Here is a 141,250-nt window from a genome sequence, read left to right as displayed (position 1 = left end):
AACACAAAAAATCCCAGAAGACATTTCCTTTTCCCCACTACAAAAAATTGCATTCCCATCTGCACAAATCAAATACAGGAAAGGGTTGCCCGTGGTTGCATTAGACATAGTTTTAGGTGGTCCATAAAAGAGCTCTTCTTACTGAAATGTTATCCCAGGTAGTATTTACTGCTCTATGACTTCCTTTCTAGAGGATTTTTGTGTTACCTTGGGGAGGAAAATGCTGAAAGGTATCATAAGTCAAAGTGCCAAAGTGTGCAGTGTAAAATTAGCTGAGAAGAGAGAATGAAGTGCCCAAGAAATGGTCAAGTTTAGCCAAGGGACAACCACTGCAAAACCAGGAACCCAAAGCACTTAATGAATGGGGGTTTGCATGCATCAGAACCTTCTGCCAGGCTGGCTGATTTATGTGACTGAGAAGGCACAGATGAACCCTCCCTCCTGAGCTTGCTCATAACATTATGGGGTAGGCTAAGAGGGTTACTCAATGTTATTACTGCTGTTGCTGTTGTTTATTTATTAATGCATCTGTATCAGAGACCGTGGCTGATCCTGGGAGTCTCACTGTGCTACGTGCACAGGATGCAGAGCAAGAAAGAACAGCCCCTGCCCAAGAGCACTCCAGGTGCTCCTTTTCCCCAGAACCGGAGCAAGATCCTGAAGCTGTCCCCAGGGACACAGATCCTCCTTTGCACTGCCATGTTAGCCACTTATTATTTCCCAGCATAAATATGTTTTATAGAGAAATAAAGTCTGCAATTCTGAAAAGGGAGTGCTTTCACACACCCGCTTCTCATCTATAAAGGCCCATGATTTGGCATCTCAGGTTAGAGTATGAAATTATGACACCAGAATTGACTTTAGGAGTTTCTGATGCTTCCTTGGATGATTGCTTCTATAACTTATAGAGACAGGGGAGCGTTTGTATTCTACTGAACACATAAATTAATATCCATACATGAAAACTATGTGGAGAGAGCAGGATTGGGGAAGGGATGAGTTTTCTATAGTATGTAACACCGAAGGAGGGCTTGTCAACAGCAGTTTCTGTTGTTTGGAGTGTTGTGGTGAGAGTCTGCAAGTGTAATGAAGTAAAATAAAAACATTTTGTACTTTACTTTTTAAAGCAGCTGAGAAATTTACAGTCTTCTCCATCATCATGCCATTTTGTGGAGGTGGGGGGGGAATATTTACTAAACATAAATATATATTTTGATCCTGGCTGGCAGATACAAACCAGATTTTCATATTTTCACATGCACTCTGTATACTTCGAATCATGAGCAGGGCAGGTTATTTTGCAGACTAAAGAACAGACGTAAAGGTATCAGAGTCTGGCCTTATAATGCATAAGAGATTTCTACTGTTCATGCTTGCTAAAAGCTTTATTTTAGTCTGTCATGGCAGAGACAAAATTATTTGGTTTTTCTTCTTCCCTACATTTCTAACAGCAGCAATATTATATCTGTTGAAATGAAATTAGAGCAAAATAGGCAACAGAATACCCCATCCCTTGCAAATCCATGGATCTCAAAGCTTGTTAAATCCATGTTAGCAAAGCGTTAAAAGCAGAGGGGATGAAAACTCTAGCCCCACAAAGTCAATGGGAAAGTCTCAGCAAGGGACAGGAAATGGGACATAGATTTCACCGCATCCACTGACACTGTCTTAGTTAGAAACAGCAACCAGGATGTTTCTGTTTCTCTCACCTCTGATGCAAATCTTTTTAAAATTTAAAATAAAATGTTATAGATGCAACATCAAAGAGTTGGAAACACAAAGGAAACCTTGGCCTGGTCCTGGCCCTATGCACTGGCGAAACTGTAACACTGCATGAGCAGACACAGCAGCTAAGACGCTCCCTTTGGTGCAGCATGCTGCTGTCGGATGCCGCTGCCGTTAGGAGCAAGAGAAGAACGATGTGACACGCTCCGGTGGCTGAACCAGATGGAGGCTTTGGACTCCACTGCCACATTCGAGTTCTCCCCAGATCTGATGGCAAAGTCATATGCCAATTTGTTAGTCTGGAGAGCTCAAAGCGATCCTGAGAGAAACCCTTATTCCACATAAGTCGTCTGGAGCTGATGGATGGCAGGAGCCTCAACTATAAAAATCTCAGCCAGAAACATGATAAATAGTTGCATCCTGTTAAAAATAGGCAGCAGAGCAGCAGTCACATACATTGGCTGAGTAGGAATGCCAGTCAATGACTGAACTGCCAAGGTATTTTGGCGTTCGGCTTCAGAACAGGATTTCAGGCTATTCTTGTAAGTGAACAACCTCTGTAGTAACCTGGTTTTCAGTCCACATTGAATTTCCTCTAAATACCTTAGGAGTTGGCAGAAGCAAACCCAGAGGAATGTTTTGGTTGACTCTGTTTTTTATACATAGCAGGTACTGAAGCCAGCTTCTCCTGGCCAAAACCAAGTTCTTCCCTGTGGGCATCATTTAAATTTGCTTGCTTTACCACCAAATCCTTATTTTGTATAAAGTACTCAAGGGAAAAAGTCACCTCCCTGCCTCCTCCACGAGTGTTTCTGCGTTTACTGTAACAGTAGCATATTTGCATGGCGCCTGCTGCATTGGAGGCTGAGACTCCCATAGTGCAGGTAATAAACAAATATTACTGTGAGCTTTCTGGAGCAATTCTCTCCCTCAAAAGAACTTCTATAAAACAACAGGCATTAGATTACAGACAGAACAGCAAACCTTTTAAAAAATTCTCTCAACATTTAAAACTGCAAACTAAGTACCTTGGTCACATGTGGTTTCCTCTATATGCAGAGGAACTAATGAAAGCGTGCAAATTTGGGTCGTACACCCCAAAACTTCCTCCCTATGACACTTAAAAGTTTATCTCACTATGAAATTTCCACTTTAGCACCCCAAATCCTTCCCAAACCCATAGCCTCCACCCTGTTATAGCTTCAGGTCTCTTCCACGTTCCTTAAACAATCAAACTAGGTCATCTTTTCACCTCCACGGTGCCCTCCTCCTGTCCTGTGTGACTCCTACCATGCCCACATATGCCCTCACACCACTTTTCCAGCCTTTCAGCTTGGCAAGAGACAGCACATGCTGCAACTCAACCAGAAATATGTAGATTTGGACTGGGGAGCTGTCAGATGCCAAACAGCATGGGTAACGTCCCTCCAGCTTTTCTTTGGTGGGAGTACTAATTGGTGTCTCTCCTCTAAGTACTGCCATCGCCGCTGCCCTCTGCCAAGTTTGATTCCATGCTGACCACTGGAGCTCAAAAAGCTTATAGTTGTGGACTAACAGATAAACAGTGTGTTTGTGTAACTTTTGTGTCCCTAGGAAACAAGGCTGAGACGAGGAATATGAGCTATGTCCTGTTAGCATGTTTACAGATACCTTTCTTGCTAATATTTCTGTCGAACCTGTCCCTGACAGTCTGAGCAACTCAATGCTAGGCACTGTATAAACAGATACTAAGGCATGGTCTCTACTCCAAATAAAGAAGACGAGTATGAAAACCTATACTGTTCAGCTATTAAAAATAATGGCTCTTGTAAATATGCAGTGAGGAATAAATTGCACACAAGCATGGCACACAAACACAGGGACAGCTTCAGGCTGGGGTCATCCATATCTGATTAGCTGAAAACAATGATAGGTCCAAACTTGTCCTATCTGAACTCAACTTTGAAAACACACATGGCTTGAAAAAGGTATTCACAGTAGTTCAAATGCTAAATCCAAAGCCCCATCCACTAGTCAGGAGGAAACACTAATGAAAGGGGTAAGACTTAAACCACATCCCTTGTACAGCATCAGCCTCCCAACTTCATACTTCCAACAGAAGTTTATCCTCTCTAGAGACTCACCACTCCACTGCCTCGTCATTAACCATCCATCATACTTTCCTTAATAGCCATGGGTTCAGGACACTCATTGGCAGTGTGAACACTTGTCTCAAAACTCCACTTGGTCCAGACTTGAACCTCTATGGGTACAGCCTCTCCTCATGCTGCTGTTTCACTTCACATTTCCTTGGAGCAGAGACTGGCATCTTGCTCAGCTGTAGTTCAGGGAGATGCCTTACCCGCAAGATCACAGAGATAGCAAACATCTTATCTCTAATATTTTATCAATCTATATAGTTGTGATAGGCTCTGACTGGGATAGTCAATAACTTGATGGTCAGGCCACTTTGCTAGAAGTGATCTAGGTCTGCCCAAATTAGGCAGGGTGAGGCTCTGAAAACAAGTCTTCCATCTGTTAAGAGATTGCTCTAACCAATGGATGGTGGGTGGAACTTGCCCGCAAGCTCAGGGAGTAGCTAAGTGGGGAACACGGGTCTCTCAGCCTACCTTACTAGATGCCTGAGTGCGTTAGCTGGTATGGGCCTTATTTTAAAACTCTGCTATGTGCGTGAACCAAATCAGACTGGAGTTGTTCTCCGTCAAGGCTCTGCAGATAAGCAGGACACTCAAACGCCACCTTTCTTTTTCTTTGCTGCGTCAAGGAGGGGTTATGTAACTTCAAACTGTGCTGATCAGGGCATACAAAACAGACCAAGCCCTTCCCACAGAGTGTGCCTTGGCCGTCCCGGGAAGCTCTAGCATGCGTGCTTGGCTCAGTGCCAAGCCCCTAAAAGAGCTCATGTCAGTTACCAACATGAGTAGAACATAGCTTCGGAACTAAGATTCCTGGTTTGCAAAATACTGCCATGATGCCATCCAGCAAGTAGCTAGAAGTTAACTACACACATTGCAACAAAATGGACATGTGAAGGTTCTCCTCACTGGTTAATATGGTTTGTGGTGTGGTTTTGGGGTTTTTTGAAGGAAATAGGTTTTGGGTGGGTGTAGAAGACTTGGCAGTGAAGTATCAGGAAAGCAAGTCAAATAAGAAGCAGTAAGGACTTTAGGTTTTACATCTCATCTTGAATCCCAGCTTTCCTGCAACTAAATTTATGGGGAGGGGTGTGGAGAGGAAAATCTGCACCTATTTATTTCTGGAAGTGAGGATGAAGTCGTTATGGCTTGCACGGCATGTTTGCTATTATGAAGCTGCAAACAGAGCTACAGAAAGGGCATTTAGTGGGAAATATTGTCAGCTGGCAGTCTCGGGCACTTGAGTACCCTCCATAACATGCATAACAGAATCAATTTAAACCTAGTGAAAGGGACATTGTCTGATAAAGTAATTCCTCTTTGAACACAAGATGGCAGCCTTAAATAAATGCAGCCCCGCACAGCTTTTAATCTTACACATCATTAAATTCCTAATTTACACATTATGTTTTCATGGGCCAACCCATAACTCATTAGTGTTGAACTCATGAGTTGTAAAGACCAACACACTAGACAAATGCTGGTTTCTTTACCAGCTTTTCTTTGGGAGGCAGTTCTCTTTTAATTCACCACAGAGCCAAACTTCAAATTCAACATTAAGAAAGCTTTCTGATCTTGTGTGCTTTGTGCATGCTCTACCCCAAAGAAAAACCTCTCTGATTACTGCTCTGTATCCACAGATTTTACTGACAGAGGGTGGAATAGGGAATGAGGAATACCAAGGTTTTTCTCCTTGTTCAAGATAGTCAAGTTCCTTGGAAGATACATCTTTTTGCGCAAGAATTTCAAACAGACCTTGAAGTCAAAAACAAAACAGACTGCAAAATTTGTAGGTTTTGGAGTTTGTCTTCCCACTTTCCCACAAAATTTAACACACCAAATAATGTTTTGATCTGTCTTTCCATTCTTTTGTCTAGGTGTTGCCTGAAAGAAGACAAGTCACAAGCACCATCTGAAGAGGAAGGGCTCCATGGTGCTCCAATACCACAACACTAGAAATAACTATACCAGAATGGGTGGTAATTGCAAGAGAAAGGCTACAATCACTTTCTCTGCCTTGGAAACTATGAGTCATAAAATGTCAAGCGTAGAAGAAGTCTTTGCAAGACACCTGGTACCACTGCTTTAATATTACATATAAGAACATAAATGGATATTGGAGCAGGTCAGGCCAAGGGCCCTTTCAAGCCAGCCCCTGGTCTTGATTTCCCTGTGCAGGCAGTGGCAGTGGGGAAGTGTGAGTCACCATGTGTGGCTATGGTGAGCAGAGCAGCAAGGCAAGGCTTGAGGCTGTTTGCTTTTCCTGGGCTGGGCTGCAGTTTATCATGGCCGTACGGTCATTGGTCTGCAAGAGCAAGCCAAGGTCCAGCAGCCCAGGGCCCTGTGTGCCCTGTTGGAACTGGGCTGAGTTTCACAGATGGCCAGGAACTGCTCATGACAAGGAGAAGTTCATGATCATCCCTTTCCACCACAGTTGAGCAAGTTGCTAGGGAAAGTCAATATTCCTTGGGGGAATGTTCTACTGTGCCCAAGAAAAACCACAAACCTAAGAGCAAGTAACATTGATGAGGAGAGAGGAGGAATATACCCACCTCAAGTGTAAACAGTTAACAGATCTCCTCCTCATCCTCCACTAAGCCAAGGGGAGGCTGTCCACAACACCAGCAGAAGAAATCTTCATGCAAGTCCTCATCTATTCTCTTGCTAGTCATGCCTCCAGCAGCTTGCAGCACTTGCACCGCTGGACACCTTACAGACCCTTCAACCCTTTTAGAGAATAATGGTGTTGACACAAGTCATCTGCTCGGCATCTCCTTGTAGCTAACTTCTTATTCTTGTAAGATGGATGTCTCGACCCTCACCCAGTCCCTTTTTCTATTTGTTTTATTACATAAGCGTTCATTTTCTCCAGTGTTCTTTATACCTCCTTTCTCTTTTATTTTGGTGGAGGCGAACATATAGTTTTGTTTATGATGAGTGAATGTCCAGCTAAAAGGGGGAGGTCTCTAGAGAAAGACATAACAACCAGGCAAAGTATCTTTCCACTGACACCACTTTCCCAATGGAACCTCCCAGTGAACTTGTGGATGGTGAAGGACAGCCAGTGAGTGGCAGATAAAGGGACTATGTCTCTTTACAGAGAGTAGACTACCTGTGGAAGAACATGAGCTTGTTCTCAACACCAGCATCAGTAGGTTTTGCTTTAATCTCTGGCACAGATTGTCAGTATGACTTAAAATCATACTGGGCTTCTCTATGCTTTAGTTTACTCCTAGGAGAAACGGGTCTAGCACTTGGAGCATTTATATGATGGTTCCACTTCATGCTCCTGCAAACACATTGAGACTTGGGGACCCAAGTTGCATTCTGTCCTTCCTCTACATCTTGTCCATTAGTGATCACTCTAGAGCTCTAATGCAACCCCCAGCAACATCTGTGCAACCTCATAAGGCCATAATTTTAAAACAATGGATTGCACAAGCATACCGGGGAGGGTTGGATTCCTTTTGTGGTTAAAGCATAGCAGGAGGCCCTCAGAGATTTAGGTTCCATTCTCAGCTCTGCCCGATAGTTTGAACAAATCACTCCATCTTGCCAAGCTTCCAGTTCCCCTTTATGAAAGGGGAGCAGCACTTAATGGGGACGGCTATGAGGATTAACACATGTGACGTGAAGGAGGTGGGGGTTGTATTCTTAGATGTGTAACAGCGAGTACTCTCCTTGGCTTGCCAAGTCGCCTGTACTCCTGCCAGAGATGGGACACAGCCTCCAGAGGTGGCAATTACAGCACCGTCAAGTACTGCAGTGATGTGTGGCACTGCGAATGGTCACCCCTCCTTGGCAGAGCACCTCTCCAAACAGGGCTGAACCACACAACTGCTCCTGGGTAGGGCAGTGCCCCTGCAGGCAGCCCAACCCTGCCCAGGCAGCTCTGGGCAGCTGCAGAGCCAGGGCGGCTGGCGGGCTCAGTGCCTGCTGCTGTGCTGCCACCTCTGCTGCCATAAGCACGGTGGTGGGGCTCAGTGCAGCCAGAACGGGCCAGCACCCTGCCTGCGCTGCCCCACTGCTTGGCCTGGCTGTACCCTGCCTCTGCCACCCACACCCTGCCTGGCCTGTCCTGCCTGTACCACACTGCTGCCCATGCTGCTTCGCTGCCTGCCCTGCTCAGGCTGCCCACACCCTGCTCACATTGCACTGCTCCTCATAACCTGCCTGTGGCACTGCTTGACCTGGCAGTGCTGCTCCCCCAGAGGCTCACAGAGAGCCCCTAACAGCCTTCTGTTCCCCTACACACACCCCAGTCCTGCACAGCCCCTGTCCAGCCAGCCCCCACCAACTCCTCCAGAGTCAGCACTTCCCAAGTGCCTGCCCCTGCCACTGATATCCACACACACAGAGTCAGCATTATAAACCTTTCCATGCGCTCCATCACAGCTCACTCCTGTGGGCACACCCCACCTGGCCATATGGCCCAGTGGCCCTCACCTCTGCACACCCTTTCCCTCACCCACAGCCCCTCTGCAACCTCCCATGTGCCCTCTTCCCCTTGCACCCCGCCTCCCTCACACACAGGGCTTGGACAATCCTTTACACAAGGGCCAGCCTCTGCAAGCCTCACCAGAATATAAACAAGACATACCCTTCAGCTACACGCTGCCAAAGACAGCACCTCACAGCATGCAAAGTGCTCCCTCTCTTTTGGCCTCCTTTGCATACCAGAGTTACTCCACGCCCTACGTATACCCCTTCACTCCCAATATAGAGCTGAAGCATGCAAACACCTGTAGATCCAGAAGCACGAACAACAGAGATGCACATAATCCATCTCTTACAGGCAGGAAACTGACTGGAAACACAGCAAGGTAGTGTGATCAGGCCATTACTAGCAGGAGGCCTAAAAACCCAGTTACAAGCCAGCATGCTACCTTTTAGGAAATATTACCACTCTTGCAACTGCATTCACCTCAGCCGCATACCAGCTCCGTTAGATGTTGTGTCACAGAGTCTTCATCTGTACTCACCAGCTGCTGGTACCCCATCAATGTTTACCATCCAGGCTGTTTGTAAACAGTGCTGTAGCGGACAAACCCTATGGCAGAAACAAATGCTCTGAATCAAATGTATCGGTCCACCAGTCTTGCTCTACATACACAAACACACAAGTCCTGGCTCCAGGGCTGGGCTGCATGTCTCCTATAGTTCTATACCTGTATATTTTACAGACAGTATATACTTGATAAGTATCCCAAATATAGCCCCTACACTTCCACAGGAATGACTTCCAAAGCTCTCTGTGCAGCTCAGGCACATCCCCAGGAGTACATCCACACATCCCATATGGATTTTCACATTATCCAAGTCAATAGTGCTCTACTGGCAGGGCATGTTACATTGCGGTTGCCAAATCAAGAAACAGATCCCTTAGATCCTATTGGAGGTAGATGGAGTTTGCCCAGAATGAAGACTCAGACTACTTAGAGTTTTACTCTGCTTAGTCATTTGTCCACCTGTATTTAACAAATTAACAAAAAAACATTGAAATATTTATTTTTATTTTTGCAGCAAAACATACATCAGGATCCCATTGTGTCTGACACTACTGAAAATAAAGAGCTGACCCTTGCACCACACAGAATATATCCTAAGTAAGCAAGAAGACACAACAACCAGTAAGTACTGGAGATGATGGCATTATGCAGAGCTGTTCTGTTCTTTCCTCCTGCCTTACCACATGAATTTACTCTCCAAATCTCTTACCATTGTTAACACTGCAGCGGGCTGCTTTATGCCTTCTTGCACTTTGGACACTAGGAAAAAACTTTTTTTTTTTTTTGCCTGTCACACTGGTGGTATAAGCAGCTCTGCCTTGGTTTTTTCCCTTGCTTCTACCTCCAGCTTCAGGGCACAGATAGTGTCTTTGGTGGGATTTTACCCTACTTTATGCCCTCTCCGTTGTCACAAGGTCAGGTCACTTCCTTGCAAGTGACCTGCTGTGGTCAAGGTTGTTTTCCTTGACCTGGTTTATTGCCTTCTGAATGTTTCAGTGTTTTGACTGTTTCTCAGGTTGAGCACAGGATGTTTGTTGCGCTGGTAAGAGGTTAGTACTGTGAAGCCTAGAGAGTGATATATGGATGGTTCATGCTTTCTTTTGGATTTAATTTTTCATCCTCTAGTGCTCTGTGGTGAAAGAAGTGTTTGCTGCTTGCCTAGGGAGACACCTGACATTTAGACTTTATCTTCTTTAAAGGCTTGGGCCAAAATTCTCTTCTCTGACTTTGGGAGTGGCAGAAAAGGACACACAGTTGAAGTGAAGGAGGGGACAAAATGGGGTTTAATGGCCTTCTGATCCCAGACTGCAATAAGGAACTGCACAGCCCTCTGCCAAAAATCAATAGCTCCAATATAAAGGGGGCTTTCATCCCCCAGGCACCTTGCAGAAACTCTTCAGTCCCATAGTACTCCTGGGCCTTGTGGTGGAAGAGAAGAAAAGAAAAGCAGCTTGGGCTGCTATGTGGTGTGCTGCTATGATGTCCTAGCCAGGGGAGTGCCCAGTGTCTGGTTTTGGAGCTTTCACAGTCCCTGCACACCCAAGTAGAATACGAGGGCTGAAGAAAAGGAAAATAATCTTCCCCTTGAATACTTTGTGCTTAAACTCAAAGCACTGAAATGCACAGGGTTTCCTTTTTTTTTCCTTTTTTTTTTTTTTTTTTTTTTTTTTGGCTGAGACCTAATTTTGCATTGTCCTAACCTGATTTGTCTGCCCCTGCCTCTGGCTGTAGCTTATGTCCTGAGACAGTAATGTTGATTTAACAGAGACAGATCTGACAGGAGCAGAAAGAACAGGGAAAGGAGACATTTCTGGAGACAACCCTCCAGTGTAAAATAGAGAGGTGTGTGAATCTTCCCATCTCCAGGGGCACTGGGGAGCAATGATCTCTCCCTCCAGAGCACTTCCAAGAACTAAACATGCTGGCTTTCAGCAACTCGCTCCTTAGCTGCTTATACCTGGTTTGCTAGATGGTTCTAACACCAAGAGATGCTATGGGTATAGCTGGTCTTCCCATAGCTCTTCATTCCTGACTTTCCCTATTCCAACCAACCACAGCAGTAGAGGACAGTTCTGAAGGGGAGGGCAGCTCTGTGGGGCATATGAATGGTTGAGGATGGGTCAAAGATGCCAGGAGAGGTTTCTTCTGTGAATGGAAGGTTGAAAGTTCACGTTCCCCACTCCTAAGGCACAACCATCATATAAAGTTACTTTGCACTGCCTGTGCCCACATCTGTGCCTTCCCAATCATTCAGATATCTGAGCTGCAATGGCTGATGGTCCATTAATAATTATAGCCCCCTTGGCACAGTTGCTAAAAGAGTTATGAACTTTCTGTAAATGGCACTGTTTTATAGTTGTTGGAATAAATGCTGCTTAGCTGGTTTCCCAATTTTAGATAAGGATTTTGTGTCTTCCTTGATGTGCTCAGTGTGAAAAGGATCAGTATGGTTGCATTTTGTGGTTGCCACTGCTGGCCTCCCTGTGGATAAGTAGTAACTGCTTGCAGAACTTTAGGTGAAGATCTTCCGCATAAATCTTTTATTTCATCAAGTATGATAGGCTATAAAAGTTAGACCTGCAGCTTTTACTCCTATGCAAGAAGGACAGAGTTATGTTCGGTCCAATTCTCTTTTATTAGAAATTTCACTAATGGGTTCTATCTGTTGGGTGGCTTCTTCATAGTATGGAAAGGCTGGTGAGGTTCATGGTAGGGAAAGGCTGGCGAGTTTTCCTTGTCATGCTTTGAAAGGAGGCCTGAATGTCCTTGGTCTGATAGAATTTAGAGTGTGTTTAATTTCCATGTCGCTGAAATAAAATAGTATTTGTTTTAGAGATTTTGTGAAATACTGTTGTTGTTTTCTAGGCTGACCTTTAGAGGCTCTGTATTGCCGTGGCAGTATGTTGCTATGGGGATCAACTCACATGGGTGAAAGCACAAACCAGTACATAAAGATATACTGGTGCTTTATGCTGCACATATTCAATGGTGCTGTAAATTGGAAACTGCTCCCAGAAATCTGGTAGACTGACTCATAAACACATAGGGAGAGCCTGCTTCAACTTAAATCCTTTTTTTCCTATATTTTCCCGTATTGTTTGGTGAGGGCAACTTTTTCGTAAGTTAGTCACTTATTTTCAGTTTCCTCTAGCAAATCTAACTTGAAGCAAACTGAGGATGAGTCGTGGAGGAGTTAGATTAAGTCAAGGGTTTAAGCTATACATATCTACGATGCAATCAGTAGATATGTATAGAAGTTCTTCTCTTTTTTTTAATTTTTTTCTTGTTTTTTGTATTTTTATATCACCTGTAAGTTAAAAGTATGTCAGTGGTTAATTCCTCCTGGAGAAATCCAATACAAATTCAGAAATACTTTGCTGTCGGACAGATGGCTGAAAGGAAATGATTAATCTACTAACCTTGGATTTAGGAGATATGGATTTGAGTCCCTGCTTGCTGCAGATTTTCCATGTGACACTGATGCATAAATATCCTAGAATATGGCACTAGCCCCTGTGCCTGAGTTCGCAGACTGTAAAATAGCATCACCCTGTCTCTCAGGGCGAGGTGAGAAGAATGAAGGCACATGGCCTCAGCTGGGTAATCCTGGCTTCTTTACAAGGAAGGCTGCAGGTCAACAGCAGCAGGGTGAGCAGAAGATGCCTGGGGCAGTACCTGAAGTGTGCACGGGAGAGAAGCTGATGGCAAAATACTTTGTTACAGTTCTGGAGTGGTGTAGACATACATTACAAACCAGGGCTGTTGGATGCTGTGAGGATGGGTACCATACAAGCACCTGGCAAAAGCAAGGCTCTTTTCAGGAAGTTATAACATAATTTGCAATTGCTCATGCTGATGCAGATTTTTCTATAGTTTCACATCTTGAGGCCACGTCTGTTCTGTATGGGCATAGTCAGCACCAGTGACCATCTCCCAAGGGAGTGTCTGAACTGGAATGCAGCCATCCTGAAAGACAAAACATCATTAGAAGGTTATCTGAAGAAAACAGGCGCGTGCTCCTAATACCCCTACCTGTTCTCTTTCTCCAGCCCATATCTCATATGCAAGCTCTTTTATACGGACCGAAATATTTATCAGTTCCTCAACTATTCTGAAGGACAGACCCAATATTTGCCAAAAAGCTGTCCCCTTCTTTGGTACCCTACATGCAACATGAGACACACCATAGGCTGGTTATAGGCACCACATCTACTCTTCCAACATCACCACACAACTCAAATTCACAAGTCCCACAGAAGGAGTCTTTGAATGTGGGGCATACTTGTTAAACACATGTAATGACCCCTCTAGTGACGCATCTATAGGGGAGAACAGTTCCTGTTTGTTGCTATGCATGCTGTCCTCAGACCAACCTAAAAAGCAGAGACAAAGGCACACAAACCCAGTATTCCACATAGTAGCTCACATATCTTCCATGAAAGCACTCTCCCCCCTGAATCACGGCTTCTCTCTGCCTTTTTGATGAAAAATCCATCATCAAAAGTATTTATTTGTTTTAAGTGAATCCAGAAACCAAGTCTCCGAGCTGCTGTCTTTTGCAATTTCCTGAGCCAGCCCCACTTCTCTACACAATTCATCATCGCTTTCTTTGTGCTCTGCCTGCTCTACCCCCAATAAACATTCAAAGACACTGAGTACAGGCCTTAAAAGTACACAAGCCTGCACATGGCTGTCTCTACACATCCTGAGGCTGTATAGGCTGAATTCTCTAGGATTTGGAGCTTGGGGGAGGAATGCATCCAGCAGACATGTCACGGGAAGGGGCTGTGAGAGGTATTGGCAGGGTTGAATATAAAGGCTGATATGTTGGAGAGAAAAATCACAAACATTCCCCAGCAACTGGGATCATGGTCCATCTCCAAGAAGGGCTTCACATCTGGGAAGAAACTGCCTGTGGGTAATTGGGTTTGCTAGAGTTGCCTCTCTAATTAATAAGTGATTTGACTTGGAGATTGGAAATAATAGTTGAAATGATGGCATAAGCACAGGGGCATTGGGGCTGGTGCTGCTGTAGTATTAAGAAAGGACTTTACTGCACAGCCTAATGACACTATATGGCAGTTTGAGGAATGTGAAGTTGTTTGCCCAGGAGACCAACAATGTGATAATATTGGCATATAACCTTCTAGTATTTGAGTAATTAGTTGCTTAGCTACTTTGGATAGGTCATTATTTTGCAAACTGGAAACATTTGCAAGTGGTGATATTTTCCTCGGTATGGTGAAAGAGCTAAACCTATTCTGGCAGTGTTCAACTCCTAGAAATATATATGCATAAATTGTTTCTAATGAGACCATCTGCCTTTTATAGCCCCTTTGGAACTAAATAGTACCCAAAGACCACTCTGTCTTTTAGATATCTGTGGTCAGAAAGGCTGCTCCTGGCAATACTGTATATAGTTTTTTGCAGAGAGGCTTTTTGATTCCTACATTTCAAGACATGTGTTTGTGTGTGTATGTGTGTGCACACGTGCATGATACTGCTTATATTTGTTAAAATTATTAGAAATCACTGGCCCAGATGTCTTAACAGATAGCAGCTGGTAACTCATCTACTAACTTAGTATTTTCAAAGGTAACAGAAAGTCCGATCTTTCACTTACAGGGCTGGGGGGAGCTTTGCAAATCTTCTTCACCATGTCGGTATCTTCCTGTACGTGCAACTGCATAGTACTATTTTAAAGGAATAGCCTCAATTTAAAATCACTGCTGAGTCACCCAGACTCAGCATCTCAAGCTGAAGCACTCAAATTTTGACCCTCGTACAAAAACTGTGCGATGTGCAGGGCACTGTGTACTCACAGCTCCCACTGAACTCAGCCTGTCCCCCCGCAGGTGGGACACACACAGGGGCTCGGCACCTCTCCGTCTCCAAGCAGCAATCGTCCTGCTGCCCACATCAGGCCTAGGGAACAAGTTTCTTCTTTTACTTGTGTTTATAACCATACACCAATTACTACAAAAATAATATGGTAACCTGTAATTCAGCGCTTGCCTCCTCCTCACCTTCTCCTGGCTGGAGCACAGCAAGTGAGGATAGAGGAGTCAGGTGCTTTTCTTCACAACTAGTTTTCAGTTAAATCCCCTTTCAAGTCCTCCTGCAGCAACACAGACCTTTAAAAAGCTTCCACTGAATGTTTGTTTGTTTGTTGTTTCACTCTGTGACCACGTGGATGTATTGGCATTAGTCTGAGGCTTCATAAAGTCATACTGCCTGTGGTTTCGCTCTAAATAGTCCCTGTGGTTTCTGTCTGAGGAGACGGCCTTAGGTCTGCCCAGGGCAGAGCAAACCTGTCCCACAGCGTTACAGGCAGCACCAAGGAGCACTGGTACTGGTGCAACAGTGACACACCGCTGTCACCTGGGTGTGTAAAAATAGGCACTTTTGTCCTGGTGACTTGAACGTGTGCAGCATCGGCTCTGCTTGCCCCAGGGAGGTGTCTCCCTCCTCTCGCGCAGCCTCACGCCCACAGCATGTCGCCTGTGCCACCTGTGTCCCTCGTCCCGCTCCCATCATGGCGGCAGGCCCTGCCACACGCACAGGCACCCGGTGGCACTGCCGTCCAATTGCAGCACCATGCTGCCCAGCCAGCCAGTCACAATACCACGCACACCTCAGAGCGGACCAGTCAGGGTCAGCAGCGGGCAGGGGAGGCAAGGCTGGCAGGCAGGTTATCATGGCACCTGCCCCAGTGTGGCAGGGACTGGGGGCTGGGTCCCCTGGCAACGCGTGAGGCCAGATGGAGGCCTGGCCTCTGGCCCTGCCCTGACTGCAGCTGGGCATACTGGGCGCGCTGGGTACACTGGACACACTGGTGAGCAAGCAGTGTTCGCTTAGTGAAATATCTGGTGAAGGAGGTGGCACACTGGGCCTGTGCAAGGGAGAGGAGGAGGCACATGGGCCGCAAGGCAGGGACACAGTGCTGCCACTGCCGGGGCACCCGGCTATTGAATGGGGAGGTCACCCAGGGACTGGCTGCCTTGAGGCAGGTCTGCAAACCTCTCCTCCCTGAGGAGGCCCTTCCCCGAAGTGAGCAGCTCCAGCCCCTCCAGAGCCCTCAGGCAGACGCGTAGCCTGGACAAGCCCACAGTCAGGCACACCGGGCTTGGAGGGGCCAGGGAGTGGCAGCAAGTGAAGCCAGGCAGCTAACCTTCACCTCACCCCAGGGAGAACAGTAGGAAAAGGGCAAAAGGAGCCAGAAAACCTAGTGTAGGCACAGCCTTGAGCCTGTTTCAAGATTAGCTCAACTAAAAGCCATCGGTGCCCCTAGGACAACTCACGGGAGGGGTTTTTCAGGGCATACCTGGTAGGTGACCAGCCCTGAGGCAGGCAGATGTTTCCGTGATACTCTGTCTTGAATTAAATATTATCTGCCAGGTCATGTTAATTAACATTCCATCTGTCATAACACAGCAGGGTAGTGAGCTGAGGGGGGGAGGATAAACACTTTCCTATTCGCTACCTGCTGTTAATTGGTGGAGGAATTAAATAATAAAAAAAGGCTGCACTCTTTTTAAGGGTTGGTGAATCAGTTCTTTGTGGTAACTCTGCTGCTTTGGGTGAATCTAGGGTCTCAACTATATCCAGCATTAATCCAGAACTTTAGTCAATGAACCTAGTCCATATTCTCGTCTTAATTACAGCCTGACAGTAGCCGTGCTTCGTACAGCTCAGGACAAATGCACATTCAGGAGGCTTAGGGTTGTTATTTTTTCAGTCATCATCTCTACACCCCAGGAAAAAAAATGTCTCCCTTTGAAATCTCACTTGCCCTATTTCCTCTCAGAGGAAAGTTTTTCTGGGAAGTTTGATAAAACTCCTTTGGTGTTTTTAGAGCTGTAGTGCTTTGCAATGTATCTGAACTTTCCTTTAGAGAACTTTTTCTTTTTTTTCCCTTTTGCCCTTCTCAGCTCAAACACACTGCACAATTGCTTGGCCTTGTTGTGTACCTGTCTGAGGTAGGTTAACTAGCATAATAAGAATATCGACGAGTTAGTGTCTTGTCCTATTTTTTTTAATATGGTGAAATCCCGTTTCCTTTTCTTATCTGAAGCATCCAGTAGTCACCACAGACTGTGATATTTTAACTTACTTTACAGATAAGTATTTGTACACCCCATTGCAAGGGATAATATAACACATGGGAGTTCTTATAAGGTAAGTAGCTCTGCACCAAGTGTGTCCACCGCCACAGCCATGCCAGTTGTGAGAGAGAGTTAGTGTGATCCTGCCTCATGCAGGCATATTCACATCACGCTAACCAGTCATGGCTAACTGCTGAAGCTACTTGTTTTGCTCTTTAGCAGGGCTGTTTTTGTAGTTTTATCCAACAAGCTTTACCGCTACATCTGCATTCACACTGGAAGAGCTTTGCTGCTACAGAGCAGTGGTAGTACCCTACCTACAAAGCACCCCGATGCAGATACCATGTGACTTAGCACTAAGAGACAGCTCTGACAAAGAGCTTGGTCCCTGTTAGTCTTTGTTCCTGTGATAATGGGATTTTCAAGATACGGGGAGTGGGGAGACTGTTTACTTTTTTTTTTATTTAATGGCTGGACTTGGTTTTGGTATTGTTTCCAGTGAAACACACTTTAAAGCAGAACTTTGTTCTTTTCTTGATGAGTTTGTTTGCAAATATAGAGTCTCTATCAGCAGGCCAGGTCTTCTGCAAATATGTGACTTGGTGTGGTTAAAGACCATCCATACACAAATGTTACCATCTGGTTTGTAAACCACAGCCCTGGGATCAGAGGGGGACTTCCCTTGCAGCTTTTGTCAGAGCTCCAAGACACCTTCCTCTGGACTAGGTCACAGCTCTGAGCTGTAGTAATGTCATTACACATCTTTGTGCATTTCAGTAAAAACACGCAGAAGTTCACATCTTGATCAAGGAAAGAAAGCAGCTGTTACATTAAATCAACATGAGCAAATTGCTTCTGTTGCATTGAGAATGATGTGGCCAGCATCACATGAATGAAATGCTATGTGCATGAAAGGACATTCAACCACAGGCAGGAAAAATAAAAGTTCAAAAGAAAATGCAAGGCATAGGCAGAGCAGGGTCTGCAGAACTGGGTGATCAGAGAAGGACAGCAGGTGAGGAGCAGGGATGAATCTGTGGGAAGTCCAAGAGCATGCGGGGTTTAGTCCCTTTCATTGTAATTGTAATTCACTCCTGTGACAGATCCCCTGGAGAAGCAGGAGAAGTGACAAGACAAATGGCTACATTCATTTTCATAGGTTTGGGCACTGAAGGGCAGAATCCGAATTTGCAGAGTAGTTGCTGTCTTGTGGTATTTTGCAGGGTAGGGGTACCAGTAGGAATTTTTCTCCTTATCACCTCCAACATGAGGTGGACTCACCAGAAAATACCAGAGTGTGACTAATATCAGAGGTGGACAAAGTGGTTACATTTTAGAAGACGTCTTCTTTGTGCTGCTGTGTATCATGTCCGTAATGAATCTGAGAGGTTGATTACAAATGCCCTTGACTAGCAGGTTGATTCTGGACATACACTTCTGGCCATGTTTGTGACACAGGCCCACCACTCCACCTGCAAGCAAGCACTGCATGCATCCTTGCCTCGTCAGCCTCACACTGGGCAACTGAACAGTGACAGGTGAATTTTTGTCATTGGACAGGGCAAGACCCTAAACCACTGGGCTGCCTTCAACACCTCTCTTAGCAAGACCTACATTTCAGGCAGAAAGAGAAGCAAAATGTTACACAGAGTGCGTGTACAGACTTCAGCTTTGCTTGATCAGCCGATTGCAGCTATCAAACAATGCAATCACAGTCCCACTAGTAGCATTAATGGGAAAACGTTCTTGCAATCAGCTTTCTGAAGGTTAAACTGGTAATATTCTATCTTCTACCTACCTATATGTAAGCTGTGAGATGGTGGGGGTCTATGTGTGCTGTGTGTATCTGCACATGGGGACAGGGTTTTTCTTTAGTTTTTCAGCCTCAGGTACCCTCTTTTGGACATTAGGAATGTAATTGGAAGTTTTTCCAGAGAAAAATTGTATTTATTTCTGGCGTCATAATGAAGTCATGAGGGAAAGTGTCTTCACCCCCACATGCCAGTGCAGACAACACACAGACTGCTAGAAATAGCAATCCCTCCAATAAGCCCTGGTGTTGAAATGTTACATAAAGCACAATGATTGGCAGGATCCTCTCTTTGTGTTCCCCTTCTGCCTTTTCTTCCTGGTCTTCAGTTTCAGATCTATCTCTGTAGTGCTGCTCCTTTCTGATTTTACCCTCTTTGCACAAAGACTGTTTTCTTTTAGAACTTGTCCCTGTTCCCTGAACTATTTTTACCAGTTCCACCTCAGTCTCTTCCCCCTCTGACTCACTGCTGGGAATCCTTGCTTGGATCATTCCTCCTTCCCTCGTCCCCACAGTGTCACTCCTCTGCTAGAGGTCAGAGCATGCGTCTCAACTCCTGACTGTAAAAAAAAGGGATATCTGGGAAATCCAGTGCCTGGGGATGGATTGGCGGTTGCTCTTCCAAAGGCAGAGCAAACAGGCTTCCTTAGCTTTCACAGGGATTAGCCAAAGTTCCCATCACTCTCATGAGGGTTCTACACCAAAAGGGGAAGTGTTCTTAGTGTTTGTGTTTGGTCCCTTTGCATTGTCCTTTGGATGTTAGGTGTCTGCCAAAAAAGACTGGGCACTGTGTGGTAGGTAGTGTGTTTTTGACACCTGTGTGTTCAGAGACAGGCTACCTACCAGCTTGTCCCTGGAGCTGACCACCTTCAAAGCCAAAACTGTTTCTTGAACCTGCCTCCCAACATTGCTCCTGCAGAAAGTTGTTCTCGTCCTGTTAATACATTTTTTAAAGGTAATAAATTTCCACTTCTTTTAATAATTCATTTTCATCTGAGCGGATCCCAGGTGGGTGTTTAGGCTCTCACTTTCTCCTGGGACTTTGTGGATGGCAAGGAGCCTGTAAACCACACCATATAAAAATACTCGTGCTCACACACCTGCCTTTAGCCTCCCTTGCTGCCCGGGAATTGCTCATTTGGCTGGCTGGCTCCAGCTGCCGGTCGGCAGAGGTGCTCAGTGAAGCTGTGTCTTTAAGAGCCGCATCCTTTCCCAATGCCATGCCTTTGGGGTTGTGCTCTCCCTCCCCCAGACCATAGATTCCCTCTCTGCAGGATGTCAGCTGTCCTCCTTGTCTCCTCCCTTCAGTGGGATGGCTTCCTCTGCTCTTGCTGTGATAAGAGTTTGTTTTCTTCTCCAATGTACCCTGGGCTAATACCACGCTCTGCATTTTTCTGCTTTGATACCTGCATTTATGTTCTGGTTTCTCTCCTGGGGCCATACTGCTTTTCTTTTCTCACCCAAAGCAGCTCTGCTGTGTAAGGACAGTTATAACTAATAGCACTGGGCTTCATCAATGAAGCAGAGTTCAATTTACCCTTTGCAGAGATCATAAGGAACTGGGCACAGGCAAGAAACGTCGGGCTAAGATTTATGTGGAACTGTTTGTCTAAACGGGTTCCCTACTTCCTGATTTCCATGGAGTGAGGAAACTGCTAACATCTGCTCTGTGCCTGATACTGCCTCTGATTCCACCGATAGAAACTTTTCCCAAGAGACAAGAGCAGGTAAATTCCCAGGCTGGTGGGTTGGGTCTTTTTTTATATCAAGGGCTCTTTTCCCACCAGGGACAGAGGTACAGGGTGTGGGTTTGCTCTGCAGCTCCTGGCCACACACAGCCTACATGAGCGGTGGAAATTCTTTGCTCCAGGCAGCTTGTACACCACTTGCTCTATGAAGGAAAGGGCAGACACACAGCTTGAGGTCTGCCCGTGGTGGGCATGAGGGCAGAGGAGCTCTTGCTTTGCTCAGGCACTGTGCATTTTAGCATGGTCTGTCCTCTCCAGAAACTCCACTGTGGTTTCCATTGCTGCTGTTGTGCAAGACTAATGTGAGATCTGATGCTTCCCTTGCCCGAGCTGAGGCAGCCCTGTCTCCTGGAGAACAAGCAGCATGCCCAGGGCAGGCTGCCTGCTGCTGGGCACTCCCTGGGTTTGGGGCTGAAGGAAGACTCCAGCAAGCTGCAGACCCACAGAGACTCCTACACCCAGGCTTCAATCAGAGAGAAATTCCGTGTTTTATGGCTTTCTAAATGTGTGATAAAGCACTTATGTATCACATGTGGCCCCCTACATGGCTGTGCAAGTGTCCCGAGATTTTACTGTGAGGATACTCTTGCCTTCAGATGGAAGAAGGAGGTTGAAACTGATGAAAATAGGCTGACTTTATACTAGCCCTGTAACAAAATAGATCGAGGAGAATGCGTTAACTTTTGTTTTATTTAACTTTGCCAACTTTCAAGTCAGCTCTCAAGCACCCAGAAGGTTTTAGAAAATGTTTAATCTAACTCAGACAATTTCCTGAACTCCCTAACTGGACCACCCCATTTTCTGAAACACTGCCAAAAGGCCGTAGTTACTCGTGGGCTCTGGCGTGCTGCTCTTTCACAACTTCTTGCTGTCCTCTCACCCCCACCCTCAAGCCGTTGTGCACGCCTTAATATAGTCCAGAAAGAGGAACCTCCTAGACCTCGCTGTCAGTGCCTGATGAAGTAAGCCCTGCTGATAGCCACTGATGTGTTGGCAAACAACGGCCCCAGTGCGCTTCAAGGCTCCACGCAGCGTGAGCATGAGCACACAGCCTGCCTGCGCTAGCCTGCCTGCTCCAGGTGTGCCTTGCCCACCCTCCCAGCATGAGCTGCTGATCTTGCCGCCTGTCCCTAGGCAGCCTGGGACACTCCCTGTCAAGGGTGTATGGGACAGTGGTGTAGTCTTTCTTTACTCTGGCTCATATGCCAGATTTGGTGTCCTGATGGCCCGTCCAGCAGCCTCTGCCTGTGTTTGGCAAAAAGCAACAGGGGCTGTATTTCAGGGTGATAGGGCAGATATGATGAAGAGTGTCACCTCTCTTCTCTCACCTTCCTCACCACTGCACACCGAGTCTATACAGCTGTCCCAGGGCAGAGAGCAAGGAGGGGCACACATGGCACACAAGGATGCATGCTGATGCCAGAGCCCTCAAAGACGCAGCTTTCAGATCTTAAAAATTATCTATTTTTCTGGCAGAGCTGGAGCATAGCACAGTTTTAAAAGAGCTGCAGCTCATTGGGATTTTTAGTCACTCTCCCACTGAGTGACGCTTGCTGTCTGGGGACTTACCACCATGTGATAAAACTTTCCTCCTGAAACTTAGTTTCCTGCTCTTCCCCTGTGCTTCCTCTGTTGTCCACCCACACCACTGACTCCAAGTAAGGGCAGCAAGCTCCCTAGAGCTCTCCACCACCTACTCATCACCCTGCCATCCTTCCTCCCCTGCCCGCTTTCCCTATCCCCTCCTGGTCACAGAGGAGGTGGGATGACGGGAAAACTGGCTCCGCTTTTCCAGGGATTTCTAGAGAGATTTGCTTTCTTTCCCTGGACCTGGACCTGACTGGCTCATCTTTAGGATTTTTACTGGAAGAAATGTCATTTATCCACAAACACAAGTGAAATAAGAAGTTGGGGGGGAAGAGGATAAAGACAGCAGTAAGAAAAGTGATGAATTAAACTGCTAGGGTCACACATCTGTCTGCAGCTTCTTGCTGGCTGAAACTGGCACAGAACTCGTCAGAAGCCATGTGAAGCCCACGGGGTCAGAGCTATCCCCGCAGCACAGCCCTGCCGTGGGATGCTCAGTCCCAGCATGTGCAGGAAGAGGGGTGGCATTCCCAGCTCCCCAGGCCGGGCTGAGGGGAGGCAATGAAACTTCTAGAGCATAGGGCTTTCCTCCCCTCTCCCCCGGAAAGCAGCTTTGCTGCAGAGGAAACACTGCCAGTAGGGAACAGCAATTTTCTCAAGGCAAACTTTTGCCAAGGGCGAGGGCCTTCCTGGGGACAGAGCCATCTGGGACTGGCAGGGTTGAGTTTTGCATAGATGGCTGGCTTTCCTTGAGTCTTGTCGGTGTCATGCAGCTCTTAGGAGGTTGAACCTCCTGCTTGCACATGCTGGAAGGCTCTGCTCTGAGCCTGATGGCATGCAGGGTCTTCCACAGCTTCAGAGTCAAGGAGTTATTGCTCAGATATAATTTCCCTGTCCTTCACAGAATTATTGCAGGAGGGAGAGGATTAACAGGTATGCAAATCACAGTGGGTGAGGGAGGAAGGGTGAGCTATGCTAAAAAATTAATAAATGCCACGGTGGTATTGCTGTTCAAGCTCTCCGGTGCCTTTTTAGAAAAACTAATGTGTTTACAGGGTGACTGCAGGCCTGATGGGAAGAGGGAGCCAACCTTCCCCCTCCTGGCTCCTGCTCTGGGTCAGGTAACAGGATCTCCTACACAGCTGGGGCTAGGAATAAGCAGCCAGCACACCCCTGCACATGCGCGCACACACACACACACACACGCACGCACACACGCACACACAGCACAAAACTGCAGGATCTCCTGCATCAGATGCTCAGGGCTGCTGCATGCTGAGGAGGGAAGACAGCAGATGATGGCAAGAGCACAGCAAACGCCCCCTGTTAGGGCAGCATCTGAGTGAGCAACCGAAGGGTCTCCCCAGCATGTCTGTCGCTGCTGGGACTGACCGTGGTCCCTGACACACTGGGCTACATTGAGACATTATGTCATGCTGCAGCCACACTGCATGCCTGCTTCTGCCGTCTGGCTGTCATCTGTGAGTGGCCAGCACCAGGTAGCAACCTGGGGTGAGTGGGTAGCTGAGTCCCTCTACACTGGGTATCTCCCCAGTTGCCCCGTCCAAGCCCCCAACCCCCTGCCCAGGTCTGATTTAAATGGGAGGTAGCACATCTGCATCCCCATCTCACCTAACCCAAGAGAGTACTCACTGTTGAGGGGGGGCTAATGGCAAGCTAGAGTGATTTGAATAAGTCCCTTAGTGCCCGATTTCTAAATAAATCTGCTTTAAATTACATTGATTTATGATTCACGTATTTTTATTTGATCAGTCAGCAGTGCTGCAAAACCTTCAGGCACTTAAGGTGTTTCTAATCTCCCTGTCCTGTTGTATGGAGGTGCTGCTTGCAAAGGTTTGGTTTTAACCCCTGAATCCACCAGCCACTCAGCCAGGACCGGGCAGAAGCCTGTCTCCTGTCCTCTTACTGGGGCCATCTCTTTTCCTGGCTCTTGTACATCATGGTAGCCCAGTGTGATCATTGCATAGATTATCCAGCATCTCTGAGGTCCCCTGCTGTCATACCCGAACACTTAACATGAAACTGGGATGAGGATATTTTGGACACTGGCTGTGACAATACACATCTCTGGGTGTTTACATTTTAACATTTGTACCAGGAAATCAGCTCTCTCTGTGTCACAGGGTTAGACAAACACCTGATAAAGAAATAAACCTGTCAAATAAATTAACTTTACAAAAAGATCGAGCCCTGCATTAAGTCTCCATTGTGAATTTAAAAAAAATGCCTTACGCCTTCACAAACAGCCTGCCCGGGATACCACATTTCTCCACGCTTGGGAGCCCCCACAGCAGCAAAAGGACCGTCCTTGGGGCTGTTTTGCTGTGATTTGGCACCAGCTGCCGAGCGGACCGGCTCTCCTCCTCCTCCTCCTCCTCCTCCTCCTCCAGCACTGACTGTGTGAGGGATGGAGCTGGCTTACCTTGCTCTGCCTCCAAAGCAATGCCCAGGTCCCCGCCAAGCAGTGAGAGTTACTGCAGGTGAAGTTAAGGTTAACACTGAGCAGGAAAGACTGTAATGTTGTTAGAAACTTAGCCGGGTGTTTGAAGCCCTGGCAAGGCAAACACGAGCTGAGCACAAGGCTGTGTTTTCAAGATGATCTGTAGCTGTAGAAATAAGCCTGGGAAGGGGCTTTCTGGATTTCTCCAGCCTGCGCTGCCCCGGCCACAGCTCCTGCTGTGCTCAAAAGATAGCCCAAGCCCGAGTGCTTGGACAGCAATGGGTTGCTTTCCTCCTGACAGCATTTGTTTACTATTAAATAACCTTGAAGACAGAGACGCTGCTTTGTGTCCACAGAACCATGTGCACAGAACCAACCTGGTCTGAGCCACTGGCTCCTCCAGAATAACACACCCTCCCTGCGATAATGTTTCCCAACAGCCAGAGCGGTTGTTTGCCGCTACCCAGGGTTTTGGCTCCCAGACTCACAAGGCATCTTTTTTGCTGCAGTATATTTGCATCTCTTTGTTGACTTTGCTAATCAAGCTCACTCCTGAGCCTTTGAAAACTAGCAAAGGCACACTGGCTCTTCGGGCAAGGCAGCCATTTCAGGAGAGGTAACCCCTTGGGGACCAGGCACTTTTGGTCACTAGACTGTTAACGGCTGTGTGGGGAGCTGGTGGATGGGCTGAGCATCCAGGCTCCGGAGGCACTCACTCACCCAACAGAGCCAAGGTAATGCCACACTGCCACCAAAAGGGCAATGCTTCCTTGCCCATCTCTGACCCCTTGCCCTGCTGCCACAGCAAGGCAGCACCGCCTCCTTGCCTTGCAGGGGGCTGGGGTGCTCTCCCACCCTGTACCCCCGCCACCCCGAAGGTCTTCTGGGTCTGTCTTCTGCTGGTTTAGTGAGTGCAAGCAGCCCATGGCAGAAGCAAGGGACGTCCCCAGAGGGGCGCCCCCCACCCAGCAGCAGCGGTCCCTGAGGCAGGCCCAGCTCATCACGTAGCCACTGCCATTGCTGCCCTGCTGAGCTGGTCCTGCATCAAGGCGCCCCAAATCCCCTCGGTGCTCACAGCAGCCAGTGGGTAGCACAGGTAGGTCCCTGGGCTGGGGAAGCTGATTCGGTTAGGGCAGCTGGGCAGTGACAAAGCCACCCAGGGGGCAGAAGGATGAGCTCCACTCTGCACCCAGCTCCCATCCCATGCCTAACTCTGCCCACGGGTTGGCCCAGTTCAGAAAGGAGAAGTTTTATGTAGGCTGGAGCATTGCAAAGATACTTAAAGTTGATAATTTCCCTTAAGGTGTCACAGAGAGGGGATATATTATATCCAGCTTCAAACTATTTGTTTCAGCTCCCTTGGTGCTTTATGCCACCGGTTTCAGCATTTCAGCAAGGGAGCCCGAGCCTGGCCCCACGGAGCGGTCAGACACCAAACGCCCATTAGATTCCTGTGGTGGTGGAAGAACTTCTCCTAAACAAGCACCCGCAGACCACTGACATAACACGTGGCAGTTGCAGCCCAGGTCTCCCCACTCCCAGTGCTGGGCTCCGTGATTAACAGCAGTGGTTTGAGAGCAGCCAGGCCAGGCTGTTAGAGAAGAGTCCCTTCGGCGCATGTTGGCTCCAGTGCTAAATTTGCATACTGTATTTGCCAAGGGTTATTAGTGTTGATCAGCTGTTAAATAATCTGCCCTTTTCATTTCAGGAGGCCTGTCAGGACTTGCCTTCGCGTAGGCTTTACTTAAACAGGAGTTTTATGACATATTGGAAAAGGGTTTTCATTAGGGAGCCTTTTCCTTGAAATTTCAACAGCTACAAATACTAAACACTGTCTGACATCACAAGCGCCTGCCACATGTGTTGCCTAACCCTCTACATCCTTAGTGCATGGAAAAGGCTGAAGCCACAGAGCAGTGGAAATCAGGCTACAACCCTGTTGGCACCCCTTATTGTGCCAGGGAAGGACCTGAGAGAGGAGATGAAGATAAGGACAGATCCCACATCAGAAAATTAAATTATCCCCTGTTGGAGAAGGGCACTGGGAGGTTGCTGTATGCAGGTTTTTGAAATAGCCTCACCCGACTCTGTACCTGAGGGGATATAGTCTTTGGGGTGACTTATGGCTGTGTTTCACCATCCTTCGTTTTAGCTGTGTCTCTTCAGGGCTACACACCCTTTGCAATTAGCCAGCGACAGGAGCTCCTGAGCCTGGGGAGGCTGGGAGCATGGGCCAGCAGTTCAAAGGGGGTGGCTTGTGACTCATAAGGAAACAGAAGCATGGGGTAAGAACCGCATTTGGCCTCATGGTTAGGCAGCACCGTCAAAGACCTCTGCAAAGTCAAGCCAGGAAAAAAAATAACTTGAGGACTGAGGGGAACTTTGCAACAGCCAGCTGGTTCCCACACATGTAATTATGCCCAATACCCTACAAATTGTTAGAAGAGCCAGAAAGGAATGAAAAATACAGATGGAGCAGGGACCTGAAGAGAGGTTTGCTATGCACGCTGTCTAGCCTCAAATAGCCTGATAGAAAATATTGTGCTGCTTTGTGGACAGCCCCACACTCCACATCTCCCATTCCTCCTGCCTGCAGACTTTGAGTGGCTGTTGAGCTCCAAGGGCTCTTTGTCCTGGTTTCTTTGGCACAAGGGTCCGCCTTGCCCACCACTTCCAACCACCCAACTGCCCATGCTGGGGGCCAGAGCGCTGCTCTCCTCCTCCTGGGGCTGAGCCATAGCTGGTGTCAGGGCGGTACCTGCAGGGAGCTCCAGCCAGCAGAGATAAAAGGGAGTCGCTGGGGACCCTGCGGACCCTCGATGGCCACATTTCCCTCAGCCTTGCCAGAGAGGTGTGAGTAAGATGAGTGTGGCAGCTGGCAGCGGGTACGGCACCAGGCACAGTCCTCACTTTCTCTCCCACCACTCCTCTAGGGGGAAGAAACAAAAGCAACTATGAAACGCAAACAATTTGACTGTAACAAACCGTAAAACACAGGATCAGATCAGCTGTCTGCCCATTGCTCACCTCACTGGTAGTGACTTAGTTGTGCTTTGCTGGTACTGCCTGCATTGGTCATCAGGTGACAAAACCAGCAGTTAGAATTGATTAATTGATTTCTACATTAAACAGGTAATCCTGCTCAATTATTGGCAGGTTTGTTAATGGATTACTATTTAAATGATTCTGACTTTTTTAATTACATGTTATTTTATAGATGCACATTTACTTAAAAAAAAGAGCACCCCTTACATCTATTAACATATTAAAGAGAAAATAAAACATTCAGGCTGATATAATGCACAATGTGGCATTACTCTGGGTGCTTCCTAAGCTAGGGAAATCTTATTTGTTTAATAATAAGTTGGTCATGAATATGCAAATCTGTATCAGTGCAGTACCTCACTGCTGTCACTATTAATGAGTTGCAAATTAATGTGACAACAAAAGGAAAATCTATTTAGTGGCAGATTTGTGGTTCATACCTGGCTCAAGAGTGCAATCGTCTACAGTTGTGTTGGTCTGCTGGAGCAAAATCTGCACATGGTGTGGACAAGGTTTGCTTCAGGGCTGGCAAATCAGAAACAAACAACATACCGCCTTCACCCCCAAGGGTGGAAGGCAGCGCTGGTCCTAATGATCCATCACACTTAACTTGCAGCAAAATACAATCTCTTCACTCTGCAATCATGGTGAACCCATGCAAAGCACACTAACCAGTAAAATGCAGAACTAGCAAGACTGATGTAGGTGGGAAGACAGCGTGGACATCTAGACATGGTACTTAAAGAGAACTTAATTTTCTTCAGATCTGCTTGGGGATTTTTTCCCCTGACAACACTACAAGCTCACAAAGCAAAACTTGCTGGATTCCAGTCCCTTTGTTCTTCTGCCCCCGCTTCTAGCAGAAATGCAATAGTGAATAAGCACATTTAGAAAAGACCTAATATATATCTTCACAACTGTGGCAATCAACTCTTCTGTCTTGGGCAGTGATGCCAAGCCCTCTCCTACCAACACTGGACCATACTGAAATGAAAATATGATGCTCTGCAAACAATTTTAAACTATGATACTGTTTTTTCAGTTAGCTTGCATCTGTACAAACTGAAAGTAGCAATCTGTGCCTTTTTCCTATACAAACTGGAGAAATGATGCTGAACATTTACTAGCAGCCCCACCGAGCCTGGGAATGGCAGCTGCCTGCATTTACCACCCCTTGACACCTTGTTCATATTAATGCACAAACCATGGGTCTCATCTATAGTTTTGTTATTTAACACAGAAATGAAGGGAGGAGTCAGCTTCAAGCTCTTTGATTCATGGGGTGAGCTTGGCCCCTGGGAGCAGTTTTGAAGACAATTTCCATTCTGCTTCTGTGATCCTGCAAGCTAGAAGCTGGGTCAGGCTTCCAGTGGGCATCTGGGCTCTCTCCTTTTAGCAGACTGCTCCCCACAGAGCACACACAAGGGCCAAACACCTCTGGCCCTTGCTTGCCACTCACTGGTTCAATGTCTTTGGAGCAAGTCTCCATCTAGGCCACCAGAGCAAAAGGGGGGAGACAGCAAAGCAGAAGAAATGAGAAGTGTCCAGAGGGAGAAATAACACAACAGAAACTCCCAGGGCCAACCCTACTATGCAGAACCCAGTCCACTGCATAAGGCAAGGGAGGAGTTCAGTATTTTGCATCCTCAGCAGCACCGCTTACCTCAGGAGAAACTTCCCGGCACTGCTGATGCTGTGACCCCCCCCCTCCCTGCCAGGCAGCCAGCCTAGAGCCTCCTGTTTCCTGGGACTTCCCAGCCAGCACCAAGTAAAAGTTTGATGAAGGAAACTCCCTTCAGCGAGGCTCACCTGGCTGCTCTAGCTGGAAATGGGTTGTTTCCTATTGCAGCAGTGGTTCTTTAACACCTCCACAGGGCAGCACAACCTCCCAGCCAGAAAAATCCAAGTGATAAGCAGGGGAAATTCAAGAAAACGCTTTGGCTTGGGCCCCAACAGCATCAGCGCTGCACTTCCACCTTGCAGAAGGCAGGACACAGGATTGGCAGGGTTTTACTGTCCCCAAAGGCAGCGTTTCTGTTTCCTTTTTTTTTTATTAAGCTGGAGCAATGCCAGTGGTGTGAAGCAAGTATCTTTGGCCCAAGGAGGATGCACAGGAAAGCGCTTTAAAGGAGAGCAGCATGAATCCAGAAGCTGAAATGCTGAACATCAGCCCCAGCCCTGCCCTGCCCTGCTGGCTGGAGCTAGCTCAGTCCCTGGCTCTGAGCCATGCACCACCCAGCCAGCCCCGGTGCTGGCAAGGCAGCCAGCATTTCGACTCCCCTGCCTATACTCGCTGTCACCAAGTTCACTCCCTGCCAGCACACCACCATCTCTCCTCTTCCCAAGGTAACATTCCCCCAGACTTGCCTACTGCTAAACTACATATGCAGCCAGCCTCTCCCATGACAGACTCCCCCAACCCATCCAGAACAGGGTCGGCCAAGCCAGCCTCATGCGCCCAGCAGCACAGGATGCTGCCCTACTCTGTGGAACCCTCCATGCTCTCTCAAGCACCCTCGCACATTAAAGTCTTTTAAGAAAAGTACATCCTAGAAGATAAAATGGTTATGTCAAGGGGCAGCACTGCGATCAGGTGTTCCCCGCCATGACCCTATTTTTAGAGCACAGACAGGCCTCAGGGCAGGCACACACTTGCGTTACAACAGCATGAGGCCGTTACTGTATTTGAGCACAGATGCGAGTGCCAGCATGGAGAAGGCCCAACTGTACTGCTCAGTGGAGATAGTGGAAAACTGACTAAGCGGAGATGTTTGGGGAGCACGTGCTCAATGTCATTGGAGGAGGAGCTGGCCAAAAGAGGAAGCTGCGTCAATCTTCTATTTGCCTTCGGGGCATGGCGAGAAGTGAGGTGTCTGCCATGCACCCCTGGAAGCGGTATGCAGGTGATTTATGCTCAGCTCAAACCATCCAAGTGTTAGGCAATTGATCAGATAAAGGTGCCCGTAACAATTGTTTTTAACGTTCTTCCTTGTCTTAGTTTTTCTGCCCCACATCTGTTTTCTGGGAAAACCAGGTGGTAAAATCAGCTGCCACTGGAGAGCAGGGATGTCTGTGTTTCGGTTCCTTGCAAACCTGAAGGATGGCTTAAAAGGAAATCCAGGGTGTGCGTTAAGCCATACAGGAGAGACCATCATCACCCTTATCCAATGTCTGGAGAAAGAGGTCAGTGGTTGCATTAGGACTAAAAATTGTCCCGTGCAGAAAGGGGACTTCAGCTGCCAGCAGCAGACAGCTGTCAGATCCCTCTCTTGCCTCTTGGCTCAGCTACAAAACCACCTTACCCCCAAGAAGCAGTCCCGTGGTAAGCCACACAGTACAAACATTTCACAAAAGACTCGAAGGCAATGTGCCACAAGAGGCATCAGCTCTGTGTCTTTCCCTCTCAGGCACCTTCAGGAATGAGGCATCATTCTTCCTTACCTTCAGGATGAGGATAATTCACACCCTTTCTTAAGCTCCCCCAAGAGCAAAGATTGAACCCGCAGTACGCTGTCCATTAAAATCAAGACCTCTGAGCCTCACTGCTCCAGATGGAAAAACTTTTTCCCAAATGCTTTTCTCAGATGGACCAGATGCTGAAGACCCTTTTGGTGGGTGTCCTGGCCCTCATCAGAAGAGCAGTACAATTTAAACATCTCAGCTTGAAGCATTTGGCTATCACAGGACATACTCCTGTTAAAAACAACCCCAAAGCAGAACTTAAAAAAAGAGTTTGGGTTCACAGCAAGAACATCTTTCCACAAGGGGAAGGGCAGACCCAGACCCTTAAGAGAGGGCCTGCCCAAGCCCAGGGAAACCAGCCTCTTAGGCACAAGTTCCTGAGTTGTGTAAAAGTGACATTCTGGTCACTGTCCCTTTAGATACGCCCCCGCAAAGTGTGCTCACAGCTTTAACGCTCCACATTAAAACTGAAGCATTTACCCTGGTACGATTTTCCTCTGCTCTGCACATACCACTGAAAAGAGAATTCAGTCAATTCAACTTACAGCAATGACAAAGGAGGAAAAATAATTGAACCTATTCACAATTCTTTAAGTAAAAGGCAATGCAGAAAGTATTGCGAATACCACTTTCAAACCTCTATCCCACAAAAGGCGCCCGCCCAATGTTTTCTTGTAACCTTGAATTTAGAAAGCCAACGCAGATTCTACCTCAGATTTCATCAGCTGCTCGCTGGCACCTGTGCCAGCTCTGCTCCGCTCAGAGAACCGCTCATGGAGCCTCATTTCATAAACATTAATGAGTTGGAGCTCATTTCGCATCCAAGCACAGAATTAATGGGAGTCACTTCAGCCTCTTCATTTCTCAACAGTTTTATTGCCTTTAAGAAAATTTTTGTAAAATATAAATACAAAGGCAGGAGATTTACTTACAAAGTTAAAACACAGATCTCAAACATAAACACACAATTCAGAAAATTTAGTTTATGTACAGTTTCAAGCAACTTCAACATATGTTAGTTTTTCAATATTTTACAAGGTACAGAAAAAATAGTTCAAAGTCTTCTTTAAATAAAGAGCATAAAATGTTTAAACATATATAAACAATCCGGTTTGATGTGTGAAAACTAAATTTCACAGCTTTTAAATTAGGATATAAAAGTTCTTACAATTAGTTGATGCGTATGGATATGGTTTAATTTATATTACAAACTATTGAATTATATTCAATAGTGCTTACCTGGCCAAAGCAGGTAATTCTGTAAACAAAAAAACAAAAATAATATCACCAAGTGCCTTACCGAATTCTATCTCCCAAACAAGCCACACGACTTTGATCACATCACCTAGAAAAAAGTATGTTCTGTGTAATCAGTGCTTTGTATGAAACAAAGTCAATGTGTGTGTGTTCTTTAAAAAAAAAAATGTGTTCCAAGTAATAACAAACTTATCCCAAAGCCTGTGTGCATTTAAAGAAACATTATATAACAATTTTGTAAAAACTGATTGAAGTTAAAAAAAAATTCTTCCAAAATCCATCCAACTGGAATTCAGATCTCTTATATAAAGGAAAGATATTTTCATATTTAATAGTGTCCTTTCTTTACAGAAACATTTTCATTTGAACACATATACATAAAGAAGTAACTGTATAGAGCACTGTACATTAAATGGCCTGATGGTTCACCAGAGGATGTCGAAGGGAGGGTCCTCATGCGGATGCAACCAGTGAAGCGAGGAGCCGAGCAAAGTCTTGAGTTCGCTTGTAAACTCTACCAAGTCCAACAGCTCTTTGCTCTCCGGGTTAAAAGCTTCAAGGTCCATAGCGCAAGAGAACAACTGGCTGAGGGAAGTCTGTTTGTAAAACTCTGCCTCTGTGATGGTGACAACTTCCAAATTGGGGAAGTTGCAGCGGAAGATGCGAGATGACATTTTTAGCCTCTTCACCACGTCTGAGAGCAAAAGCCAGTTCCGTGGTCTGTGGAAGCAAAGGAGAAAGAGGCTCCAATAACTGACATTCACTCATGGGCTTCTTGACTCTTCACCGTATTGCTGTGACAGACCCTCCCCGACTGTACCCACACAAACAACGCCCCTGAAATCAAGGCCATCACCCACAGGGTGGAATACAACAGATGTGCAGGCGTGTACATATTTACTCACAGTACCACTGCCTGCAGCTTTGGGGAAGGAGGGGGAGGTACTGGAGCCTATAAACCCAGGGTTCACGAGCACACGTGTGTGTCTGCAGCCATCCTGAGACGGCTGCTCATACAGTTAAAGGTTTGCCTGGCTGAGCCTGACTCTCATTTAGCAAGGTAGAAGATGGCTTAGAGTTATAACCAGAAATTTCAGCACCTCTGACTTCCAGAGATGCCGATCTTAAATATGCCAACAGAGGGTTGTTTTTCTCAGATTAAGAATACATTTTTTAAAATTCATTCTTCATACTTGTCCACTTCAGAGAACTCATTACATCCATCACTCAAATAATAAAAACACGTTAAAACCTGCACTCCTAAAAGATTAATATTTAAAACTATTTTTCCCACATCTGTCATCAAAATTGGTGCAAATGACAAATGGTAGCTATTTACAAAGCTAATTTATAACTTGAATACAACAGATAATAAAATTTTCCAGGTCTCTGCTTATTATTAAGTATCATAGCATCTTCTGTAAGATGCTCATTTGTTTGATCCTATTCAGAGCTTTAAACCAGTTTTGCTACAAAGACCAGAACACCAGTAACAATGTCATTGCGTCATCCACAAAAGCGCGCCCACTTAGCAAAACAGAAAAGCCTATTAACTAAAATTGAAAACACCTTACAAACAAATTTAAGTGCTGCAAGCACTTGTAGTTTGGGATGTTATACCAAGGTGCCTGCATGGGACAAGGGAAGGAATCTGTGTTCAAACGTCACTCATCCTGCTCAGGAGTATGGCACTCAAACCGCAGCCCTGACAAGTCAGCCTCTCCCCCTCTCACCTCCTATTCGCTTATTCTAAAAAAGCCTGGCAGGTAACGGAGTTGCGCTGTCATTCACATTACATAAACACAAACTTTCCCCCACAAACACAAACATCTACCATCCCAAGTAGACCATCTCCGCTTTTTTTACGCCAAAACCTGTATTTGTTCTTACCCCTGAGAGAGACACACTTGAATGTTGTAACACGGCAAGGGAGGCTCATCCGAAAATTCAAATTCAAACACATCGCTAAACCCATCTTCATCTTCATCACCTGGGCCGGGAGGATTTGCCAAGATGTCAAATCCAGATTCATCTTTTGGATCTAAATAAAATTGAATAAAGGTGCCAAGTCAGCATTGAAGAGACTGTTGCAGGTCTTGCTTTTTCTTCCAATAACGTGATCTGTAAATAAAATCAGTTTGCTTCCTTCCTAGCTTCCTCCGCCATAAAAACAAAACAGCCCCCACCCTCACATACTGCATGTTTTGAAAGTCTCCGCATACAAAGAAATAAAGGATAACATTTGCTCACCACACACAGAGCTGCCATAGAAATCCCAGTACAAACCAGGGTCATCAACACTTCGACCTTGCAGGTCAGTTAAATACTCTGGAGAGGAAAAAACAACAACAAAAACATACTGATGAGAACAAAAAGCTGGCAAGTGTAGCAGACCGTGTGTCATACAGTCTGACTATGCATCTTCCATACCTTCCATCAAAAATCCCCATACCATGTTCGTGATGCACATGCTATAAACAACAGCATATACATAACATTCTCACAAATATTCCTGGAATTTACTTTTCTCCTGCATCCTTTCTCCCATCTCAACAAATAATGACCCATCACATCAAATAACCACCCCAAGGTCTAATAGCGACAGACCCAACCTGAAGTTTCAGAAACCGAGAGTGGCAGTTTATTATTGTGAAAGATAGGATGTACCACACTTTTTAGCCTGCACAGTTAGTTATTCTGGACACCAGTTTGGGAGTTTTCCCACACAGATACACTCGGAAGATATAGTTCTTTTCTACAGACATAATTTGGGAGATTTGCTAGCTGAGTTGATGAAAAGATACTGGAATTCAAGATGCTACGAAGTCCAAGATACTGGACTTTACTAAAAGTCATGATACACCTATGCACTTTCTACACTGCACCATTTGAACAGGTAAGTAGATGAGTACTTAAACTCATCCACTGTGAGCACTGCAAACATTTTCAGAGCTAAGTTATTAGGGAATGCAAGTATCTTTATCCAAAACTAACAGGAAAAAAAAGTAAAACCACGTTAGAACATGGACATGTTTAAGCACAAGAGCCTTTAAGAGCATTTCAGACACGAGGCAGAACTTGCAAAAATACAAGTACTGAAAGGACAAAAAGCAAGACCACAGGAAACCAAAAAAAAAAAAAAAAAAGATTATGTTTAACAAACAGCTATTCAATTTGGCAAGTTTATTTTCATTTCAAGCAGAAAACTGAAGGCACTGAAACAGCCTGCTGACCGTCTACCTATCTATCAAATCTGATAGTGCCGTAATCCTTATGACTTATTAAGAGTTTCAATTAGAAGGAGCCTCCATGCATGGGGGCTGCATGCTTCCCACCTGCAGCCACTGCGTTTTCACAGGCAGAGAGGGAATTACTGCAGCCTACCCTAACACTACTCCTTGGCATGGAGCCGTCCCCACCAGGCAACAAGGACTATGGGACCAGGGAATGTCCCTCCACTTGCCACAACCAGCAAAGCCCCACATAATGTGGCCACATACCTGTGAGGAAGGTCTCCATGAGCTCACTGTGGGTCATTTTCACAATGGTCCTCCCAGAGTAGGTTGCAAGTGTTGGATCAGCACCATAAGACAGTAACAAGCGGACAATTTCCAAGTGATCATTTTCAACTGCATCATGGATTGGTCTAGGGGGAAATAAAAAAGATCATAGTGTTACGTTTTGACTCAATAGTATTATGCAAATGTGTCTGACAAGAAACTTCTGACTTCAGATCAAAGTTATTTATAGCAAATAACACTATTAATACAGCTGCCAATCACCTTATTGTCAGTTTTACTTGCACATCATCCCCTCCCCTCTTTGTCTTTTCAGAGTCAGACTGCTCAGGGCAGATATTGCTGTTACATCTATTCATTGCCATACATATTTCGAGGGCCAGTAAAATAATTACAGCGCTGTAACAGAAAGCAGGAGTTTGCATGAAGCCTCACAAACGTAATTTTGCTGCAAGTCACTCCACTGTTCCAAGTCTCTGCCAATTCAACAGCGCGCTGTGGCATAAGGCCTCATCTAGCTTGCCTCTGGGCAAGCACGGAGATCAGTTACCCAAAGCTCTGAAATTATGTACACAGAAATAAGTTATGAAAATTTGCTAGGAATTACACTTCTGCGCTATACCCTCTTTAAACAGTACTTGTGAACATATTTGCAGCACAATCCAACCCTTCTACTCAGAGAACTGAAAAACGTGTTATTTTAAGTCCAGTCCACCCAGAAATTAACGCATTTTACACGGCATGAGCAATCTATACAAGCTCAGACATAGATTTTGTGAGCCTACAGAAGGATTATTCATTAATACACATGCCTGCAATTCCAGGTTTAGAATTCCTTATCGCTAATTATAAATCGCATTAACTTTTGCCTTTAAAATTGATTATACGTAACAGGGAGTTGTCTGGAAGTAGAACATATTACCCTTCAGACTAATGAAGACGTGTTAAAATCCCATCTTTTCCTTAGACAGTGATGAGCAGGGAACTGAAAGTGGAGTCAAATGCATGGCCCGTGATCATGCAGCTTGACTCTATACCCCTTCAGACTGCCACCACCACTGCCCCACAACAAGGCTTCCAAGCTCTCAAGCAGATGTATTAAAAGGCAAAAGAAGTAAGCGAGGACTGTAACTAGGACCGCATACTGCCTTCCTAGAAACCTTTCAGAATGACATTACAAGAATGTCATCTGGAAGCACAGACAAGCAAAACCCTCAGCTCCATCTACCAATCTGCCAAGCAACACTTGGGTAACAACCAGGGCTTAAACTCCCTCCTGCAAAGAGGCCAAATCCCACCGCTTCTGCTGCACGCAGCAACGGCCCCGCCATGTCACCACTGCTCTGGTACAGACTGCCATCCACGTGAGCTCAGGGCAGAGCTCCTTCCTCTGCAGGAGGAAGCAGGTCAAACCAGTCAGAAGAGGAAGGCACACGACCATATTCCTACCTATCACACAGCACTGCTGGTAGCAGGGGGGCTCTAATCCATCTCAGAAAGAATATTCCAACTGTGTTTACTCAAAGTACTTTCCAGTAGGCTGTGACTTAAGGTGATTAACATCTGTCACACGTGAGGCACTCTTGCTTGCCCCCATCTTGCTGGAAAGCTGCACGCAGTTTTGTTTTTAACATATGCATCCTATATTGACACAAGAAAGGTGCACTTGGGAGTTTGCAGCTTGATGGCTATGGAAAGAGGGCTTACCCCACACTGCCAGCCTCCTGCGCACCCCCAGGCAACCAACACAGTGAACAAGCAGGTGACCCCCAAGCTGCTGAGCGCAGTCCTCAACCCAGCTCGTGCCACCCCTCAGACCCCTGGCACCAGAGCATGCAACATGTGTACATGCACGTGCATGTCAAAGCCCAAAATGCTGCTCTTTGGAAAGCCACTTTCAAATTTTAAGACCAGAGAGGTCTATGAGGATCAGTTACACAGGGTCAGGATATCCCTTCTCAATTTCACAGGGAGTGCTCTTAACGTAACACCAAAACTATGTGATGCCCTTGAAACAGAGTGCTGGACAAGCCAGCATCCCTGAGGTTCCCTGCAAGCCTCACCCTCCCACCTCCACCTACTGACTCGGTGCTTCCACACAAGGACTGCTGCAGCATCACGTGCCTATGCAGCACCCGGCATATCCAGGATCTGGCCAGGGCTAAACATCCCAAGTGATCACAAAAGGTAACGAACAACAGGGGTGCTGACACCAAGGCTGAAGAAGTATTGGGTGTTTCTGGCTGCCAGCAAGCATCTGAGGGCTGAGCTGTGGGGTCACGACATTTTGAGCATCTACAACAGGAAAGATCAGCCTTGCTGCAAACCCTCCAGTCCCCCACTGGGCATGAAGCATCCCTGGCTGAAAGTCTGGCAACAGGCAGCATGAACAGATGAGAGCTATGGCTGCCGCCAAATGCTGGGGACGCTTTTCCCCCCCCACTCCTTTACTTTACTTGAGTCTTTAATTTTGAACTGTGTTCCATTTTATTTTAAATCCAGAATTAGGATTTTCTGGTTTGGGGGTGGGGGTGGAGAGTGTTGTTAGTTTACTGGTTTGTGGGATTTTTTGTGTGTTTTTTTTTTCTTGAACTGACTTACCTAAGTGGCTTTTGAAGCAGTAATGAATTCAAGATGATCCCTTAACTTATTAAAAACAGCATCTAAATCACCACGCAGTGTTTCAATCGATTTAACAACACCCGGATGAGTTTATTAAAGGGCGCCTGGGCATTCTGTGGGAAGGAAAAACGGCAGCGCCTGGGCTGTAACCCCGGGATGGGATTCCCTCTCCCTTTCTACGTGTCACCCAGCCTGGTTCAGTGGTGCAAACAGAGGCAGTGGTAGCAGGGCAGGCAGCAGGGCAGGCAGACCCAGCTTTGTCACCTGCCAGAGCACAGGGAGGCCACCCTGGGCATGAGGCAGGACTTTATAGAGGCAAGGGGGAGGAAAGGCGCAGTAAAGCCGCATGGAAGGAGGAAGAACAATAAACAGAAGGAAGAGACGAAAGGGAAGAAAACACTGGCAAGGAGCAGGGGGAAAAAAAAGGAGATTCCCATAGATAAGGCAGGGGGAAAAAGGCAGTAACAGAGCACTGACAGACTCTTTTACAGGCTAGCACAGCTCCTTGGCAAGCTCAAGAGCAGGACCACGCAAAGGCACAGCTACTTGTTTGCTTCTCCCACCAGGGCTGGCAGAGGAGGGAGTATTTTTCAGTCTTGGAAGAGTTTAACCATCCTCTTTGTAGGATGCAAAAGTGACTATTGGAGTCGGCAACTCTTTCAGATGTGAAAAAAAAGAAGATCCCTGGGAGTCCTCTCCTGAGCTGCTTTGCCCATATAATCTCTTCTGCCCTCAGCATGGTGGAAATAAACGCTCTCTATCCCTAATGATATAGTTAATGGTAGAACAGCTCATTTCTAAAACAAATACTTCAAAAGGCCCCAGAACGATCTGGGGACATTCGAAAGCTGCAATATCCTACAGGAGACACACATCCCAACCCTCTCTTGTGTACTGTCAAATTCTTCCTACTATTTTTACCACTACTAGAGTTAGGAAAACATTTCACTGGGGGTTTATCATTCCACCACCAAAATTATAAACTATTTAAGCCAGTCAGGGTTTGCTCTCAGCCTTTCAGGCACCACCAGAATTTTCCTCATTGCAGTAAGAGGTCTCATAACTCGCTGAGCAATACCGTATCTTGGCATCTTATTTTTACCCCCATCTACTCTATCATGCAACGCTGCCCCATGGAAGAGGCAAGGCACAAGTTACAGGAGGGCAGCTATGCCGGCTGCCTCTTCTTTAACGCAATTAGCTGCTGGAGGGTATTGCTCTGCCAAGACCAGCTGAAAGGACACAGGAAGAGAGCCATCTTGGCATGGTCCTCCCAGGGAAAAAATAAAAAAGGCTGAGCTCATCAGCCGCCAGCAAGAAGGATAAAGCAAAACTGGCTACAGAGAATGAATCTAGCAAGCTAACTCTGAAGCAAAGGAGAGGCCTCACTAACAGGCAGGAGATGCCTGTATTTTTGGCATGCAGCTTTGTTTTTGAAGTGGTGCCGGTTCAGCTAGGGCATGCTGTGGAGGCAAGAGGAGAACAAGGAGATAAAGCCAAATACACTGGACGACCATCCTTGCTAATGTCAGGCACTGGTCATCGAACCCCCTTGTTGAGCTACTGCACTTACTGGGGTCCTGTCAGGGAAGGAAAGCCTCACCTCTTAAGCACAGTCTATTATTATTTATAGGTAAGACGATTAAGAGCCCTTAGTGGCTGTGGCACCTCTGAGACAGGTCTTAAAGATCTCGCCCTGTTCTACAATAATCTTTGATTAGCCACTAATTCAGCAGCAGAGTGCTTGTGTATTCAGGGTCTGCAGGCACTGCACTTGGAGAGCCACCATCAACACAGAGTTTAAGGGGAAAACCACAGAAGACGGCTGTACTTAACCTGACCAGATGTGCCCTTAACAGGGCAGAGAGGGACACTGTGCACTGCAGGCAGCAGTAGGCATGCAGGCAGAGCCCCAGCGCTGAGCTGAGGGTGAAGGGAAGGATTGCACCATACCTACACACACCCACCCCACCCCCACCCCGATGCCGTCACCTCCTTGCCCAGCCACTACAGTCTAGTGCTTTGTTTGGTTTTGGGTTCACCAAGGTTTCTGATAGTATCAGGAACCAGAGGCTGACAGCCTACCTGATCTACTGAACTCACAACAGACTGGCTGCATAGGTACATAAAAGGCAACACCAGAGCAAGAGGGTCGGGTCTTTGCTTCACTTTCAAAACTTGAACACACACATGCAAAACCACCACTTTGATCAGAGCACCCACAGCACTCCAGGTAGGACTGAAAGAAGAGATGCACACTTTGCAAAACTCTCCTACATCATTCACATTCACATGGACATTTTGTTCAGACTGAAGCCATATCCTCACTTGTCACAACTTTTCAGAGTGCCCTCCAAAAAGCTGACCACAGAGGCAGCTGGCATCCAAGTGACACCCCAGGCTGTCACATTAACAAAGGCAGCGTATGCAATTACATTACAGCTCGTGCAATTACATCACTCCTCTATGTGGATTTACACTAACTGGCTGAATCAAACTGAACATCCACTGTTACTGTCTCAAGACTTGAGAGCTTCCAGCGCTACCAGAAATACCTTTGGCTAGTGGGCTTGTGAGATGGTGGATGGAGGGGACAATAAGGCACATTCAGCGTAGTTAAAGAAGAAGGGGAGGGGAAAAAGGCTTTGATTTTTTTGGATTTAAGATTTCAGTATCTTACTTATTAAGAGAAAAATGGGATTTGTCTTATGAATGTCATGATTTGCTTTACAGAGACAGGGAAGTCTGGCCCTACCAAAAGGCAGTGGATAACACTCATCAGAAGTTCCTTACAGAAACTTCTGCTTTCCGTCCTCCCCAACTCAGGGCAGCTAGACCATCTTTCATCTGTGCATTAGATGCGTTTTGGATTCACACTGTCTGTTAGGCAGCTTTTCAAACAAAAAATAAGTCTGCCATCAAAAAGGAAAGGGAACCACAGGCTGAGTTCTGACATTACCGTCTATGATCAGATCATTACTATGTTCATTTCTAAAATGCATTTTCCCCCCCAAAACAACTTTTCAGGGCACACAAGCCAAGTTTCTTTCTTGAAGATCGGCTCCATCTGTGAATCGAAATCAAAGGTGGACTCTGAACTGGTGGGTGATTAGGACCGGTCTGAAACTTCCTGGGGTTAATTTTCTGTATAGCTTATTCCAGCAAGTGAGATAAAAATAATGTAGGGTTCTTTTTATGGCAACTTGCCACTGCTGCATAGGTCACGTATGAAAGCTGAAGACAGCACAAAATGTGGGGCTGTTTGTCAGTCTAGAGAGTTGAGACTTCTTACAAAGAAGTGGGAGACAGAAGGAATCTGGCAATCCAGCCAGAGCTTCAATGTTTCTCCAGAAACGTTTCCTTTGGGCCATGATGGGCCGGTAACGACTGACCATTACCACCATGAACTTCGAATGGACCACCCTAGCCGGCCCTCTTGGGACTTTTGTTTTCCTGACTCCTCCCTTCCCAAGTTAATAAATAAAGAGCTTAAAAACAAAAGAGGTAGACTCTTAGTCATGCTAATTTCACCTGCCTATTTGGATGGTGATTGTGAATGAGATAAACCATTTAAGATAACAAGCTGCAGGAGCTTCACAGAATACAAAGTGACCTGTCCCCAAAATGCATAGACTGGATAACATTCTGCATATGCTAAGGACAAGTGACCCCAAGGTCAGCCCCACAGAGGTGGTCAACGAGGTACTTCAGGAGATGTACATGCAGCATTTCTAGCTCCACAAAGCAAGAAAGAAAAGCTTACTATCTATTCTGCAAGCACAAGAACTCAGCACCCCTACTATTCTATGAAGAAAACTAAGAAAAGCTAATTCGGGATAAAAAAAAATCAACCCAAAATATCAAAAGAGCAGATAGTTTTAACAGTTCCACAAAACAACACTTTTATAGAGCATATATAGGACTTGCACACCCAATCACTGCAAGAGCCTGAAGTGCTCTTAAAAGCAACCCTGCTAACAAGGCAAAGCCCACTGTTGTGGCACAACTCGAAGGACTCGGAGAACACACTAGCAGGGTTGCACCTCAGGTAATGCTCCTTCCTGCCCTGTCGCTGGCAGTTTCACAAACTCTTGAAGAAAAATAAAGCACAACTTATTAAAATTCCCAGAACAACAAAAAAAAATTACACCAAACTCGAAACACAACAAAAGTGTGCCCCCACCGCTATATTAACTGGAGAGCACAGGAAGTCACCGAGTCCGGCACGCTTCTGCCCAAGGACCAGCAATAAGGAGGACACCACGCAAGAGGACCCTGGCAGCATCTGACCTGCTTTGGGGGTTTCATGCAGGACGGGGGATAAGGGGAGGATAAAGGAAAGACATAAAGAGAGAAGGAAGGGGCACTTCCTCTCACCGTCATGGCCTAAGAAACCACTGCCTGGTGGCTGTGGCCACCCAGTGCTGGGCCAGGGGTGCTACTAACCTGGTTCCATCCTGAGCACTGCAGTTGACGTCAGCCCCATACTCGAGGAGATGCCTCACGATGCTCAGCCAGCCTCTGGCACAGGCCTCATGCAGGGCACAGTAACCCGCGTTGTCGCGATGATTCACATCACACACCTTGTTTTCCAAACAATACAGAACCACTTCCTGGAAACAGGAGGAAAAACAGATACATCGAGTTATTTCTTGCTGCAGTGATGCACAGATTTCTCTTCTTAAAGGAGCTGGGGAGCCTGGGTGGGTGGGTGTGGAAGGCAAAAAGGGGAAAACACAAAATCCCTGTGATATGCCTAAGTTACCCTCTTTGAGTCAGTCAAAAGGAAAACGGGAGCCATTGAAAGCCGTATTTATTCAGGACACAGAGCAGAGACCATGGCTTTCCATGAGCAGATTAGCTTGGACAAAGTGGCACCAAGAGCTGTGCACCCTGCAGGGACCTTCCCGCAGCCCCCAGTGTCAGCAATCGTCACAGAGAGGGAAGGCACAGATTTTTCAGACAAAACTTGCAGCTCTCCACTTCTCAAAACTTCCATGCATAAAGCTAGCAGGAAGGTTTTACTAGTACATCTGCATTTTTTAGCAGAAAATTCTGCAAGCACAACAGCAGCACAGCCGACGTCAGTTTGATTTTAAAAAGAAAAAGTGCATGACCCGAAACAAAACACATTTAAGACACACAAAGAACGGTTTGCTATTCACAAACAAAAAAAAGCCCGGCTCTATCAAGATCGGGGAAATCCCATTTTCACCCACCCTGGTTTTCTGCATGCAGAACTAAAGCCAGGCGCCAGGTTCCAATAACGAGCCCGGCGCCGTGGGAAGCCATGTGAATTTAACACAATTCATCTTGCAGTCAAATATACCACGGTCGAGAGCCTAGGCCAGACTCAGCTCTACGCTGTTGTGCAGCCTTGAAACAATGACTGCTCCATCACTCAACCAAAAATTTAGGATGGTGCGAGTCTTCTTTGATTTGTGTCAGATGCAAAAGAAAAAAACCTACCCATTTCTAAGTGACACTGTACATATAAAATAGCCCCTGCGTTCCCAGATTAGCAGCAAGCCATTAATTTTGCATTTGCTCCTCCTGAAGGCTGAGTGACATCTTCGCCAAGCCAGATAGGGCATGGAGAAGGCAAGTGTTTGCCTTGCCAATACAAGAGAATAAAACAACTGCTGGGTGTGATGCATTTATTCTTCCCGTTTTGAAATCTACCGGAAAGCCCGCAATAATCTGTTCTCTGGGTATACCTGACCTGAGAGCTGGTATCTAGGATACAGCATGAAGCTGCTCTTTTAGCAGGCCCTCACTAAACAAGCTGAAGTGGGGAGCTAATGAGCTGCCCCGTCCCAGGCACCAGAGCATCCCCCTCACCTGCCACCGGACCACCTACACCTGATGCACCCATCGGTTTAACCTGGGATCCCCACACACCCGCCTCCCAGCAAACAGGGGGCTCTTCATGTTCCTGCTTACCAGCCCGAAGCCCAAAAATCAGTCCAGAATGGATGCTTTTTACCCTGCACTTCCTCAATCCCATAAGAAAGGGCTGTGCAAAATTATACCCTGGAGGTATGAATTTTCCTTCAAAACCAGACCACCCCGCCAGGCAAATTAGCAGATGGATATAGGTAGCAGAAGCAGCTGCCATATTCAGTTCCACTTTTAGCATGCAGTTACCATTTAGAATAGATTCTGCAACTCAAAATAAAAGCCCTTTCATCTATTTTTGTAAAAAGGAAAGGCTCGTCGTAGGGCAGAATACCTACTACTGGACGAAAAGGACAATTTTGTCGGGCAATTCTGTGTTAAGAGGCTATAAGAAGAATGTCATTAACCACAAAATGTAACCATAAAGACCATAAAACTCTACATTGTTAATTAATTAAATGCCTCATTAACTTTTTTTAACATGATTTATTCAATTTTCAAAAAAAATTAAGCCATCGCTGCCGAATACAGGAACATGTGGTGCCACAAACACACTTTTGGTTTCATAAGCATCTCTCACTAACATTAGAGAAAGGCTGTGAAAGTGCCACAGGGCAATTTAATGTCTGTACAGGTGCTCTATTTAAACCAGCAGTGAAAATCACTCGCAGTTAATCCAAAGAGTCAAGCTAGCACATCACCAGGCAAGATATGTGCCACCACCGCTTCTGCTGCCTGCAGTTTGTTAGACAAATTGCAAACAGTAGCGTTAAAAGGTGCATGCAAATATGCATGCTCCATCCTCACCTAACAAAGAGATGCCCTTCCCTTTACTGTCTCCCACCCATGCCCTGCAGCAGCTCCTGCCCCTTTTCCAAGGGAAGGGGTCACCATCCCCCTGCACATCCCCCATACCCTGGGCGCACACGCTGCCACTAAGAAGCACTATTGCCCTCCACTTAACCTCGAAACATGGCCCTTGGGCAAGGCATTATAAAGCTGAGCCATAACGCTTCACCACAGCCATGCCAAGTCCCAGAAATGATGCTCGAGGTGATGCTCATTCCCAGGCAGGGTGCAGGAGCTCCCTAGGGGAGCTATGCAAGGGCAGGATGACGCTCAGCTCCTGCTCCTGCAGCAGAGCCACTGGGGACCCAGCGCCAGACCCTCGTGTGAAGCATCCCCAGGGCCAGACATTCTTCCCCTGCCTAGGTAAGCCCTGTCTTCCTGAGCGTTTAAAACGCCTGGAAACAAACACCATCTTTCCCCAACCCCTATCACACACCACATATTCCTCTAATTTCACTGCCTTCCTAGGCAAGATTTAATCCCAAATTCACCAGAGAACTTTCCAAGTCCAGTCACACACCAAAAAGCAACAAACGGCACAAAGACAGCCAGTGTTTCCTCTCCCATCAAATTCATTACGCAAGCCTTTTGTAATTTTTTTCCCCAGAAGACTCTACGCTCCCTATAATTCCCCCTTCACAAAAAGTAAATTACAGTTTTAAGACTACTATTATCTCAAGTCATTTGTTTCAAATGGGGAAAACCAAATGGATTTGAGAGCGCCCATACACTGGGATGGGTTGTTAATACCCTGATGAAGCAAGGCTTGGCGCAGAAGCCTAGCGAAGGAAAGGCAAAGCTTCCCACCAGCTTCAGCAGGGTTTTGCTCAGACCCTATGGATTTCCAGAGCCAAAGACCGTTTGCCACACTGCCGTTAAGTAGCCTTGTTAGCTGCAGCCCTACAATTTATCTGACCAGACACATTTGTCCTTCGACATTTCACTCTCACATCAGTTTTCACATGCAAAATTCTAACAGCTTGCATCCTGCTCCTGCAACTATCCGGAGCACAACTGCACCATGCGACTGAGTAGGGCAGAGGTACCTGAGCTAGCAGCACTTGGATGCCCTGTGGGTCCAGGAGCGATATATACAGCTCGTCAGCACCTTTGCATGCTTAAGGTGCCAGCACTGCCTCTGGGTTTGGGGTGGGATCTCTGCATGGCCGCAGGGCCCTGCGCAAAGGCAGGCAGGCAGGCAGGCTGCCAAGGGCAGGCACAAGATCATCCAGTCTCAGGGCAGAGCTGTCAGGGCTGCTCTGTCCCATACAGCATTCCTGCCACTGTCAGGGCTCAGTGGTGCCCGTGGTGCCAGCCACTTCCAGCTCCCAAGTCCTGCATCAGCACTCAGCATCCCTCTATAAGCTGTGGCCCTGGTGATGCAAACTCGTCTGCCTCCTCTGCCACCAAGCTGGCAGGGGGCCACTGGGCTACCCACTGCCACCACAGCAGCTATGAGAAGCCTTCATGTGCCCGTGAGCATCCAACACTCCCACTTCAGCAACGACCCCTGGCCATGGCACCGCAACCACCAAAGGCTGCTGCCCCACTAACGAAGATGGCAGAAAACAGATGTGTGCAGCTACCACAGGTCACAGATCAGCAAATTACTTTGACCCATCGATACATATTTATTTATTTATTTCTAATAGAGGAACCTGTAACTTTTTGACCATTATAATCTTTCTGGCAGCAGCGGAAATTCAGCTTTCTGCTAACTGCGGTAGTCTAGTCACTAGCAAGAGAAACACCACAGCTACACAGCTTCCATGACTGACCAAACTATCACAGCTCAACACAGGCCAAATAAAGCCATGACAGGGTGGCACAACCACCCACTGCTCTGGGCCTTGAAAGACACAGGCAATGCTGGATCCTAGCAGCAGCTCAGGCACATGGACTGGGCTCTCCTCTCTGCCCCATGCTCCGCCAACAACAGGACCCACTGTTGTGCTATCAATGCCAGCCAAACAATCAAGTCAAACCAATTGGAATATTTAAGCCTATGAAAAACGTGGTGTTCACTTGTACTTCCGGGTGAATTCAAGTCAGAAAATCAAAATCCCCAATCAGCTGATGGTGGGAAGGCATGGTGAGCACACAAGGTTACCTCAGGGTCACAGGAACCCCACCTCAGTAAGCCCTGGCACCCCCAGCTTTCTGCAACCAGCCCACTCAGGGCCAATGCTGTAGAGAGCTCCCACCATCAGCAAACAGAGCACTCGGCCCCTGCTCGAGCAAGACCTCAGCCCATCACCAAGTTTCAGAGCTGCTCATGTTGAGCTGTGTTCAATGGAGCACACCAGGCACAGAAAGCAAAATGCCCAAGCGTACTCACCCTGACACACACCACGCAGGAAGAAAATACACACCAATAGCCTGGAGCACACGCTAGACCACATTTTGATTTTGGATCCATAGGAAATGTTAGGTCCATAGGAAATTAAATCATTTACATTACGGAGATTACCATAGCAACGTTGCAACAACCACTTCTCCTTTTCCTAGCTACAGCTGAAGTGCCCTGGGTTAGAAGAAGCCTTTGTCTAGGGTAAACACAACCCTTCCAACAAATACTGTCTTCCAGAGCTGGAGAAGGCCCCTCTTCACACAAAGCTCTCCAGCTCTACAAAGGCCTTTTCGAGGTTTCAACAAATCCCTGAGGCTGGGCAGGCCCCACCTGGGCCCGGGCTGATGCCACCTTCCAGCACAGGGCTCAAGCCCAACTCTGAGGTCCAAGCAGCCCTCCCACTGCCAAGGCAAATGCTGCAGCCGTGCCGAAGCCAGAAATTGCTCTCTGCAATGAAATGCCTTCTTGCAAGATGTGAAGTTGAGCAACAATGACACTCATACCTACGTGCCCCTATTTCCCCAATAAAAGCGTGCTTCAAAACAGCAGAGCTAGGGGATTCACTGGTTTCTGATTTTTGTAGCAACAGGAGGGCTGTTTCATTAGACAACATTGTTCCAGCTACGCCAAGCAGCTCTAGACTCTGAGCACAAAGCATGCAGAGAACCAAGAAGCATATGATCATGCAAGAGGACAATCCAAGCACTACATCCCACGTCATGTACCAGACACTCCGTGGAGAAAAAAAGAGCAAAAGGAAAAACCCTTCCTCTAAACTACACTTCTTCACAAATAACAAAAGCAAAAATCATACAGCTCAGTAAAGATCACCGTAAAGACTACTAAAAAAAACCACAAACAAACAACATTAATTCTGTTTGCAGATGGTTTATATTTAAACTGAGGCAAGGGTTACCAATAAAACTTTACCCTTTGCCCGTTCACACAGGATGCTGCTTACCCTGTGTCCCCACCAGCTGACCCAGCAGCGATGGGGACCCATTCCCACAGCAACCTGTCCCAGGCCCCACATGCTGGAGAAGGGAATGCACCAAGGGGGGCGTGGGGGCAAATGTCAATGACCAAATTCAAAGCTGCTGCTTTGCAAAATTTCCATCTATGAAACTGTAAAGAGGGTTTTAACTTTTGAGTTTTTTTTAAAAAAATCATCATCCTGCAGGGCGCCGAGGGACCCTTACCTCGTACCCAAGGCGTGCTGCCCGCTGCAGCAGCGTTTCCCCCGCGTTCTTATTGACAATAAGCCTCCGCGCTTCAGGCGGCATGGGCCGGCTCGGGGTGGTCTCCTGAGGGGGGCTTGCAATCGGCAGCTGTGAGGGCTGTGAGACGGGTAGTAATGAGGGAGTCTGCTGCAGGCGATCGTACAGCTTCTGCTCATATGATTTGGCTGGTGAGGAGTCGCAGTCTGAAGTAGGCTCTGGTCGCTTTCTGACTTTCCTCGTTACCGTGACCTGTCAAAACCATTATGTGGGGGTTTTTTATCCTCATTTTCACAATACAGCGATGGGATTATATTTTGCCAGCAGAGAATTACGCTTTCCTACTCATACTTCATTTTTTAAGAAAGACCTGCTACAGCTTTTAAATGCAAGATGCCTCACCCTCTACAATAGTGCCTTTAACTTGGGTTAAGAAAAGCAAATACAAAATGTGCAAAGCATCCACAGGCGAATCTAAATGCATTCCCCGCTACCCTGCATGCATGACAGCGCATTAGTTTTAAGCAGGCTGGCTCTGCCTTCTGAGAGGCTGGTGGACAATTAAGTCTAAATAAAGATACCTTATCTTCAGCATTTTCCATATCTGTGGTGTCATCCCCTGTCAGAGATGACCTCCTTCTCCTCTCCTGCAGTGCCAAGTGTTTTGTTTTACACTGACGTTTCCCTGATGGCTTCTCACACTCGCTGTATTTCTGCAGCAGAGATGCATGTTGGAAATCCTCCTCTTCGTCTGTGTACAGCCCATCTGTCTTCCGGCTTTCTTTAATTTTCTGCTGTTTGGCAGCCAACCTCGAGGCTGGAGTACAGCTTGGCTGAGCCTGCCTTTTGCTGTTTGCATTGGTGGATGAAAGGCTCTTCATGTGCGGAGACACTGGGAATACGGGCAAGCCTAAATAGGAAGGAAAGGCATTACACATTGCATGGTGTGTTAAAAGGAAAACACATTGCTAGCACTTAACACAAGCTCCTCAACTGCTTAAGAGATCTACCAATTACATTTCCAAATCATTAATATTTTAAGCGTTCCACACTCAAATTGTAAATACCATCTTGCCAGTTAACGTTACATCAACAGCTATAATGCCCTGATAAAAATCACTATGTGAAATGCCCTGCACCGGCTGCTGGGGCACAGCGAAAGCCCTACGGTGCCATGCCGTGCCGTGCCAGCTTGGTGCTGCTGCAGCCCAGCCACCACAGGCAGAGCGGAAAGCCGCTGCTGCACCGCCTCGCCAGAGGGAAAACAACTCGCCTCCTTACCTGGAACTGCTTTATCTGAAGGGGAACCAACTCCTCCGGCAGCCTGGGCCCAGCCGGGCTTGTCCGCCTTTGGCGAGGTGTGGTTGCAGGGCAGATAGAAGGATGGTGGGAGAGGAGGGGAAAGCAAGAGAGGTGGGAGCATGGATAAGGTCTTGGTGGGACAGCAGGTGGGGGGGAACGTTGAACTTAGCCCTAAGGTGGCAGTAAGATGGGGAACATCTCCTTGGGTAGCATTTTTACTTAGAAAACAAACCAAGAGAAGGAAGGCTACGCAAGGAGCTGTCCCCACAGAAGCCTGTGCAAAGTCTCTTACGAGAAGGGCGGGGATTCCGCAGGAAAAGCCATCGGCTGTGTTTTCCCAAGAACTCCGTCCAGAAGTGAATCCTTCTGTGAGACCAGGAAGCCCTGGGACATCGGGGAACTAAGACCAGGCCTCTGCCACCTGTGGCAGGACACCGGCAGCGCCAGGTTTCCTCTGGGGATTAGCTCTAACAAGCTGGATCCCACAATGTGGGCCACATGCAAAAAGCATGATGACTTTTTTTTTTTTTTTTTTTTTTTTTTTTTTTCCCCAGAGTGCAAGCAGGTTTACAACAAAACAGGGACAGGAAAGTTGCCTTTTTATAGTCTGAATTTCCCTTGGGAAGAGAATTGAGGTGACCTCAGAACCAACTCCTCTGCAGAAAAATTAAAGGTTGCTGGAAAGGAAGGGACACTTCAGCCAAACAATACCATGCCACTGAAGGGAAGGTGTAGAAAAAACCCTGAGCACTTGAAAGAGGCTCCTTTGCTCCAAGAAGTCTCTGAAGCGATCCTACTTTCAGGACAGAAGAGATGGTAGGAGCAAATATGGCAGCTCCTCAGAGAAGAGAGACCTTTATTTAGAGAGACTCAATCCAGAGCCAGTCAGTAAAAAAGAAAATAAAATCTAGATTTCTCTTGGTGGGCAGCTTCACACTTTTGTCTTCCTTTAAATAGATCTGTGAAAGCAACTCGCAGAAGCCTTTCTAGATTAAAGATGAAAACAGAAATCCCTCAGTTCTTTCAAGTCACTTTCTAGAAAAAGATGCATACCATGGCTTGCCAAGCAGATGTCAGGGAATTTACGGGACACACGATGTTGCAGATTGTTCAACAAAAATCCAGTAAGTTTTTTAGCCTTTGCAATCCTGAAGGAAGGCGCCTAGTCGTAGGCTGAGCCTACAGATGCAAGGCTGTCTTTCCAACTCTGCAGACAGCATGAAGTAAGGAGTGTTTAATTCTCCTGTTCACAACTAACCTAATTGGAGTAGCACATGAAAAGCCCAATTCCAATACAGGAGTATCATCATTATCTACTTAGTCACTTACTAAAAAAAAACAGCAAAGATGAAAAGCAGCAGCAACGTAGTCTGGTGAGTGCAAAGGGAAGTAAGAAACTGCTGCATGTAGGAAAAACCGAATAGAAAGAAAAAAGCCTCACAGGTCTGGAGAAGGACAGAAATGTCAAAAGCGTGGAGGAAAAAAACACCGGAAGATAAGCCTGTCCCAAAGAACTGCAGGCTCTGCCACACAGGGATGCCAAGGCATTAAAAGCAGAAGTTTAATCACCACAAAAAAAGCATACTCCCAGCCTGCAAGCTCCACGTAAACTCTGTGCTCCGCTTTGATCCTCCAAAGTGGTGACAGCAAGCACTAGGCTAAACGTGTGCTGCAGCTAAGAGATGGAGAGTAGCAACACTATGCCCAGGAGCTTCAAGATCAGTGACATTGCAAGGGACCAGCACTATCCAGAAAAAGCCACGTGTCGGCCCGGGAAATGCAAGACAACACAGGCAGAAAAAAGGCAAGTGAATAATCCTGGAATCCCACCCCATCTTTCTGAGCACTACATATGTGAAGGGAGAAGATAAACAAGAGTGAGCAGGAATATCCCCAAATATCCATGCGGAAAAAAAATAAACCAAAAAAACCCCAACCCCCCCAAAAAACCCAAAACCCAGCCTCCGACTGATGTGGGTTGTGGCGAGTCTGACTCAGAGCAGGACCTCCCTGCCTTCCCACAGGAGCAGGCTGCAGAGAGGTCCACACGGAAAAGCAGCTGCTGCCGCGTCACCTGAATGCTTGCTTGTTCAGCTCCCACCCCAGCAGCTGCCTCCTCCTGCTTGCCAAGCCAGCGGCTGCCGTGCTGCCTGCAACCCGCAGCAGCTCCGAGGGACAGGCAGCGGCTTTCCCAGTGGGCAAGATCCTCCAAACTCCTCTCCTTGGGGCTTTTGTTTCCACGCTGCCTGGGTTTTCTCCTCGTGCCGGGTGAGTGGCTGCAGCTCCCTGGGGGACTGTCAGAACAGCTGGCTACCACACAGTTGGCAGCACCAGGAGGTTATTGCTCAGCTGGGACCCCAGCAGAGGCTGTGTCTCCCGCCTTGGCCACAGGTCCAGGCATGTGGCACAATGCCCTGAGGTTGCAGGCATCCCTATACTCACAAACCTGCTGCACCCCAGAGAGCTAGCACAGGCAACATCACCTAGCAGGCAGGCTCATAGAATGCTCTGAGTTGGAAGGAACTTTCCAGACCATCTGGTTCCAACCCCCTGCCACAAGCAGGGACACCTTCCACCAGACCAGGTTGCTGACAGCCCCATCCAGCCTGGCCTTGAGCGCTGCCAGGGATGGGGCACCCACAGCTGCTCTGGGCAGCCTGTGCCAGTGTCTCACCACCCTCACAGTGAAGAATATTTTCCCTATACCTAATCTAAATCTACCCTCTCCCAGTTTAAAGCCACCTCCCCTTGTCCTGTCACTACATGCCCTTGTACAAAGTCCCTCCCCAGCTTTCCTGTAGCCCCTTCAGGCACTGGGAGGCTGCTGTGAGGTGTCCCAGGAGCCCTCTCTTCTCCAGGCTGAACAACCCCAACTCTTTCAGCCTGTCTTCATAGGAGAGTTGCTCCAGTCCTCTGATCACCTTCCTGGCCCTCCTCTGAACTCATTCTAACAAGTCCATGTCCTTCTGATGTTGGGGGCCTCAGAGCTGAACACAGTACTCCAGGTGGGGGCTCATGAGAGCAGAGTAGAAGGGAAGAATCCCCTCCCTCGACCTGCTGGCCACGCTCTTTTGATGCAGACTAGGATACGGTTGCCTTTTTGGGTTGCAAATACACATTGCTAGATCATGCTGAGCTTCTCATCAAGGAACACCTACCTCCAAGTCCTTCTCCTCAAGGCTGCTCTCATTCCATTCTCTACCCTGAAATTATTTTGGGCAGGCAACATCCTGGCTCTTGTGGTTCTGACCTGCAAGTGAGACTACAAGGAGGCGACAGCTGAAAGTCACCAGGGGAACACTTCCAGCAGCCACTGCTTGGCCACCCAGACAGCAGACACTGACTGAGTGACAGAGGGGTGACAGCCCGGTGGCAGCTTGCAATGCATGATTCCTCCCACACTAAAATCCCAGGTTGAACACAACTGGAGCAACAAGCCCAGAAGTCAGTATCCTCTATCTTCCTGGAAATGTGCAGAAACAGATGGCAAATCACCCTGTAGTTAGACTAAGGCTTCACAGGCACAGGGGCAGACCTCGATGCCCTGCTATAGCCTGCTTCTTGGGAAACAACCAGCTTCCCAGCAGCAGACTGCCACGTTCACAATCAGTGCCTGGGCACCAGGAACAGCTGTTCCCAGCCCCAGAGCAAAAAAAAAAGCTGCAAGCAACAGGGTATGTTCTCATATTCACAGTATCTGATTGTTTAAGAAAAGTTTGTGAACTAGTCCTGGGCAAGAAAGACAAGCCAAAAGTCTCCATCCCCATGCAACTTTCATGCAGAAGATGCTCTGTTGCACAACAGGGGAAAATGTCCTCATCCTAGTGAACTAAGAAAAAGGAAATTCAAAAGTTTACACTTTAACAGGGCTGGAGAAGTGTCAGCAAAGTGATATGAATGATCTCCAGTGCTTCTGCGTAATGAATTGTGAAGCATAATTTAGTCAAGTTTATGGATTTACTGAGGCTTCCAAAAGCAAGAGGTTTTTCATAGCCATGGGACAACTGAATCTGAATGCCTTTGGGAACAGCGCATAAATCTGGCGCCAACTCTTTTTCTCTCCTGAGGTCACGCGTTAGAGAAGCCTGTCACTGCCACGGGAGGCATCGCAGGGTAAAGCTAGAGCATCCTTACACAATGCAGTTTCTTGTTAGTGACCCTCGTTTAATCTCGACAAGGTATCTCTTTCTGAAAAGTACAAAGGGGAGCAGGTTGTGGGCAGAGGTGTTTGAGCCAGTATCACGCTTGCCAAAGCAGCGCATAAAGCAAGGGAGTAAGAGTCAGAGCTCCTTTTAAACCAAGTTTTGATCCCCTGCTCCATGAATCCTTTGGGAGAACCTTCCCCAGCAATAAGCATCAAAAGTTGGGGTTTTCAGCCCCCAGATAATCCTACCACGGGGAAAGATGGGTGAGGAGTTTTAGGAGAGAAGTCGATACTTTTGCCTGTGACTGCTTCGGAGATGCTATCCAGGAAAACTCTCTCACTGATGCAGGACAACCTGGACTCAGTCCTTTCCATGGCTTTGGACAAGAGGATCTTCCCTCCTCATGCTCCTTTCTTTTGAGGAGATCTCAGCTAAGCGGCAGGTTAGGCCAGCTGGAGGGTGAATGTCTACCAGTTCGATGAAGCTCCCAGGTCTGCCAAGGAGAAAGGAGCCCAAACGTCCAACTTGCAGCTTCCCCTCCCAGAAACAGCCTTTCCTCAAAAGTAGGCAAAGGATTTGGAGAGGTAAGAGGAGGAGAGGAAGGAAGAAAATTTGAAACCTTTTACACCTGAGAAGCCGAAAGAGGAGACAAGGGTTCACTGCTGTGCCCAGGAGATGTGGATTCATGACAAGGTACAGGCAATGTGCAAGGTGAGGGGGACTGGCCACATGGGCTGTGTGCTGCCATTCCCCACCAGTTCTCCAACCAAGCTATGGCAGCAAACGTCGCAGGAAAGGGGAAAAGCAGCAGAGCAGACTGTGCTCAGGAGCTGAGGACAGTGGGGACAGGAGAGCAACTGGGCCATCCCAAAGGAAAATTTGACAGATTGCCTCCATGGGATCTCTTCCAGGATAGAGAACAGGCAGAAAAGGGGGAATAGGATGGGGAAAAGGAGGAAGCAGAGCAAGGGGGGAAAAAACAGCCAGAAACAAGCCAAGGAAAGTTTATGTGCTTTGAGGAAGCAACAGCTTAGGAGAGAGCCACTGGGAGGATCTCTGCCAAGGGGCTGGGGAGTGGGGGCAACAGGGGTTTAAAGGACATGCCTGTGACAAACCAGCAAGGCATCCTCTTCAAGAAGAGGATGAGCTTTGCTCTTAAGCATATGCACTGGGAAAGGCAGGGAAACCCAGCAGTGCTGAGGGTGCTGGAGGAGTTGGGTTCCCATGATCGAGAGCTGCTAGCTGTGCTGTGCTGACACTGTTTCAGAGGGTCACAGCCCCTCCAGTCCCATGTGTGGTTAAACACACTTACACCAACTAGCAGCCTGTTTGTTTCCCCTCACACCCAGAAGCATGACTGTGCTGTACGTCCCCCCAGCTCTCCTCTAGAGACATAAACTTCATCTTCACGTTATCTATGAAAGAGTATTTAAAGCCAAAACACACACACGCACACACACACAAACACATAGTTACACACACATACACAAACACATTTTCTTGTCTGCCAAATATCAGCTACAGGGCAGTTCTTAAAGAGGAGGTGTTAGTCCTTATACAAATGGACATCTATAGAAATATATATATATATATAATTCTTAAAAAAAAATAAAAACAAACTCTCGACAATTCCTTAACATTGGTGGCAGCATGCGTCACTGTAAATGCTAAAGCCGGCTGGTTTCCCTAGTAGTCTCTGCATACCTTGTTCATTGTCACTTGTTTTGAGGGACTCTTCAGACCAACTTCTATTGCTTTTGGCCTCTGACCTTTTCTTGGTGTGCCTTTCTTCTGTGAAGTCTTTGACCTTTGCAGTGGCCTCTGGCTGAACAGCCTCAGCTAAATCTTTCCTGCTTTGCCGGCCCAACTTGCCGGACGGGGATCTCTCTGGTGACACCTGCTGCTCCCATAGTTCCCTAAGATGCTGCAGGTGACGCTGCTTTTTGGGATGGAGCCCTGTTAATTCAATGCACACCTTCAGGTTGGTCACCTCATTACAATTGGGCTCTTCTAAGTGGTTAGAGGAATTGTTTGTCATTTCCCTCTCAGGCCAGTCATCTAATGGAAAAATAACTAAAAATTAATCAAAAAGCCCCCTCAACTTAAAACAAAAGCTACATTTCACTTTCGGGGCATATAGTCTCAGCTTTACCACCACACTATGCATTTTAAAGGTTTGCTTATTAAGGGTTACATGCACTACAGTAACTTGCACTGCTGTGGCTACAAGCGTCCAACGACTAGTGCTTTACCCTTATATACCAAGTTTTTTATATATACATATATATACACACACATATATATACATGCATATATATACATATATATAATTTTAAGTGAAATGACAGTGCTCACATTAGTAACTATCAAGTTCAAAAATGGAAACACATTAAGCCAAAGGGACGTTCCTTTCACAAGACATTCCTTGAGACAGACCAAAGCAAAATGCTGACTTACCTTTGGAGTTCTTCTTCTTTTTTGCTTTTGATATAAGTTCATCCTGCAGTTCATCCACAAAGCTTTCATTTTGGCTGCCATCATTTTGCACTCTCTCACCAGAGTGTTTACGCTTCCTGTCCAGACGTGGACATGGATGTTGGCCAATATCTTCTGTTGGCTGATCTTCCGCCTTTTCATATATAGAATGTCTCTCTAAATAACATTTCTCATTTGAGAGATCTTTTTCCTCGGGAGTTTCAAGAAAGTGACCTTGGTTGTTTTCCGTACTAGTAAAGTTACCTAAAAATTAAAAAAAAACAAACACCACAAGACCTAATAAATACAAAACAATTAATTGTGAGAAAGTTATGCTCTCTGATCTCTTCAATGTCATCTCCATCATGACTTATGGCTCATGAGGCATGCAAATAAATACAACACTGTACTTTGAAACAATTTTCATCTGGTCAGCCTAGGGCAACAGTTTTCTCAACAGTTAAGTAGAAAACCCCCAAAAGCGTGAAGCTTTATGTTGGTTTTACATCAATTTAGTAAGTAAAATATTCACAATACTTGTATCCATAGGAACATCACAATGCACTTTTTAAAATAAAGAAATATCTTTAGATATCAAAAGCACAGACCCTTTTGAGCAAGCAACCCCACCCCCTAAAACCATGGCAATAACCCAAGCTCCACGTTGCAATGAATTTGTTTTCAAAAATACCTTCTGATGATAATAAAGTATTAGCTTTTCGCTAATTCCTAATCCTTCCCTAACTTCCCCCATCGAATTGCACAGTCTGACTTAAAAGCATTCATCCCTTCTTCTGGAGATATAAATGGGATACAGAGCACGCACACACATACACGGGAATACCACTAAGAATAGCTGTGATATTTTGCAAAAAGCACTACTTGAATCCAAGGTTATAAAAAGGCTTCCTCACTGCAAGTAACCAGCCAGTCACTGTATGTCACATGATCTTCGTCACCTGCTTTTAAAAAAGGCCTCACTTTTTTCAGGGAGTATTTCCAGCAGCAGCGAGCAGGTGAGCTTTGAAAAGCTCACTAGAAACTACTCCGAACAAATCAGCCACAAAAACACCCACGTTGCCATACTCACCCTAACTTCAGCTTCCCCTCTCCAACAGTGCTCCCCTGAACTCAAGAGACAGCTTCAGCAATTTTAAATGGATGCCTGACTTAAAATTGCACTTCATCATCATCCTGAATAGGTATTTTTTCTTGGGCTTAACCAGACTAGCCGAGGCACAGTTAGGCAGCCATGCAGTACAAATGGCAACACAGGTTAATCAGCTTCCTATTTATACTTCTGACAAGCAAGTTGCTTTTCCCACATGTTTTAGCTCTCCTGGCTGACCGATACTCTTTCTGCACATCTGCCACTGTTCAGCGAACTGTCTGTATGCTCTGTCCTACTTCCGCGCAGCTCACTGTCCATTTTCCTCTTCCTCCCCCTTGCTCTTCCTCCTCCCACTTTCTTTCCTTCAAATACCTCTGCTGGTTTCCTACCTGAACCCCTGACAGCTCGTTTCCCTTCCCTCCCCTTGATCCTCCCTGTCCTTACTCAGCCTCCTCCCCGGTACAGCCTGGCCCTCAGTTTCTGCTCTTCCCCCTCGTCAGGGCAGACGTTGCTCCCCTGCCGCCCCCTCTCCCCTGCAAGACCAAACACAGCAGCATCCAGGCACTGGCAGCCCCTGGATGTAGATGTACGCCCAACTCTATCCCACCTTATCTTGAGAGTACCTTCCTACAGCTCTGCCAACACCTTCTGGTTTCACAACCATCCTTGAAATATCTGTTGTCAGCAATGGAAAGCTGAGGGGAAAGAAAAAAAACTCTCTGGAAAGGTTTTTCTTAGGCTGAGATTTTTCTTCATCGCAACTTGGAAATGGCTCCAAGTAGCACCTAGAGTTCTGGAGATGTTTGCAGGCACCAGAAGACACCCCAGCATCATTTTTACGCTGCTTGGGAAGCTGCCTGCAGGGCTGTTTTATAAAACAGCAGAAGATATCTGGCCAAGAAAAATCAAAACAAAAGTTGACTTTTTCCAGGCAAGTGGGACACTCCGGCCATTCTGCTATTTGGCGGTGCTCCCTCTCCACAAGACTGTCTGGCCAACACCTGTTTCCTTCAAGACTTTCAAATGCAGTTTGTCACGCTTCTTCCAGCCAGCAATGCTGACATGTTCCAAAAACCAGGTATCTCAGCTTACTATGCCTCTGAATCGCCAGTGTCCCCCTGAATCAGAATGAATCTGGCAACACCCCATGCTTGCACATCTGGTATGAAGATGCTGCCTAACAGCTGTACCCTATAACCACACCAACAGCACCAACAGTCCTGTTTCACACAGCAGAAAAGAAGCTAGACCAGCCACGTTGTAAGTATCACTTTAGAAATAGCTTCTATCAGATTTCATTTTACATTTTTAATGCAATCTGCTATTTTTCCCCCTTTCATAAGGAAACATTACACATATATGGTCTGTTTCCCTGAACAGATCAGGTAAGGGCACCCTGCCACGCTCCCGCTGTTAATAGCCTTCGTGCCTCCAGCAGTACCAGCAGCTACACACTGTGGTTCACGCCGAGAGTTGCTAGATCAGGACAGCTTTCCTGCTCCCAACACTGTCTGGCCTGAGAAAAGGCAGGCACATCCTGACCAATTCCCAGAGAAGCTTTTGCAGGGTCAGAGGAAGAAGCAGGGGGTGGGGGGGAGGCACTGATGGGCTTAATCTTTGGGGCTTGCAAAACACAGCAAGCTAATTCCAGCCTGCCACCACTGAAAGCAACCCACCACAGATTAATTCCTTCTCTATCTGCAAGCACTAGGCACAGGGATGCCGAGTACCGCTCGCTCAGACCATCCGTGTTAAAAAATAAACAGGAAGGGAGATACATGTGCTGTAACCTTGCTAACAGCTTGTCACTGTTGGCATTTCTCCGGGGCTCCACATGCCAAGGAGAACAGCACACACCTACTGAAGTTTGTCCAAAAAGCCCTTGCTGCCAGTGGCTCTGCGACACCTTTGCCTCCACTCTCCAGTCACATCCAAGTGGGACCCCTCTGCCGACCAGAGCTAGGTCTCCTCGGCCGCCGAGCCAGAAATCCCTTCTCAAGAACTGCCCCGTTGCACAGACGTCTCTGAAATCCATCCTGCTAGATGCAGTTAAAACCATTAGAGGAGCGACATCTCCACACGTTAATCCAGGTTGTGTAATCATCCTGCATCGACACAGGAGGACAGACACGACGAAGCCAGGAGCTGCACGGGATGCGTCCTTGCCTATCTGCTCCACTGCCAATACTCTCCGTCTCTTCTACAGCCAGATTTTCACCACAAAAGAACAAAGGTCAGTTGCTGTTCGGGACACAGCATACCCCACAGGCTGTCAGGCTCCACGCAGCTTGCACAGACACATCACACGCTCAGAGGTTTTTCCCCTTGGCACAGTGGCAACTGCCTCACAGAGCACAGGCTCTACTTAATATTTTACCACCGGATTCCACTCTGTCCTCAAACTGTTTTGCAAGCAACCTGGATCAGACGCAGTGTCTCCCCAAATTAAGATATAAATGGCAACATGAAGCACAGCAACGTAAGCATATCGTGCAGGCCCAACAAGGACAAGGAGACTTTATTTGCTTTTGTTCCCTCCTGCCGTGTATCTACAACACCCTTTCCTCTGCCCAAGGAAGAAAACAGCAACAAAATACTTGGGAGTTTTCGTATCATCATTATTCAAACAGTGATGAGGTAGCCAGGAACACACGATAAATGCTGAGTTCTCATAGCAACACACCTCTATGAGTAAGGAGATTAAACTCTTAAACGTGCCTCTTCCTCAAGCCTCCAGCATCTGCCAGTCTCACACCAGTGGTGAGAACCAGCATCAACAGCTCTCCAAGTACTTCTCACTGTCCTACCAAACTAGAAACAAGGAAAAATTAAGAAGATGCTTCTTCACATAGTGTTTCTGCCTGAAGCAGTATCTTCTTAGTGCACAGGTTACAATCTCACAAGAAATAGTTGCACGCACAAACACGCTACCCAAAAAAACTTTCCTTCATTTTTCCATTTTCCTGTTGCTTTCAGCTGCTCGAGACCAGGCCCTCCCACGTGAGGCAAACAAGGAAACATATCTCAGTGTTTAAGCTGCGATTCTTTTGTTCAAATAACATGGCAGCTAAAAAACAGCCTTTCCTCTTCCCTGAAGCAACCTCTCATTGCACTCACTTACGCAAGGTACCCTTTATTCATCAGAGGACAGGAATGACAACCCAAATGCTAAAACCCAGTATTCGGCATGGAGATCACAACAGTAAGAAATGCCGTAAGTCACCTTCAACACCCGATCCTGAGTATCCCATATCGGGCAGAGGAAACACAGCTCATTTAATTTTTCTCTCCAACTACCTCTGCTTGGGAGCTTTCCACATTTGTGTGGAAATGCCAAGTTCTGCCTAAGCCTACCACACTGCACAAACAAACACCATTCTCCCTGCACAGACTTTTGGGGTTTCCCCCTTTTTTTTTGCCCTACGTCCCATGGCAAGAAGGTAATAACTGACCAGGGCAAAGGACATGTTTACTGTTTCCATCTTTCATTTGTTCAGGTATACACACAGCCCAGTGAGAAAAGAAAAGCAGGGGATTACAATGCAAAGGGATGCCAGCACCTCACTCTGATGCTGAGTATCTGCTCCAAAGGCTTTGGCACATTACACACTTTACTTTCACACATGGAAACTACTTTAACTTTTTCCCCATTACTTCATGCTTTTAGATCAGGCTTTAACATATCAGCTTTTATTTTTCCCAGCTAAGGCTTAAATGGACAGTGTCTTCCTCCTAGAAAATTACATAAACAGGTAAAATCACATTCCCTCATCAAGAAATTCACAGCTTGTAGAATATATTCAATCTTTCACACTCGGATATGATTTTCAGTACCACTACAAAAGCTTTGTTATGGAACGGACATGCGATCATCACATGCCCATATTGATGTGCATGTCCGTGCCAATAGCTTAAATCACTTGATCTCTGAACAATCCTATGACTCATGACATATGCATCCCATAATTTATGATGTTTGTGCTATGGAAATGCACCGGAGCAGCATCGCCTCAGCAACATTTACAAGTCACCTTGGCAACAAAGCAGCTTCACGGCTGCTCTCAGAATGCCCGGCAAAACCCAAACAAGATGGGAGAGAATTAAAGCACTTCTACTTCACTCCTTGGCTTTAATTGCTCATTAATTAGCTAACACGGCTACCTCTCTTAAATCAGATCTTTATAAAAAAACAAAAGCAAAACCAAAACCCCACATTTTACCCTTCTCCAGAAGGCACGACGAAGCTTAAGAAGACACCCGGTACGGCACTGCCAAGTCAGAGGAGAAGTTTAAGGAATCGGGTATCATGCCTCCGTTGTTTGCTTCCAAAAAAGCCCATACACATGCTACACAGCTAGGAAAATGATCAAGTCCCAGGGCAAGCTAAAAAAAGGGAGTTTACATCCTATCAGATGCCTCTGTAAGCATCACCCGCCTGTGCTATTTAGCCTTTTGTTGCTGTAGTCACACCGGTAGATTTAGAGGAGCCGGGGGGCAAGCAGCTGCTAGAGCCCCCATCAGCTCCTGTGCTCCACACCAGGCACGCCCAGGCACCAGCAGAGGAGCCCTGCCAGCCGGCTCCATGCCACAATCACAGTTTTGGTTGTGGTTTTCATCTTCCCTGCTGACACCGGGCAGGTGAAGTCCTCCCAGCCAGCGTCACATCTAACAGCTTGCCAGTTTTACTCCTAAATTCCCTGCTCACACATGGAAAGGTGTGCCATTTGCTTTTAGCCAGCACTGGACAAACTCTACATAAAACAAGGTAAAACATCTTTTCAGCAGCAAAATCTTTTCCAGGAGGCAGAAAGGAAAACAGAAGAGGTTGCAAACCATCAGCTAGTTCCCATTCGAGAGCTTTAAAGCCAGCACTGTGGTTAGAAATTGGAGGGAAAGGGAAGGCAAGAGATAAGTAGCCCTGGATCTTGCTGGTGATAAACAAAGGGGAAGAGCAGGCACAGCACACTGCCCCTTTGCTAGTCACTTGGCAAAAGATACACCAAGACCTCTGGCAGCTCAAGCCCCACCAGAGCCCAAGCCATGACAGCAGAGGCATTCAAGAAGTGTGAAACTCTTCTTCCTGATTTATCAGCTGCTATCCCAAGGGGCAGGAGGTGAACCACCATGATAAAAACCTTTTACCGAGACCTGAATCTGTACCAGTAAGTATTTGCTGCTGTAGAGGCAAGCATACAGAAGAGGAGCTCCCTCCACAGAACAGATCTGTGCTTTTAGGAGTTTAGACACTCAGCCAAACTCTGAAGTAGCCTGTTAAGTCAGCGCTAATTAGTAGAGGAGAGGAACGAACTAACATAAGACTGAACATACTTCCCCTGCTTCCAACAGTTATTTAATAGTCTCAAACACATTTTAACCAGCAGATGCAAGTGCCAGAGACCTCACTAAACAATGACTGTAAGGACGCATCGTTATCATCAGCCTCTGGCAAGGATGGGAGGGGGGGTGTTTCAGCAAACAAGGGTGCTCTAACGCTTACTTTTCCTCCCTCCCCGCAGCCCCCCACCCCGAGCAGCATGCCCCATGCCTCTTCTCCCTCTGTCCTGGTTTCAGTTAAACCAGGACATCAGGACACGCTCCCTCCCCTGTGCCCATGCCTGACCCTGCACACCACCACCACCCCTCCCCCCACTCCCCCACCCGCCCCACGGACTTGTCTTGCCCCGCAGCCAGAACAACCTGATGCTCTTTCCGCTGCTCTACACTTTCCGCTGCTCTTTATGCTTTCCGTTGCTCTTTAGGGCAGGATTAGCAGAGGGCATCACCAGGGCACCCTGAGCCCTCTGAAGAGCAAGGGGGGCTGCAAGGGGAGCGCCAGGGTGGCAGCCTGCCAAGCTCTCGGCTTCAGCATGGGGACCGCAAAGGCAGTGCCTTCCTCCCCAGAGCTGCTTCAGTACAACCTGGAGAAGGGAAAGCCCACTCAGCTTCCAAGGACTCAGCCTGCCTCTCCCTACCTCCTCCACTTTCACAATTAAAACTTCCCCTTGCTGTTTTGCCAGGCCGATTTCTGTTGAGGCTGTTATTTCAGTGACAGCAATACCACAGTAACTTGATTTAGGTGAGTAACCAAGCAAGTACAATTGACCAGCATGCTTTCTGCCCAAAAGCATTAACCAAAGACCAAAACAATAATTCAAAGTTATTACATTGCCCGAACAAAATTTTTTACTAGCCCTCCTCATGAATTTCCACCTACAGAAGAGCACACTTAACCACCCAGTTACACAGTGCATGCGCACGTGCACACACGCATGAATGCACTCTACAGTGTGTTTCTTCTTGTTTTGCAACACTTTCAGCACCATTTTTTTAAGTTGTTCAAAAGAAAGCAGCAGAAGGAGGAGCTGATCCAGTCCTTAATTATACAAGAAAAAAAATACTGGGAAATGGATGGAAGCTACATGCTTACCAAGAGTTTCAAAACAAAAAGTGACTTTTCTCACATACATTAAAAACACCCTAATACCATTTATTTATTTATCTTGTTTTTAGGACAATGTGGCTCGCATACATTTCCCATAGTCCTCTGACACCTTTTTGACACAGCCTAGCGGGAGCAGCCAGCCCCATGGGGAATTTCACAGCTCCCTGCCTGCCTGTGAGGACTGGTGCCAGCAAGCCTCACCCCCCACCCCCCAACCACTGCAGCAAGAAGTCATGCAGGCAAACTAGCTTCTCATCGTTTGGAGTTTGCAGCCAGCTTTTACAGATAAGCCAGACTGGCAGATCATGTCCTTTTCCACTCCCCATCACCCTTCTGTCCTCCACCCTTGCTTTGCCTGAAAGCTGCAATGTTGGCACCTGCCAGCGCTACAGCAACTTCAGGAAGCTGAACTCCTTGCCTCTCTCTCTTCCCCCACCTCCTTTCTGCATTTAAAATATAACCTTGGACTTTTGCTTTCACTGGTTGATGTGGTACCCCATCAATTAAAAGCATGATCCCTTTATTGCAGTAACTTCAGTGACAGTTAACTACCTCCTGCAAAGCAGGTACAACAGTAACCAGTAACTTGCAGACCCCAAAACAAGCACAAAGACCACCAGTCGTGGCAGCTCCATACATGCAGAGGCTGAGGCCAGTGACTTTAACCAGCAACACTGTGAGAACATGAAGATTATGGTGCCCGTGCAGCTTTGCTGCAAGCTACCGTGGCACAGAGACACACACGCACTTCAGAAAGCCATCTAAATTTGCTTACATCTGTCATTGTCATTTTGGTCAGCAATGGCATCTTCCAGAGCGACAGACTTTGGCTTCTTTTCACTGTTTCCTTTCAAGTTTTCCCAGTCTGCCTGGCTGAATCTGCAGACCTCTGAGTCTTTGGTAGCTGTTTGGCCTTCTCTCTCTTTCATCTCCAACTCTGAGAAGCGCATCATTGCACGCTAGAAAGAGAATTGATATGAAAAAAAAAGTCTTGCGATAAAAGCTACTTCATTTACCTTACCTTATATGAAAGCATTTCCAAAGAAAAATCGGCTCAAAACCAAGGTTTCAGATAGATAGCTAGGGTAGGAGTTTAACACACCTGACTTGTAAAACAGTGTTCTAGCATCTATACGCAAATAGCGACACAATTCTTGCATATATAAATGTGTGTGTATATATATATATATATAAGATATATATAAATGTATACTGTATATAAAACAAAAACATTCCATTTTGGAGGTAAAAAGAGACAAAAACAAAAACAAAAAGAAAAAAACAAAACACAAAACCGTACAATGAATAAAGACGACCATGGCCCACAAACTTCCCTTTGTGTATTTGGAAATGAAATTTAACTCAAAGGTTTATGTAAGAGTCTAGTAATAAAAATTTGAAGAACTGACCTCACAGTAAGCAGCAGGTAGACATAAAATACTGTCCTCTTGTAATCCTTCCATCTATGTAATTAAAATGGGCACTCAATGGATCATTTAGATAATTTCATCCATTTTTATAAGCATAAACCAATTCTTTTCTTAACAATGCAAAACAATTTGGCTTAACTCATCCCTTCATTAAAAGTAAAATACCTTACGGATATTCCTATACAGTATCTGTCTGTCATCCCTCAGCATCAACCTCAATACCGCTCCTACTCTTTCCTACGCGTTCGCTTGGCGTAAACGTTGCCTGAGACCCGCTAATACATGGCTGCAACTCCTCTCCATCAAACGGCATGTTTGGCATACTAATCACAACTTCTGGGTACACTTTGCTAGCTGGCACTACAGGCCAGCTGAGAAATTACAGCCATTGCTAGCACCAAGGTAACATGCATGCCTGTCCGACTCCCCTCTGTAACTGCACAAACATTTCATATGTACATTAACATTTTTATCAATCTTAGTAAAAGCCCTTCAAAGCTTATACTACCGTGTACATACGTAAAAGCCATACATACTATTCTTTACATCGCCTCACTCGTTAATGAACTTACTTTGCTATTTAAAACCGTTTCTGGAGAGTACGCCCAAGCAAAAAAATTTCTGATCTCCCCACCTGCGTTGCTTCTCTCAACTTTTTAAAACTTGACTGCGACTTGCAACAGAGAAATAACGACAAAAAGCGCGGCAGTCGTTGGACCGCGCGGACTCACCTGCAATGCCCGCTGCTCCCGGCTGAGCTGGCTGGAGTCTGCATACAGTTCAGTCGTCACACACTTGAATCGATCACCTACGTAACCAGCAGAGTTTGCAATCCTCTTGGCCAACTTAGATGGCTTGGGTTTCAATATTTTACCATCAGCAGATTCTGTGTCGTCGGCTCCATCTTTGGTATAGGTCTGGCTGGCATCGATGCTTGGTGGCGCAGTCCCCATGCAGAATGGCTTCGCGTCCTCCTGCACCTTGCCAAAAGCCAGAGCCGGAGCATCACCCTCATGAGTGCTTTCCAAGAAAGCAGGAGAAGGCTGGACTGTCACTCTCTCTTTAGGCTGGCTCACAGATAAATCCTCTTTCCTTAAGCCGAACACCGATGAACTCTGGGCTTGCTTGAAATTATAGGTTTCGTGAAGATCATTATTTCTTCCAAACTCCTCTCTCATTACAATAAAATCTCTGTGCTGCGACGCCTGCTCTACCTTGTGCTTTGTAGGGTCATTAGCCTGATTACTACTTTCCGCAGCAAAGCTGGCTTTCGTTAAGTTTGCTTCGCTTTTAGCATCTTGCTCGTCTCGCAGAAGATCCGGGAAGAGGTGTTTGTCGCTTTTGGCTGCGTTTTTACCGTGGCCAGAGTTCTGGTGCAACTTCATGCTCTTGTCACTGGGTACTTCGAAAGGCATCTTCCCACTGCTCTCCAGGAGCTCTGGCAACCGGCCCCGCAGAGCTGGGTCCTCATAGCGGACCCTCTCATGAGACCGTGACCTCCTTTCCGCCTTCTCCTCCTTATTGATCTCCAAAGCCGAATGCTGCAGCAGCATGGGGTGCACCATCCCCATCCCCAGCGCGTCCTGGTAGGTCATGAACTCCCCCCGCCCCGCTGGCAGGCTGTAGGGGAGGCCAGGTTTGGGAGCGAGGTGGCCAGGGTAGAGGCTGCCGTTGGGCAGCAAGACGGGGTGCGGATACACATGTCCTTTCCCGTGGATGGAGAGAGGGCTGATAGCTATCCCCTCTGGCACCGGGTACGGGAGGTAACTCCTGGGATAGGGCAGAGGTGGGGAGCGAAACGCCTCATTGGGCGGCAGGAAGATGGGGCTGGAGGCCAGGGCGGTCTCGTTCGCCTTGAAGTTGGCTTCCTGGCCACATGATTTGGCCACCTTACTGCTGTGTTTTGCAGGGGTGGCAACGGGCTGCCCAACGTGCTGTATAACCGAGGCGGTGCTCTCCGCAGAGCTCCTGGCCATCTTGGCGCAATCCACATTGGCATTGGGAGCTGGCGACGCCGATGCCGGCCGCCCCCCTGCTGACACCGTCCCTGAAACACTGCCAACAACCGCCTCCGTGCCGCCCATCCTGGGGCAGGAGGAGCTCCGCTGCTGCGGGATCACCCAGTCCAGTGCCTTGTTTTTCAGCTGGACACTCTTCCCGCTCTCCTCACTGGGGCTGGGACCAGGAACAATCCAGGAGGATGGTGCCGTGCTGATAATTTCAGGCCTGTAGATGGGGCAGCTGTTCCCAGGAGAAATGGTTTCTTTCTGAACGATGTCGCTGCTGGGCAAGTGCGGCCCCGCTCCTGCTCTGCCGTGCACCAGCACCGTTGGCGTCATTTTCTTACCGTGGTCCGACTTGCTGGCAGTTTCTGCATCAACAACTTTTGCTGACAAGTCCAGCGGTTTGTCGGTGACATCTTTGGTTGGGGTCTGCTTTTCCAGGAGCGGGGGGGACCTGCCGTCTTTCCGGTCATGGCCAGCTTTCCGCGCATGGGGGGCAGCCGGCAGAGGTGCCTCCCCAGCGTCACTGCCCTTGGGAAGTTTCCCGTTGGAGAGGCGGGAGGGTGGAAATTCACCGCCGACGTTCACATAGGGCTTTGGGAGGGTAACGGCAGAGGAGGGCGAGGTGGTGATCCTGGGAAAGTGTTTGTGGAAATCAGTGTAGGCATCCCCGACCTGCGCAGGCAGGGGGAGGCGGGGGGATGGCCGGGGTGAGTGTGGCAGTAGAAGCGTGGGGTCCGCCGGCATGTTGGTGGGGGCCGGCTTGGCAGAAGGGACCCGGGGCTGCTTGCTGCTCTGGATGTGGGGGTAGGCGTGCGCGTCGACGGGGTTGCCAGGGCTGACACCCATTTTCCACGACAAGCTCTTATCCGGACAGTGCACCAAAGGCGGGATTGCTGGTGAAGCAGAAGCAGTCGAGAGCCTCATGGGCGACGCCAGCGATGAAGGGATGTGAGGGGCAACATAGTGGGAGGGAGGCAGGTACAAAAAACGTTCACCATTTGTACATACGGGCGAGTAAGCCAGGTGCTGTGGTAAGCTGTAGGTGGACTGCTGAGGTAGCAATGCCTTGTACATGTTCAATGAATACTTATTTGGTGAATCAAGGAAAGGGTATATGGTGGGTGTCGCACCCTCCATATAGGGGTTTACCCAGGGGAGCCTTAGGTAACTAGCACCATTGACACCGAGAGGACTCTGCCTGTCACCCGCAGCTCGGTCCAAACCCAGTGTCTCCCCTGTTGGGACAGAGTTTTTTTGTATTCCAGGTGGTGTTTTGTATATAGCACTGAAGCCATTCGGGGCTTTTCCAGAGACAGCTGCATTTTCTACTGCTTCAGGGGGATTAGACTTAAACTGTATCTCTGGATTTCTTTCAGGAGTAAATCCAAGCCCTGCTATCGAACTTGTAGCATCCCGTGATTTTTCCGAGCCGAGTCCACACAAGCTGGAATAGACAATACTACTGGGGACTCTGAGTCCTTCTCGCATGAGTCCAGACCTGTCCATACTCAGAGCTGCGAGACTGTCAATGCGATGTGCTGTTGTTGCATCCACCTTTACAGAACAAGAAGTATGTTACTTTCACATTTCACTAACGTGACTACCGCACAAGCTACAGATACATCGGCATTTTGGAAGAGAAATGGTACCAATGCAAACACACTGTTCATTGTGGAAACATACAGAGGCTGACTGCACTGGAAAATGGGAGAACAGGAACCTACAGAGCAATATGTATCACTGGAAACCACAATACAAATGTCTCTGCATCCAAAACTCATCAGCTAGAAACAAAGGCCTGAGGACACGCAGCCTAAGCAGAAGTGGCCCAGAGACGATGCTTGGTGGCACCACTCCCATGTGGGAACCAGCTCCTCAGCCCCAGCACTGCCAGACAAAGAAGATGTGGGCTGTGGCATGGAGAGCGGGAAGAGAAGGATGGAAAGCCTCTCCTCCTCTTCCTCTAAGACCTCGCCCTCCGCTGCAGCTCTGCTCCAGGGCTCGCCACTGTTACATGATTCATGGGGCAAAGCGTCCGAGGACGCAGCACGAAGAAAGGTCTGCCGACGAACTTCTTCCCCGCTTGCTGCTCCCCGCATATGCTCAAAGAAGGAGAAAACCACCAACTTTGCTGAAACATTGATGTACTTAACGCTCACATGAACTTTTTTTGCTACACATGCTGTTATGCTGTGTGACATCATTCATAACAGAGCAAAAGAAAGAATATGACATCATAAAAAACACACACCACAAAGTCAGCAACAAGATTATACAAGATTATCAAGATAAATAAAACAAAGCCCCATTTCACTGTTTCACAGCAACTACTCGCATGTGCCCAAGCCCAGCTACAGCTGCAACAAAAAGTGTTTTAATCATTTCTCCAAATGGATCATGTAATAAGACCCAGGGGTAGGAGTCAGGGTGGAGAGGACAGGCACGGTTTCAGCTACAGCATGAAGCTATTAACTTCTTACCACACTGTGATTCAGGTGATTTTCTTCCCTCAACTCCAGTCTGCTTTTCGGTGCATCACCATCATTAACGGGAATTTTCCTATGAAAAAACAGAAGCTTACTATTTGAAAACATCCTGCATATCTCAGATCAGTACAAAATTGTACCTCCTCAATATTTTGATTCCCCTAGAGAAGTCCCATATGATAGCATATTTACCCTTCTGCGTACCCATATATAGCAACTACTTTAGAAAGCAAGGACCATTTGAAAATAAGCATAAAAGGTTTTGACACCAAAAACACACCAAGCAAATCTTAGAGCAGCTTCTTCCCACACAAGTGATTTTTGTCAAGGTCTTCTCTTTTACCCCTTGCCGTTTTCTTTTTCCAAGGAGAGAATATCCCATTTTAACCATACCCTGCTCATGTACAATCCATAAACGCTGCTGAGGATAAACTTAAAACACACACGCTAATATCATACAAACGTCAGCTGTTCCATGCTAAAGAGGGAGCTGCACATCTGTGCTGTACCAGTGTTGCAGCACTGGGACTTGTTATCACAAAAAGCACCGATAAAGAATATACCTTAGTGCCAAATTTCAAATCCCAGGGATAAAACTCACTGACATGCAGCAGAAGGAAAGTTTCAGCATTACCCAAAAGAACTCCTTTCAATCAAAGTGTTTAAAGGCACATAATCACTTTAAAGCAGAAATGTGATTTTAATGTGTTTTTTTTAACATATTCACCTTTCCTGCAAGTAGCACGTAAAATTATTATCCCTAAATAACTGAGAGGAAAGTGGGGAGGGAGAGTGCAAAAGTGAAGTGAGACATTTGGCCATTTTCCTTCAGCTTATGTTTGCAAATAACGTTCCCTGCAAAGACCAAAAACTTTCCGCAGCTTCTCAGAGGCTTTTCACACAACAGGGAGAACACAGGCTCAAAGAGAAGACAGAAAAACACTAAAACCACACAAAATTGGCCCAGAGGACTGCAGGCGTACCTGCAGCTTCTGTTCAGTGTCATCTTGCTTTTTAAAAAAGCTGCGGTTTAAGGGAAGAGAACACCAGCCAGTGCCTGCGCCACCCCATCGAGAATTATTAAGGACTGTAATTTTAATCATCAAATGAATGATATTCAGCAGGAAAAAAACGTGGGAAGGAAAAGAAATTAACTTGTAGGAGACAGAAAGGCCACTGTTCCTATTTCACAGGACAAGCTGTTGGTCCGATGAAAGGGAACACCAAGTTGCAGGCAGGAGCCTCTCTGCCTCAGAGAGTCACCACAAGAACAAGTGCACTATTTGGTTTAATTCCCCTTCACAAATAGGAAATAATAAATTAATTGTAAAAGCGCATTTAAAGGCTGCTTTGGGGAGTAATCTCTTTAAAGGGCATCCCCACTTCACTGACCCAGGTTGCCTGTTAAATAGTAAATCAGCGGCTGCTCCACCACTCTCAGGCACATCTCGTTTCTTGCTCTCCCCCATCCCCCTGCCCAGCCCTCCCTCCAAGCTGGGCTGATCTCGATGCAAGGCGGCAGCTATCTGCTCCCGTACTAGGGAAGCGAGCAAACTTCAAGACCTCACGCTGCAGAATCACAGTGTGGTTTAACTTGCCAGAAGCTTAAATATTTACCTGTCTTCATTAATTCCACACATGCGGACCCTTTCATTGCTCATCCAGCTATGAACGTTGCCATACAGGGGAGTTGCAGAAAGCATGACGTCTTCTTAAAAATCGTCACTTTTCTTCACAGTTTTATATTCTATTAAAAAAGAAAAAGGAAAAAAAAAAAGTTGAGCAGATTTGTCTAGGAGGAAGTGCAAACAACACGGCGGAGCAGCCAGCCTCCCTCCGGGTAATTAATAATGAATGCAGGATTGGTGCGGGGAGTGAGCTGCCTACGTTAACCGCTAAGGGAGATACCCTGCAATAAAGGAGCAAATTGAGGGCATTTATAGGTCAGAGGAGATGAATCTTTTCCCCAGCGCGCATCCAGAAAATTAAGAATCATTCCAGGCTATCAACAAATAAAAGTTTCTTCACTGCGTATCATTTCTGCAAGAAATGACTCAGCCAGCCAAGTCCCCAAACCTTCATCTCACCTAGGCTGAACCAAGGAGAGACCCCATGGCTTGGGGGAACACTGAAAACTACCCACAGGCACTCACAAAAGCCCTGCATTAGGAACACACAGGAGCAGGAGTGCATCTCAAGAACAGCCACATACCGTGTGTACTAGCTATGCTGCTGATAAAGCTTTCACTCGAGGACTTTAAACTGAAGAGACGCTGCTACAGAAGGGATCTAAATAAAAACCTCCCCTTTAGCATCTGCACATGACTAACTTAGAGAAAGGGGTTAAATATAGTAAGTGGGTTGGCGAGCTCCCCACCCCTTGATTTGATTAAGCTCGAAGCCCTGGTGGCTTCTGCATCGGAGCTGCTGCTGCTGCTGCTGCTGCGAGTGCTTTCAGTAATTCAATGATGCCTGCTCACTCCAGGGAAAGAAATCATTAGCGGGCTCGCTGGAGAAGTATTAGCAGTCCAAGAGGATCGGCGCCGTGTGCAGCCGGAGAGGCAGGTGAAAGGTAACCGCATTTTCGCGTCCAGCAGCGGAGAGGAAAAGGCTTTTCCTCCCCTCTACCTTGCCTAACGCCACCTCCGCTCACGTTAAATTCTAGTTTGCTGCATGAACGAAGTGTCAGGACAAGCTGCGTTTTATTAACAGGATTATCGCGGCGCATGATTTATTCCAGTGCAAGATTTTAATTGCTCTTCGGAGGTTGAGTCGTTTCTTTTGACTGAGCTTCAGCCTGCATCCTGCTGCTAAATGCTGGGTTAATAAGTAGGGGGAGCCTTTAATGCACAGGATATCCCTCAGCTCTTCCTCTCTCACAAAAATAGAAGCCTTTAAGCGGGAGGCATGATACTCCTTTTACACACACCAGCCAGTAACGGGCGACTGACCACTGGGAGTTTAATGCCTAACGTCTCCCAAAGCATCCATGCTTCCCCAGCAAACTCATTTCCTTTGTCAGGATACAAAATATGCAAATGATCACTTTGGCATTTAATGGGGAAGAAGCCCAGACTGGGCCTTTAACACAATACTTCACACACGTTCAGAGAGGTTTAAGAACTGAAATGGCAGGAAAGCCTTGTTCCCCAACACTTTTTTCACCCCTCAGAGAGGCCTTTTGTGCAAAACTCCACGTCTGGAACAAATGTATATTAATGAAACGGCATGTTGACCCTCCTCTCTCCAGAACAGTTAGCTTTCCCTAATGAAGTCCGCAAAAATCGCTGCAAGAAAACAAAAATCCGCCGAGATTAGATACCGCGCTATCATTCAAAAGGAGTTATTTCACTGGAAAGACGGTTTCTGGACAGATTTACTGGTTTCCAGATGCGCCGCTCGTAATGTTTTCAATAGAGGCAGCAGCAGCATGGAGAGAGTGATTTAGGGTTTTACGTAAGGTTAGTAGCCACCCTGTGCGCTGCCTCATCACGGAGGGACGGGCACCGGCTTGGAGGAGACAGGCCCTGGCGGCACACGGCCCGCTCCCCATGCCCCTTCCCTCGGGGGTGCACGTGGCCGACCCACGCTGCTCCTCCAAGGGGCGGCCTGCGCCCGCCCGGCTTCCTCGGTGGAAGTGTATCATTAAGATAAGGCGCAGCGCCTGAATTAGAGCCGTCAATCCCCTGACATGTGCAGATAGCGAAACGCTGAAGTTGCACGGGGGGCCCCGAGAGCTTCCCCTGCGACAGCCACAGCTACACCGGGTAATCCGAAGGCCCCATGTCCCACCACCGCCGCCACTACCAGAGGCAGGGCAAAGCCCGCCAGGGCACAGGACACGGTAGGACGTCCCAGCGGCCGTCCGGGTGGGTCAGAGCCCACGCCCCCACGGCTGCCAGCCCCTTCCCCAAAGCTGCCCCTCGGCACCCACTGCCCCGGGTGCGCGCGTGTGTGCAGCTGTAATCACCGCCCTGATGAACTTCTTGTGAACTGTTTGAAAGTGGAGGTCTGCTGAACGAGCAGCGGCGCCACTGCCAGCCATAATTTCATTGCAGCAGCAGACTTTTTAACTCTTCGCATGCCCCTTCCGTCCTCGTCCTCCTCCTCCCCTCTCCCGGCAAGCGACCACCCGTCGGAGCCGGCGGCTCGCAGGGGACTCCTGCGGCTCGGCCAAACGCCAGCAGCTCCGCAAGCCCTCGGCACTGCCGGGGGGAACCCAGGGTGTGGGAGGGCACCGCTCCTATTTATACCCAGCTTCCGCGGGGGTGGACGCAGCCGGCCCCGTTGTGCAACCCCGACGACGGGCTGAGCTCACGGAGGAAAACGAGGACACGTCTCCCTCCTTCTTGCTCCTCCTCCCCGCCCGTCACCCGCCGAGCCACCACGAGCCCCCCCAACCGTTGTCAGCGCGCCCCAGGGCGCCGCAGCCCCCCCGCCGCCCCCGCTGCTCTACGCGGAGCGGGGCTCGGCCGCCGGAGAGCGCACGGCATTTCCTCCGGGAGGTGTCTGGCCGATAAAGCCATTTGCGGCTAAATATAGACGGTGATGCACGGAGGGGGAGACGTGCAACGCACACGCGGCTCCGCAGCGATGCCGCCGTGTGAAACCAGTTGTGAAAAGCGCCTGCAAGCACTAACCTGCCTCCCGCCGTGCCGTGCCGCGCCGCGCCGCGCCGTGCCGTGCCGGGAACACCCACCGCCCCGCTCTGCCCGCGCCGCGCCGCAGAGGCAGGCAGAGACACACACCGCGCCGCTCGGGCAGCTGATTAAAAAGGGAAACGTTTGGGTCTCCCTCGCAACGTCAACAGACTTTTGGCAGCCATTGACGCCAGCAGCAGCAAAGTTTTGTTAACACGCTCCTGGCGTGGAAACGAGAAAAACCCGATGCCCGCGGGGGGGGGGGGGGGGGGGGGGGAGGAGAAGACGACGCCGTTTCTCCGTGCCTCCGGGGGAAAGAGGAGGGGAAGGCAGCGCTGGCCGGGCCGGGGGCACCCTTCTCTCGCACCCCCAACCCCCCGGCCCCAGGGTGCCCGGCGGCGGGTGTGCGAGGTGAAAGTCTCTGTGGGAGGGGGGCGGGGGGGTGTGTGTGGAGGAAGCCCGGCGGGGCCGGCGGCTGCAGCGAGCCAGGAAGCGGGGCGGGAGGAGAATTGCAGCGGCGCACGAGTTCCCTTTTGGCGCCTTTACTCTTTTCCACCTCCGAGCTCCGCCTGGCAGCCCGCCAGTTTCCACTGCACACAAGCCACAGCGCCAGCAGCAGCAGCGCGCAACGGCAGCCGGCGGGGAGGGCTGCGCGGGGTAAAAAAAAAAAAAAAAATCTGCGAGCGCCGGTGGCACCGAAGCGGAGGCAGGCGCTTCGGCAACAACCCGGCCTTTCGGCAAAAAACCGATGCAATAAATTACCCGCCTCTGATGCCCCCCCTGCCACCTCCATCACCCACCCACCTACCCACCCCCCGTCGCCGCCCGGTTCCAGGCCACTGAAAGGATCATTTCTAGATTTGTGAAAATCCCTGCGAGAGGAGTGAGAAGCAATCGAGGACTCGTAGCGATCTACTTCGATTAGCCCTCAAAGCGTTCATCTAGCGCTTGATTTAAAGGGCAGCGCTCATACGGTATTTATAAGCTTAAATACGGGCAGCTGCTTATGAATGTGTTTGGGTACCTCGTTTATCATATACCTCCGACTTACATATTTACGACTTATAAAAAACAACGACCTGTGCCACGGATAGAAAGGAGACCTTAAAGACACTACTGCTGCACCATTTACAATGCACCATATAAAGCTCTGGCAGCAGCCAGCGATCTAATATTAGACAAGTGTTTGAAGAACAGGGTTGGCTGCGCTTTTTAAAAGCAAAACAAAAAAACCAAAAAACACAACCCCATGAGTTATTTTTTGCAATCTCCACACGGCATCACCGCTAGTGACACGTTTTGTAAACCAGAGGAGGAAGCTGCAGACTAAGTAGCCGCCGCACGGATCCGCGGATTAGAGAAGAAGTTTGACCTTTACCCGGGACGTGTGGCATTTCATTTAACCATAAAGCTAAGCACAATGCGCCAGCGAGATCGCTAAACCGATTTAAAATACATATTGAGTCATGCACGGCAGTAGTGCGTTTCGGTTTAGGCAGCGCGCAGGCAGCGCAAGGGGGTCGGCGCCTATTTTAAGGCTCCTGCCGCAGCCACCCCCGTCGTCGTCGTCCCGTCCCCCGTCGTCCCCCCCATTCCGCGGCTCCCACCCCGTCACGTGCCAAACGGCGACCGGGACTTTGTGCCGTGTAAACACGGCGCGGCAAAGCTGACCGAGGGCAGCCGGGACCGCCAAGCCAGCACCAGCGCCGGCGGGGCATCCATCCTCCCGGCCGCCGGGCACCGCCGCCCCGGGCTGGCCGCCGCGCTGCGCCCGGAGCCGGGCGGAGAACCCCCCTCCGCCCGCAGCGGGGCTCCGGCTGGGGCGGCCCCCCGGCACAGGCGGCCCGAGGTGGAAGCGACCCCGGCCCCCGGCCCCCGCTCCCGCTCCCGCCCCCCCCCCCCCGTGCCGCCTGTCACGCCTTGGACCCTGCACAAACAGTCGCTGCGCCGTAGCGGCAGCGGAGCTTTGCCCCTTTCCCATATGCTGCGAGGCGAATCATTGCATCGCTCTCAGCGCCGGCGGCAGCCAAAAAGGGATAAAAAAAAAAAAGTTTTCAATTAATGATAAGCCTAGGAACTGGGGAAGGGGGCGGGGGAGGAGGCCAATAAGGGAAAGTTAAAATGGCTGGCGATCCTTCAAATAACCCTGGCCGCCTTCCCCGGAGCCCACACGGCACTGCCTGCCGCGGAGCCCCGTGGGAAGTCCCGGGGGCCCCGACACAGCCTCCTCAGGGCGGCCCGGGGGGGGGCAGGCTGCCCCGGCAACCAGCGATGCCCACACCTGAAGGTTTCGGAGCATCTGCAGGGCGGGGGCTCTCGCTCCCATTCCACCCTCCACCCACCCCCCATCCCCCTTAAAACGCATCGAAGGGGTGCGACAGAGGAGAGGTTGCAAAGGCTCACACACACACACACACACACGCCGTGGGGAGGCGAGGCGACTGGTACCCAACTTGAGGTATCGCCGCATGAAGGATTTCCCGGAGATTCGCGGGAAACACCGACCCCGTCCGCAGCACCGGCCGCCCCGCACAGCCGCCCGCCCCCCCGCCCGGCCGATGCCTCCGTGTCCCCCCCGCGCACGCCGCGGCGAGCAGGCTGCTCTCTTGGCCGGGGGCGGGGGTTTCCTCCCCTGCACGCCGCACCGGGCAGCCCGGCGGTCCAGCCTGCCGCCGCTCCGCCGTGTCGTGAACGCGGCTGCAGGAGGCGGTAGAGCAGGGAGCCGCAAACCGGCTCTGCCGCTGAAACCCCCGGGCCCCCGCGTAGACTGGGCCCCCCGGCGAGAGCGCGGCCTCCCTCCCTCGCCCACCCGCCGCGGCATCTCCCTCCCCAGGCCATCCGCGCCATTTTAGAGACACACACACACTCACCCACACACACACTCGCACACACACGCACAGGAGCGAGGTTTCCGCTGCTGCTGCCAGAGACAACAGGCAGCAGCCGAGCCCGGGCTGCGAAGGAGGAGCAGCGGCAGCAGCGGGAGAGGGACACACACACACACGCACGCACGCACACCCACGCACCGCGGGCCGGGCAGAAATGTGCATTTCAGGTAATTTAAGGCCGCATTCCCGGCGCGGAGAAGGGAGAGCGCAGGCCTGCGCGCCCCCACCCCATTAACCCGCCTCGCACTCGGCATCCCGGGAGCACTTCATTGTTGCCTTTATTCCGTATGGCTTTTGCTTTTCAGGAGGGGGATAGAAAGAAAGGGGGGGGGGGGGGGGTGGAGAAAGGAAAAAAAAAAAAAAAAAGAAAAATACCACCAAGCCAGCCCCTTCCCCCCGCCCGTCCCCCATTGTTCGGCCGCGGGAGGCTGGGCGAGCACAGCGCCACGGGCTCGCCATTCACCGGGCTCCGCCGAGCCCTGCCGTGCTCCCTCCCCCTCTGATAGCTCGGGAGACTTAGGGGACTAGGGGGGAGACACCCCACACACACATTGAATACATAAGTCCCTGCGCTCCTGCGAGAGTTGGGCGAAAGCCTGCGCTCACTTCCGCAGCGTTATCCTTGCAGAAATACCGGAGCACGGCCCCCGTTTCCTTCCCCCTGCGCCCGCCGCACCCCCGGGGGGTGGGGTGATTAATGGGACGTACGCCCTTGGTTTCCCTCCGGCCACCCCGGCGCACCGCTCCCCGGCGCGGAGCCGCCGCGGCACGCCGGGCGGGGGCGGCCCCCCCACACATCCGTCGGGGACGTTGGGAGATATTGATCACGGACGACTTCATTTTGCGTAATTGCGGCTGACAGGGCCTGTGGTTCCCTCATTTACGGAGCAACAGCTTCGAGGGGCTGATAGATGGGGAGCCGCTCCCCCCACCCGCTCCCCCCCCCGCCCCGTCGCAGCCCCGCAGCCCCAGCGGGGACGGCGTCTCCGTGCCTCATGCAGCAAATGGCCGGCGCACAACAGCGAAATATTAAACTTAGGTGCCTCCATCTCTCGTTTTACCTAGCGCGGCCGGCCTGAAAGCCTCCCGCTCCCCGCAGGGCTTTGTCTGCACGGCCGCGCAGGGGCCGGCCCCCGGTGCACGGGGACCGCCGGCGGCCTCATGCAAGAAAAAGTGCCTGGGAAGTTGGGGCTGATTTCTCCCCGGGTTTGGTTTTTTCCCCCCTCCTCCTCCCAACAACAAACAAATAAACAGCTCGGTTTCTGCTAAACAATGCATAAAAATTAGCCTCGCCCTAAAGTTTATGTTGGGCTTAAAGCACTAACGTTTCTCCTTGACGGGAAACGCTTTCCCGAGCACTTCTGGAAAGCGCTGGCGAGCCCTCGGTTACGAAAGCATTATTACAAGCACCTCGACAAACATCTCCACAAGCCAGTACCCCAGCCTCGCATCACCTTCCCCAGACCTTTAGAAGAAACGCACGTCCAGGGCGGACACAGCCTGCGCTGCGCACCGCCCGTCTCGGCGTGCGGAAAACACTGCGGGGGGAAAGGAAACGCAACAACAACGGTCGGTTTTCTTCCGTCAAGAATTTAAAAAGGAAAAAAGAAAAAGAAGGGAAAGGAAAGAGAAAGAAAAAGGAAATAAAGTTGCCGGTGGCGGCGATGCCCCGCCGGAGAGGGCAGCGCGGAGGCCCCCGCCGGCCCTGCCTTCCCATCCCGGCGCTCCGCACGGAAACAAAGCAGCGAATCAACTGCGATGCAGATGGGCGGCTATGAATTTTTTGCTGCTGCTTAGAGCTTTAATTACTCGTTCTTGATCCGTGGGACTACGACACGACACCGCCAAGGTTAAAATGCCCTGAACAGCTCTGAGCAGATGTGAACGAGTTGGCAGACGCGCAAATGAGGTCTGCCTCTAAGCATGATAACAAGTGACTAATACATTGCATATCGCTGAAAGAAAATTATTTTTCTCTAATTTGCATTAGCGCTTTTTTTTATTTTTTTAACGCCAGCGACATTCCCTCCTCAGAGGCAGCAGCATAATCCTGAAAATATTACTCCGTGACTTTAAAAGATTTGGAAGGAGGCTGAGATTGCCAGTGTTTTGGCTATGCGGGCTTGTTTATCTTTCCGCCTTTGCTCCAAGGCGAAACTAGTTTCGCAAGCAGTATTCTTGCAGGAAAATGGCACGTCATATAAAACACCAGTTTATAGGAATTGATGCTAAAATTGTTGAATGACTACTGGTGCACTTTTGCCACTAATAGCACAGCGTAATCCATAAAGGACCAAGGGGACCGTCAAGGCCAAAAGAGAAAAAGAATAGACTGGAGAGAAACAGATAAAGCCAACCCATCGACCAAAATGACAAGGGTGTGGGGGAGGAAATAAGCATCTCTCCCTCCTACCTGCTTTCCACCCCAGAGCCGCCTCGTCAAAAAGACAATAGTATGTGGAGGTCACTTACTATATAAAAGTGATTCTTGTAGGTAGCAAAACTATGTCAGGTACAAATATAGGCCGGAACCCAGTTCTCCAAGTTCCCTCGACTTTCCAGAGGCTCTTCTGAAAAGGCTGGGAGATCACTTTGGGTACCAGAGCAAACTTCAAGAACAGGCAGCATTTTATATTCTATGCTTAAAAGGCAAACCGAGGAGCTTAGATGCAGAAGCTTTGAGGAGAGAATAGCTACTCGGGCTATTTTTGCAGGAGGAGATTTCCACCAAGGACCTATTCAAGGGGTCCCTGCACGTCCAGGTTATCTATCAGGGGCTGCCCGCTCCAGAGGCAGCAACTTCTCCGCTGCCAACACGTGCTCGGGAGGCAAACCCGCGCTGCCAGCCGCCGCACCGTGCCCTGCCCGAGGTCCGCAGCGGCTCGGACCGGGGCTGCCCTCTCCTCCCGCAGGGCTGCCGGGACTCCTCGCCCGCCGCTCCCTCAAGTCGCCGGGGCCGCCGCCAGGAGAATTTCCCAGCGCCGAAATTTCCCAACGCCGAAGCCTGCCGGGGTCGGGCGCGGAGCCGCCCGCTCTCCCCGTAGCCTCCCTGCGCTGTAAATCAAGAGGCTGGGGGGGGAAGGGGGGGGGGGGGGGAAGGGGGAGGAGAAGTGGGGGAGCGGCTTCTCCCCGCCCAGCGGCGTTTGCTTTAGCGACGCCGGCGGCAGGGGAGCAAGGCTCGGCGCCCTGCTGCCGCCCGGGGTGCCCGTCGAGCCCCGCAGCGGCGGGCGGTGCCTGCGGGAGCGGCGGGGCGGCCCCGGGGCTGCTCCGGCCGCAGCGAGAGCTTTTGTGTGCGAGTGCCGGCAAGGCGCAGGCTCTTCGCGCTCCAACAGCTGTCACATTATTTGCACTGGCTGTAAACAGCCTTCGCCACCCCCCCACCCCACCCCCCGAACAGAGTTAAATCCAGACTAACAATCCCCAGTTAGAGATCAAACCAACAACAGCAGCATTGTGTCTGCCTTCATTGCTCTACCATCAACTACTGCAGCTGGTTTACTCGAAACAAGGAACACCCTCTACCCACCTCCCCCGCCCCCCGCCCAGAAACGTGCATGTTCCCGGCGGTTGGTCAGGCCGAGCCGCGCTGCTCTGGGGGGCTCCGCCGGGCCGGGCCGGGGGTGTTGCTCCGCCAGCCCGATGCTGGCGGGGTCCCGGGCTCTACGCCCCACAGCGGAGAGGGGCTTCCAGCCAGCACGACCGCTCGACGAAAAGCCTTATCAGAAGTTGAGCTCCGCTCTCGGTTTGGCTTTTGGCAAGGGCGAGGGGGGAGCCCCGCAGCAGCGGGGGGGCCGCGCTCGCAGCGCCGCAGCGCTCCGCAGCACACGGCGAGCTCGCCCCCGCGGCGCGGCCCCGAGCAGCCCGGGCTCCCCGCCCCCCTGCCCCGCGCCCCGCCGGGCCGGCGGCACCGGCGCCCGACCTCTTATCGCAGCGAACCTCCCGCCGAGGGGCCCCTCGCCGCGGCTGGCCTTGCCCCGGCCGCTGACCCCGCCGCTGGCAGCCCGCGAGCAGCCGGCCGGCAGGGACGCGTTTCCAGCCTTCAGCCCTTTCCCCCCGTAAGGAAAGAAAAAGGAAGAAAAACCCCAATAACCTAAAACACGAGTCCGACTTCACTCGCTGTACAACCAGCTGGCAGCAAAGGAGTGTACTGCACACCCTCAGCCGGCCTTTTGTTGGGCACAGCTGGAATTTGGGTGTAAACCCCCGAACCCCCTTCCCTGCCCTTAATTATTTTTGTTTCAGCGGCAAACTTAAGAGATGTGGAATTTACTGAACAGAAGCAAGGGAAAAATAAATCAACTCGAGGAAACCTTTCCTTGCCCAGCATTACCCAAATAATGCCTAGCACCACCCAAATCATGCACCTCCAAGGGAAAGGCGCAACACAGCAACTTCCTCCAAGATCTGTGTACAAACGAACCCTTGAGGAGGCCACGGGAGCTGGAAGCGCACTTTCTAGGTGCTTAGATGCAGTCTGGGAGTCGGCACCAGCAAGGGGAAACAGTTGATTTTATTGGAAGCACATCTTGGCCTGCCTCCTGCCAACGGGCAGTGCTCCCCAGGCAGGTAAGGTGCTTCACACCATGATACGGCTCCAATCGACTTCCAAGTCGGATTCGCCGACAAATGATTCCAGTATGTACTCACAGGTCAGTATCATCGACTATTCATTGCCTTATACGTAGCTAGAAATCTGCTGGCCTGGTAAAAACCACCGTTAACACAACAATGTCAGCAAAGGCTGCAACACACTCTTGTGAGAGACCAGCGATTCCTGCCTACTGAGGCTCTTTCAGCACAAAGGCTTTTAGGAGGAAGAAGAGAGAGAAGGGGGGAAAAAAGGAGGGAGGGCTCTCGTGTTTCAGGGCTGCTGTCCCCTGGGAACCAAGAACCAAGTGTAGCTTCAATCAAATGCTGACTTCTCCTCCGGGAGCTCAGTAGGAAACCTGATCTCACTAGCTCATGCTTGCCTCTATGCATATATAGGCTGGGGTTTCTTTCATACCAGCAATTTGTATAAAGACAAGAGCCAATACAGTTTATTGCAAACGAGATCTTGCAGTAATGGATCTAGAGAGATATTTCTGTAGCTAAAATAAGACAACCTTCAGCCACCTGCTCAGGGCAGGCTGCGCTGCAGCCGCCCCCAGCTCTGCACGCATGGCTCCGCTGTGGGCGCCCCTGGCGCAGCACTGCACGGCACAGCCTCCCACGCATCTCCCTGAGCCCTGCATCCTCCCCAGCTGGCAGCAGCCGCCCTAGGTTGGGTTTTTGTGCAATGCCAGGTTACACTTCCATTAAAACGTTTACCCTGGGAGATCACTTCCTGCCTGCAAGTATTGTTCCGGCTTCCCCTGCTGCTCACAACTTTAGCCAGAGCTATTTCTTTCCTCGCCTACTGTGGTGTGCAGACCCCGGGAAGCATCCACCCCTGCCCGCTGGCCCTGGGCTGCCCTGGCAGGGCAAAGCATGGCACAGCATGGGAGGTCTGCGGGGGGGGGGAAGGCAGGCGAGTCCTCCAGGCGGAGCTCAGCATAACTTCACACCGGGCTGCTTAATTCTGCACGGGGCTTTGCTAATACACTTTGTGCTTGACTACTGAAACGGGAGGAAAGGAAAACACTGCACGGGGAGCACGACCAGGCCAGAGCAAGGTGAGCCAGGAGGACTGCAGCCTGTAGGGAAGGGTTTCCCCCAACAACCAGCTCAGCCTCCTACTGCTATGGGCAAGCCAGAGAGGCTTAGAGCACAACCCAGCATGCCGAGGCGTGGGAGCAGAAGGGATTGCCCAGGGATCAGGGATCCCTGTAGGATCTCTCCATAGCCAAGAGCTTTTGCATGGAGAAAGTTTGGCCTAGGGAGGGAATTTACACCTAGAAAGAAGAGCTCAGCCCATCCCTTCTTCTGCCATTAGCAAGTTCCCTGTGAATTTCAAGGAGAGATGAGAATACGCCCCTCCAGCTTTGATTTCACTTTGCTGTCTCTACCTGCAGCCATGCACAAATGCCATACTCAAGCCATGGCTAAATGAGCCTGGCAAAGCTCTCCCACCACCTCCAGGAGATCCCAGGCCACAAAGCCACCCCACTCCCGGGGAGCATGGGGAGAAACACAGCAGTGGGGGCAGGACAGGCAGCCCCACAGCCCCTGTTCCTTGCAAGCACAAGGACAGCCATCAGGCTGCCCCAGGCATGGGACCTGCTGCCTGTGCAAGTACAGGCGTACTTCTCTCTACTATCAACTGTACCAGGCACTACTCCAATACTCCCATGGCGGAGAAGATTGGACTTTTATAACTGAGGATACAGGCCCAAATGTTTTGTAATACGCAAATACCGAAAGACGTACAAGGCCCCTAGGTGACGTATTCCTGAGCATTAAATGAACACCTGGGATAAAAGCAAGAGCTACTCCAGCTGAAAACAAGAAGCAAAGCATGCTCTGAGAAAGAACAGGCTAGCTGGCAGTGCTGGCAGACTGCAATCCACTATGGGCCATCTGGAGGTGCATGGGGAACAACCCTGCCGCAGAGGTGCGCCGGTGCAGCTCCCAGCCGTGGGAGATTGCTTCGAGGTCAGCGGGAGCTGCGGAAAGGAGAGCGCTTTTGGCTGGAAGTGCTCTCGCTCCTCCTGGCCGAGGAGGAGGCGGAGGAAGCACAATGCCAGGCTTTCCCGGTGTAGGCTCAGCCGCAAAGCGCAGCCCCAAGCCTCCCCCTTTCCCCAGTGCTCTATTGAACACACTCAGCTCTTTATACAAGCCATTCCCAGAGTGGCTGGTGGATTCTGCGCTTTCCACTTTAATTGTCTTATCCAAATAAAGCTTTGTTTTCCTTAGCACGACAATCCCAACATTCAGGCCGAGATTTCCATTGGACAGAGGAGATATTTTATTCTCCGATTGTTTAGAGAGTCGGGGCTTACACGGAACAGCCCCGGCTTGTGTGCCTCTGCTCACAATGGGGTCTTTGCAGCCCCGGTCTCCGTCATGTAGATTCATTTTCCAGAGCCATCAGGATAAGAATCATTTTTCTCTAGATTTCATAGCTTTCCAAGTCTACCTTAGACTTTAACAAGTCTTTTAGTTTGCACCAAGACAATAAATTTAGTTTAATTTAGCTTCCGGTCTTTAATTTTAGCAGGTCCTTTTTTTGCATGCAAATCAATATGGCAATTACCATCTAAAAGCTCGCCCAGCCCTAGGTCAATGTAAATTGATCATTGTCCGCCTTCTACAAAATAACACCGGGAGTCTGTGGTGCATAATGAGATTATACTGGAAACTGTCTTTCAGATCACAAATTATATTTCAAGCTGTCAGGATCTTCTCCAAGTGGACTTCCTTGCATGTCTAATCACACGGCACCAAATCTGTCAGCTCACAAGGTAGGTTTGGGGCGCAAGGAGTGCTTCCCTGCAGAGGGAGAGTCCCAAATAATTTAGACAACAGTTTCGGAAAACAGGCAGGCAGGTACTGAAGCATGTCCTCACTCGCTAACTTTTCCAGCAGTGGGAAAGAGGAGGGGAAAAAAAATCTCCACTCGGCCAAGAACTGCTGTCCAGCAAACAAGGAAAAATGAATTTGCTGCTGGAAAGCAGCAGCAGTTTCCTAAACCCACATTTGCAGCGCGTTCTTGGCCTCCTCCTTTCCATCCCCACCTCATCTGCTCGGCCATTCAAAGGATCGCTGGCTGCCTGCTCCGGACAAACTCCCACAAAAGATACACTCCCCCAGGAGAGACGCCCCTGCCCACCACAGCCTCGGGACCTGAGGGGGTCAGGTCGGAGGGAAAGGCTGCTGTGGAGCAGGGACCGCTGTAAGCCCGTTCCCTGAAAGGACAGGAGGATTAACGGGAGCTGCTCACGGCCAGGGGAACTCCCCCTGCCTGCAGCCCCGGCCTCCGCTGCCTCCTGCACGCACACGCAGCCAGCCGGAGCGGCTGGCGTAGCTACAAGGGGTTAGCCCAGCTCCCCCAGCCAGCCCCCGCCACTCGAATCATTGCAAAACCAAGACAGAAGGCAGCAGGCCCACTCTGGCCATCAATTATTTCTAAAACAACACCAGCCTAAGGAGGAAGTATTAAACTCAGCTTCATGCTGCTCTTTCTAAGACTGCACTAAAACATGATCTATTGCGGTGTTCAGGGGAAAGATAGCATATCGCGTATCACCTGTGCAACCCAACTACGCTGCAGAGTCCCAGCAAGAGCCCACAGCTTTGTCAAGATGTCCAGAAATCAGAGCCTGCTTCTCCTCTGTACTGAGCACCAATTTACTCCAAGCCACATTTACTCTGAGGGCAATGTGGCTGCTAGAGCTATGACCTGAGCCGGAGCAGGCCTTTTGCCCACCTTTGCAGGGGCCACTCACCGGTCAAAAGTTGAGAGACCTTTTAAACGACAGCCGCAGATTGCTAAGACTACTTTGGTATGCATAGCACTCATTATTTTGGGCTGTGGTGGCCTGGGTCCATTTTATCCACAGAGACCTGAAAGAGTGTCAACAACTTTGCGCAGTCTCGCAGCTGCACAGATCCCCAAAGTTTGCTTGTGTGGACTGTACAGGAGCCCCTGGAGCTTAGCCACCTCACCTCTGGCATCCCTGTTAAGGGGACCCAGGCTTCCTTATCAACCTTTAAAAAAGTGAATTATCATGGGATGTGGGAAGAGGAGGGGAAAGGGACAATGACTTAGAACTGCCCAAGATGCTGCAGATCCTGGCACATTCTGGTGAAGTGTGTGACACAGTGCCCAGATTGTCCACCAGCACAGGAATAAAGCCAAGGCACCAGTATTGTTTCAAGACCCAGTCCATATTTGGGCATTTGGTTCACACATCCTAAGCATCACTTTAAATATCAGAATAGAGACATTGGCCAATGTGGTTCATAATGCACTCAAATGGGAGAAGTCATTTCTGTTTGGTCTCAGATTACCAGCTTGGTCTTGCTGGGGGGGGGGGGGGCGCGGGGGGGAGAGAGGGAAACCCTGCTGAGTCTGTTTGCACTGGTCTCTATTAGATATGCAACAAATCTGCCATTTCCGGCGTTGCTTCTATCTAATTAGAGATGTATTTAGATGTGACGTGTAAATAAGCGCTGAGCTGCCTGCTGCCCTGGCTACGCGGACTGCTCGGGAGCATTTCCAATAAGGCTGTAGCGCCCGGAACCAGGGCTCAGACAAAGAGGAATGGGAATGGTCTGCGCTGCAGGCGAATCCAACAAAACCAGCTTTTATCTATCGCTCTAAAGCCTTAACTGCTTTTAATCTGTACCGCCCAGGCTTGCACGCCACGATCACATCTCATCCACCGAGGCCGTCTCAGTACAAAAGGAAGCTCACACGCACGCAGGGGCTGCAAATCACCTCCGGCCCGCCCCAGCCCCAGCGCAGACCCCGCTCGCCGCCAGCCCCCGCGCTCCAGGAGCTGTGCGCGCCCCCGTGGGCTCCCCGACGCCCCGAGGCAGGTCCGCCCGGCTGCTGCGCGCAGGGACAGGAGCGGCCCCGCCGGGAGCGCACCGCGGCCAAGGGCGCGGGGAGCCGCCGACGGGGCCTGAAGGCGGCCGCGGGAACTTGCACACACACACCCCACCCCCCCCCAAGGCCAGGAACCTTCGCGGTGGGGCTTCCACTGCAATCCGCGGCGGGGGGGGGGGGGGGGGGGGGGCACGGCGGGGCCGGGGGAGGCGGAGAGCCGCCGGGGCCGCCCTGCCGCCGGGGCTCGCCCGGCCGGGCCACCCCCGGGGCCCCGCCGAGCCCGAGGGTCTGCGGTGGCTCCCCCGGCCCCGTGGCCGCCCGACCCCGGCTCCAGGCCCTCCTCGGAGCTTCCAGAGAGAGGAAACTCCTGGGAACGAAATAATCTGGCGCTCGCCTGGTGAACTCTTTTCCTGTTGTGGGAAACAGCTCTTACGAAGCTGTTAGATGGACGGGGCAGCGCCGGGGGCCCGAGGCGCGCTGCACCGGCCCCCCCCTGCTCCGGCAGCATCCCTGCGGCCGCTGCTGCTCCCGCATCTTTCCAGGCCGGAGCAGCCGGCCTCGATCCCCTCTCGGCTTTAAGGGTTAACAACCATCGCCACCATAGAAAAAAAAAAAAAAGAAAAAAAAAAGAAGAAAAAATATCGCGGTGACCTTTTCCTCTCCGACTCCCTCACTCTCCCTTTCAGGCTCCGGTTCCTGAGCTCGCAGGGAGCCTGAGCGGCTGTCTAGACCGATCTATCACAGACGGACAAACAATACCAGGAGAAGCCCCTGCCCGGTCCCTCAGCCTCCGCCACTCACCTTAGAAATGGCGAAGAACAGAAAAGTGACCGCGGGTACCATCCTCCCTGGTATATTTATAGCCTTCCACACAGCCCACCTTCATGCCTGACAAATGAGATTTTGTCTGCTCTCTCAGCATACGCTCCAATAAACACACACACACACTTTTTTTTTTTTTTTTTTGTGCCTGTTTGCTTTTGGTAACATTCCGGACTCGTCCCTCCGACCTCGGGGCGGGCGAGGGCTCACCACGCCCGTGCGCGGAGGCAGGTTAGATAGCCACGGCGGGAGGGGCTGGGGGGGGCGGGGGGAGCAAGGGGCGACCCCGGCCGGTCATCCACACGCAACCTCCCAACCTGGAAACTTCAATGTCCGTATTCATCACGCCCTCTTCGCACCCAGCCCCCCTCACCCGAAGTGCTCCCTGGTCCCTGCCAGCCCTCCAGGTTGCGTATTAAAGAGGTATACGGGGTGAGGAGCCGGAGGTCCAACGCTGCAAAAGGCTGGGGAATAACTAATGAGCTGTGCAGCCCATTGATCCGGTGCATACTTCCTAATTAACTCTGAGTCACCTATTTGTGACAGCAATTCAAAGAACTGCACCAGGGATAAACTGCAACCCCGGCGCGCGAAGGCAACCCGGGGAGGGGGAGGCGGCCAGGCGGGGGGGCGGGGGGGGGGTGGAATTTGCTCCTAATCCTCCTAAAAGCAATTAGGGTGAGCGCTGCGCTGGCTACCTCTCGGGAAGGAAAAAAAAAAAAAAAAAAAGGAAGGAAAAAAAACCCACCCAGAGGCTCCGACAGCAGAACCGAAAGGAAATGAATCGATGTGTCGCAAGCGCGACGGCACCGGGCTCCAGTCAGATAGGCAAGCACCAGCCTCGGGGACGAGAGTAGGCGAGAGCGGTGGCCCCGAGGAGCGGCGCGGCGGGCAGCGGCGCGCACAAAGCTGCGGGGGCAGCGCGGGCTGGGAGGGGGGCAGCGCGGGCGGCGGCGACCCGGGTGCGGCGGAGCCACCGGCGGGGGGTTGCGGACGCAGCCACGGGGGCAGAGACCTCGCACCGCCCGCCCCCTCTCGCCCCCAGCTTTGTTCCCGAGCGACCCTGGCGGGGCACGGCTCTCCCCGGCCGCCCCCCGCGGTAGGGCCACGGGGAGGGGGCGGGGGGAAAAAAAGTTAATAGAAACCTTTGGAAAATCCGAGCTTGGCTACGTTGTGCGGGCTGGGCTTCCCCCTCCCCCCCCCTTTTTTTTTTAATACAAACACGGATACAAAAGCTGCAGGCTCCAAAGAGTAGATGAAAGCAATGAACGGAGTTTCTGGAAAAGATTCATTAGTGGGAATTAATGCTGCGAGGAGCTCCGAAGCGATACCATTAAAGCCAGTACCCACACTTTGTCAGTTTTACACAGCTCACTACGGTCTGGGCTTTTTTTTTTTTTTTTCCCCTCAGGGGAGGTGCTCTTCGCCTCCCCCTCGCCCCCTCCGCGATCACCAAACCCAGGATCCGACAGACATCGCGGAAACGAGAGAGAGGGAGGGAAAAAAACACACACGCACACGCACACATCGAGAAAGAAAAGAGGAACGTGAACGCTCCGCAGCCCTCGCCCCCGGACTCGCTCCGCGAACATCAAATGCATGCCTCATATGCTGCGCAGAGCCGCCCCACTTGGCCCCGGCTTCACAAAGCAGCCTCCGCTGCCTCCCTGCCTGGCCGTCCCCCTCCGGCCGGCCCTTTGATGGCAAGTCCCAAGCCTCCCTCCGGGTCGGTCTCTCAACTCCAAACTACATTTTAGGGCTGACTAAACTTCCGTGTCACGCCGGACCTCACGCCAGCACAGCTCCGCGCACGGGAAAGCCCCGGGCCGCCCTGCCCCACGTGCGCGGCGGCGCCCGCCCCGCCGGGGCGGAGGGAAGGGGGGGAGCGGCACCCGGGCTCTCCCGGCCAGGGGAAGGCAGCCTGCAGCGGGCTCTCCCCGCCGCTCACCTGTCCGCCGCCCCCGCACCGCCCGCTGCTCTGGACGGGGAGCGCGGGGCCCGTCCCGCCCGGCGCGGGAGCCGTCCCCGCTCCGCGGGTCGCCAGCGTTTTTCCTCGCTCGCCCCGGCCCCCGGGAGCCCCGCACCGCCGCTGCCCCGGTGCCTTCCCGATCGCAAAGTAGGAGACGACGGGAACACCGCCACCACCCCACACACAGGCGCACCGGAGAGCCGACAGCGCTACCAGCAGCCGCCAACCCCCCGCCGCCGCCCGCCCCCCCCACCGCCGCCCGCCCCCCCACTACCCCCACCACGCCGCCCCAAACAGGCATCTTTACAACCAACTGCCTTCCAAACTTCCCCTCCGCCGCCGCAGCCCCGGAGACGCACCGGGAGATCCCTCTCCCCCACGCCGCCGCCTGCCTGCCACTCCCGCCCGAGCCCCGCTGCCCCGCGCCGTAACTTTCGGCCGCCGCGGCGCCGTCCCCGCGGCGGGGCGAGGGGAGCCTCGCGGCCGCCCCGTCACCGCGGGACCCGGCGGCGGCGCTTCCTCACGGGAGCTGTTCGCGGAGCGGTGCACTGACCTTCCTGCCGCGCCGCGGGGCTGCGGCGTGCGCGGTCCGCGCCGCGGGTCTTACACCGTCGCCTCGCCCTGCTGCTCTCCCAGGAAGGGCAGCCCCGTCGGGGGTGGGGGGGGAGAGGCAAGAAAAGTTTCCCGAGCCCCCTCCCCCTCTCCGTGGGTGCGTGTGTCGCGGCTTGCCCCGGCGCGGGCGGGCCAGGGAAGGGGTGCGGGAACGCAGGGAGCTGCGGGGGGCGGGAGCGCGGCCGCCGCCTGCGCCGACGGGGCAGGTGCCCGCGGGAAGGGCTTTGCTTCTCGGCTGGGCTGCGCTCAGCAGCGGGAGCGGCAGCCCGCGATGCTCATTCCGGCTGCCGGCTCTGGTTTGGCAGCGCCATGTTGCTGGCTTGCTCCGGGCGAAGTTCCTGCGCTGGCGAGCGCGGCGCTCCCCACATCTCGCCCGCGCCGCCGTCTCCCGTGCCCTGGCCGCCGCGGCTTTGTGTGTGTGTGGCTGGGGATTTAATTCTCCTCCTCCTCTTCTCCTCCTCTCTCTCCCTCTCTCTTTTTCTTCCTCTCCCCCCCCCCCTCCCCTCTTTAGTCCGCCGGGAAAGCCGCTCTTCCTCACCTTGCCGCTGGGAGACCGGGCTCCGTCTGCTGCACGCTGCGCTCCCCTCGCATCCCCCCTCCCTCTCTCCCTCCTCCTCCTCCTCCTCCTCCTCCTCCAGCCGCCGCCTCCCCTCCCTTCCCCTCCCCCCGGGCAGGCGCTGCACCGAGGGAGCCGCCGCCAGCAGCAGCGGCAACGGCAGCAGCAGCAGCAGCGCCGCCACCGCTTTTTCCCTCTGCAAGTTTCCCCCTCCCCTGGCTGCGTTTCCCTGACCAGCCAGGCAGGGCTCGCCCGGCCGCGCACCCGTTCTCCCCCCCTTGCCCTGACTAATTGATTTGCGCCCCTCGCCAGCCCCTCGCCTCGCCCGCTCCCCGCGGCTGGCACAGGTCGCTGCCGAGCTGCGGTGCCCCGGGGGTACTCCGCGCTCCCCGGCCGGCGGGGTGAGGAAAGCCGCCCCCCCGCCCCGCTGATACTCCCCTCGCTCGCTACCCAGAAGGCCAGTGGAGATCCGCAATTACCATAAAGCTCCGCTCACTCCGCTCCACCAAGCTGTCAAAACCCCGGCGGCGGCGGCGCTGCCAGACACCGCTGCGAGGCTCCGCGGCGGGTTGCGCCGCGCTGCCACCCCCCGCCGCCCCGCTCGCCTCGGCCCCGCCGCCGGACGCCCCCGCGCCTCTCGCAGCGCTCTCCCCCCGCGCGCCCCGCCGCACCGCGGCGCCCGGGATCACGCCCCCCGCAGTACAGCCCGCGCCCCCACCCCGACCTGCCGGCTCCGGGATCCCCCCGTCACGCAAGGGCATCCCCGCCGGCCCAGGACCCGCCGAGGGCTTGCAGCCGTCCTTACCCCCTGCAGGGGTCATGGCGCGCACGGACCCTTTCTCCCGCAGCCTCCCACCCGCAGAGGGGTTCCCCGGCCCCGGGGCCCCTCTCTAGGCCCACCCGCCGCCCCCAACTTCGCGTGATCCGCGGCACAGCCGCGCCGATATACGCGTTTTCCCCCCGGTCCGCTTCTCCGAGCTCTGAATCGGGATGGAAAAAAAGCCACTCGTTTGTCAACGTCTGCATTGCGGGGGGGCCGGGGGGGGACCTTATTAAAGCGCGTTTTCGCCTGATCCGGCTTTGGCAGCCCTTAACGCGCTTTCTGCTACGTGTGAGCGGTGTGGCAACCCGGGGTGGGATGGCAGCCGAAGCGCCGTTTCCCTCTCTGGCATTTCTACGGCTGCTTTAAGATTTCTGCCCGGGTTGTGGAGCCCTTTAATCTCCGGGTTGATAGTTATCCGCTGCATCTATTTACTTTGGCAAGGCAACTTTTGGCTCGGCGAGCTCCACTCGTAAATTTCAGGTTCATAACGCCCATCCCCGCCGATATTCCCGGGTTTGGTCCCGCGGATGCCGCGGCGCGGAGGCTCCCGGGGCGGCCCCGGCCTCAGGGCCAGGCGGGCCCTTGGCTCCGCAGCTCCCCCGCACCGCCCGGCGCCTTCCCGGGGAAGCGGGAGTTTTGCCACCTCAGCGCCGCCGGCGCCGCATCCAGCCCTTCTCGCCGCCGCGCCGTGTGGGAGCGACTGCCAGCCAAACACCGGGCGATTAACACGGACAATTCGCCCCGGGGGGGATTTTTAATCGCCACGTTCAGGACCCTGCGCGTAAAAGGCTGCTGAGACGCTGCGAGCTGCAAAAGCTTTCCCCGCCGAGAGCGCGCAAGCAGCAAGGAGGGCGATGAGTGTTCAGCGCCAAAGCAGGACTGCCGGGGCTGCCTGCCTGCTCTCCGCCGCTACTGCTTGATAGAAGACCAGGAGATCCCGAAAGTTGTCCCTAACAAAGACATCCCACCCCCCCAATCCATAAGTTTATAATCGAGAATCTAAGCCTCGTCTGGAAAAAACGTGGGGGTCACCAGATGCTCGGGGAGGGGGACACGGTGTACACCCCACACACGCGCACACCCGGGTCGTGGCCAGAGGGTTAGCATTTCATTAAACTGCCATCACGAGGCTTTAGGTTTTCGCCACGTCTCTCTTAAAAAACTCGCCCGTCTCAAAGCAGAAGTGAAATATCCACCGCCTGAAACCCGAAACTCCAGCCGCACCGCTCGGCTTCCTCGCAGGGGAGCCCAGGGAGCCGCCGAGCGCGGCGGCCAGGCTGCGGTGCCGACGGGGCGTACGGCCCCGGGCAGCGTCCGGGTTTGATCCCGGCGCGGCGGGCCACGCATCTGAAAAGGCTCGCACAGGTTTTTTTAATCTCCGATAACAAGCAGAAGGACACCTGGCCTATTACGCTATAAAGCTATTTTTTATAAAGATGTTTTAGGGCTAGACATTAAAAGTTATTAGACTGAACACACGTGAGTTACAGGCACACAGCTGGAGGAAAGGCCTCTGCTGGTTTGTTGGGTTTTTTTTTCCCTTTCCTAGGGAGAACCTCATTAAAATTGCTTCTTTCGGTAGGAAAGCAGAACTAGCGTGTCTCCCGGCGAGGTGGCCGTAGCCGCGGCTTCCTGGCTGCGTTGATCCGGGCTTTGTCTGTCCCCACAGGTCTGGAACCGCGATGCCATCGGCCCGCACTTGTATCACAGAAGTCGCACACTTCCCTTTTCCCGGGCTGCGAACTCCGGATCACATGTGTGCGCCTACAGCGTGTGGCTGGGTGGTTGGGGATGCGTTTTTATTTTTTTTTTAACTAATGACTTCAAGTTATCTCGGGGTAAACTCGCTCCACTTTTATTTTTAAGCGTAGTTAAACTTTCTTTCTTCGTGCACGCAGTTTCCTCCGTGGAGGGGAGGAACAGACCCGCGCTTGTTTGCCTCTGTGCCTTTTTTGTTCCCCGGGTCCCCGAGCTTTGCAGCAGGAGGCTGGCGGCTCCTGGCGAAGACATTGGGGCTTCAGTTCGCTCCTCCCGCGGCCTGGCTCGGCCCGGCTGCGCGCCGCGCCGCCTTCCCCTGCCGCGGGTGAGCCAGGCACCGCCGAGCTAACCTCGGAAAATTCAGAGCATGCTCTTGCCTTGCGGATTACACCACCACCACCACCACCCCCGCTCCGGAGGGAACTGACCCCCGGGTCAGGCCGCTGCACACTGCTTTCTCCCCGGGAGCGGAGGGGGGGCTCCGCGCACAGATGCTTGGGGCTCCGCGCTGCTGCCGCTGCTGCTGCTGCCGCCACGGAGCCGGGCGAGGATGCGCTCGCAAAAACGGCTGCTCCGATAATGCTAAGTACTTAACCTCCTCGTAAAGACAAATCCATTGTTAATGGCAGAATGGGCTTCTCGCAGGAGGCTTCCAAGTGGGATGGCTTTACGCCGGCTCTCATTTACCTCCAGCGCCGCCTCTAATTGGAACACACACACACACACACTGCCCCCGGCCCGCGCACCTCAGAAAGTTGGGGGTTAAACGGCAGGAGTAGCGAGGCCGGGCCCCGGCACCCTCCACGGCCGCTCCCCTGCCCGCCAAACGGCAACCGGAGCACGCGGGTCTCCCGAGCACGGGAAATGAGAGAGAGGGGAGACAGGCGCTGCGAAGGTAAAATGAATTAATGCGAGCGAGGTGCTCAGACAGCCTGGTGATGAGTGCTAGGAAAAGCCTATAAATAACAGATCACTGTCCTAAGCTCTGAATTGCCCTGCTTGAGTGTGTCTTAAATCAGACCTTTATCATTGCTTATTGTAAGGCAGTGGAATTTAATGGAAGTGTAGAAATCTGAATAACAAAACAAGACAAGCCTCAATTGGCGTTATACAGGGTCTGCACCGCTTTCAGACCTGACACGGTGCCAGCATATTGTTACACCGACATGCAAACTCCCCGTGCAATCAAGGGGGTTTTGCATAGCAGAAGTACTATAATTTTACTTCGTAGTTCATGGCTACTCTGTTGACAGGAGATCCATTATTTTCTCTCCCTCTCCCCAGAAGAGCCCGAGACGCGCTCGGTTCACGGACTAAGCGCCGCTATCTTTCTTACAAAGCCGAATGACAAATCTCTCCGGTTGTGTTTGCTTTGCTCCGCGCCTCTTCCCCGAACCACTGAAGAGCGGAGATGCCCGTGATCCTCCGGGCCCCGTTTGCCGCTCGGACCGGACAGCCCGGGAGGGACAAGCAGGCAAACAAACACACGCACGCCTCGGCCAGCCTCCAGCCGGGAAGCTCGGCCTGCCGCCCGCCGCCCGGGGCCGGCTGCCGCCGCGGCGGGGGAAGCGCTTGCCGGCCCGTGCAGAGCTCGGTGGGGAAGGCGCAGCGCCGAGCCCACCGGGGCGGCCGCGGGGGGACGGGCTGGAGGCACGGCCCCTGCCCGGGGTAAGAAAGGGGGGCGGCAGCCCGCTGCAGGATAAGGGCAAGCTAGCTGCGAGCTGCCCCCTCCACCTCTCCCACTTGCATACCTCGGCCATTTTGTCTGCTTGCGGCGCGCCTGTGTCCCGTCCCCCCCCACCCCCCCCACCCCGCCCCCGCCCCGTCCCCTCGGGCAGAGCGCTGCTGCGGGCCCCTGCCCCGGGCGCGGGGGCCGGGCGCTGCCGGCGGCGGGGCGGGCGGGCCGGCCGGCCAGGAGGAGGTGAAAGCAGGGCCGCCGGCAGCCCCGGCCGCTCCTGCCAGCGGGGAGATGCAGCCGCTAGGCAAGGCCCTGCAGGGGAGGGGGCGTGCGCCGCACAAGTCTGAAGAGGAGTAAAAATAGCGCCGGCGAGGTTGTCGCTCTCCTCGCCTCCCCCCAGCGCGGCGGGGGGCAGCGGGCGGCGCGGGGGGGGGCTCGGCGGGGGGGCGCAGACCGAGGACAAGGGCTGAAGCCAGACAAAACCCCTGGCCCGGCCGGAGAGCAGTGTGGGAGAGGTTGAGCCTTCGACTCTGAAGGCGATGCGCGGGAGCCGGGGGCTGCGCCCCCTTTTCCCGGTGGGGTCCCTCAGCCCCGGGGGGCGCCGGCTGCGCCCCGTCTCCGTCCCTCGGCGGCCTGGGAAGGAGCGGCAGCGAGCGGCGGCTCGGCGGAGGCACGGCAGTCAGCACGCTCCTGGGTTTAAATATAATACGGCGGCCGGGGGAACCGCCATGGTTTGAAGGTGTGTTTGTGCAGACTACAGCTTGTATGTTAATAATTGGATACAGTCGATGAATCACCTCCGTCCTCCTTCTGGTTTTGTTTTTGTGTTGTGTTTTGTTTCGGAGGGGGTGGGGAGAGAATGCGAGGAGACGATGCCGTGGCTCGGCGCTGAATACCAATTCTGCACCCGGGTTCATAAACACTGGGGTTATTCACTCGCCCCAGAGGTGACAGCGGAGGCCTCCGCCGGCCTCCGAGCCCGCGCCCCGCGGCGCGGCCCCCGGGCTCGCCGCCGTGCCGAGCGGGATTTGCGCCCCGGCTGGAAGCCCGCAGCAGCGGGTGGCTCGCCGGGGTGCATACATATGAAATTGGAGCCTGCAACATCAAAGCGGCAGTGGAGCGGGGGCAGGGAGAGGCTCTCGGTGTGTACACGTGTGTACTTTTCCAGAGAAAAGTCCCTAATTTTTCAATTCGGATCCCCCCCCCCCCCCCCCATCACTCGCATGGCAGACACGCGGAGACATTCTTTAGTCCTGTACTTAACACTTCACAGTGTTTTTAGCAATTAAGGCGAGAGGGGGGTGGGTATAAAGATAAGCCACTTTTTCGCCCTGCAAGTGTGAAAGATAAGATAACAGTAAGCTGGGGCAAAACGTCTGCTTACAGCCTCCCCCCAGCGATTCTGATCGGTCACCTCTTATCGCAGAAAATGTTCATTTCGAAAGCAGCTTCAAAAAACCAAGGGAAAATAAAAGTATTTTCCGTACAGAAATGCCATTTAAAACCCCGTTCCCACTTCATCTCCCAACGTCGCGTCCCTGTCCCCCCCCGCCGTCCCCCCCTGCCATCGCGGTACCCAAACCAGGGCAGCAGCCGCCTCCCAGCGCGCCTCTCGGAAATTGCCAAACACGCAGGTAATCTGAGGACTGAAACCTGCCAGGCTCGGAGATTAGCAGCGCGCCCCGCTCCGCGGCGCTCCCCGGCCCTGCCCGCCCGCCTCCCCCGTCGCAGGCGGGGGATGCGGCCCGCCTTACTGGCCCCTCGCTGCCCGTAAAGCCGGCAAGGAGCTGCGCTGGGGGGAAGCCCCACGCCGGCCAGCACACGCGGCGGCGGGTGAGGCAGAACGACAGCCGGGCTGCCTTTTCCAGGTCGTTTCGCTGCAGCACCCCCGACGGCATCGGGACGGCGATGCTCCCCCGCCTGCCTGCCCCCAGCCAAGCTGCAGGATCTGTTGGCGGCGGCCGCGCTCGGCGTCGACTCGCTTATGCTTCCCCCCCGCAAGCCCCCCCAGCCGCTTCCCTACCCAGCGGCCGCCCCCACGCCCCACCGCCCGGCAGGCACACTCGGAGGCCGCGGGCGGGCACGGCGCCCGACGCTACACGGCGGCGGGCCTGCCCTCCGCGGCACCGGGCAGGGCCCCACCGCGCCCGCCCCGCGGGCAGGATGCGGGCACTGCTCCTCCCCGGCCGCCGGGCAGCGGGGCTCAGTGCGCCCACGCCTGCCGCCGCCGCGGCCACGGCCGGGCCTACGCGCTGCCTCTCCGTCCCCGGGGGCTTCCCCCCGGGCCCGGAGTTCCCCCCTCCCGTCCTCGAGCCGTCGCCACCTGAGATAAGCCGAGGTGCCGAATAGGAAACGCTTCCCAACAGCTCCCCGAGGGCAAGGCGCGGCTATGCCGTGCCCTCACTGCCCTGGGAAACCTCTGCACCGGCCTCCACGCCAGGCAGTGGAGTGTGTGTGGTGTGGGCGGGTGGGCATCCCCTCATCCCCCGGCAAAGCCACATCCAGGGCCCTGCACGGGAGCCGGGAGAGCAGGGACGCCCCGCAGCCCCGAAGTGGTCGGGGCCACAACATAGCCGGGGTGGCTCGGTGGGGAGCTGAGGCGGTGGGGGGGCCTCGCCGGGCTCACCGCATCCCCCGTCTCCTCCCGCCGCCCTTCTCAGAAACCCGTCGGTGCCGCGCTCTCGAAGTGAGTGGGTCAGCAGCTGATGACAAGGGGAAAAAAGAAGAGAGCGAGCTAGCGAAAAAAAAACCCACCACCTTCCCAAACCCTAGCCTGGAGAGATTACTCATCCCCAGAGTTCCCCTAAGTCAGAGAAACTTGGCCAAGTCCCAAGGCCGAGCCGTTAGCCCAGTCTGAAGCTCCCCGGGCACCTTCCGCCGCGGGGCCAGGGCCGTAGGGCGCGGTGGGGGCGCAGGGCCGGGGCCGGCGGGGAGCGCACATCCCCATCCCCGGCGCTCTTCGCGCTCGAGTTATTGTGGAGCGTTTTATCTTCACAGTCACATCGGCAGCTAACGAAGCTCGGCGGCTGCAGCCCACACGACTTTGGTTCTCTGCATTTATCCTTCAATAAAAGCCGATTCCTTTATTAGAAACAGGAGACGTGTCTCCTACCGCCCCTATCAAATCCCAACTGGCAAGGCGCAGCCGACACCTCCCCCTCAGCCCCCCCTGCCCGAGGGGGCAGGCGACACCACCCCACGGCCTACGCCCCCCCTCCCTCCGGACCCCCCACCGCGAGCATCCCGCTCTCCCCCTCTCCAGCCCCCTCACGAACAGGGGCAGCCCTCGCCCCCTTCCAGCGGGGCGGCCAACGCCCCCTCCCCGACATCCCCCCCGGGCAGGAGGCAGCCGAGGCCAGCCGGCCCCTAGCCGCTGCGCGCCCCCCGCCCCAAACACCCCGCGCCGGCACGGGCAGCTGCCTCCCCCCCTTTCTCTCCGCCAAATCAATCGCCCCCACCAGGCGCACCCACACGACTTTCGTTCCCCTGCATTTATCGTTCAATAAAAGTCGTTTCCTTTATTAGAAACAGAGGAGACGCTTCTCCCACCGCCCTCACCTCATGCCCCCTCCGCGGGCACAGCCGGCAGCCCCCCTTCCACATCGCCCCCCGCAGAGCAGGGCCCGCCCCCCCCCCCCCCCCGCTCCCACCACCGCCGTCCCCTAAAAATAACAATAACAGTAATAACAATAATAACAGCCACCGTCCCCAGCAGTCGCGGCAGCCAGCCCCCCCCCCCCCCCCCCCCGCTTTCCACCGAGCCCAGCCACCCCCTCCCCTTCCCTCTCAAATCCCCCATCGCTAGGCACAGCCAACCCCCCCCCCCCCCGCCCTCCCGCCTTTCCCCAGGCGCAGCCAACGACCCAGCAAATCCCTTCGCCAGGCACGGCTCGGCCCCCGCCCGCCTCGCAGCCCCCCCCGGGCACCGAGCAGGTCTGCGCGGCGGCTGCTTGCGCGACTCCGATCGGAGCTGCCGCCGCCGCTACCGCGCGGGGAAGCTTTCCCCGGGCGCCGCCGGGAGAGCCGGTGCTCGGAGGATGCCAGCCCGCCTCGCTGTGCCGTGCCGTGCCGTGCCGTGCCGTACCGTACCGTACCGTGCCGTGCCCCTCCTCCGCCCCGCGACTGCGGGGGGAGCGCCCGGCGGAGATCTCCCCGCCGAGGAGGGGCCGGAACGGAGCGCGCTCTGTATCGCATTAAATTAATCGCCCGGCTCCAGAGGAGGCAGGTGATTCTACCAAACACAATGAGGGGTTTGAGCGCTGCGGAATAAAGCGCCGTTCATGGGGCCGTGGGCGGCAGTGCCCGGCTCCGCCGCGGGATTGCTGGGTCCCGGGGGATCCCAGCGCTGCTCCTCGCTACTGGCCCCAGCGCGGGGAGCCCCGGCTCGGCGCACCCCACCCTCGCTCTCAGGATGGATAAAGGAAGGGCACGGGAGGGGGAAGCGGCGAGCAGCGAGCAGCCGCCCTGGCAGAGGGGTAGCAGCAGCCCTCGAGGACGGGAAACAGGGTAGGGGGGAGCTGTAGGCAGCCCCCCGCCGTGCACCCCCCGGGGGCGGCCCCCTGGGGTGGGAATGAGCATAAGCCTCTCGCGGGGGGGCAGGGGCCGAGCGGCGGGGACCGCGCAGCCCTCAGGCAGGGCCGGGCGGTGGGGAGCGCGGGGCCCCCGGGCGGCCTCCGGGCGAGCGGTGCGGTGCGGGCGGCGCTGCCCGGGTTCAGGCGGTGGCGGGCGTTGTTTTCCTCGGAGAGCGGAGGAGGAGGAGGAAATCTCCGGTTTTTTAATGAGGGGGTGCAGCAGCGCTGAGCGCTGGGATTACACGGCAAGGAGACAGAGCTGCGGGCTGTGCGTGCGCGCAGGGCTGGTAGTCTCCGCCCGTCTGCCTGCTAATCGCACGTTTTCCGCTGTTAAAAAGAAACCAAGACGCTGTGGCCGAGCCCAGCGCTGTCTCTGTGACTGTGACATGAAAAGATGGCGCTCTCTCCCCTCCCCCAGCCTTCCTCTCGGTTTACACTTCCTCCCCAACAGCTTTTGCCTTCCAGTTTCTTTAAAACCCTCTTTTCTCCCTTCCTTCCCCCCCTCTCACCCGGCCGGATACCACAGGCTTCCCAGCCGATCGGTGGGTCTCCCTCGGTTGCGACGTTTTTAGAATGTTTTTTAATCTCTATCTCGCTCTTTTCTCCTCTCTTTTCTCGGAAACCTCGATCTTCCCCTCTCTGTCTCGCTCTTTTGTGAACTTCTGCCCTACTGGGAGGCAGTTTGCGGGGGGCGGGGGGGAATATGTGAGGAAGCGCGGGGAGGGGGTTACCCCGCCGCTTCTTCCCCCCCCCTCCCATTTCCTCTCTCTCCCCCCAGGCAGCGGGGGCAGGGAAGCAGCCGGATCGCGGAGCGTGCGTGTCGGGGGGCAGGAAGGAGGCTCCGGGAGGTGCCTGCCCGCCCCGGCGACCTGGTCACGCTGCGGCTGCCCCCGCGCTGTGGGAGCTCCCGCTGGGCGGGGGGGGAGCTGCGCTGGGGCTGCGCGGCGGTGGCAGCCCCGTCGGAGGAGTTTACCTGTCTAGAAATGTTTTACGGTGCTGCGCGCACCAAGGTGGTCCCGGCCCCCGGAGCGGGTCCCCGGGACTGACCGCGGCCCCTCCCCGAGGCAGGAGGGCTGTTCCACCGCCTTCCACCTCGTTCTCCACGTTCATCACCAGACCGTTCCAAGTGCTAAGTTGTGGGGTTTTTTTTTTTCCTTTTTTTTTTAAAGCCTGCAAATTAAATTCAGCGCCGCTCTCTCCTATTTTAGTGTCTGTTATGTTAATTGCACTTAGCGCTGTGGCGCTGCTCGCCAGGGATGCATGAAGGCCTCGGAGATTAACCGCAGGCTCCTGCTCGGACCTTCCTCAGCCAGCAGCGAGTTGCGAGGGGCTGCTGGGGAGTTTGCACAATCTCGTGTGCTGTCGGGGTGTGCTGCTGCTGGCCGGTCGCTCTGAATCCGGGCCCAGCGACTCCTGGTTTGGAGGTCAGGCTGGCAGCGGCTCCCTGTGCGCCCGCAGATCTATTTGTGTAAGGATTTGCATTGCGGGAGGACAGGTATTTTTCCTCCCCGTGGATGGTAAAAATGCAAAATTAGCGCGACTGTTTCTAGGCAGAGACGCCACGATTACGTGATCTCGCTGAACCTGTCGGTTCTGCTTTCTGGAGCAGCAAGGAAACCGGACACCTTCATCAATGACTCCTGGAGCCGTTCTCCCGGGCGCTCGCCGTATTTATCACCATCTAACCCCAAGCAGCCTGCCAGTGCCGTGTCGCAGCCCCTGCCCTGCCCGGGGATGTCCGTGCGGCCAGCTTTGCCCCGCGGAATTACCCGGCCTCTCCGCGAAGGAGTGGGCATGTGTGGCCTTCCCAGACGCTTCCTTTCTCCAGTGCCTACTTCATCTATTCGTTATCAGGGGACGGCGTGTGGAGTGACTGAGCCTAATAAGTTGTCCACTTGTTCATTTCAGGAGCATTGATTTCTGGTTCCAAGGCACTCTGTTCTAGCACTGGCTACAGCTGCGGGGCATTTCGCAGCTGGTCTTTCGCCTAGACAAATATCAGCGAGAATGTGAGCATTATTAGCCACATAAATAAATCATTAACGTGCACACAAATGTTATTTTAGCATAACTTCCAAGCAGAAAATATCCCGATGGGGCAAGACGGAGAGGCGCGTTGCGCTGGACCGGCCCCGGCACAGCCTGGCCGGCAGCGGCGAGCAGGGGTCGGCGCCCCCCCCCAGCGCGGAGCCAGGAGATCGGCACTGCTCCCCCGCTCCCGATTGAACATTAACAGGGCCGGCCCGCCGTGGCACGGCCGCGGGGCCTTGCCTCGCAGACCTTTGTCTACTCTCCCGAGGCCGGGCGGGGACGGCGGGCGCTTTTCTCCCCAAACGCGACGACACTAATGAGATTACCGGCCGGCTGGCCGCAGCTGATGCCGCGGAGCGCAGAGCCCGCGGGCAGAGCCCGGCCCAGCCCAGCCGCTGCGCCTCGTTAACGCGGGGCCCACGGCAGGAACGACGTTCGCTTTTGGCCTCCCGCGAAGGGCTGCGGGCCCCCCCCGTGCCCCGGCGGCGGGGAGCGGCAGCCGCCGCCGCCGCCGCCCGGGCCGCGCTCGCCCTGCCCCGCGGAATCCCGCGGGTGCCAGTAAAGCCCTGCCTGGGAGCCCTGCCAAGGCGGGCTCGCTTTGATATGCCGCGCCACGGCCGCTCCTCCGCTTGCTCCTAATCACGCAAATGCGAGCTTGCTCCGGCACTCTGCGTAATAAATACTGAGCGTATTTCGCCGGGCTCCCAAAGTAAATATTGTATCGGAGAAGCGGGGCTGCGCTGGGAAGCTGAAATCTTCCACTTTTTCGCACTTAGCAACCGACTGGAGCGTTGTGCGCTCCCTCCCCGAGCCAGGCTCGGTGTGATTTACTTTCTGGTTGCGATGCAGATATTCGCTTGTCAGTTCAAGGGCAGGACAGAAACTGTGCAAGCGGAGTCTTGTGAACGGAAATCTCTCATTTACGAGGTTCTGCTCCACCACCAAAAGCCACCCTCCAGCACCTTTGTTCTGCACGCAGCTGCTTTTATCCGCCCAGCCCCCGCGCGCCCCAGCCGCATCTCCATCCGACCCTTCTTTCCCTGTCTCGCTCCTCAGATGGATTCCCAATCTTTTCCTGACTGACCCTGGGGGAGGCGGCGGGGGGGACGGGGGGGGGACACGACGGGGCGACAAGGGGGAGGGAGACCTAGAGAGGTTGATGATGAATGACAAGGCAAATGATAAAAGCCGAAGCGACAGCAAAAGCAAACAGAAGTGGTCTCTGCTCTCTCGCAGGGCCCAGCCCCGTCCACAGCCACGGGAGTCGCGCCTGTGCCATGAGAGCAAGGTTGGCCTCCGCAGGCAGCCCGGCTTCTCCGGGGCGAGATAAACACATTTCGGTCACGTGGCGAGCCTATACCGTGCCATGCTCCTATTTGCCTTCCCCGCTCTCTTTTCACAATAACATGCCATCCGCCAGCCAGCTCCGAGGCTAACCTCACCTCCCCTGGCGCCCGGCCAACCCGCCCGGGCCCGGCCAGTGCGGCGAGAAGCTGCGGGGCTCCCGAGGAGGCTGCACCCCGGCCCAGGGCTGCCTGCATCCCAAGCCGGGGCTGGGGCACGGTCCAGCTGCATCCCGGTCTGCGGCTTGGCCGGGGACGGGCTGGACCGTGACTCGGGACTGGGGCAGGGGGGCTGGCTGCACCCCAGCGGGAGCAGGGGCCGGGGCTGGCCGCATCCCCGGGACATGGCGCGGGGGCAGCGCGGTGTCCCCGCTAAGCGGCCGGGTGGGGGGGGGTCGCCCAGGGACCGCAGGGGAGGGGCGTGTGCGGGAGGTGCGGGCTTCGGAGTGGGGTGGAGCGCCGCATCTCCAAGAGCGACGGCCGGGCACGGAGTGGGCTCGGCTCGAGGAGGGCGGCCGGGGCAGCCGCAGCGGGACGCCAGCTTTGCCGCTTTAAAATGGCTGAAAAGGGTGTCCCCGGGCATCCCCTCCCCGGTAGCAGCAGCAGCAGCGAGCGCCGTCGCCCCGAGCACCGCGGCCGCCTGCGGCAGCCCCGGCTGGTTATGGGAACAATGAGCCACCGCGGGCGCGCCGGTGCCTCCCCGCTGCTAGGGCCGGACGGGGCCAGCGCCGCGGGGCCGGGGTGCAGGCGGCGGGGGGGGGGGGGGGGGGAGGAGGCTGGAGCCAGCCCAGTGCCCCCCCGGCCGCCGGAGCGAGCGTGCCGTTTAATCCCTTTATCCCAGCTCGCTGGTGGCGGTGCGAGCCGCCGGGCCGGCAGCCATCCGCCATCCGCCCGTGGAGGCGACGTGCTGGCTCCGCGGCGCAGATGTCGCCGGGTGGGAGCAGGGAGCCGATCCCCAGCGGCACCACCGTCACAACGGCAGCAACGGGGGGCGGCCCCCGGGGACCCGGGTACCGCTTGGCCGCGCACCGGGGGGTTCTCGCCCTTCGGGGCCCCCGAGGGCTCCCTGACGTCGGGCACCGGAACCGTGCCCCAGCGTCCCGCTTGGGGCCCCGCGGCCTCCGTATGGCCGCTCCCGGGGCAGGCCTCGCCGTCTCCCTGCGGGAGCACGGTCTGCAGCCTGCCCTCTCTCCGGGCCTCCCCGGCGCCCCCGGGCGAGGCGAGGAGCAGCCCCCGGTGCGGTGCCCAGGTTGGGCTGTCGGCGCTCGGCTGCCCGTGCTCCGAAATCCGGAAATTATGCAAATGTCCGGGATGCTCTTCCCTTTGATCTGAACTTCCTCGGAATGATCCTTTCTCATTACGGAGCATGAAAATGCCTCTCGGACGTGTAAAGTGAACTACAGAGCTCCTTTCATCCCCTTTTGTTACCCGCACCGGGCTCGTCTCTGCAGCCCCGCATTCCCCAAACACCGGGAAAGGGGACGGAAAGGGGTTCCCGGGGGAGGCGGCGGGACGTGGGAGCAGCCCGGGCCGCCGGTTGTCATGGCGAGGCCAAGCGTCTTCCCCAGTTATGTGCGACTGATGGGTTTGTGCCCCGCTCGGCTCCGGGTTCACCTTCTCCCCGGCTGCTCGGCTCCCCGCCGACCTCCCCGCCCGCGCCCCAGGAGGCAGCGGCGCCCCGGCCGCCCCGCCGAGCCCCGCTTCCCCGGCTCGCTGATCACCGCCTGCACATCAGACGCTGCGGGGGGCAGCAGCGGCGGCGGCTGGGGGGGGTGCTCCCGCCGACGGGAGCGCAGTCCCCGAGCGACTGTGAACTCCATCTTTTGCTGCGCTCCTTACTACCTCTTGTTTCAGTTTTGATAAAACCGAGAGTGACGAGGCACTGCATGTATCATAGGTTTAGTATGTCCACGCAACCGTGGATATGATTTTCAAGACTCCCGAGAGCCATGGCTGGGATTTTTTATCTTCTTCCCCTCGCCCTCCCCTCCCCCCTTCGAAGAGATACTAAGAAAGTTTGCTCTGTCTTGAAAGCTACTCTCCGAGTAAGAAAAACATTCTGACCATTTGCTGGAGGCCATTTTATGAAACCTCAAGGAGGTTAATAGCTTGCATAATTTCTGGAATACCTTTTTTTTCCCTTCCCGCCATTCACTCAGACAAGGCAAGAGCTCCGTAGGCCAAGCGCTCCTGTCACAGACAATGGATTCCCACCTATGTGAGGGGCGTGCACTACAAAACGGATGGACTCTGCTCTGCTCGTGCACGGTCCAGAGAGAAAGCCTGCAACATATCTGTGAGATGAAGGGATGCATGTGAAAGAGGGCACAGAGCAAGGGAGCTACCCCAAGTGCTTAGGTTGGATTTTTTTATTTTGCTGGAATTTGCAATGTTTTCTAGAGAAGCAGCATTGATGAAATTGTGCCACTGCAAAACAAAGCTGAGCAAACAGGAGAAGGAGAATTATTTTAACTGTTTTTAAAATGTTGTCGTGTTTCTTAACAGCTGGTTAACTCCAGTGCCTAACGAGCTCTTGAAAAAGAAGTTTTATTAATGGAAAAAAAAAAGGCAATCCCCCTGCTTGCTTACAATTAAATGATGACAGCTTATAATGCATTCCTTCAAGACCTCCAGTAATATCGGGGCTCAGGGGATGTGAAATACCTAATTTATAGATTTTTTTAAACCGAGAACAGAACGTTACGATCAGCTGGTTTGACCTGCTACATACCATGAGCCAGTGAATTTCAGCCACACGTTCTTGTATCAGACTCACAAACTCTGGCTGAGCTTTTAACCTGGTATTCAGTCTTGCTCTGAAGACTTTTAAGTAACAGAAAACCCACTGCTTGCCTCAGTTGTTCCTGCGATTATGTCCCCCCCTTTTTTTTTTTTAATGCACCTATTTCTGCTCAGAATTCATAGAGCTTCATTTTCCAACATAGGATCTCATTATGCCTTTGTCTGCCACATTAAAGAGATCTCTACTATCAGAAATCTCCCCATAGAGACACTTAGGGCACTTAAAGACTATGATCAAACCAAGTCATAGCCTCCTCTTGGATAAATTAATAGATGGGATTTCTTTTAGTCTTTTGCAATAAGATGCGATTCCCAGACCTTGAATCACTCTTGTAGCTCTTTTCTGATCCAGTATTAATTTGCCAATGCACTTTTAACATGCAAACACCACAACAGAGCCAGACACGGTATTCCAGCAATGGTCTCATTCATGTCAGAAGCATTAATGGCATCATTAAGTTTACTTGTTTAAAACCCCATGCAGATTACCTTTATAGATAGCCTTAGCAATACTGACTTTATTAAAACCCCATTTAAAAAGTCGCCTGTCTTCATGCAGACTAGTGTTGTTCATCAAATTCACAACACTGAGCATCACTTGACCAAACTGCAGAGCTAGCTTAGTTTTTCTAGCTGAGGCTTTTGCAGTGCTCCATCAGCCCTACTCTTCAGTAGGGCTTCATATATTTTTCCTTTTGTCTGTAAGAAGAAACTGCTGCATATTCTCACAATGGCAGTAGCCCTGGCTGTGCACTAATAGAGAAGCACAAGAGCTCCACTACACCATTCCCTCTTTTCCCTCTTCCTCTCTTGCAATGTGGAAGCCCCAGGTAAATTCCAGCAAGAGTCGGGGTAGTTCAATCCTTTCAGTGTCTGTGGTGGGCTCAGTTTTGAGACACTCCTCCCCAGATGGTTCACAGACAACTTCCATGAGGGCTTCTTCAACCACAGCAGTCCGCTTTCACACTCAAGCCCATTTCCCATCCACCTTCACATGAACATCTGCTCCAAAAGACAGACATTAAGCATGGTAGAGCTGTCCCACCAGATACCAGATGAAACATGTCCTCCAATAAAGAAACAGGAGCTGCCCTTCCTCTGCCCATCCTGGTGATATCCATCCATTTTTCAGTCTACCTCAGCTTCTCAGATAGCCTTGCTGTGCAACAGCATCATGGAACAGCAGGATCTCAGAGGACCAAGATCCATGTGCCACAGCATTAACTCCACTGCTCCAGTACCTTCTCAGTCTCTGATCTCCTCAAATTACATCAGGAAACACTGCATGCAGTGAGTGCCATTCCACCAGGTGCCGCAAACCTGGACTCCAGAGGTGGCCTGAGCTGTAGCTGAGATGCCCTGGATTATTTGAGTCAGACTGGCTCCCAAAAGCCTCAGCTGTCGCTAGGACTGCATTGTGGTGGACTTCATATAACAGGAGTGAAACACAGCCCCAAAGATCTCCTTCCGTATCATTTGTATTCTCAAAAGCAGAAAATCATACAGTACAGACACGGTCTTAGAAATGGCAGGACCTCAGCTTCATACACTATCCTTGTGCTCCTAGCAGGACTCATACCTGAGCCACACTCTTTTGTTTATTTATTTTCCTCCCAAATGATAGCTCTTTTTCCACAGTCCCAGTTGGAGAATTACATTGATCATGATGTCACAGTCGTGCATCAGACCAAAAGTGCTTTTCTGGTCAAAGGCAATCAGACTGGCCTGTGGCATCTCCTAGCTCACTGAGTTCCCCAGGCTGTTCCCACTGACACCTCTGCCCTAGCAGAGGTCGTGGTACATGCTGGAGACCAAGTAAGCATAGTGCGCCTGCACCACAGGCACCTTCTAGTGGGAAGGCAGCTACGACCTGCCCAGGAAAGCTGGTTGTCATATAGAAGTGATTCCCCATCTGCACAGAGCTGATTAAAGGGACTTGTACACTACTTACTCTGCTACTGCCTCCAGGGACATGGTGCCAATACAGCGTAAAGCCTGCGTAGCTATGCTTTTTACCCTGGGGTGAACTATGATGAAGTTCGTGTTATGTTAGAGGACCTTGAAGCTGCTACTGCAACACTCGGGAGAGGCTCAGCCTACCTGAACCAACACCAGGACAAGGGCAGCACAAGATTAAAGGTTAAGTTGCTTTTGTGTACCTGCCCCACCTCATGTTCTGTGCCGTGCAGCTGCACCACAACTGCCCCTTTAAACTTTAATTATCCACAATAAAATTATTTTTCCCATGACACATGGCACAACCCTTATGTCCTACTAGTAGCAGTCCTCCGTTTATACTTTCCATGTGCCCTCATTTTACTATGAGTCAGACACGCTTGCCCTCTCTTCCTATGACTTACACTTTCCTACCTCAGAAGACATATGTATCAGAAGATGTATCTGATGGCCCAGTTATGGATATCTTCTCATACAATTGGCATAATTCCTTTCCAAAACCACTGCTAGATAGACATCAGGTTCAAATCAAATTCTCTGTTAGCCCTGACCATGAAAAAGCGAGCACAGAGAGGTCACCTTTGTTGTAACAAAACACCCTTGAGTTGCACTTAATTCTAGTAAGCAGCACATTATCCTCACTCGCTGTACCAAATGCAATTTATAATTTTAAAAAGCAATAATAATTCAAACCATCAGACCTACAGCTTTGAGGCACTGCGTACCACAGGATGGGATTGCTTTTCTTTTGAATTTACCCTGCAAGTACACATTGCCCAACCACTTGTGACAACCTGCTCTTTCTTCCTTCCAGGCTGCTGCAGCCAACAGTACTAGGGTCTGAGCAACTGTTTTGGGGTCTGCTCTCCTCCAACCCTCCAAGGGGTTTGTCATTAGTTTTCATGGAGAGCAGAACGAGGCCGTATGTGGAAAACCAATATTGACATTTTCTTGTTTAAATATCATACATCAGAATGGGGTCATGGGAGCCAAGGCCACCAGAAAGGGTTCCCCCACAAGCTATTATTTCCTTTTAGAAAGCACCAGGGACACAGCAGTCTCCGCTGGGCCTCACACCCACATCTCTGCTCTTCTCGGCAAGCTGGCTGACTGCTGCCAGTGCCACTTAGCAAATACAGATGTTCAGGTCTTTTTCTTTCACCACGGGTCTCACTCATCCCTGCGTGGAGGCCTGGTACTTAAACGAATAGCTCTTTTAAGCCCTCTTTTCAAGGCTATGTGAAACACACACCCCATCTGCGCTCACCTCCGTCTTTGCTTGGAAAAATCTACAGTACTTTCCTATCAAATTTGAAACAAATAGCATTAAAACTTATTTTAAAAATTAATTGAACCAATACATCAACAACTTTCATGTTTTCAGAGCCTGCATGGCCCTCGCCTGGGAAATTAGAACTGCAGGAGGGTAATTTTGCATTTAAATCAATGGAGCTCTCTTTCCCGACAAGGTTGCCTTCACACTTTGCAAAGCCAAGCAGTCCTACCAGGGTTCAGAAGAAAGGGGCCTGTTTGATGTCCTGCACCTGCAGCACACCCAATCTCCCTGGAAGGAGGGGTTCCTGAAGGGCTCTGGGGGCGTAGCCCCCCTATTAGTGCCACTCAGGGCAATGCTGTTGCACTAGGGTGGGCTACTTCCACACCTTACACCTCGGTTCCCTTCTCCTCCCATTCATCCAAGCAGCTCCTCACCTGCTGTGCCTTATTCCTTGCATTTTCCTGCTGTTGCCCATGTGAGAGCGATCCACCCCAAAAGCGGGCAGGCTCTCAAGGCGAGATCAGACACTGAGCTAGGAAAAAGTGTGTTTGGGGACTGCTCCGAAAAAGGAGCAGAGAAAGCAACAGAAGACATGCCCTTTCCCAGGGAGGGAACGGCTGCAGGATTTCTCGTTTTCTCTAAACCCCTGAACGGATTTGCTGCCAAAAGAAAGGTAATCCACATTATGTAGAAACAAAATTACATTCACATGAACACACGCATACAAACACACACTGTTCTCTTCTAACTGCAGGGTATCAGCTTTGGGAGTGGTGGCCTCAGAGAGCTGTGGCAAAGGAGCCCCTGGCTGAAGCCAGGAGCTCCCCTGCCTCCCTGTACCACCAGCATTGCTCTCCTGGTCAGCTGCTATTGTAGCTTTCGCAGTTTTGCTTTCGTTTTTTGGGCAGGCAGGAACAATCTGCCTTCTGTGCCTAGAGAGTGCCCAGCACACTAAAGCTGCTGTCAGGTAACACAATACTTGTGAACCTGGAAAGATAAAATATCACTGAAATTCAGCGTGTGTCGATTACCCTATTTATCTCTACACATCCTGAGCCTTACCCTAGTCCAAAACTTAGCCCTGCTGCTTTGTGTTTAGATGATAGCCACAGTAATTAGATGATGCAAGACAGAGTCATACCCCAAAGAGCTTACAAATCTAAACAGTGCCCAGACAGGCAGCATAAACAGAGGTTGTAAGAATATGAAGACATGGTTTACGTGGTCATGTAGAGGTCTTGAAGAGTTCCTGGTGACAGGACTTCTGAAATAATTTTTCCCCTTCTCGGGAGCATTCTGGAGGCAATAAGATGTTAGGAAGTGGTGAAAAAGAGAGACTTTGCGACCTGACAAACCATTACTGGGCAAATGACAAAGGTGGAAGCCCAGCTGCAAGAAGGCCTGCAGGCTAGCAGGGATGGGGTGCCTGCAGCCAGCTAGTACTGGCAGGAGAGGGCTGGGGTGAGAAAGGAGCCTGGGGTGCACCTGTGCTCCAAACTGAAGCAGCTTTCATACCTTTCGGTGTCCGGGCCGACTGTCCCAAGCCATTGGGGTTTGCCAGTTCTACTTTAGTAGTGTTCTCCACTGCTTTGTTTCTGAGGCCTAGCCATCACCACATAACAGCGCTTCCAAGATTTCAAAATGCCTTCAGGGCAGCAAAGGACAGCAGCAGGAGGACTATCTGAACCATTTTGGTCTGAGACATTGGGACTTCGATCCATCCAGGCGTTAATTCAATGAAAGCCAGACAGGATCAGGCTGAAACTGGCATTATGCACTGTTGGAAGCAAATCCAATTCACATAGTTTTAAGCACACGCAAACCATTTTCTATGGGGACCTGGAGTGCTTTACAAGAGCGCTTGAGGGACCAGGTGACTTTTAGCATGGTGAACTTCAGCAGCATAACCAAGGCTTAACACTGTGGCCATAGCCCTCCCCAAGGTAGGGATGACTGCAAAGGCCAAGGCAACAAGTTGGAAATGTTTTCTTTCCTTTTCCATTGCCACTGTCTTTTTTTCCCTGACTTCCTGTTACGTACACTGCTTGAAGAGAAAAGCACTGTATCCTACCATCGTGACACAAGCCTGGGTTTTTCTCTCCCTGCTAAAATGCTGGAAGTACCTAGCCAGAGAACAGCTCTGTGCAGAACCTAAAAAGACATGCGGAGACCCTAGGGCCATTTTTGCCTACCACTCTTCAGGTTGCTCAAAACTTTCAGTCCTACCTTCAGTCAGTGAACAAGACCCAGGGCTACAAGCACCAGTGGCGTATTAATACCTACACAGTATCTCTCCTGTCACAAAGCAGGGGACCTGCCAACTACACCCAAACCCCATCAGGCCCCTGGGAAATGGGTTCCAGCCACAAACCTTGCCCCAAATACGGAAGAAGGACCTCATCTCAAGCCAACCTGAAAGAGTTGTGCAGACACACACACATCCGCTGTTGTCTTGTTCTTGCACTCTTCCTTCAGGTGCTTCCTTGCCACGGGAGGGGGTGGTCCCCAAGCCCTCACTCACATGTACCGACAGGACTGCTTCCCAGCCACAGCTTATACTCTGCTTTCCCCAGTCAAGGGTTACTCTGACATCTTCACACAAGCATACACAGGGGTCCTTCTAAATGCTGTGTGCACAGGGTCTTTTGCTCTCCCACCCCACAACAGACCAGGGCTCAACCTGCCTACACATATGCCACCCCACAGCTTGGCCCCATGTGCTGGCCAGAGCCTTTCCACATCTCCCACTTCCTCCACAGCTCCAACAGCAGCCGCATCTGCAGTGCCAGAGCAACTGCTTGAGGTACAACAAGGGCACATGAGTCATTTACCTCCTAGCCAGCCCTGTCCGCTGTGCTCCAGCGGGAGCGACACAGTGCTCTTGCTCCTGGTTCTTAAGTGGCGCTCAGAGGTACAGGGCAGGTTATAGATTTTTGCCTCTCTCTGGCTTTTGGGCTTAGCAGCAATGCTTTGTACTCAGCAGGCCTCGCTGTGTGCTTGGCTGCACAGGCTGCTGGCTTGCTGCTTTCCCCCTTGGCTTCCTCTGCCATCCCCCACGCATTACAATCTCCCCCAAGGGCCAAGGCAGGAGCTAGGGAAGCAGGCTCTGTGGGGTACTGGGACTGGGAATTGCCCCAGGCTGCTGGTGACAAGCATTAAAGTAGCTGGCCTGCTCTGCAAACGCGGGGCAGTCGGGAGCAGGGGGTCGTGGTGGGCAGGGAGGTGTCTCTTGCATGACCCGGAGCTGGGGCCACCACCGGGTCGGGGGGCCAAACCACCCTGGCTGGCTCCTGTAGGGCTCCCGCGGGGCCGGGGCACAGCTCATTGCGGAGCCAGACACCGCTCCCAGCCCCACGCTGTGTTTCACAGCCTCCTCGGGGACCAGGGCATGTCTTACCGGGACGTCTGCCGGCCCCGCAGTCCTCCCGGCCAGCTGGCCCCATGGGACACCCGGGGCAGCCCTGCCCCGCTGCTGCTGCTCCCAGCGCTGGTCCCGGCCCCAGCCCCGACGGCGCGGCCCCGGCCAGCCTGCCTGCCCGGTGGTGCTGGCCTCGGGCAGCGGGTGTGCCCTGGGCTGCAGGACGTGGCATAAATCGACCCGAGCCACAAACCCGGCGGTGCACATCAACCCTGTCGTGGCTGGAGCCTGCGATGTCCCGCCTAGCTGAGGGTAGGGGGGCTCCAGAAAATACACAGTGCGTGCTTGGACTGCATCAAAGGTATTTATTTTGATTATCCCTTGGCTATAACTTCCATCGTTCCCCTTTGTTTTATAGCTGCTCAAGTTTACTTGCAGAATTAAGACAGATTTTGGGGGGAGGGGGAGGAAGGGGGTAGGAAGCCTTTGTTCTCCGGAGTGTGCTTGTCTTACTTTTGCATCATGTGGCCTGAGCGGCACCCACACACACACACCCGCCCCGACCGTATTTACTCTATCTCGAGTGAGTCCTTTGAAGGAGAGGGCAGAGTCGTCGTTAACCCTCTGCGTGCCTGCTGGGCCCTCCCGGCAGAGCCAGCCTGCCTTTGGTGGGGACGCAGCAGGTCCTGAATCCCAGAGCCGCGGGTGTCGCTTTGACGGACGGCATCGTTGTGTCCCGTGCCCCCCGCCCCCCCCCCAACCCGCAGCCGGTCTCCACGCCAGCCGTGCGCACGGGGAGCCGGCAGCGGTGGGCCTCAGAGAGAGCCCGGGGATACCCCCTTGATCACTAGCAGGCTAGCCTGCTTAACACGAGGTTGGAGATGCCTACAAACTCGAAACAGCTGCCGGGCTTTGCTCTGGCCTGCCTGCTAAAATACGCCGATCTCCTTTTAATCTGTTTCATATTCACAAATTAAGCACTTAGCCTAGGTAATAAATCATGAGGCAGTTTACGAGACTAGCAGGAGACAAACAAGTGGAAAGGGAAAACAATCGCCTGAAAGTGCATTCAATGTAACTAGAAAGACGCGTTCGGAAACCCCAGCCCGCGCTCCCCGGGGCGGCGGCAGTACCCCGCGGCCCCGGCCAAGCCCCGCCGGCGGCGGGGGGCTCGACCCCAACCCGGCAGCACCCGCACTTGTCCGCGCCGCGGGGCTCCGGACGGCCCGGGCTCCCGCCTTTGTCTCCCCGCGTATCGGCCGGCCGCACCAGCTCCACCTGGGAGAGACTCCCGCGGCAGCCGGCCTGGAAATAATGACTCGGGCTGGCGATAACCTCGTCTCGCACACCCCCCCACCCCGGCTCGGCCTCGGCTAGGGCGGGGGTCGTGAAGAGGGACGCTGGAAAACATAAAAAGTGCGGGCTCGCCCCACGCCGAGCCGCTCGCAAGCGCCCGCAGGGTACGTGGCGCTCCCCGGTGTCTCGGGGGAAGGCAGCCCGGAGAAGTGCCCGGAGGCTCCCGAGCGCACATGCCCGGCCGCTTCGCCCCGGTGCTGCCGGGCGCGCGGGGGGGGGGGCGGGCAGCTAGAAAGTAGCGCTTTGGCTACCAGCGTTGGCCCCGGGCCTCCTTTCTGGGCTGGCAGGTGGAGGGGAGCACCACGGCTGGCGAGGGACACACACCCCCTTGGGCCACCGTCACGCTCCCCGTGGGAAGGGGCGGCGCGGGCACGACGGGGCTCCGGAGGGCAGGGCTCGACCCGAATCCCTCGGCTCCCGCGGCGGGAGAGGGGAACGGGGAGGCGGGCGAGCGTGCACGGAGTGCCGACGGGGCGCGGGCAGCAGGGGTCCAGGGCGCTGTTGCCCACGGCGGCAGCCCGGGACGCCCCGACGCTTTCCCCCGGAGGCTCTCCCCGGGAGAGCCGCCAGCCACCCCGGGGGACGCAGAGGAAGGCCCCAAGACAAAAGACCTGGCGCTGAGACCCCTCCTGGCAAAGGCGCTGCCTGCCGAAAGTGTTTCAGCAGAGACTTTTCTCTCTCTCCCCCCCCGCCCCCCCGGCGGGGCTCCGCGCCGTGCCGGTGGCTCCGCGCCGTGCCGAGCCGTGGCAGAGGGGCCGTGGCCGGCTGCGGGAGGGGGAGCGGGCAGAGGAGGGCATGCGGGGCGAGGGAGGAAAGGGGGGGAAGGTGGGCAGCATCCCCCCTTGAGAGGTGAGGGGGGGGCGGTGATTTAAAGGGACTCCCGCGAAAGGGAGCGACACAGACCTGCGGCCGTCCGCCGAGTGCAATCTGCTGAGCTGTGGGTGCGAAGAGGCGCTGTCAGGGGCTATTTATCTCTCGCCGGAGCGGCTGCTCCGGTCCCCGCATCGCCCGCCGGTAACAATGGCAGCGGCCGGCAGCTTTCCACGCGCTTGGGCGGCGGAATGGATGGCGGAAGATGCCGCCGCGCTCCGCTCAGACGGGCTCGCTCATGCATCCCTCTTGGCCAGAGCCTCTCGCTACTGCCGCTCTGCAGAGAGCTCTGGCCTGCTTCCCCCCCACCCCCCGCCCTTCCCTAGTTTTCCATTTTCAGGACTTTGGCGCGGAGCCAGAAATGTCAGGAGGGGATGAAACTTGACACAGAGATCTCAACCCCGAGCGATTTCCTCTTTGCCCCCCCCTCCACCTCCCCCGCCTCGGTCCCCAGCCCCTAAGTTAACTTGAAGATAGTTTGGCCATATTTCAGTTTGAAGAGAAGGGGAAATTGCAGGTCACTGGTGCATGGTCGGGCCGGGTGTATTTTTTTAATTTAAAACGGTAGACACCGAGGCCTGAAAAGCATCTGCAGCCCGTGCACTTTAACCGCTCCTCCCGGCCGCGGAGCAGTTAACCCTGTGTGCCTCGGGAGCCCGCCCAGCGCCGGCGGCATCCCCTGCCCGGGGGTACTCGGGCCCCGTCCGGGCAGCGAGCCCGGCGCTGAGCCGCGGAGGGCGGCCGGGGCGGCGGAGCCAAGCGCCGCACCGGCCCGGCTCCCCTCCCCCCCCCCCACCCGCTTCCCCACCAAACTTCGGGGCTGGGTCGTACCCGTCGGCAGGATGAGGCCTCCGGCGCGGAAGGGCGGCCAAGCGACAAGCAAACCGTTGAGGGGAGCCCCCCCCCGCGCTGCTCCCCCCGCCTCGGCCCGCCGAGCCCCCGCAGCACCGGGGGGGATGCTCGGCTGCTCCCTCTGCCCCCAGCCCGGCCACCTCGGTCCGAGACCCCCCGGAAAGCTCCCCTCGCCCCTGGCCAGCTGGGCTCGCTGATAAGGGCGGGCGATGGGCGGGGGGGCCGGAGCCGGGGCGCGGCAGGGAAAGCTCCCGAAACGGGGAGCGCAGGGAGCGGAGCCCGAGCTCACTCCGGGGAGGATGCCTCAGCACTTTCTCTATTATGCATTTCCAGCACAAGGAAAGCTAATTCCTCCGCTGAGGGCCTCAATCAGGCATTTATTTGACACTCATGATGCATGAACGGCTAAACACTAGTCTAAGCGGAGGATCAGCCGCTAGTTTATAGCTCGCGAGGTTTTTTCTGATGCAGGTGAATTATGTTGATCTCTGAATGCCTCGTATTCCGGGGGGTGGGGGTGGCAGAAGGGGGGTGGAGGGAAAGCAAGCAAGAGGGGGGGGGGGAGCGTGAGAGAGATAAACTTCTTTAAGCGCTTCTCCCGCACACCCGCGAAACTCTCTGGCCCGGAGTTTTGGCTGGCACCCCTCCCACGACCCTCTCCTGACCCCCAACCTTCCCCTGCGGTACCGCCCCCCCCCCCCCCCGCCCCTCCGCGCTGTGTGCTGGCCCTGCCGAGCCCCTCAGGCATCCCGGCCCGGCCGGGCCGCGCTGCAAGGCCGCGCTGCAGGGCCCCTCCACGCCGCGGCAAGGAAACGGTCCCCCGGGGGCCGGAGGCATAACATGGAGCGGGGAGAGTCACGGAGACAACATGGAGGGGGGAGAAGAAGAGGAGGAGGAGGGGAGAAACCATATGGAGCGGCAGGGAGGGAGGCGACGCGTAGCGAGTGAGCAGGGAGAGCACGGGAAGGAGCGGGGAACCGGCTGGCCGCCGCGGCCCGGGGCGCCGGGGCAGGCGGGGGCGCGCAGGCGGGGGCTGGGGGCACGGCGGGGGGGCGGCCGGGCCCTGTTGCCCGCGCTCTCCAGGGGCTGCGCTTTCTCCCTATCTCCCCCGCGCTTTCCCGGGAGCTGCCCTTTACCCACCACCACCACCACCCCCGGCCTGCCGTGGACAATTTATTTTTAATTTTTTTTCTTCTTCTGCTGGCCTCTTTCCAACTGTTGTTCCAGGACCGAAAAAAATAACAATTAAGTAGGAGTCATGTCTCGTGACTTGCACAATCTCTTCTAACGCCTGAGTTCAATTTTACACAACATTTAATACAAATATTAAAAATCAATATATCAAGGGGGTTGTTAATGAAATGTTACAGTGAGTGTGTGTCACCAGATAGAATTTCGGTGGGAAACGTGTCTGATTTAGCAAAAGCTGAATGCGGTTGTATTTTCTATCCTCCTGCTAAAAACAAAAGATAAAGGTGTTCATTAGTTCATATCAAATCGAATTAAACTCTATTGGCGGGTCCCTCCAGCAGAACAGAGGTCTGAAAAGCAGGGGATGGAAAATGAATCTCAATGCATCTCTTGACAACGGAACAGGAATCGGAACGCATTAAAAATAAATCAGAGCGCTGCTGTAGGTCACAACACAAGGATTAGACTGTACTGGAATAATGGGACGGGAGACAGAAAGGCAGAGACTACCTTGCAGGTACACCCCGGCACTAGAAGGGGAAACCAGATTATTTTAAGCGATAGGTTACGCCAGGTCTGTAAGAGACAGTCTTTGCCCCATTCAGGCTGCTTCTTCATCGCCCCTTCCCTGGCTCTCGGGACTGCAGGGCTCCCCAGCTTCTCGGCATGCTGCCAACTCAGCATTTTGCAGGCTGATGGTTTTGCCGGTCGTCGTCGCCCCCTCCCCCCACCCCCCACCCCCACCCCGCCCCGGCTCATTGCACCTCTCCCTCTCCTCCACCTTGGCCGGTCCCCGCTCTCCCCGGCTCGGCTGAGCTGCCCTCCGTCGGCCCGGCCTCCCGCACTGTTCAGCTACTCCCATGACCCCTCGCAGCCCTTGCAGGAGGCCTGGGGAGCCGTCTGCAGAGCGATCTGCCAGAGCGCTGGCAGCTGCCCGGGCGGCGAGGAGCGGGAGCGCCGCTGACAGCCGCCGCCCTGTCCGGCGCCCGTCCCGGTGGCAGCCCCCGTTGTCTCCGCGCCCAGCTGCGAGCCCTGCGCTGGGGGAGCGGGGGGGGGGGGGGGGGCGGGCTCTGCCCTCTGCCGCCTGTGCGTGGGGGATGACCGTGACGGTGGAGCAGCGCTGGGAGACCAGGCCGCGGCTCCGTGGGAACTTGGGGTGCGTGGCTCGTCTCCCGAGCCTCCTCCCGGCGTACCGGGGACCCAGTCCGGGCCGTGCTGCGGTGGGAGCCGAGGGCAGCGCCGAAAAGTGCTCCCCTGCCCCCGCCGTGCCGGGAAAGGGTTGTGACCGCCGGGGCGGGGGTTACCGGCCTCTCCCCGAGCTCCGGTCCGACTTCCCCAGGCTTGGACTTCGCTCTCTGCTCTCCTGCACCGGCTCCCTTCGCCCTCCTCTCCCGAGGGCACCGCCGGGCCAGTCCCTTCGCCCCCTACCCCCCGGGGGCAGCGTGGCTTCACAGCCCCGGTTTGTCGCCGGGTGCTGAAGAGGTGGCGGTGCCCCCCAAACCCTCCCCGAGCAGAGAGACTGCACAGCCCCTACTCAGATGGGGGCCTGCGGACAGTGCAGGCCCACACGGGGCGTTAAGGCGGCCCCCAACCGAGCAGGGGCTGTGCAGCGCTGCGAAGAGGCTTGGAAAGAGACTTGTGGGGGTCTAGCGACCGGAGGAACGAGGACGCCCACCCCTCACCTAGCCCCCGGCCCCTCCGCGAGCGGCGGGAAGAGGCAAGGCGGCCGGTGCCGTTGGGGAGAGTGCGGGGTCCGCGCTGCGCGGCCGCCTGCAGAGCCGGGATCGAGCGAGGCGGCGGCGGGAGGCAGCAGGGAGGCTGGTGCGCGGCAGCCGGGAGTGCTCGGCACCGAGCCCGGAACGCGCGGCGAGAGCGGGAGCGCGGCGCCCCCGCGGTGCGGCCAGCGGTGCCGGCACCGCCGAGCTCTGCCGACCCGGCGGCGGAGCAGGAGCCCGGCGGGCACTGCTGGGAAGCCTCCGGCAGACGCCGTCCTGCCGCTTCGCGAACGGGCGGCTCCACTCCCCCTCCCTCCATCTCTCCCTCCTTGCGTCCCCGGGGCCGGCCGCGCCGCACGGCAGCGGTTAGGCGTGCACCAGCGCCAGAGCGCGGTAAACAAGGGCGGCCAGCTGCCCCCGCCCGCTGCCAGCCCGGCGGCACCGCGCCCGGCAGCTCGCCCCCGGCCCGCTCCAGTACCAGGGCCGCGGGGAAGCCGGCGCGCCGGCCCCGGAGCCGCCGAGCGTGGCGAGGTGGGGGGCTGGGCGGGGGGGGCCGGCGCTGCTCCGCGCGGCTGCATGCTCGCCCCGCGGACCGTGCCGCGGGCTCATCACGCCGGGAGCGCAACTTCTGCTCCGACCTGAAGTCGCAGCTCCTCTGTTTGTTTATTTCCCCGGCCGCGGTGGCCGGCTGCCAAGCACGCCGACCTTGCCTATTAAAAACCCATTTTTCTTGCCCTGCGCGGAGCAGCAGTTTGCTCGCCGCGCTCCGTTGTTCCGTTAAAATAAAGCGCTGCAAAGTCTGCTCGGGGGTGCGGGGGGAGGGGGCGATGGGGGTGGCGGTGGATCTGTGCCCGCCTCACGCGTCGCGCCCGGGGCCGGCGCGGTCTCCCGGGGTGCCTCCCGCCGCAGCCCGCTCCCGCGCCGGCCGCCGCCGTGCCCCGAGATCGCGGTGGGGCGGGGTGACCGCTCTGGCTCCCCGGCCAAACCATTTCCTGCCCTACGGAGCCACGGCCCCTCGCCGCCGGCCAAGCGGTAGCTGGGTCTGGCCGGGGGACGGCGGGCAGCGGGGCTGGGCGGAGAGGCGGCGGCGGCGGGCTGGAAAAATCAACACGCGGCAGCGGTGGCGGAGGGCAGGGGCTGATCCCATTAGCCGCGCCGAGCCGGAGCCGGGCTGAGCCGGAACAGCGGGGTCACCCCTGCCCGTGGCGCCCCGGACCGCCGGCCGGAGCGGCGGGAGGGCGACGCTCGCTATCCCCTTCCCCTGGTGTCCGCCCCGGGGCCCCCTCGCCCTTATCGGCGGCGTCAGCCCAGGAGGGCGGCGGAGGCGACGTCGCTGCCCACCCTCGAGGACGGGAGACAGACGGGTTTGTGCCGCTGGGCGCGGGGGGCCGTTTCGCCTCGCCGCTTTATTCAGCGATGGCGCTGCCCGCCGGGACGCGCTCCGGTCAGCCCGGCCCGGCCGGGCCCCGGCTCGTAGCTCCCTCACCCTTGGCACTGCCCCGTTGCGCCCAGCCTCCTCCGACACCCGAGGGCGTCCTGTCTCCCCTTCTCCTCTAGGGCGATCTAAAAGTCGTCCGAAGCAAGCTGCTTTTAGAGCAGATACAACAATAAAGTATATTGAAATAAGTCTGCGGTTGGTGAGTTTCCAGCGATACTTAATGGCACTCGTGGTAAACAGTCCCTCTCTGTGCTAGCGGGGAAAATCATCCAGACACAAGCACATTCCACCCTCTTTAGGGCTCCCTGGCTGTTATTATAGTTATTGCATTACTCTGGTGTAAGCCTTTTGTAACTAAGCTTCTATAAAGCCCCGCTTACAAGCACCCTGATTAGAATTTTCCTTGCCAGTAACCAAAGGCCACCCGCTTTCCAGTGCTATACAGAGGGAGCCGTCAACAGCCACCCCTCTGAATGTACGCTTTGTTCCTGGCAACAAGGAAACGAGTGGGCTTCTATTGGGGAGAAAGCAACCCTTCTTTTAAATATCACACAGCGAGAGCTGATGGGGCACCGGGCTCCGGAGGGGCCGTGACGGAGGGAGACAGACGCGGCGGGGTCACGGGAGCGCGGAGTGGCCGAGCCCTAATGCTACCCACGAAGCGGCTGCCGCTCAGCCGACGGTCAGAGGATCATCTGGCTGATCCCGGCTCAGGGGCGGGCGGGGACGGAGCCGGGGCCTGGATGGAAAAGAAAAGGAGGGCGCCGGATAATGGTTTCCCAGCGGCGCACACCGCTCCGGCACCCTGGCTTCCCTCTCCCCAGGCGTCGGGCGGGCAACGGTTCGCCGAGCCGGGGCGGGCTCTGTGTGTGTCTGTGTCTGTGCGTGTGTGTGAGCCGAGCGCAGGGGACGGACGCGACCTGCCGGGGGGCCCGCCCGGCACACCAGCACCCCCTCTCACCCGTCCCACCGCCCCTCCGGGGACACCCTGGGAAAGCAAGCGTCGTGCGGGTTAGGACATCGCCGTTTCTGCAAACACGGCTGGTCTGCCAGGCACCCCCATCTCCGGGGACGAGGATTTCCCCGGGGATGAAGATTTCCCCGGGGACGGCGGGAAAGGAGCCTGGCTCCCCCCGGGAACTCCCCCGGGCGGCTGCAGCCCGGCCCACCGCGCCGGCAGCGAGCGAGCGGGGAGCGGGCAGCCGGCCGGCCTCCCCCGGGGGGCTCCGCAGCCAGCCCGGCTATTGTGAGCGCCCGAGAGTCCGTCTCGCCGGGTGTAAGTAATTACTGTGATATGTCCAACATGTATGTAAGTGACATTACTAAGGAGGTGAGAGCTTGGCGCTCAGAGGGCCGAAATGCTGGGCTTTCGCTTTCGTTCAGGATGTGTGTAACAGTCTTTTCTCAGCTCGCCTGATTTTTAACTTCCTCTAAACCTCTCTTTTTTTCTTTGCTCGGAGAGCAGCAACGAGAGACCCGAGAGGAAACACGCTGCTGCTGTGCAAAATGTGGACCATGTGTGGGAACTATTTACTCAGAGTGCAACTGCAGGCACCAGGCGAGGGGGCTGGCAGAGCCGGGGGGCGGTGGAGAGAAAGGCTACGTCTCTCTCTCGCTTCTCGCCCCCCCCCCCCCCCCCCCCCCGCCCCACGTCTTCCCTAAAGCCAAACCACGTCGCTGTGTGTGTGTTACGGTGCGTTTTACTGACTTCTCGCTGGGCGCGTGTTGGTTTTTTTCTTTTTTTTTTTTTCTTCTCACCAGTCCAAGGCTTTCCCGATCTGCTTTTGTGCTGACCCACCATAAGCCTCCGCGGGCAAAGGGTTAAATCTTCGGAGCCGTGCAAGGAAGCGGCCGAGTTTCAACAAAAAAAAAAGGAAGAAAAAAGAAAGAAAAAAGGGGAGGGGGGGAAGGAGTGGGAGCGTGAAGAAGCAAGCACAGAGAGGGCCGCACGTTCCCTGATGGTCCTTTTGGCTGCTGTAGAATAATAAAAATAATTAATAACAATAATCACCACCCTTTCTTTTCTATTTGGCTATATCAGGAAGTGCCTCTGGCCTTGAAGCTCCCTATTACCTCTCTTCCTCTCCCCCACCCCCCTTTCCTGGGAAGTGAGAAGAAAAAGGTCTGCAGCTGACAAATATTATCCATCCTTTTCATCGATCGGAGCATATACAGATGTGATAGCTTGATGTACGCTGCAAACCGGCTGATCCATCGCTTTCTCCCTCTCTCGCTGGCTCTGGTTCGGCCCCCTCCTCCCCCTCCCCCTTTGTTCTCCCCCCCCCCCCGCCTTTCCCTCTCTCTTTAAATAGATTTCAAGGCGCTGCCTGTTGGAGAGCAGCTCTCCAGAGAGAGCGAGCTATTGCTTCCCTGCCGATAGCCTCCCCCCTTCTCCGGTTTCCAAACAGAAAACAATCCCCGGCCCGAGGAACCTGTGCTGGGGATGCAGGAAGGAGTTAAACCGGCAGCGAAGAGCGAGATAAGGAGGCAGCTCCCTGCACCATCTCTTTCGAGCCCTGTGTAAAAAAATAATCACAAAAAGAAAAATAAAAATACATATCGGTGCTCTCCGTCGTGCACCATCACGTGGGGAAGGGCCAGCTTGTCCCGGGCCACCATCCGCCCTGGCTCCTGGCCCCGGCGGGAGCTGTCCCAGCCCCGCGCTGGCCGGCGCAACTCGAAGCGAGCGGCTGGGAGGCGGCTGGCGGCGCGGAGCGAAAGGGTTAAGCCTCCCCTCCACCGCCCTCCTCTCTCGCCAGAGAATAAGCGCTCGCACGAAGCGTTTCTGGAGAGGCAGGCTGCGAGCAGGCCTTTCGCCGTGGATCCATGGCTACCTCACCGCCTGTCAGTGCCATGATGGCCCTCCCCCGGTGCCCCGAGCGGTCAGCACGGGCTGTTAACCGGCACTTGCAATCAGTTTCTCGAAAGGTTAGCCAAGGTCCCCGGTTCTTACAGACGGGAGGCGTTATGAAACCGCCTTTGTATCTGCGTGCACTTACATAAAAAAGGCGAGGAGGAGGCGAGGGAGAAGGGAGCAGCCCCCCCGGGCAGGGAGCGAGCCGGGCCGGTGGGCTGGGGGCTCTCCTCGGGCGGGCGTGGGACCCCCACGGGCATCTCCCTCCGCAGATGCACCACACCACCTGGCCGGCAGCTCGCCCTTGGAAGGGCTGGGGTGGCCCTCGCCGCCAGCCCCGCCAGCCCTGCCCGGTGCTGGAGAGAGCCAGGCGGCGGCGGGGCTGCCGAGGCGAAAATGGAGTGGGAGGAGGGAAAAGTGCTATCCGGAGAGCTGTTGTGACAGATGCTAAGCCTTGCCCTACGCGTGCTGGTGAGAGAAGGAGTTAAAAGCAAGCTGCTTTTTCGATCGAGCTGCTTCCCCGAGCGTCGGAAGGAGCGGCTTGCTAGAAAGCCGTCCATCAGCAACCAGTCCAACCTGCCCGTGATAATATGCGATCAACACCAAATCACCCCCGCTAGGCACGATCCATCATCGCTACGATGCAATGGGCCCTTGTATGGATGTGTCTACACGGGGGGCGGGCGAGGAGAGAAGGGGAGGGAGCGGAAAAGAGAGAGGGAGAGCTGTGTGGATGTGTGTGCGGGGGGGGGGGGGGCGCATCATCCACCGGAATGGGAATCGCCGCCTCCCCCGGCTCTCGGAGAGCGGAGCTGCCCGAGCCAGCGGAGCCGAAAGTTGCTGGGCCGGGGCTGAGCGGGGAGCCTGGCACACGGCCCCGCCGCGCCTCCGACTGACATCAGCCTCCCCTCCCCCCTCCCCCCCCGCTCCTCCTGGGCAAGCTTGACTGGCGTAAAATTAATAATTAATAGGGTGAAATTGATTAAAGGGCTGGGCGCGCGATAGGGGCGCTCGGAGAGCCCTTCGCCTTCCCGGCCGCTCCGCATCCGCCTCCCCGCCGGTAGGGGCCCGGGAGCGGGGACTGGCCGCCGCCGCCGAGCCGGGGGAGCTCCGGGGCAGCCCAGCCCGAGCAGGAAGGAAAAGGGCGGCGGGGACCGGGGAGGGGGAGGAAGGCGGCGGCTGCAGCAGCAAACCCCGCTGGGTGGCTGGCTGTAACCGAGATCGGCCGCGCTAGGAGCAGCGGCGGCGGCAGGCGGGGGCTGGCCCGACTCGGCTCGGCGCAGCTGGGTGTGTGCGCGCGCGTGTGTGTACAAAGCCGGGTCCCGGGAGCTGCCCGAGGGCGGTACTCGGCACCACAAGACCAGCCCCCCCTCCCCCCCCCTTTTTCCCTACCGCGATCACTCTCTGCCACGGAGGGAGTGGGGAACCGCAGGGGACGCGGCCGGGCCAGCGCACGCCTCAGCCTCCAGCCCCGCGGAGGTGGGAAAGGGTTAAACGTTGGAGGGCGACGAGGGGGGGGACGGGGGATGGGGAGCGAGGGGAGGGGGGATGCCGAGCACAGCGCTGAGCGCAGGGAAACCACAGCGCACCTGGGCTCGGCTCGGGAGCCGGAACGAGCCGCCGCCTCCTCCTCCCTCTTTCCCTCCCTCCCTCCCTCCCTCCCTCCCTCCTGCCCTTCCACCAGCTCGGTGCCTGCCTGGCCCGTTTCGCGGCCGTATCCCTGCAGCAGCGGGAGCTCAGCTCCTCTGTTCCTATCAGCTGCTCCCTCTAACCTCAGTGACCCAGATAAGCACGGCTGCCTCCCACCCCCGCCCGGCAGCGTGCCGGGGGCTCCGGCCCGGCTCCCCACCAGCCCTCCCTGCCCGCTGCGCCGCCTGCCTCCCTGCGGGGCCGCCCCCGGCCCGGCCCGCCGCCTGCAGCCCCGGCGGGCTCCTCCCGGCCCGGCGACTCCAGCCCCGACCTTCAGCGGGGGCAGCAAACCTGGGCCGGCGCCCGCCCCCTCGCTGGTCTCCCCCCTCCTCCCCCCCCCCGCTGCCCCTCTCGCACGGCTTGGGATCATTGTTAGCCCGAGCCGCGCCAGCCCGCCGTCAAAATAATAATTAAAAGCAAAACAAACACCCCGATCCGGTCTTTCCTGGACACGCGGGTCGGAGTCACCGCAGCCCAAGTGTTGTTATTCCCGGGCTGGAAATAGCCCTGGCTCCGCCCTGGACAATCGCCTGTCAGAGGCCTCTTCTCTCCCCTCCCTGGAGGCCCTGCCCTGCCCTGCTTTATTTACTTTTGAAGTGTCTGGATTGATGGAGAACTGCGGACGGCACTTTCCTCCCCCGGCTCCCTCCTGCACCAGGGCTCCACCGGAGCCTCTTACCGCACCCGGCGCTCCGCGCCAGCTCCGCATGACCCAAGATAACCCGGCCCCGGGGAGGCCGGGGCGAGCGGGGGAGGGCGCTTCACCAAGCCAAACAGATCGATCCGTCCCCAGCCGCCGCGGGAGCCCGGGACGGGGGGGGGGCCGGAGGGGCCCCTAGCAGCGGCGCCCGGGCGGGAGAGGGGAGCCGCAGTCCCCGCCGTCCTGGAGCGCCCCCACCCCCGGCTCGCCCGCCGGGGAGGAGGGGCGGAAGGGAGATCGCGGCCGGGCCCGTAACGACACAAGGGATAAACAGCAAAGTTATCACCAGCCGTGACCAAAATAAATGCCTGTGATAAAAAAGCACTGACAGGATGATCCATTACGCGGGTGTCACTGCCTACAACGAGGTTCAATCAGATACGCCGGTTGCCGTGGACAACGGGGGAAGCGGCGGTACCGGGCTGACGACTTTTCTGGAGGGGCGGGTGGTGGTTGCCATCAGGGAGGTGACACGGCGCGATCTGCACGAGGGTGGCCCCGGCGTCGCGGGAAGGGACAGACCGCGGGGGCCCCCCCGCCCGTTTCTCCCGCGGCCGCCGCTCGCCCCGCTGCCCCTACAACCGGCTGCCCGCCCGGAGGCGGCCTCGAGTCACCGACACATCTCTGAGAGGGAGAGGTGCGTTCTCCCCGCGGGCGGCCCCGGGGACGTGCGCCGTGCGCCCGGGGAAGCACACCCTCCCGTCTGGGATGCCGTCGGGTACCTCCCCGGTTCATGCCCCCCCTTCCCCACCCCCCCAGTGTGGGGCCGGGAGCGCGGCTCGGCACGGTTCCTAACCCCCCTCCTCGGGCGCCCCGCGTCCCTCCGCAGCCCGGCGGTGGAAATCAATGAGCGTTTGTTCCGTGCGGCGCGACCGTCTTCTGAGCGATGCCCTGTTATTAGCAGGGGAAGGGGAAGGGGGAGGGAAGAAAGGCTCTCTGCGGGCTCGGTGCTGCACGTCCTCGCCTCCGGCAGAGCCGCCTGCAGGTGCCGGAGCGGGGGCAGCGGGGGCCGAGCTGGCTGGCAGCGCCGCCGGGAAGAGCCGTGCCCCGGGGCGTCGGGCTAATCGCACGGCAGGTCAGCTCGGCGGGACGCCGGGGCCCCGGGCGGTGCGATTCATGAAGGCTCGGAGGCAGCGGGGACAGGCTGCGGGCCAGTGCCCCTTGTGCCACATTCCTCAGAATCGGGCCGGGCCGGGCCGGGCCTCGCCCCTCGGCGGGCGGGGGCGGGGGCGATGGGGACAAGGTCCCTGCGCCAAGCGGGGTACCGCCCCCTCTATCCCGGCCCCCCCTCCCGGGAGCAGGCAGCCTTTGGCAACGATCGTGCCTGAGGTGAGGGGACTGCGGGGCACAAGGGACACTGTCCCGTCCCCCCGTCCCCCCCCCGCCAGCGGGAGGAACGATGCCGGGGCCGTCCCCGCCGGTGCCACGGTGCGTGACACGACAGCCCCGTGCCTCCTCGGGATGAGAAACTTCGCGGCTGCTAGCGACGGGTGGCTGCGCCGCCCGCAACGCATCCTCCGGTCCCCAGCTTCCCCCCCGAGCGTAAACGCATGCCCCCCGCCGCCGCCGCCCCCTTCCCGTCACGATTTAATGCTTTTCATGTTCTTCGGCAACTGCGTTTCCGCAGAGAAACCCCGGCGCGCTCCCAGCTCGGCTGCTCAGCTGTATTGTGGCGAGCTCAGGCACAGCCGGAGTGAATCCATTACGCCTCGATCCTACAATACAGGTTTATGCGGATACCCTCTGATTTACATTTAAAACAGTGCACAGGCATTGTCTGCTAGCCTGAAAAGAAAACACAGCCCCGTAACTTCAAATGACCTTCAAAGCAATGCAATTAACTCTCGTAATTATCGGTACACGCCTTTTAGAAAAAGACACAGGTGCTCGCGTCGGTGCTGTTCCACCTGGCTAAGCAGCCTCATCCTACCAGGGAATGACACCTCCACCCTTTGCAGTCCCCAAATCTGGGACTCGCTCCGCCGTTCCTACATTTCGAAATCTCCCCTCATCCTCCCCTTCCCCCGCCCGCCGCCTGGGCTGAGGGACAGCTTGCTCAGCGCGGCGAGGCTTTGTCACACTGCCACACACACCACCACGTCGCTGGCTGGTGCCGGCGGCGGGCGGCGTGTTTTGCTTTCCCGGCTCCCACAAAGCGCTCCCCTCCCGCCGGCCCCCGGACCGCAGGCCACGCAGAGCCGAAATTTAGGTTAATAGGATGGGCTTTGATCCGTGGTCCCCTTCGCCCTCCCCTCACCCCGAACGACATCGATCCGCTGCATTTACTCCCGCGCCGACCGGCCCCCGGTGCTCCCGCAGTCACGCTCTGCGCGACCGGAGAGAATAAATATCCCCGAAATACCGAGCCGGTGGTGGCCCCTGGCCCTGCCTGCCCCGGCCCCGCGGCCGTGGCGGTGCGCACGGGTGGCCGGTCCCCGGCGGCTCAATGTGCAGTGTCATGATGGCTCCCACGGCCCGCGGGCAGCACCGGGGGCGGCACCGGGGGGCGGCAGGGACGCGGGCGGCTGAGGGGGCGGGGGGGGGAGCTGTCGGCCCCGCAGAAGCCGCCGCCCCCCCTCCCCTTCTCCCCTCTTGCACACACACACACACGCACGCACGCACACACAAAATAAATAAATAACGAGGCGGCTGGAGCCATCTGGGGTTGGATGGCTTCTCATCTCATTACAGAGCATTAGGAGAAACAGGCAAATATACAGCTATTAAAATTAATCGCCTCGCGCTGTCAGCTGAACATAATGGAAATTATTTATAGGCTGCCTACGATGCCTTTCTCGTCACGGAGGCTCGGTGTGGAGAGGCGCACTCACGGCTCCCGGCACGGAGAGGCGTGCGGGGCCGTGCGGGGGGCGCCGGGCTCGGCTCGGCGCGGCCCCGGCCAGCGAAGTTTGGGATCTGGGGGGGGGGCGAGGGAGGGGGAAAAGGCAAGGAAAGGCAAGCGGCGGAGGCGCCGCGATGCACGCGTCAGGGTGGGTTATTTTCAGGTGACTGGAGGGGAAGCGGTGGAGGCGCAAATAGGGCAAAACGCGGTGCTGGGGCCTCCCCGGGCTGCTCTGGCGACGCGTCCCCGGGGTGGTGCGAGGCAGGGCCGGGGGCAGCGGGCGGCCTCCTCCAGAAAGAAACCTCCTCTGGAAGCGGCGGCGAGTCCTTTGCAGGCACCGTGCGGTGCGGCGAGGGCACGCTGCGGGAGGGGGGCGATGCACTCCCCGAGCGATCTGCCTGCAGATCTCTGCTGCCAGATGAAATGTTAATTGTCAGCCCTTCCGCTTCGGCCGCTGGAGCGGGTTTCGGGGCTGTTTGCTTCTGCTCCGGGGGAGACGGGAGTTTCTTTGCTTGGGGAGAAAAAAAACCCCAAACCAAACCTAAACCCAATCGTCTATGCCAAGCAGAGCTGGCCTGTTTTTCCGACCGAGAAAGTGCGTTTGGGAAGCGGGGAAGCGCTGCCCGTGCATTTCTCCGCTCCGTCCGGGGCTGTTTGGCCAACAGCTCGCCGGGGCGAGCCGCCAGACCCCCACAGCTGCGGGGCTCGCCGCGCTGCTTTGCTGGCGTGAGGACTGCAAGCCCCCTCCGCAGGGGCCGGAGGAGGCAAAGTACGAGTGCCACTGGCAGCGGGAGCCGCCGCAGCAGTCCGGGTGGCACCGGCTGGGACGGGGGGAAGGTGCGAGAAAGCCCGAGCGGGAGGCTGAACGCGCAGCTCCGCCAGGCTTGAGAGGTTAATAAATACACCCGTCCCCACTCCCCAGCCCGCCTGAGGCTAAGACTCGCAGCTCAGCGGGTAATTGACAGTCTCAATCCAAAATTGAAACATGTGTTAACAACAACGCCACGCATCCTAGGAGCTACCCGGGAGATCGCCACCTCACGGTCTTTATATATTATTTGAATCCACCGGAGGAAAGTGTCACGAGGTTTTCAGAGCACGTTTCACCCCTACCTGTAAATCAGCTCTTATCACTGCTGGCTGCTCAGACGGAGCCAGCCTCTGCTTTATAGCGCAGGAGGAGGAGAGCCATTGCTCTCTCGCAGCGCCGTTTCCGTGCCACCTCCAGGCGAAGCCCGCCGGCAACCCCCGCCCGATCCGGCCGCTTCCCGAGGGGACCCCCCGCCCCCCAAGGGTGAGCTTATACGGTGGGGCAGCGCCGGCTCGCCCGTGTTCGGGAGCGGCCGAGGACGGGCACATCTGAGCCCCCGCCGCCGGGGCTGCGCGGCTCCTCGGCGCTCCCGCACGGCGCGGCGGCGAGGACGTGGCTCCCGGGGAGTGCGGCCGCACCACGGCCCGGCCCGCATTCCGTGTCCCTCTCGCATACCCCACGCCCAGGCAGCCCCCCTATCCTTGCCAGGGCAAACAGGACTGGTGTCCGTGTGTCGTGTCGTCGTCCCTACCCTCCCACCCCCCGCCAACGTCCTTGGGCGAGTGTCACACAGCTGCAAGCGGGAACCGGTGCCGGTGCAGCATCTTTCCCATGGAGTTACCCGTGTTTCTAGGATCGGGCAGAACAGAAGCAGTCTCTCGCGCTGAGCTGAGGGCCTCTCTCTCGGCAGCGCTCCAACAGCCGGGGTTGGCTATTCTCTGAGGAGCAAGGAAACTGGGGTTCCCCCCTCCCCAAAACCCCTTTAAACCGAAACCCCTTTAAGAGCCTATGCTGTCCTCGGCAGGAGGGATCGGGTCGGGGCAGGGAAAGAGCAAACTTGTGCCGCAGTAGTTGGACGTGCAGAGGCAGGACAGCACTGGCAGGGTTCCCCGGGAAGGGCAGGTCTCCAGGGCCTCCCACCGCCAGCTCCATCCCTTCCCCCCGCCGTTGCAATCGCCCCCTTTTCACACCCGCAGCCTGCGCGAGGAGCGGCCTCCGCTGCCGGGGGGGTGGCAGCAGCTCCCCCTGCCCCCGCAGCTCGACCCCGCTCGGGAGGGCTGCTGCCTGCGAGCCCTGCACGGAGGTCACGACCAGCGGCGCAGGCAGATGGAAAATCCCAGTTCCTGCCTCACATAAACAAGGTGGGGACGGGCAGAGCGGCCCTGGGCGCTGCGCGGGAGGGGAAGGGCGTGGGGTCCCTCCTCCATGGCCCGCTGCCCGCTCAGCCACAGCTCTTGCCCGGGGAGCTCCCTCCTCCGGCGGGCAGAGGCCGCGCTGCAGTGCGCGGAGGCGGATGCTCCGGGGGTTCTGTCCGGGGAAGGCACGGGGCCGCCGGCGGGAAGGGACCTCCGGGGGCGGTCCCGGGAGCGGGGGCCGCCCGGGCAGGGCGCCGGCACGGCAGCGGAGCAGAGCTTCTGCCCGGCGTCCTCGGTCCCGCGGCGCGCCCGCCCCCCGCGCCGCTCGCAGCTCTCGCCCACGCGTGCACTTACACGCACGCACGGTGAGTCACACGGGCACGCCGCCTCTCGCACACCGTGTCACGCATACGCTCCGTGTGGCACACACACAGCCTCTTTTCGATGGCGCCGTGTCACGCACACGTTCCGTGTCACACGAACATTGATTCCCACGCACCCTCGCTGCCTCTCTCGGGGAAGCACGCCAGCTCTCACACATTTGCTGCCTCTCTCACCCGGGACACACACCGAGGAGCTCGCATACAGCCAGACTCTCTCACACCCGGGCTCTGTCACACGGCCACACACGCTCACGCTCCGGGTTTCCCACGCAGGCACACGCGCGCCGCCTCCCTCGCAGCACCCTCCCGGTCCCCCACGCACATCGTCTCGCAGGCGCTCGCCGCCGCAGGCTTCCACACACTGAGCCGCACGCCGTCCCCGGCTGCTCCCCGGGCACGTCGCCACCCACACACCCACACGGAGCCTCCGCCGCTCACGCCCGGGGCGACGGGCGGCCCCAGAGCCGTGCTCGGCCGCGTGTATGCGCTTGCGGGAAACCCGAGGACCATCCCTTCGGCCCCTTTGGCAGCGCTCCGCCACCACCGCCGGGCCAGCTGCGCGGCCCCGGTCCGGAACAGCTTGTGTTTGTTCCCACCAGACGGGAGGGCGGGGGGGGGAGGAAGGGTCAGCCGGTCCCGAACCGCGCAGACCGGGGCAGGGGGCACCGCGGGGCGCGGGCAGCGGCGGAGGCTCCACCTGCCGCGGGGCATCCCCGTGGGGGGACACCCCCCCCCCGGGACACCTCCGCCCCGCTCCTCCTTCGCTGCCACGCTTTATTTCACCCCCCCCTCCCCCCACCCCCCAGCCCCGTCTCCCCCCGCTTCGTCCCGTCCCCTTCCAGGCTAATGCTGCGGCTGTGCTCCGGCCCCCGGGCGGGTGGCCCCGGCCGAGGCAGCGCCGTGCGCTCGGCGGCTGCGATGTGCGTGCTGCCAGAGCCAGCCAGGGAAAGGCCAACAGCGCCCGAGGCGCGGGCAGAGGTATCGGTTGATCTCTTGGCAGATCTGAGAGCGGTTTGGCCGCCGCAGCCGGGAGGCGGGCCCGGATTATTCATCACGGGCGGACGAACACAATTCCTCCCCCCCTCCCCCCCCTCCGCCAGCCCTGGATATTTTGTCCCGGCCGTGCAAACAATATTCAACTTGTATCCTCTTCCGTGAAGGCACCGGGAAGCCGGCGGCTGCCAGGAACAGGCTCCCGTGCACCGCACGGCAGCAGGATCCTGTTTCCCTCGCAGCCAGCGCAAAGCGGGTTCTCCGCGGGCAGCGGACGCTTTCTGCCCCCGCCCGGCACACGGCGGCGGCCCCCGGGTCCTGCCAGGCGTCCCTGGCGAGGGGGTGGCCGCCGCCCGGCTCCCGGCCGCAGGCGAGGGCCCCCGGAGTGCAGCCGCAGCTTTGCAAACCGCACGATCGCAGCTCTCGGAGGGCGGCGCGGAGCTGGCAGCCAGCGCTGCCTGCCCGTGCCAAGCCGCGGGCACAGCGGGGCTCGGCGGCCCCGGGCGCAGCGCTGCGCTCACCAGCCAAGGCCGAAATAAAAGCCAGCTCCGCAAGCGCCCCCGGGGTTTGCCTGGCGCCGGTTTCCCCTTTTCCCCCCGGCAGCCGCCAGGGAAGAGCGATCCTCGCCCCAGCGGGAGCCACCGGCGGCGCGGGGGGGGGGGGCGGGGGGAGGAGGGGGGGGGGAGGAGAGCTCCCCTGGGCCCCCCTTGCCGACCCCGATCCCGCGGAGCCCAGCGGCAGCCGGGCTTCCCTCGCCCCCTATTGGAAACCGCCGCGCGGTGCGGGGCCGCGGCCATGGGGGTTCCCCTACACGCCCCCCTCGACCGGGCCGCCGCCTCCGGGCGCAGGAAACGTCCCCGCCGCGCTCAGCGGCGAGCTGCGGCTGCGGCACAGCCCGAGCGGGGCCCGGGGGCCGCGGGCGTCCTTCCCCTTCCCTTCACGTTTCCCTTTCCCCTTCCTTTCCTCGGCCCCCCCGCTGGGCCCCCCCCGCGAGCGCACTCAGCCGAGTCCATCTTGCTCTTAAATCAAGCCGGGATATTTAAAGCCTAAGTCCCGGTTCATTTTCGTCCTGGACCAAAGGCGCTGGCTACTTATTCGGGCAGCTATTGAAATACCTCCCCCGACCTCCCCTCGAGGTTACGAGCGTTTGCTGCCGGAGAATGTCACCAGACTGTTTGGTCCCGCCGCCCCGGCTCACCGGGACGCGCCGCGGGAGCCGGGGAGCGTTGCTGAGGGCGAGGGGGGGATGTGCTTTGGGGCGCCGAAGGGAAAAGACCTCTTTTCAGCCAGAGAACCGCGGTACTTCACGCCCACTTCGTGGTTTATTACTACAGGAGGAATCTGTTTGTAGTCAAACCGTATTACATTGGGCCGTATCGATTTTCCAGCAGTACTCCCCACCGATTTAATTGTTTTTAGGAATGTCAATTGCAGCTCTCACGTTCCCTGAATTCATCAGCGCTCAAATGATAAACCTCATCATCTCATACGGCAATCTCCTCGTTCCTTTCTGCCTGCCCCTCTCGCCCCCCCCCCCCCCCCCCCCAGCCCCACACACTGACCGCGCCGTGTGTGTCTCAGGGTATATTAAACTTCATGCAGCGCCCCAGCAGCGTGCTCCCACCTCTCTCCGATTCATAGCCCCTCCACTCCATCTTTGAAGTTTTAATGTCTTGAAATTAATGCACTGAAGAAATACACCCCTAAATTAGCCACGGTTCCTGGTTTCGGGTTCTACGGCTCAAAATCCCCATTGCAGCGCTGAGCAGAAAATACAGAAAAAAACCCCAACCAACCACCAAAAAGAAAAAAAAAAAACAACCAACCAAACAAAAAAACCCCAACCCACACAGAGAAGTCATCGAGTCTTTAAAAAATAATTAGGAAGAAAAACAAGCTGAAACTGCGGACAAGGCGCTGGAAACTCCACGCTGCTGCTGCTCGTGGTTGCGCTAATCCCTGCAGGCGGGAGCAAGCCAGTGCCTCGCCCGCCGCTCCGGCCTCCGACTCCGCGCTCGGCCGCCCCCCCGCGACGGTGGGGACACGCGTGGGCAGCCGCGGGGAATCCTGCCAGCTCCTGGCCAAGGTCACCAGGCTCCCAGAGGTGTTGCCGGAGGGTGTGTGTGGGGCTACGCGGTGCGACCCTCCCGCGGCGGGGACGGACTCCCGAGGGCCAGTGTGGGGACCGTCCCGGGACGGCGAGCGCAGCCCGCAGTGCCCGTAGGAGGACAGCGTCGCGGCCGGTCCCCGCGGGAGGGGACGGCTGTCGCCGAGCGCCGCTTAGCACAGTTTTTCCGGCAGCTTTTCCTGTTGCTGCTGCTGCGGCTGCCCGGGAACCACTTCTCCCCCCTCACAATGCGCTCCGCGGGCAGGCTCAGTCCCCGCGGCGGATTCCCGCCGTGGCAGCCGTTAAGCGGGATCCTTCCCAGGCGCACTCGGCGCGTTAGTCCCCAGAAATACAGTAAAGAGCCTTGATGGGGAGCAGTTTCGTTTGTGCTACAAAGTTAGCTGCTATCGCTTGGGGTGGCTGCGGGGGGTGGGGGTGTCACTGCATGGGTGGGAGATCAAAGGCTTGATGCGAGCTTCCCCCCGGCGCCCCTATTTAGAGGGATCGGGACTTAGCGGGCGACCCGCAGGCAGGAGCTTCTCCCCGTGGTGAGTTTGGGATCCTCTAGAACGTTTAAGGCGACGGCAGCGACCGCCCTGAAAGCAAGAATTACCTTGCAAACTCAGGTAGGACCACCCTCCCCCCCAGACTAATAAGATGTGCGGGCAACGCTGCCCGTTACCCCCCTCCCCCCCGAAATTTCCGCTCAGCGAGGGGACCCAAGCACCCTAAAACATCACTCGCACGTAGCGCCGGGGGGGGGGAAGCCCAGGCTCTGACCCTTCGCTCCGTTCAGGAACCCCGGGACTTGACTTGATCCCGCTTTTGCTTTCTGCCATCTCCTTCGCACGGCATCCTCCTGCTCCTCCTCAGGGGGAAGGGCAGGGAAAACCTTGCTGCTGGCTCCGTTACCGGGAGGGCTGCGAAGCCGTGCGGAGCGAGGAGCAAGTTGCGCGCCCGCGGTGTGCCAGGCGCGGGGAAGCGGGGTACCGGGGTGCGCGCGGGGGCATTTCGCACCCCGCTCCCCCCGCCGGGGGCCGGAGGGTGGTGACGGGGGAAAGTGGCGACGGGCGGCACCACCGGGCATCCATCACCTTGCGCTGCTGTCTCCCGCGGGCAGCCCTCGGCTGCTGTTTATTTTGTTATCAAATCAATTAAGCTGCCGCTGTCGTATAAAACGGGGGCGGGAGGGGAGGGAGGAGGGGGTTTGGAGTAGGGCTGTGGCCACGCCTTTGACACCGTCTCACCAAAGCAAAGAGCTCCTCCTGTTGGAGAAATGTTTTCCAGCTGGATGGGAAACCCAGCACGCAAGCGATTTAATTTTATTATTTTATTTTGTGTTATGTGGGTTTATGTTATTATTTTCTTTTGCCTTCTTTCATTTTTACTTTATTTCATTTTTACTTTATTTCACTTCATCTGTCGGTGGTCCCTGCACCAGCAATCACGCCAGGCACCTGGTTCATATGCTGTCGTGTAATCTACTTCTCTGTCGCCGTCATGGCTGGCCACTGACGCAGGTGGGAGGCCTGGTCAAACACTGACCCCCAAACGCTGGACCCTTCCTGTGCCGTGCACAGGGACCCAGCCCCGGAAACACCAACAGTGCCCCGACAATACCTGGCACTTTGTAAGTAATGTGTAACAGATGTGGGATTTCTAGGTATGGCCCGAAGTCTCCCACAATCTGCAGTAATCAGTGGTCACTGGAAAGATTTATGCTGGCTCCTGGGGCTATCAAATCAGCTCTTATGCAGGGTAATAACTGACCTGTGCACTACTAAGTTCATGTCCAGGATTACCTTGAAGTTCTTTTAACCTTATGGTTTCTGTGGAATGAACTAAGCTGAACTGGGTAGCCATTATAATCACAACCGTTATCTTTTGGGGAAACATCAGAAAAAGCCAGGTATTTGAGGAGCAAGGAGATTCTCTCAGAGCCTTGGGATTTGCTGGGAAGAGCTTCTCTTGAAGGTGGCATCTGGCTGGAAGCCTTGGTCTGGCTGCCTGAGGAGAGCACCTGGCCAGCCTGCCTGCGAAGAGCAGGGCTGCCAGATTTCAAGCAGGGACTTTTGCTCCCTCTGTTTAGATGAGCTCTGCTCTTTACCTCTCTAGTTGCTGCCAATGATTTAAGACTGTACCCTACTAAATAGTGGCATGTTCTTATCTGATTCTTTTATAGTAGTGCAAAGAGGATCATGATCTCTTCAGTGACAGAATGCTATGGTGGAAGAGGTACTTACCCATTGCATTCTCTCCTGGCTGATGTGATCTAACCAGGGGGCCTGAACCCTGTAACTGGGCTACTTTAATCCCAAGGTATAATGCAAGATGGACCCTGGCTTCTCTTCCTACCCTGCCTTTCCCCAAGGTACAGGACTACTTACTCCATCAACCTCCTCTTCTTCTTTCACTCATTTGCTTCCTGGGAGCCACAGACGCCGAGTCTTTTGGAGATCCCTTGCACTTTGGCATGCCACTGGGGGAAGGAAGAGTTGTTCGGAGGGTGCAGAGCTCCTGCAGCTCCCTGCTACTCAGATGTGGACAGCATCCTGCAGCTGCGAGGAAAAGAGTGCGATAGTGGTGGTGGGAGTTCAGGGAAGGTGGAGGAGAGGTGGAGTTACAGCAAGGCTGGGCATTGCAGAGCAAGGCGAGGCGATGGGGCACCTCCAGGCAAGTGTCAGACAGGTATTGGTCATACCTGTATCGCACCAACTGGCATCTGGTCAGCAGAGGTCATGGACATTTTGAACTGTGATACTACTGGGATAGCAATGCTCATTACAGATACTGTCATCAGGACAAAAATGGTGCTTATGCTCCCTCCCCATGTTGTAAGTACTCTGAAGGCAGAGTCCAGTGTGCTGGGTAGGTATCCCATGGGAGATGCTTTCAAAAATAGCCACTGAGTATGAAGGCCTTAACTTCTGGGCATTCAGCTACACCCCATATGCAAAAGCAGGTGCACTTGGAATCGGCAGCTATTACAAAAAAATATCCTAGCTTAATTCTGGTTGGCCAAAAATGGATAAAAATGCTAAGACATGTAGTAGTGTTGGAGGACGGTGGAAACTGGCAGCAGAGGTGCACTTTAAGATATTTTCTACTGCTTTTGCACTATGAGTTTACCCATTTTAGAATCATTTGTTTTGTCACCTTTGCTAAGTACAGTTTATTTCTGTTGTTTAACCAACAGCTGCACTCTCCCAGGCCACCTGCTCCTCCTACCCCACCCTGCAGCAGCCCCGAGCTTTGTGAGGTACTAGGGCCATGTCCTAGCCAGTGCACAGCGTAATGGCAAAAAGGCAGTCTTATGTATTCACACCAACATGGGGAGAGAAGTGGGAGGGGGAAAACTTAGTGAAGTCAACAGTTGTGACCTTAAGGTGTCAACAAAACAATCTGGAAAGAATGACAACAAAGTATTGTTTTGTTATGTTTTGTGGTTACTCCTTACTGCCACTCTTGTCTTCTCTCAAAATTTACTGAAAAGAGAGAAAAAAAAAGTGTCTCACCTATACCAGGCACTACCAGAGGCATAGAAATAATGAAGTTGCCAGTGAAGTCCTCAGCCAGCTCTCGCAATCTGCAAGCGTCATTTCACCTTCTCCACATTACGTCAGCCACATCCACCACCCACAACCCACACACCTCCTCCCTCTCTCCCCACACAAGGTGCCTAACCATTAAGCTCAAACTGTGTGGCGTGGTTTGCAAAAGGAGCAATTGTGTGGATCGGCGGTGTCCTGTGAAGCAGCTGGGGTTCAGGGTATGTGGTCTTAGCAGCTGGTGGAAGGGTGCTATGTGAGAGGATTGTGGTTGATGCAAATCTTTTGTTGCTTGTAAACGGGAATTGATTGTAGGAGGGTTCATGATTTTGAGAAGTTCTGACCTGCTCCCTGTGATAGTGTGTGAGTTAGGTGGTGCACTGAGGAAGTATGGTGCTGCATTTTGTTTTCTTGACAGGCGAGTCTTGCATGTGGGCTTCAGGTTAAAGGTTTTGAGTGGGAAGGGAAGGAGGAAGCCTGTGCGTTCTAGAAGTCGGTGGGGTGACATGCCGAAGGTGAAACTGTGGTTAAGGGCTTCAAAACCTGAGTGAAGGCTTGGCTAGGAACTTCATGGCTTTCTAATGTTTTTGTTGGTGGGATGTGCCATGAGCAACTCTTAACGGATTTTTAACAATATTTTTGGTTTGGTGGGATTTCTGTGCAAACATTGACAGATGGCATGGGTAGCTCATGTATTTTCATCTCTGTTCCTCCTGTAGTGTCTTGCAAAGCCCTAAATATTCACGTATCACCTCACTTTCTGACTGACCTCTTTACTTGACTCCTCTTCTCTGTCTCCTTTTCCAGATCATGTCCTGTATTCATTCTATATTCTGTTGTTCCTAGAGCCCAGGCTAACCCTTTTCTCCTGTCTTCTGACTCTTCAGTCAGCTCTTTCACTGCTCTTTTTTTACAGAATCACTGGAGATAGCCATATAAGTTGATATATTACGGGCACTGAGAAAAAAAAAAGGTGGCAAAGGAGGGAGAAAGGGGATATGTATGGGATAGTAAGGAGGGCAGCAGGAGGAGGGGTGGTGAAGGTACTGAAGTATAGGTGGGGGCGGGCTTGTCTGTAATGTGCTCTGTGGGTTTTCAGGACTGACAAGCTCCAAGGGGGAGGGAGATGTGAGAAAACGGGTCTGTAGCCAAGCTGGACCTGAGCAGAAAGAAACAGAGGAACTGCATGCTGACAAAGCCTAGGCAGCCCCTCTACCCTGAGCATCTCTGATGTAAGCTCTCCCTCCCCTTCCATGCTGCCCCCCACAACCTTACTGCTGCAGCTGTGCTGCATCTCCTCTGCCCCTGCCAGCTGAGCTGACCGTGGCACAGCTAACCAATATGCTGGGGGAAGAGACTGAGGGAACAGAAACAGGGTTGGGTTCCCGGGGGATTAAAAGCCCAGGAGCCTGTACCCCTGCGGGGGTAGCCCTCAGAGGGAGCCCCTCACTCTTGCCTCAGCTTTGTGGTGCAGTCGGGGCTGGTATGCACTGGCACAGAGGTGCAGCTCCTTTGGCACAAACTGAGTGCAGAAGAGTGGAAGGTGACATGGGTGAGACATCTGCAAGGAGCGCTGCTCAAATACTACTGATCTGATGTGGTACCTCAGGGCCTGGGGCCAGGCTTAGTCCTTTGCCCCTCTACTGCAGAGATGCTGGAGCATTTGGGGCTTAGCAGGGCTTAATCACTTACACACATCCAATGCTCAGCCGCTTGCTGATCCCATCATGTGCGCACGCATGCATGCATATCCCACTCATCTCACTCCCCTGTTACCTTGAAAACCCACCTCTGTAATTTCTATTATCAGGTGAGCAGTGCAAGAGAAAGAAGGCTTTTAAATTCACACTGCTGGCAAACCTGACCTAGTCCTGTTGGCTAAACTCAGTATAACTTGGATCTGCCACCTGAGGCGGGAAGAATGATTTGTGGTGCCTGAAATTTCCCAGGTACAAAGCAACAGAATCCTTGAGGTGACGTCAGATCTTCCATCTGTAATATCTGACATTTACAATTATTTAGAAATAAATGTGAAAGAAAATGAGCATCATTTAGAAGTGAGTAGATACGTCAGAAAACAATGTGTTAACCCCTCTCTGCCTTATGGAAGAGCTAGCCTCTAAAATCTGGAGATTGAACTCAATCAGGAAAGTTTGATACAGAGGGATTTGATTCCTGTTTTGGCTGCAAATTCCAAGCCAGCTTTAATGATGGCCCCAATACTGATATCCTCCCTCTTATTTAATTGAGCACAGTTTACTTTAGCTAATATGCACACCAGAGTCCCCTAATATGAATCCCTACCATAAGAAATCACTGACACGCCTTCAAAATGCCACGGGAAGTGTTCAGTCATCACTTAAGAAAAGAGAAGATATTCCAAATGACTGAAAATGGGGTGTATAAAAGGAAGGAGTTAATATTTAAACAGGCTCTGAATTCCCCCCATTAGAGAAGCACCAGGAGTGAATTTGTCCCTTGCCTTTGCACTCATACACACCTCTGCAACAGTCACCTTGCCTTTTTTTGTGGTGCAAGCCAGACGAGGAACTGATCCGAGCTTTCGAGCAACAGGCTGTAGGTTATCAGCATCACAGGGTGGCTGGTTTGTTTATACAGCTCCTAAAGGAGGTGATGGATTAGCCACTCTTTTTGCACCCTACTGAAACTAAAAATGTTTCTGGCCTCACCTTAAAGGAAGAAACTGGGTATTTGCCTCTATGTTCAGTGTTTTGAACCAGATGGCCAGAGCCAGACAAAAGACAGGTGTGAGCCAAATTACAAGAATATAAACATTTGTGACAAATCACTCCAGTAACCTTTCTTCCTCTTTCTTGACAGCTTAATGCTGCTATAGATGTTAGCTTGTGTGGGACAGGTAAGAAGGCTGGCAGGGCTTAGTTAAACATAGTTTTAAATGCTAGATTAGAAAAACCATGAAATTTTACTAGGTTGTGGAAGATTGGGCTCTCCTTTGTTAGCGATTCTTACTGAAGACAAACTTTACTGGTATTCGTGTCTAAAAATACTTTAAAAACTGCTTCTTGGGGAAGAATATAGACTCCAGGTGCCTGACCACAACAGTAAATTGCTGTCAGTGACACAGCCTATGCATATTTAGGGGACCTAGCTTTGCCCTCTCCTTGACAGGATAGTGGGTTGCCTTGGGGTTCATCTGCTCATATCACTTTCATCTGTCATGACATATTCATATGCAACCCAGCTGCTGAAGCTTACACTAAGAAAGGAAACTTAAAAGTAATTGGTTGATGTTTATGTTGTTCCTTAGGCTACACCTGCATAGTCCTTTTCAAGGCTTGCTATTTGAAGAATCATTGACCTTACATATATATACTGTCCTATATCTTAAGTAATACACCTTTCTACTGTTAACCTTTAAATAATGCAAGTGCAGAAAAAGCCTTGTCACTGCTGAGCATCACCCAGTAAAATCTGACTGCAGTTTAATGCCAATACTAAATACATCATAACATTTTAGTAAACTCATTTCTGAGGTGAGACTGATTCTCTTAGATTTACTGGGAGATTAGACACCTTTTCAACTTGAGAGTTTTAGAAATGCTCATTGTTGGAGCCAGCAATATGAAGATGATGAAAGCTTTTGTGCTGGGGCTGAGCTTGGTTTGCTGCAAACTACCCAAGACAAAATTGTGTCCCACCACAGGCATCTGCCTCAGACTCAGTCCCTGCAACAGAGACATTTGGGGTCTCCTGGCAAAGCAGCCATTGTCACAGCGGGCCCTGCCTCCTCCAGTGCTGGGTGAGGAGATGACAC

General features: G+C 53.6%; 3 protein-coding genes across 11 annotated transcripts; 1 reads left to right on the top strand and 2 right to left on the bottom strand.

Moving 5' to 3' along the window:
* Positions 1 to 31,941: 31,941 nt before the first annotated feature.
* BCOR (BCL6 corepressor) lies at positions 31,942 to 115,244 on the bottom strand. Of its 9 annotated transcripts, none has more exons than XM_056327902.1 (15): positions 115,010 to 115,244; positions 71,813 to 71,942; positions 70,190 to 70,268; positions 66,435 to 69,263; positions 65,683 to 65,736; positions 65,049 to 65,232; positions 56,703 to 56,984; positions 55,950 to 56,303; positions 49,380 to 49,708; positions 48,781 to 49,050; positions 42,931 to 43,097; positions 35,845 to 35,990; positions 34,595 to 34,672; positions 34,235 to 34,385; positions 31,942 to 33,064 (listed from the first exon to the last, which is right to left on the bottom strand). In XM_056327902.1, exons 2-15 carry the CDS (start codon positions 71,896 to 71,898, stop codon positions 32,770 to 32,772), a joined length of 5,304 nt encoding a protein of 1,767 aa, XP_056183877.1. In that variant the 5' UTR covers positions 71,899 to 71,942; positions 115,010 to 115,244; the 3' UTR covers positions 31,942 to 32,769. The 9 variants fall into 9 exon arrangements, with proteins under 9 accessions (XP_056183877.1, XP_056183876.1, XP_056183881.1 ...); XM_056327901.1 differs by lacking the exon at positions 115,010 to 115,244 and adding an exon at positions 91,137 to 91,215; XM_056327906.1 differs by lacking the exon at positions 115,010 to 115,244 and adding an exon at positions 91,137 to 91,215 and having other exon boundaries at positions 55,950 to 56,201.
* LOC130144872 (translation initiation factor IF-2-like) lies at positions 104,283 to 121,870 on the top strand. The gene is made up of 3 exons (XM_056329100.1): positions 104,283 to 104,607; positions 118,600 to 121,448; positions 121,638 to 121,870. The coding sequence occupies exons 1-2, from the start codon at positions 104,283 to 104,285 to the stop codon at positions 119,907 to 119,909; spliced, it is 1,635 nt and encodes a 544-aa protein (XP_056185075.1). The 3' UTR covers positions 119,910 to 121,448; positions 121,638 to 121,870.
* A 122-nt stretch (positions 121,871 to 121,992) lies between these two features.
* Positions 121,993 to 126,036, bottom strand: LOC130145197 (translation initiation factor IF-2-like). The gene is made up of 2 exons (XM_056329788.1): positions 122,605 to 126,036; positions 121,993 to 122,146 (listed from the first exon to the last, which is right to left on the bottom strand). The coding sequence occupies exon 1, from the start codon at positions 125,083 to 125,085 to the stop codon at positions 124,009 to 124,011; it is 1,077 nt and encodes a 358-aa protein (XP_056185763.1). The 5' UTR covers positions 125,086 to 126,036; the 3' UTR covers positions 121,993 to 122,146; positions 122,605 to 124,008.
* Positions 126,037 to 141,250: the final 15,214 nt, after the last annotated feature.

Source organism: Falco biarmicus, chromosome 2, assembly GCF_023638135.1.
Source record: "Falco biarmicus isolate bFalBia1 chromosome 2, bFalBia1.pri, whole genome shotgun sequence".
Taxonomy (NCBI): domain Eukaryota; kingdom Metazoa; phylum Chordata; class Aves; order Falconiformes; family Falconidae; genus Falco; species Falco biarmicus.
Note: the sequence above shows the minus strand (reverse complement) of the source record. Positions and strands in the feature narration are given on the sequence as shown.

What these genes read in the sequence shown, in the direction of transcription:
- LOC130144872 (XM_056329100.1), top strand. Translation starts at nt 104,283, where the DNA reads ATGTCGCCGGGTGGGAGCAGGGAGCCGATCCCCAGCGGCACCACCGTC. An exon ending in GCCCCCGGTGCGGTGCCCAG is followed by an intron (nt 104,608 to 118,599) that starts GTTGGGCTGTCG and finishes CGGGGCGTTAAG; the next exon opens with GCGGCCCCCAACCGAGCAGG.
- BCOR (XM_056327902.1), bottom strand. Translation starts at nt 71,898, where the DNA reads ATGCTTTCTGCAACTCCCCTGTATGGCAACGTTCATAGCTGGATGAGC. An exon ending in GGGAGCAGCGGGCATTGCAG is followed by an intron (nt 65,737 to 66,434) that starts GTGAGTCCGCGC and finishes TTAATTACATAG; the next exon opens with ATGGAAGGATTACAAGAGGA. An exon ending in TGGAAAATGCTGAAGATAAG is followed by an intron (nt 49,051 to 49,379) that starts GTATCTTTATTT and finishes TGGTTTTGACAG; the next exon opens with GTCACGGTAACGAGGAAAGT.
- LOC130145197 (XM_056329788.1), bottom strand. Translation starts at nt 125,085, where the DNA reads ATGATCCCAAGCCGTGCGAGAGGGGCAGCGGGGGGGGGGAGGAGGGGG.